At 36.3% G+C, this 136,326-nt stretch overlaps 9 protein-coding genes and 1 long non-coding RNA gene across 64 annotated transcripts; 6 read left to right on the forward strand and 4 right to left on the reverse strand.

Annotated features, from left to right (window-relative positions):
• The first annotated feature begins 21,097 nt into the window (after positions 1-21,097).
• Positions 21,098-31,937, forward strand: nipsnap2 (nipsnap homolog 2). The gene is made up of 10 exons (XM_007232305.4): positions 21,098-21,284; positions 22,935-23,071; positions 23,445-23,490; positions 24,586-24,680; positions 25,415-25,485; positions 26,540-26,680; positions 27,496-27,527; positions 27,734-27,828; positions 29,042-29,125; positions 29,246-31,937. Exons 1-10 carry the CDS (start codon positions 21,193-21,195, stop codon positions 29,308-29,310), a joined length of 858 nt encoding a protein of 285 aa, XP_007232367.3. The 5' UTR covers positions 21,098-21,192; the 3' UTR covers positions 29,311-31,937.
• Positions 31,355-37,916, reverse strand: psph (phosphoserine phosphatase). The gene is made up of 6 exons (XM_007232307.4): positions 37,734-37,916; positions 35,704-35,862; positions 35,347-35,481; positions 34,341-34,486; positions 33,193-33,341; positions 31,355-32,521 (listed from the first exon to the last, which is right to left on the reverse strand). The coding sequence occupies exons 2-6, from the start codon at positions 35,841-35,843 to the stop codon at positions 32,411-32,413; spliced, it is 681 nt and encodes a 226-aa protein (XP_007232369.1). The 5' UTR covers positions 35,844-35,862; positions 37,734-37,916; the 3' UTR covers positions 31,355-32,410.
• Positions 37,917-39,650: 1,734 nt separating this feature from the next.
• phkg1a (phosphorylase kinase, gamma 1a (muscle)) lies at positions 39,651-50,876 on the reverse strand. The gene is made up of 10 exons (XM_022679022.2): positions 50,641-50,876; positions 48,429-48,555; positions 46,513-46,691; positions 45,453-45,507; positions 45,291-45,356; positions 44,800-44,963; positions 43,689-43,779; positions 41,946-42,099; positions 41,573-41,698; positions 39,651-40,629 (listed from the first exon to the last, which is right to left on the reverse strand). The coding sequence occupies exons 2-10, from the start codon at positions 48,509-48,511 to the stop codon at positions 40,363-40,365; spliced, it is 1,185 nt and encodes a 394-aa protein (XP_022534743.1). The 5' UTR covers positions 48,512-48,555; positions 50,641-50,876; the 3' UTR covers positions 39,651-40,362.
• A 1,530-nt stretch (positions 50,877-52,406) lies between these two features.
• On the reverse strand, positions 52,407-56,344 carry chchd2 (coiled-coil-helix-coiled-coil-helix domain containing 2). The gene is made up of 4 exons (XM_022679021.2): positions 56,142-56,344; positions 53,826-54,096; positions 53,084-53,264; positions 52,407-52,680 (listed from the first exon to the last, which is right to left on the reverse strand). Exons 1-4 carry the CDS (start codon positions 56,186-56,188, stop codon positions 52,670-52,672), a joined length of 510 nt encoding a protein of 169 aa, XP_022534742.1. The 5' UTR covers positions 56,189-56,344; the 3' UTR covers positions 52,407-52,669.
• A 1,462-nt stretch (positions 56,345-57,806) lies between these two features.
• On the forward strand, positions 57,807-67,773 carry LOC103041487 (serine/arginine-rich splicing factor 7). 50 transcript variants are annotated; one of them, XM_049478762.1, is made up of 12 exons: positions 57,807-57,978; positions 58,874-59,115; positions 59,760-59,936; positions 60,460-60,540; positions 60,815-60,853; positions 61,547-61,591; positions 61,682-61,768; positions 62,536-63,806; positions 64,101-64,764; positions 64,875-64,911; positions 64,948-65,058; positions 65,169-67,773. In XM_049478762.1, exons 2-8 carry the CDS (start codon positions 58,886-58,888, stop codon positions 62,606-62,608), a joined length of 732 nt encoding a protein of 243 aa, XP_049334719.1. In that variant the 5' UTR covers positions 57,807-57,978; positions 58,874-58,885; the 3' UTR covers positions 62,609-63,806; positions 64,101-64,764; positions 64,875-64,911; positions 64,948-65,058; positions 65,169-67,773. The 50 variants fall into 50 exon arrangements, with proteins under 50 accessions (XP_049334719.1, XP_049334734.1, XP_049334728.1 ...); XM_049478777.1 differs by lacking the exon at positions 64,875-64,911 and having other exon boundaries at positions 64,101-64,542; positions 64,654-64,690; positions 64,985-65,058; XM_049478771.1 differs by lacking the exon at positions 64,948-65,058 and having other exon boundaries at positions 64,101-64,542; positions 64,728-64,764; positions 64,875-64,947; positions 65,132-67,773.
• Positions 67,774-68,890: 1,117 nt separating this feature from the next.
• hnrnpl2 (heterogeneous nuclear ribonucleoprotein L2) lies at positions 68,891-78,937 on the forward strand. 4 transcript variants are annotated; one of them, XM_007232309.4, is made up of 14 exons: positions 68,891-69,020; positions 72,004-72,122; positions 72,212-72,449; positions 72,554-72,639; positions 73,099-73,195; positions 73,346-73,418; positions 75,740-75,772; positions 76,287-76,355; positions 76,578-76,831; positions 76,929-77,050; positions 77,215-77,416; positions 77,913-77,970; positions 78,238-78,345; positions 78,498-78,937. In XM_007232309.4, the coding sequence occupies exons 1-14, from the start codon at positions 68,934-68,936 to the stop codon at positions 78,554-78,556; spliced, it is 1,605 nt and encodes a 534-aa protein (XP_007232371.1). In that variant the 5' UTR covers positions 68,891-68,933; the 3' UTR covers positions 78,557-78,937. The 4 variants fall into 4 exon arrangements, with proteins under 4 accessions (XP_007232371.1, XP_007232372.1, XP_022534737.1 ...); XM_007232310.4 differs by lacking the exon at positions 76,287-76,355; XM_022679016.2 differs by lacking the exon at positions 75,740-75,772.
• Positions 78,938-80,598: 1,661 nt separating this feature from the next.
• On the forward strand, positions 80,599-96,058 carry LOC103040042 (delta(3,5)-Delta(2,4)-dienoyl-CoA isomerase, mitochondrial). 3 transcript variants are annotated; one of them, XM_049478801.1, is made up of 10 exons: positions 80,599-80,887; positions 91,072-91,237; positions 91,505-91,593; positions 92,024-92,148; positions 92,935-92,983; positions 93,119-93,183; positions 93,733-93,803; positions 93,890-93,961; positions 94,464-94,614; positions 95,676-96,058. In XM_049478801.1, the coding sequence occupies exons 1-10, from the start codon at positions 80,854-80,856 to the stop codon at positions 95,778-95,780; spliced, it is 927 nt and encodes a 308-aa protein (XP_049334758.1). In that variant the 5' UTR covers positions 80,599-80,853; the 3' UTR covers positions 95,781-96,058. The 3 variants fall into 3 exon arrangements, with proteins under 3 accessions (XP_049334758.1, XP_007232364.1, XP_007232365.3); XM_007232302.4 differs by lacking the exons at positions 91,072-91,237; positions 91,505-91,593; positions 92,024-92,148; ... (4 more) ...; positions 94,464-94,614; positions 95,676-96,058 and adding exons at positions 82,819-82,984; positions 83,661-83,749; positions 83,905-84,029; ... (4 more) ...; positions 86,333-86,483; positions 87,111-87,529 and having other exon boundaries at positions 80,629-80,887; XM_007232303.4 differs by lacking the exon at positions 80,599-80,887 and adding an exon at positions 88,759-89,098.
• A 94-nt stretch (positions 96,059-96,152) lies between these two features.
• LOC103040349 (delta(3,5)-Delta(2,4)-dienoyl-CoA isomerase, mitochondrial) lies at positions 96,153-105,434 on the forward strand. The gene is made up of 10 exons (XM_022679015.2): positions 96,153-97,253; positions 99,169-99,334; positions 100,055-100,143; positions 100,798-100,922; positions 102,152-102,200; positions 102,869-102,933; positions 103,083-103,153; positions 103,604-103,675; positions 103,817-103,967; positions 104,790-105,434. The coding sequence occupies exons 1-10, from the start codon at positions 97,220-97,222 to the stop codon at positions 104,892-104,894; spliced, it is 927 nt and encodes a 308-aa protein (XP_022534736.2). The 5' UTR covers positions 96,153-97,219; the 3' UTR covers positions 104,895-105,434.
• Positions 100,934-101,582, reverse strand: LOC125801708 (uncharacterized). Its single transcript, XR_007438875.1, has 3 exons — positions 101,498-101,582; positions 101,096-101,160; positions 100,934-101,029 (listed from the first exon to the last, which is right to left on the reverse strand). It is a non-coding gene; the product is annotated as an uncharacterized LOC125801708 (long non-coding RNA).
• Positions 105,435-106,260: 826 nt separating the features above from the next.
• Positions 106,261-115,942, forward strand: LOC103045980 (serine protease 16). Its single transcript, XM_007232322.4, has 12 exons — positions 106,261-106,367; positions 107,021-107,184; positions 107,276-107,375; positions 108,029-108,158; positions 108,253-108,376; positions 109,242-109,319; positions 109,868-109,915; positions 110,007-110,291; positions 112,251-112,386; positions 113,394-113,573; positions 114,119-114,270; positions 115,056-115,942. Exons 1-12 carry the CDS (start codon positions 106,316-106,318, stop codon positions 115,113-115,115), a joined length of 1,509 nt encoding a protein of 502 aa, XP_007232384.3. The 5' UTR covers positions 106,261-106,315; the 3' UTR covers positions 115,116-115,942.
• Positions 115,943-136,326: the final 20,384 nt, after the last annotated feature.

Here is a 136,326-nt window from a genome sequence, read left to right on the forward strand (position 1 = left end):
GCTATATAAAATTGTGATATATAATCATCTACATTATGCCATCCTTCTTTGGAACATTCTCCTATCTTCCCCATATATCTTTACTGCACTACCATGGTCCACCGTTTTTCTGTTACTACTCCAGCATCAACACTGAGTCCCCCAATAACACACTCCCAGTGCTTTCCCATAAAGCACAATAAAGGATGACTGGCTCTCTTTATCGCTGAGCAGCACCAGTAAAAATGGCCTCTCTGGAGAGGAGGACAGACGAGCTTTTACATGCATCACTGCAGACTCCCACAGCAAAGGAGGACAAAAGCATTTCCTCGCAGTTCCAGAACCCTGACCTCTTTTCTGCAGGGCAGATTGATGTGGCTCTGGGGTGTCTGAGGGGAGGTGCCCCACAGAACATGGGAAAATGGGGTCAAACTAGGCAACAAGTTACATGCTATAATCATGTTGCAGTGGTTTGCCCTACAGCAGCAAGAAGGTAGAATTGAGAAATAACCCCAAGCATACAGGTTAACATTTTAGACAACATTATTCAGCATTTTTACCTTGAAATTTCAACTTTATAATTATGTTAAGGCTCCACTGATATTGCCACTGCATAGTGCTGCTAACTGCACTGTATAACTCTCTATGTAAACTCACTTGTGTAACATCCTGTAATATTACTATACTGCTGCAAACCACCGGCCTCATTTCATTGTATAGACATCTCTACATGTAGCCCACACCCAAAAAGGCAAAAAGGTGTAGTGTTGCAATATACCAACCTTTTGGCTCCTAAAATGTTTCAGTGAATGCTTCTTTCACCCTTCTGTTGTTTTAACCCTCCTGTAATGTTCATTTGAACCAATGCATGTTTAATTATCAAAAAAATGTCATAAACCAAAAAATTCCTAAAAAGCAGTGTGATCAAGTAAGATAATTCACAAAAAAACACTTTTTTAAATGTTTCACTACTTGTTTCATTACTTTTAAAAGACCAACATATAAAATACAGTAGTTTTACACAACAAACATAAATATGCAATTTTGTTTTAGTTTTTGTATTTGCAGGGGGTGGTTGCAAATACGTAAGATGAACCATGTTCATATTATATGTTGATAACACTAATTAAGGCAAGCAGAAGAAGTTTATACTGAAAAAATACATTTCAATATTTGTTCTAGATCTTCCCCCTTACAACGGATCAATTTGACCCAGAACATAACAGGAGGGTTAAGGGTCATAAATGACCCGCCACCATGTTTAACATATCTTTTTTCAAAGACTTTTCCTAGAGACTTAACTTTAAAAATACCTGCAATTATAAAGGTTAGTATACAGAGTAGGTAGTGGCAAAAATATGTTTCATTAGCATTAAATTGTGAATCACTGTCTATACAGTGTATATGTCCACAGCAAGATGAAGAATAATGGTTTTGTCTTGCAGTTTGATATGGCATTGTTTATTTATTTATTTATTTGTTTATTTTGAAGTTTCTATCACCCTCTTTGGCATAGCAATTTAGCTTTAGCGATACACTTGATTATAGCTTAAAAAAGCTTAAATGTGCAAAAATGTGGTGGACAGAAAACCCACTACAGTGAAATATCATCTTTGTTCATACTTTTATGAACGTTGTACATCACCAAGGTACACAGACTGTATTCAGGGATTGTTGACCCTTAGAAAGAGTCTGCCGAAAACTATCCAAGAACCATTATTCCATTATTCCTAAGTGTTTGATCTCCTGGGGCTCCAGTGATGTCGTACGGCAGTAGTGTCACCACTCAGAGCTGCTCTTTATACTCCTCACTTCACAAAATCTTCATACTTCCCAAGTATCACATTTAGATTAACAGCTATACGTATTTTGTCAGACACTCGTGCAATCTCAATCCAGCCATCCATCACATTATGATACCACAAGCGAGCAACATGCTAGAGTCTGGCATTCTTGACGGGGGGGAACATCTGTTCTCAGATCAAAGCGCAAAAAAGATTGAACACAAGGAAAGCTTCATTTGTCAACTGATGCATGTCTTCTGTCAGTCACGAGTGCCTGGTTGGGCCAATTTGACTACGCAATGCGTCTGCCATTTCACACAGTAACCCAATCTCCCCGCTAACACATCAGTCGCCAGTCTGTGATGCTTGGCGCCTTCCCGCTCCGGCTCAACCTCCGACTACCTGTCTGACTGCCACGAGACGTGAGTCCTCCTCGCGAAAACAAAGTCTCCAGCGCACATTTGTGGCCTCGTACACGTGGACAGCGGCGGACCCATTTGGACCGCTCAGTCTCCTTGATCTCTTTTCATTGGCTTAAAAAGAGACCCTGTTCATTTTTTGATCATGACTTCGACTTGTGTGTGTGTGTGTGTGTGTGTGGATGTTGGACAGTAGGTCAAGGCTATAAAAAGGCAGCGAGAAAGAGTGGGACAGATTGGACAGAATGAAATTCCTGAGCTGTGGCTAAAAGGCCTCTTGATGCCTCTGTTTCATGAGATGAGTTTGAGAAAATATTTACCCAGCGAAACGAGATCTCTCTAAAAGCACAGTTTAGCACGAATGTGGGAACCGACATGTTCTGTCACTAAAGGTTAATGTGAAATCATTTCCACTAGGGATGCACCGAATATTTGCCAACTGAAATATTCGTCCAAAAATGGCCAAAAAAAAAACATTTATAGTGAACAATGCCGCATTTATTTTAGGTCATATTGCAGATTTCTTTAGCAGCGGGAACACTTTAGCTGATTCCAAAACACAAAACAGAGCCGAACTGACATCGCAGCTAGCTTAAAGTAAGTAATCCAGCTCAGTAAAACAGTTAGCTAGCATCACAGCTAAATTCCTTCAGCTTAGCTGATGCCAGCTGCTGTTTCTGTTAGCATCGACCCAGCCAGAACTGTCTTTTGCGCATGATAGCATCACAGTTTTAACCTAGATGTTAGCCAGCAGTGGCAACTATGTTGCTCCAGCTCAGTCGAGGTTGGCTGCTGTGTCCATTAGCATTGCGCTTTTAGGTTGTTAGAAGTGGCAGCTATACTGTTCCAGCCCATTCAAGACTGACTAGCATTATTTCAGCTGAGGCATGACTGCAGTGCCTGTTAGCATCGTGCTGTTAAGCTGTTAGCAGTATATCAGAAAATGACTGCAAACTGCTCGAGGGAGCCCATGAGTAAGTCCAATATTTAATGGGGGTAAATGGGGCAAAGTGGCTAAAAATACAAATTTAAAATTGTAATAAACACTTGGCCAGAATAGTTGAGTTGAGTGTAGAAAGATGTAATTTAATAATAAAAAAGGCAACAAAAACGTACCTATATATTTACATTTTCCACCAAAATGGATTTTCAGACAATAGATTCCCTAGCAATATTGCTACAATGACTGACTGTTTGGTTAGCTAAGGCTAAAGTAACAGCCAGAGCAGGTTTATAACTGAAGTTTTAAGCCATTAAAAATTATATTTGCAGTATTGAAGCATTTGATATTGTTCTGCGTTGAGAAAATTACAAACTTTTTTCAGTATGAAAATTCTGAAACTATGATTTTGCTCATTTGCTCAATATAAAGATTAATTTTGGACTTACTCGAGAACAGAAAGAGATACTTATTTGGGTAATCTCCTCTCTCTCTAAACCAGATTCTCCAGTTGCTTGCTGCCATTTCTGCATCCCTCATTTCAAATTAAATGTCTACTTCAGGACTTTAAAATTGTGACTTCATGGCGTTTCATTAAATTTTATAGAAGCAGCGTCAATAACTTTATGCCTTTTTGGGGGGGGTTACATCTGTGGGAATGTTAAAATTTTAATTTAGTTTTCAAGGCTATTTTAACTATGCAATGGTGAAAAAGTGGCAAAACAAAATCTAAAACAAGAAAAAAACGTTTGGCCAAATGATTATTTTTTTTTTCGGTTTCTATTTCAGCCAAAAATATTTATAATCACTTCGCTACTCCACTAGTTTCTACATTGGTTTCAACCCACTTGGACTGATTTTTCATTTTTTTAATTTATTGATTACACCATCGCTGGCATAAATGCTTTATTATTATTTTTCCTAACCAGATGAATTGTGCACATGTATCGTCTATGATGAGAAATCAGTCTCAATGATCCTCATGTTGATTGCATCACTTTGTTAATGTGGCATAAGGGGATGGTTCAGAATATGCAGAAACGAATTACTAACAAACATTTATAAAAAAGAAGAAATAAATATTTGAGAACTGTCAAAAGTCTTGGAACTGTGAAATCAGTCGATTACCAAGAGTAACATTACAATGGAAGAAAAGGTCTTTGCTTGTTTTTAAGTCTTTTGAATACAATGTAAGCACAAGTATGACTTATCTAAGGATAACTGTATATCCTGAGGATCTAATAACATTTACACAGCTGCTCTTATTGCTTTGTTATTTTTTTCCTCCGTATTAAAAAATCAATCAAGGCATGTCACGTTTCAAACGGCCGTGACACGAGAATCACTTCACAAGCAAATGGAATCTTACAGTGCCACAAACTGAAGGCTAATTATTGTCTTTGGCACGTCTGTGACCGAACATTAGCGGCACAAGCGCACCGTGTCATGAGCAAACCTCTGGTGATTTATTACATGCCACTCTTTTCCATGAGACACTCGCAGTATGACTGTTCTGTACCTTTATTTCTGGAGACGCAAAAAACAGTCGTCCTCCGGGACCCAGAATGATGGATAAGTGACTTTAGTGACTCACTGTTTTCAGTATGACTGTGTATTGGTCGTGACGTTTGCTTGTGGCTTGGCGCAGAAAGAAGAAAGTGAAGACTGATCTATTTTGGGTGCATCTAAGCTTGCACCTATTTGTCGGCCAATGCTAATGTTCATGTTAAAAGAATAAATCTGGAACTGTTTGATTGATAACTGGAGCCAATCTTTATTGACCCAAGACTAGGGTCAACTGAAAAAGTCTGAAAAAACTCACTTACCCGAGACTCAAAAAAAAGTAACCTCAAAACTCTCCCGGATTTTCAAAATAAGCTTTCTCTGCATGGCCATCCATTAAATGAGCTAATGGTAAATCTATGTTGAGCTCTTTGTTAAAATGAGTAATTAAAATTTTAACAGGAAATTCTAGAGGCTCCCGCCACCTCACGGGAGTTCAGGGCCTGTAGTCCAACCCCTACATCCTTCCCATGTTTAAACATATTCCATTTAAAAACCAGAGGCCTGGAAATCTTTGGAACATGCACAGGAATTCCTGTACAGCGTCTGGTGGACTGAATGATTGCACAGGGTCTGGTTGACTTTTTGAGTATGGAAAGCATCAGCTAGATGCATATGCTAGCAACTAAATACACTCATCATCAAAAAAACATAGTTGCACCCTGAAGGTAAAGTGAAATATCAGATCCCAGCACTCTACAAAAAGAGGATAACGAAGGTCACAAGGAACAATAAACGTTTGAAAACTTACAGTGATATGGGTAACACTTATTTATTAATCTACACATACTCTACAGAAGAAGTGTGTAGAGGTTCCTAATGGTGTCCAGTAATTATTCATCTCACACATTTTATTCTTTTCTCACACATTGTCCTTTTGGAGTGTGCATTCAAAAAAAAAAAAGAAAAGGTCTCTGATTAACATAATGTTGGCTGCCTAAGGTGCCTGTAATGAAAGCCAAAGACAATTTTTCTTAGTTCTATATTTCTCATAGTTATTTTGTCTCTGTTTATTTATCCTGTTATGTGTTTATTTTGGTTTATTGTCTGTTTAATAAATGTAATGCGTCTCCCTTGCTGCTGCACCTGACACATACAGTGGAAATATAATACCCGGATTTCAAAGATGTGTTATAAATTACACAATAAATTAGAGGCCTGTATTAACACATACAATCAAAAGTTTCAATTCAAAAATAAGAAAAATATAGGTTTGTTTCTTTATTTTGGGTGATTTATTCTACCTCAAGGTCATATTAAAGCTGTTTTTCTTTTCTTTTTTGACCTCATGGAGATTTTAGAGACAGTTTTTTCTTTGTGAACTGTACAATTAAACAATTATCACATCAATGTTCAGTACCAGATGCGCTCGCTGGCCTTGTGCAGATGATCCTGTCGGTATTTCCTGTCTGCGGATGATTGTCCTGGTCTATTCTGTATGCTCTCACACACTCTCTTCTGACACGTTCACTGGGGTCACACTGAACGATGACCTCCCACAGCACTTGTGAGATGGACTGTTTCTGCATAGCTGACAGGTTGTCTCACTGTCATGTCAACAGTTGTCTATCAGTTAGAATTTTTGGCGTATTTCATCATAGTGTCTGGTCTATAGTTCCCCAGAGTCAGATCTGACTCTGGAAGTGGAGGTAGCAGTTGAGTCTTTACCAGCTGGATTTTAAGAAGTGTGGTTTAAAACTTTCACTGTTTAGAATAAAACAAATCTTCTTCAGCTTTTCAGCTTTTACAGTGAAGTCAGAAGGTCACATTCTCAGTGTGGACATGGAAGACAATATTGAGCTCAATATATCAATGTTTTCTTTCAATGTTTATTATAGGCACAATAAATGACATTCTAATATGTCCCAATTGGTTGTTATGGTATTCTAGGTGTAGCTTAGGTGAATTTTGTGATTCCTAGAGTTGTTTCTATTATGGTCTGTCAGATTTCAGGTTTTTAAGGGTTTTCAAAAGTGTTGCTATAGGGTAAATACTTGGGTATTGCAAGTGATTCCTATTGTGTCCCAGTTTTTGTGGTATTTCACGTGGTTGCCAATGTATTTTTAAGCGAGTGTTACAGTACAGTGTAGATGTTTCTTAATGGCTGCTAGGGTGGTTGCTATGGTATTTTAGGTGGTTGCTAGTGCGTATTTGTACATCACTGAACTGACTGAATCAGTTGCAATAAAATATACTGTAGGTAAAGGGTCATAAACTAAGGCCCTATCTCATTTCACCCCTTGGCCCTACCACTTACCCCTACCTCTTCTTTTCGAGTGTAAATAATTAGGGGGTGAAATCCTTCCCCCTAAGAATTGGAACCAGCCTTCAAGCACCCGATATGTCATCAGGAGCGCTAAAGTTCAGTAACCTAGCTGCTGGTCTGTTGCATCATACTGAGACAAACTATTAGTGATCTTTTGTATGCTTGTTATGAAGAATTTGGCCACAAAAATTGGAACTACACATTAAACTCTGGTGATATAGTGCTGATTGTCACTTTTAACAAGGTTTCTTTGGTCGCTTGTGGATGTCCTGCACAAATCACTGAGGTCTTAGTGTCCCACCTTTCACTAATAGGGGTGACTGACTGTTCGATGGTTCCCCAAATCATCAACAACATCAGCAGTTGGTGCAGTGTGCTGCCCAACAGCAAAGGCAGGATTGAAGTGCTCACCATGAGGCCACCATACTCAAGTCCTACTGTCATCAAAATCCCAAACAGAACCTGGATTCATTACTAAAGATGACTGACTGGCTGATAGATGGCCTACATGGTGGGCAATTTGTGAAATCAACCATCCTGAAGCCCTTCTCAAAATCTTTCAACTAGATGTTTCAACTAAATGTCTTCTAGTGTGTAGCAGAGGCTTTTCCAGCAATCAGTGATTTCTCACCAAGAGGTACACTACCCAAAAGTTGCCTCTGAGAGGCTTTTTGTTGGGAAGCAGAGGAAGCAATTTTGTGGCCTTTTGTGGCAAAACCCATTGTCTACTCAAACCACACATTTAATAATTTATGGTCATCATCTCTACTTACTTACATAATGTAAAACACCCAAAGATTGCATTTTTTGGAACCTTTAACAGTTCTTATCTTTTGGCTACTTGATCACCAAGAGGCCTCCTACACAACTCCTTCAGTTACGACACTAGCCAAACATGTTCCATCCTTCTCACAGGTCAGAGATTAGCAATTAAATATTTCTAATGGAGCTGTAATCACAGCTGTGCTGGATCATTATATGGACAATATAGGCCTATAGTCAAAGATCTGTCAGAGGACAGGGTCTATCTGTATTCTTCGCCTTTGTTCCAAATCTGCTACTCGACATAAGCCGACTACACTACTTTCCCACCTTCGTCTTCATCTTACAGTAAGTCACAGCACAGGCTGGAGGTGCCAATGAAGACCTGAAAGAAGTGAAATAATGAAGAGTTAGTCCGTGCTCCCGCAGCCAAGAAGCCAACCCGTCCAGTAGACGACTGAAGTACATTTTCACACCATCACTCTACAGCGTAACACATATATTACACTGATCTGTTTTTAACCCGAATAAACAAAAGCCACGTGAAGAACCGTAGTGTGAATGGGATGACCTCATCCTCTCTTTCTGAGATCAGTAGATTCTGTTTGACAGCAGTAACCCCAGGCAGATGTGTGGGCCACAAAACGTCTGAAACCCAATGAGGAGGGAATTATGGAACCACGTTAAATATACACTTCGACTGAACGTGTAAACAGATCTGACATCATCTTTTTGTCAAGCGTTGCATTTCAGGAAATCTGTACCATGCTGGGCAACTGAGAAGAAGAGTGGTACTCTAAAAAAGGGGTGGTACCCTGTTCTGAAAACATCATGGCTAATTTCTTAATTCATTAGCGACAAACATCAAACACAAATGTTGTTACAATGCTTGCAAAACAAAGCTGTCTAAATTGTGTTAAACTTTTTTTTCCTTGTTCTTCATTTTTTATTTTTTTGCTTTGCAGGTACTGGTATTTCCTTTAGGAAAAGCATGTCTAGTATTTTATTATTTTATTTTTTTATTATTATCTATGTTGTTGATCTTTGTGTTTTTTATTGTTACTTAATTTGTGTTTTGACAAAGTTATATTTTTAGTCCTTGATTTAACTTATCATTTTTTATTTGAACTGTTTTATATCTTGTCGTTTTAAATATTTCCATATTCTGTACACTCAGTTACATTGTTAAAAAAGGCTGATTGATTGAACAATGTAATATCAAATATCAGCAATTAAATACCATTTGAATGACATGTTAGTAAATCAATAGTAATAACATGGTAACACAACAGTAATTATGTTGTGATGCCATAATACTAATAAACTATAACACAACAGTAAAAACAATGTGATAATGTAGTAGTTGTAACATTATAGTATTAAAACAATTAGAACAACACAGTAATAACACATCAGTAATAACACTGTAACAGTATAGCCAGTATACAGTATAGCCTTTCCTGCTGGATCCAGGTCCACTTTGAACTCTTTTCAGGAAATACAATTAACGTCCAAGCTTCAGAACTGATGGGATTCCTGTTTTCCTCAAAAACGAAATGCTCTTATTCATGTTTCCATTTAGGCTGATGAGAAAGTGAACAGAAATGAAAGGCACATGAGCGCTGGATCGGCGCGTGCATTTTTCAGAGCAGATAGTCTCTCCGTCAGCAGATCAAAGCTGACCTCTATATTATCCAATTGGCAGTTCCTACATAGATTTGCATAGTAATTTGCAGGCAGTGTTGGCCAAAGTTGGATTTCTGGGCCATCAGAGAGTCAACAACCTTTCCTGATTAATAGCAGGCAGCATAGCTCGCATACATACTGGCTTATTTAAGACAGCCATTGTCGAACGAAAAATGGCAAAAACGACAAGGCAAATATAGATAGTTGAGCAAAAGTAAACATGGTGATTAATGGCAGTGATAGCACATTGTTAACTTTCATGTTGCTGTCGACATGTCATTATAGCAGTGGGAACGCTGGGACCAGTAAGTTCACTTTCTCACATGCTCTGGATGCCTATTCTGAAAAGTGTTTGTTTGCAACGTTCGCAGTTTAGCGTATTCAGGTTTTCATCCATCTTCGGCCTGTCAATGCCTTTAAATTGCTCCCAGAGTCACGGCACCTAATGACCTAAAAATGCCATGGACCACTGGTTCCCACCACCCTCCCGCCTTTGTGTGACTGACCAAAGAAATGAGGAACAGTGCCCAAATGTTCGTAGCAATAGTTACACCTATATTTTGCACATAACACAACTCTGGAGCAGATAAACACTGATTAACCTATTAGCATCATGCCTAATGCCAAGTGTGGGCTGGAGGGGTATATAGCTTCCCATCACTGTGCTGTGGAGCATTGGAGCAGTGGAACTGTGTTTCTGGAATGATGGTAGATGGGAACTCCATCCAATAATTTTGGGGCAGATGGTGATGAGGTGGAGTGGTAATCACCCAACGTCCTGATGTCACAAATGCTCTGGACTCTCTCTAAATGCTAAATGTAGCTCTGATGGTTGTTGATGTTGCTGTGAATAAATATTACATTATTACAATGTAATAACATCATAATAACTGCAATAGCACATTAGTAACACTGTTGTTACATCATGGCAACAATGTGGGTTTTAACAAATGTAAATACACAGTAATACCATTGTAATATACAGCAAATATTGCATTATTAAAATGTAATAACATCGTAATAACTGCAATAACGCAGTAGTAACACTGTTGTTACATCATTGTAACAATGAGTTTTAACAAATGTAAATACACAGTAATAACATTGTAATATACAGCAAAAGCTCAGTAATCATATGATAACAACATATTAGTAAAAAAACATGGTAATAGGACAATGATAATAACATAGTAGTAACACAATTCTAATAACTTTGCATCAACAAAATTGTAATAAAGCATGCTCTCTGGAATGATGGCAGGTGCACTATTCAATACTTTTGGGATTAGTCGAGGAGGTATATTGAGGTCTGATGGTGATCCTCCAACATCCTGACCTCACTAACACTTTTGTACAATGACATTTTCACAGCAATGCTCCAAAATCTGGTAGAAAGTATTGTCTGGACACCATGAATTAGCATATATTAACATATATTTTTCTCAATACAATGTATCTCTTATGGTTGTTAATGTTGGTGTATTAGGAGCATTCTGGAGATAACTGACACTGCTGCTGAATTTGCAAAGCAGGCAGCATCAATCGTCACCATATGACAGTGGTTTCCAGATAGACGATGGTACATTCTACTGTATTTCTTAACTTGTGTGGGCATTGGACATTTCTCAGTTCTCAGTGTATACATGTATGTACCAGTATTATGTCAATGAAGACATTGCAGTTATGATTGTGACTGTGGCAGCATCTGGCTGTCCGTGTCCATGTGAACAGAAACACACACACACACAGCACTGTAGATGTCTTCAGCTTCCAAGAAACATGGACAGACACCACAGTAGTTCCAGTCCCAGGACTTTTGGCATGCAAGCATATTCATTGCAATCATTCCATCCATCCAAGAGAAGCTATCGTGTTTTGCAGCTCTTGTGTCAGACAGTTATCACGATCGGCATGCATAAACACAATCAGCATTTGGGTTTTCTGTTCTCATATTTCCTCTCGTTCATTTGTTCTAATCAGCTTTTACCCCGTTAAACCCTCGGAGACCCCGCCGCGCTACACTCTCAGAGCTCGCTGTGAGAACAGGGGCCAGGTCCGCTAAAACATGCTACAGAAATCTGTGAAAACCCTTAAGGCGAGTGCGTGGAACAATGTGAGTATGACTAAAATCATAACAAATCCACTTCGGAGTTGATGCTGGTTCAGAAAACGCACATAATTCATTGAGTGTTATAATAACTGCTACAATGGCCTAATCAATCTTAATGAAAGCCCAAAGGCTCGGAGAATTGAATCCCATTATTTTCTGGCCTATGTTGCCGAAGGAGTGGAAAAGAACATCTAACACACCTTGTAACATGTCACATCACTTGATAAGTTCGGCTGATACGCTTTGAACAGCTGGACGGGGTGCAGGAGGCATGAATCGAGCGCTCCAGGCATCGCACGAACGGCTGAATCATCGTGTGAGGCAACGTCTGCAGATGGTCAATGCCGTGTTCCTATCTGATAAGAAGCATGACAGTCCCTCAGCACTCGCGCGTCTCGGGAATTTTCCCACATCTCGCCGCTGTTGCTTTAAGAGCCGATAACAGTCCTCGAGAGCGGGTCATGCCAAGCAAAGCAACGGGGAGATCGCGGAGGGGAGAGCGCGGGCCCAGAGCCAGGGAACGCTGTTCGGTGGGCGGGAGGATGTGGCGAAGATCCACCCCGAATGCACAAGGGGGCGAGAGACACCTTCTTTTAAAAAACGACTCACGCTCCCTAATAGATGGCCATCTTGTTTTTTTCCTCCTGACTCTTAAGAAGACTTATTAGTGCAGATGTTTGCACAGCTGCAGCCATCAGAGGTAGAGCCTGGAACACTCCCTCGCAGCTCCAGCGCATAAAGAATGGGAAGTGCTGGAATAAAACAAATTAGATCACCCTCAGGTTCTTAAGAAATGTGAGAGGCTTCTGTCTACAGCCTCTTCCATCACATCAGCCGGCGCCTTATCACTTTTACTTGGAGCGAAATGATCAAAAACCGACAAGAATCTGAAAGACATTTCTGAAATATTCTGCACAATAGAGCTTAAAAGCTTACATAAGTATTTGACTCTGCATCTGTGTATTTGAATTAAATTAGCTTGACGTGCTTACTTCAGTGCATTAATAGTGTTTCAATAAATGGTGAAATTTGCTGTTAAAAAGTTGTTTTAAATTTAAATATTCAATTCAGATCCATAGCTTTTTTAGAGTAAATGAAAAAATCCATAGATCCAAACATCCATATATAAAATTCAAAGGAACTCAAAGGATAACTCCATTTATTTTTTTAATCTGAAAGATATTTTGAAATTATTCTTTTCCAACAGCAAATATCACCATCTCACAGCATCATCATCAAAACATTGTAAAATTCAAAATAAAAAAAATTAAATCCTTAATTGTTCAGATTAAACATTTAGATCCTTAAATAAGTTTATTGGAATAAAAACAGAATGATGAAAAACTGAATGAGAAAAATGAATGTACGCCAGAAGTAATTCATGGATCTGAAAAATTGTAGATCTGAATTTTTAAAATCTGTATTTTTTAACTTATTTTGAAATGTATAGTTGACAGCAATTAATTTTCACCTCACAAGCTAAACAAAAAAAATAAAAAATATACTTGAATTACGCTATTAAATATTTAAATTAATCAAAAGTAAAGTAAATGAATTAAAATATTCAAAAGGCAGATTTAAATACTGTCAGTTCCATACTGTAATTTGCTGTTGAAAAAATGCTAACTAACAATTTTCAGAATAAACGTATTTAAATCCATGTAGTTTAAGTAAATGTATATGTATACAAACAATTAAAGTTTTTCTTTTAAGTCATATAAATGTAATATATATATATATATATATATATATATATATATATATATATATATATATATATATATATATACATATATATATATAACAGTCTGAAGTATTTTTAACTTAATTTATAAATGTTTTAATATTGTGTATATTGAAATACACTTTTTACAGCACCTCACAGGTTTAAAACACCAAAAACAGCATAATTAAAATTCAAATGTATTAATTACACCATTAAAAACATTTTAACAAGTTTTGTGAGCTTTTAAGCTCCATTCTACTGCATCAGGAGTCTTTTCAGAACTGACCTGAGAAATCTGCATGATCTTTGATGATTGATGACTGATTGTTTGAAACAGTTATGACAGTGTGACAGCTGTTTGCAGCGCTATTAACTTGTATTGACATTAACCGAGGCCACATCTGTTCCACAAGCATTTTTTTTGTTTCCATATTTATATTTTACGTCCTGCAAATATCATTTGTGTAACTGAAGAGAGGTTGGCTGAAGTCGGCTGTGTGTCCGTGTCATCATTTGTCCTTCTCCCCAGACCTGAACCAGGTTACATATTACTGCCCTGAGGCACCTGCTAGTCAACAAGCCTGTAACATTATTATTCCAGGTCATATAAACAGCTAACACTGAGCACCGGGGCAGCTGTATCCTCATCATTACAACGTTATTATTACATTAGGAAAAGAGTTTAAACAGGAAAAGGCTTGTGGTGGACGTTCTGCTAAATGGCTTTCAGGTGGGAGTGAGATATGTGTCGCTGAGGAGATCTCAGGGATGTGAGCATTAGATGCCCTGCCCGTTTCTTTGAGGTGATTCCTGTGGAATGACGAAGCGTCTGCGGGAGACGCGGGAGTCTGACGTGCCAGTAGGGTCAGCATACATCATGGGTGTATACATCAGCGTGAGTCCGAATAAAACCTTCATCAACGTCACGTCGCATTTCGACCCTTCGCGTCTGAGAAGAACCGGCCGCTGGCACGAGCCAAGCCCAGACTTTTCGGAATTCCATCTTTCACTTTGGAGGAATGGTATCAGATGGGATTAGATGTGGTGCTGCTCTGCTTTCCCAAGAGAAGCTGGCTAAGCCCAGCTCAGAGCTGAGGTATCCATGCAATCCAATTAGAGATACCTCCTCCCCGGTCTGTGGAATTAATGGCTGACGTAGAGAGATTCCAATACTCAAAGGAAAAATGTTTGTGTGAAAAACTCGTGCATCGCTCTCGGTGTGCCTGAGTTCACTCATGATTTAGTCTGGCTGGTGGGGTGCCTGACCAATTCATCATCCCACTCTTTTCATCTGTGCCAATGGAGACAGAACGGAGCTCGATCTATCTAGACCATATTCACACTTCAACAGATAATACTGTCCAATACCTCTCCCAATAAATGGCAGCGCTCCAGCTATTAAAAAGAAACATATTTAAAGCCTCGGTATTCAAAAACATACACGAACCGTTCTGTTCAACACGTAACATTTCCCTGAGAGAGTTCACTCAGCTGTACTGCCTCGCAGGAATGCATCATGCATGCACGGATCAGTATTATCGTCGAATCTCCGTAATTCCAAACGTGCTGATTCCATGTCATGCAAACATCAGTGACCTGCACAGCTCTCAAGTATGAGTCAAAATATTTCCATATTTTGCCCCAAAGAAAAATCTCCTGGCTCAGAGTCCGTCTTTGATGCGCTCAGTTATGATTTATGTCTTCGGATTAAAATAAATCCCTATAAAGAGTCTCTCAGAATTCCTCAAGTGCCTCGCATTCTTCTACAGTCATATATACAACATCTTCTTCAGCTCAGGTTCTTTTTTCTTCCTGTCCCGCACATGACGGATTCATTTCTCTCTCCCTCTCTCTCTCTCTCTCTCTCTCTCTTTCTCTCTTTCTTTCTTTCTCTAATTCTCTCCCTTCCTTTTTCTACCCTTCAATCTGCCTTGAGTGATAGTTCTCATCTTATTTGCGTATCATCTGAAATTCACACAGTAAGGTTAAGCTTATAACATTTAAAAGAGTTTTTTGCGATTATCATTGATGTCATGCACAATAATCAGAGATGTGTAGTAGAACTACTTTACTACTGTATCTGTATCTACTGGAGTATTATTTTTTCTCCTACTTCCACTGTTACTTCACTACATATTTTCCACCAGTTTAATGATTTTACTCTGATACATTGTTTATGTGCTGCATCGTTTATTGTTATAATTATAAATATAAATGTTAGGAATCATTCCAAACCCACATTATTACTGTGTTATCAGAGCGGTGGATGTTCTGCACTGTCACCGGGTTTGATGAAGCTGCTCATCATTGAGTGAATCAAGCAATCCATCTTACCTTAAAAGAAGACCTTGCTGACTTCCCATTGCTTTCTGTAATAACTACACAACACAGTACTAAACTTTTACTTTCAGTACTTCAGTACTACATTTTACACTAAACTATTCGCAATACTTAAGTACAAAAAATGTTGAATACTTTAGTACTTCCAATTAAGTGTGCAGCTAGAAGAACACTTCAACCTCTACTTAAGTGCCTTTTTTGATAGAGAACTTTTACTTTTTTACTGAAGAATGCCTGACAATAAAGCAGTAGCTACAGTATGTGATTTTAATCTGGACAAAAGTTTACTGATAAAAGTTAGCAGTTTGACTGGAGCTAATACACCCGTCAATAATCTGGACACATCTTCAAGTCTGTGTTTTTTTCATTATTTTGCAAACAAAAAAGTGCTAAACAAACCAGAATATGTTTTATGTTTTATATTATGGCAATAAATACTTAACTAATTATGAAAATAATGAAATGGAGGTCAGTCAGTCCAAAGAACTTTGAAAGTATCCTCAAGTGCAGTTGCAAAGACCATCTAAACGTTATGAGGAAACTGGCTCTCCTCAGGACCACCCCAGGAAAGGAAGACCTCTGTTGCAAAAGAAACACAAGTTAACAGTACCCCAGATAAGAGCCACCTAAATGCTTCTCAGAGTATTTTTTTTTTTGCACTTTTAAATTTACTACATGATTCATTTTGACCATTACTGAATGAGTGGATGGAATGACAAAGCAAAAGCTACCATGAATGAGCACAAGCTAATGTGACTAAAGGATCACTGGACGAAAACTAGTGTAATTGAAGAAGTTCTAGCATAACTGAATGAACACTGGACAAAAGCTACAGAAGTATGACCAACCAAATGCCAGTGGGACTGGCTAAAAGTTAGTGCTATAGAAGGAAAGCTAGCATGGTTTGATGAGAGCTAGAGTGACTGGACAAAACCTAGTGTTACTGGTCAAAAGTTAGAGTGACTAGGTTGGCAAAAGCTTGCATGACTGGGGAAAACTAATGTAAAAATGTAAAAGGTGGCGCTCAATTTGAACAAAAGTCATATGTTGAATTGGTAGTTCTTCCTGGTTTGAACCATTTTAGCAAATTTTATTTTACTTTATTTTCTGCTTTATTTGAACAAAAACTTATATCAAACAAAAATATAAATATTTTATTCAGCTCATAGTCAAAATAGTCAAAAAAACAGACAAAGTGTGACATCTGAGTCTTTCAGTCAAGATAGTTTCACACTGTTGGGCAAAACCATACGCCATTTCTGTGATGAAGCAGTGTACTCTGGCCCAACCCATCAGGTTTGCTTATGGAAACATTGCCAGTGCTCAGAAATCGTTTTTACATACATCTTATATGAACATAATTTCTGCCTCACATACATCATATCCTTGCATCACTCTTGAAAGCTGAAATCCTGTTGTCTTCATCTCTATCCTGACATAATGACTGAATTGCCACAGTCACGCCTATGGAAAGCAGGCCAAGATGGACCACACACATGCAGTCAGCATACACACGTCTAACACATAACCCACCATGCTGCCAAGCCATCTGCTCAGCCTTTGTTCCGAATTCCATCTACAATAACACTACTGTACTGCAGAACGCACGTAAATATTCACTGTCTGTGTGGAGGAACTATGGTATATACAGAGGTGGACCAAAGTGATGAGACTGCATTGGCGACCAGTGACCATGCAGTGGAAGCTGTGAGCTGATTGGAAAGCTAATCTGTCTTTCTTCAAGTCATATATAATTAAAGGGAAAGTGAAGCCAGTGCATTGTTACATCAATATAGTAGGCTACAGGTGGGGAGTTTGTAAGGCTCTATGAGATCAACTGTAGTCTTTTTTAATGGTTTACACTCATTCACACAAAAAACAGTCAAAGTACAAGCTTGGTACAAGGTGGACTTGAATGCAGCAATTGGTCTGTGAAGTGAGCTTGGAGGGTAGTGGGTCTGGGACACCAGACCTCAATGCTGAGCTTCTGGAGATATCATGGACCAATCAATGTAGGAGCCAATTAGTCTAAAACAAAGTTACCAACTGGACTGAACTTGGACTTTTGAAAATTACCAACAAAACTAACAAGTAAGAAGTGACATGTCTGTGAGGTGAGCATGGAGGGGAATGACTTTGGGACACCAGAAGAGCCTTCCAGAGATGTTGTGGGCCTAATTCAGCAAAACATTGGAGACGATAGATGGTGCCTACCCAATGACACCTGTGAGGAGCTGATGAGGTGCAGGGAATGGGTGAGACCTGTGGTCTGTGTTTATTCCCATTTATGTACATATTCCCAATTATTCCCAATGATGTACACATCCGCTAAATGAGATGTAACTGCATGCTCAGCTTTGCAGCATTATTTTTTTTGTAAATTAGTGTAAATCTGACTATTAATCCTAAAGTCAAAATCAGGTTAAGAAAAGCAAATTATGGCTGACAAAGGCAATAAAACACAGAATCACACAATCAAAATCAAGTCAAGCATGGTATGTTAATAAAACAAATCCTGTAGCAGAACATTAAATATAAAAACTGTGAGAGAAGCATGTCTGTAGGAAAAGCTCTGTCAGTGCATTTTTACCCCAAAAAAGATTAGTATACAACAAGTATTTAAAGTTTTCTTGCTGTAGACCATGTTCTTTGTGCAGCCTCGGCTGAGCTGCATGCCCAGCTATGCTGTGCGCTCAGCCCGTGCCAGCGCCGTGATTGGAGCCTCCGCCTCCCTGTGCCAAGAATTACAAACGGCCGGAATGCGAGCACTCAAATGGCCCCGTTTCGCTCCATTCCTCACAGAGTGACCATAAAAGGCCGAGAAGGACTGTTTCAGAGGAGGCAGCAGGGAAGGACTGGCTCGGGGCTGTCACTGGTGTTCAAAGGTAACACAAAACAAGGGCTAGACAGGACCAGAGGGTGGGCACAGTAGGCCCAAATCACCCGGCGGTAAAACTACCATTACTTCACTGAAAAGTCATTGCCACATGCAACTTGAGCTGAAGCAAAAATGTATCAGCAAGCAGTGCAGTATTCTAATATAATCCTGAATCTAAAAAAAATGAGCAATATGGAAAATAATGGCAAATAAAAAATAAAACAATGTTTTTCTACATTTCCTTTTATTGGATTGCAGACCATATTGTCACTGTCCAATGAAAAACAAGTATCTCCATTTTTGTCCATTTTTACTTTACTACATCATTTGAAGAAATAAACTGTGTCACAATTTCAATCCAAAACCAAATGCTGTGACATTACACATGCAAGGCTGTGAAAGAAAGTGTGTGAGTACTGGACTGGCTTACCTGCAGTTCTGACCGGTTCCCAATACAGCTTGTGTGGAGAATTCTGAAGTGTTAAAGAACTAATGCCACTGAAGCTAAAAACTCTGTTTCATCCATCCATGATTCTTATTCACTTCTTCCTAGTCAGGGACACAGTGGGTACGGAGCCAACTGGAATCACTGGGCACAGGGACTATTGATCATTATTTTTAAAGAGTGACCCCAGGTGACCCCATGAAAACCTACAGCCAAGTCAGGTATTTTCACATTGTTTAAATCACCATGCTTCAGAGAAATCAGTGAAACCACAGACTGATACAGGTTGATGCAGAATTGTTTTACTGAGGTAATGCCGCCCCCTATGTGCACATGACTGTAGGTACCTGTACACTTTCCTTTACTTAACTGAGTTGTAGACACATTTAAAGGGATGTAAATGATTTAGCACCAACACATTCACACTGTTCATCACCATCACCCACCACAGATCAGCTGCTCATTATCCATCTTACTCTCCACTACTGATTACATCCAAGCTTACATGTACTCTAACTGCTTCTATTAGTGGCACTGCTATACTCTTGAATATAGAAGACCTATGTGGACGTATAAAGACTTTTTAAAATTTATTTAAAAGCCATTTGACCAGTGATAGGAAGGTCACCCCCTTAAATGTGAGTCTTGGTCCTCCCAAGGTTTCTTCCTCCTGCAGCTCTGAGGGAGTTTTTCCTTGCCTCCACGCTCACTGGTTCTGTATTCTGTATTTTCTATGTTTAATGTTTTGCCTAATTATTTGTCCTGTAATCATGTTTCTGTTACGCTGCTTTGTGACAACACCAGTTGTAAAAAGCGCAATACAAATAAATTTGATTTGATTTGATTTGATTCATAATGAGCACAGTTTATACCAATACATACCAATTCATATAAATCCTGAACATCCAATGCAGCATGCAAACATGCACTGTGTTGGTCAAGAGTTGGTCAGCCAGCTAGCTTGCCAGTATATGGTATGTTTTTACAGGGATAACCAGCTTTAAACCCACCTTAACCAAAGACCAGTATAGAAGTATAGACCATGAGCTAGATTTTTCAGCAGGCATACAAATCTACATTGTACTGAACTAAAAAAAAACTGAAGTCATCCAAAATATGAAATAGTTACTTAGATGACAGCTTTGTACAGCTTGGCATTTTCTTAGTCAGCTTTATGAGGCAGAGTCACCTGGAATAGCTTTCAGTTAAGGTCAGTCTTTGATGATGTCAGGACTCTGAGCACATCACCACCTACTCAAAACACAGACATTGTTAAGAACGATAGAGTACCGCAAGCCATACCACACCCGGGTCCTTAAGGTCTAGGTTGAGACCAGGGAGGTGCCTGGGGTACCTGTGTGGGAAGGAAAGAAGAAAACATACAGAGTATTTTGGTTTGTTTCAAACTTTTAAGTCACTACATGATTCCTTATGTGTTCCTTAATAATCTGAATGACTTTTATATTATTTATGTATTGTATTATATACAGCTCTGGAAAAAAATAAGAGACCACTTAAAAAGTTTAAATCAAAGCTTAAGTTTTAAGTCTTAAGTTTATTTAAGTTAAAAAGTAAAGGCAAAGCGTTTCTTTGGTTTTACCAAATTGAAAACCTCTGGAATATATTTAAGAGGAAGATAGATGATCAAAAGCCATCAAACCAAACTGAACTGCTTGAATTCTTTGCACCAGGACTGGCATAAAGTTATCCAAAAGCAGTGTGTAAGACTGGTGGAGGAGAACATGCCAAGATGCACGAAAACTGTGATTAAACCCGGGGTTATTCCACCAAATACTGATTTCAGAACTCTTAATACTTTATGAATACAAAGTTGTTTTATTTGCATTATTTGCAGTCTGAAAGCTCTGCATCTTTTTTGTTATTTCAGCCATTTCTCACTTTCTGCAAATAAATAAATGCTCTAAATGACAATATTTTCATTTGGAATTTAGGAGAAATGCTGTCCGTAGTTTATAGAATAAAACACCAATGTTAATTTTACTCAAACATATATCTATAAATAACAAAATCAGAGAAACTGATTCAGAAACTTATTTCCAGAGCTGAGTCTAAGCTGAGTCTGAGTCAATGAATCATTGAACTGGTAGCTCGATTCCTTCACACACATTGAAAAGACAGGTAAAAAGGAACCGACTCCTGAACAGTGAATCAGTTCGCATCAGATCCTCTGTTGTACGCAGTGCAGGAGCGCAGCGGCCTCTGGTGGCAGCAGAGCGCGTTACACCCTTAACTCTTTCCTCTACAGCACAGTACCCAGCTCAGTGTAGTGGAAGATGGCGACCAGGGTCCTTCACCGCTCTTTCTGCGGCCTCAGTGAGGCTAAAAACATGTCCGGGATGAAGGGACAGGTCGCCAGATTCAGCAGGTGTGGTTATTTGATCTGTATTGTGTTTGTTGTGCTGTGGACGCGGCGCTTTGGGCTGTAGTGAACCGGGAAGTCCTGCGGTCCTGCAGTCCTGCAGCTATACCGTAACTTGTGTATTCATCATTACAGTGTAACCTAGCTTGATTTCAGACCTAAAACACGGAAAAACGCGCCCCTTTACTGCGTGACTGTTCCATACAGCTGAGATTTACTGAGATTAGGTAGTAAATATTCTAGAAATGATCTCACAGTGTGGCTTGGCCAAGGTCATGTCTATTTCCTGATGGGGCTGTGTAGTGATGAGTTATGGCTCTATATTTATATGGGATTTGTGTGTAATATGTGTATTGCAGTGTTGTAGTCAGTTATCTGTCTGTTCTACCAATTAAATAATAATAATAAATATCTGTATCCTGCTAAGACTGTAACTAGCTAAAAATAAAACTATAGAGTTTAGTTACTGCAAAAATTGCAAGTTTTTAAGTTTATGTTGCTGTGGTATAGATGTTAATAGTTGCTAAGGTGTTGCATATATTTTGGCTAACAGAGCTGTTAGCTCTCAGGGGTTTCTGGGGTAATTTTCTCTTTTACGGGGGTCCTCTGTGATTTTATTCATGTCCGGAAAGACCATGTATTTGTTTTTCCCAGAGAAAATCACAGGGTGAGTTACCTACTTTTTTTCACTGAGCTCCATTGTCCTCAGGTAATTTTAGTCTTGTCCAGACCCACTACTGAGTTTCGTCACCTTGCGTTTAATAAAATAGCTGTTAGTTCACTGCCACACACCGTAATTACACTTTGAGCGTGCATTTCCACGAAAATCCACGTAAAACACAACAGCGAGTGGAAATGGAGGAGCTACTGAACATGATGTTATTTGACAGAGAAAGCCTAAAACTCACTGATACTCCTGTTTTTTCAATTGTAGTCCGGATGCAAGAGTTTTATCACTGAGTAGAAGTGTGAAATATTTTTCACAGCTTCCCCCCTGAGAAACCCCCTCCAGAAAATCTGTGTCTCCAAAAGTGCCCAAACCCTACAGATTACATATTTAATTACTAAATATCAGTACTTCCCATGTGTAAACATCATCTAGACTTTTAAATGCCTTTTATATCTCATGGTCAGCTGTTTGTATCATTTTCAGAGATGGACAACATAGTAGAAATAATTGTTAACTAATCAGCTAATCGAAAAAATAATCATCAGATTAGTCAACTGCCAAAATAATAATTATTTGCAGCCCTATCTGACATACATATATTAAACAAAAATTATATTAAAGAAAACATTCACACTGGAGATTCTATGATACTATGTATTTTTTACTTCCCTGTAATGATTGTCTAAGAATTTTTTTTATTATTAAAGTGGGAGGTGTTGATTGTTCAGAGGCTTATTTCACGAATACTGTTCCTTTTTTGTGTTTTTTTTTTTATCCAAAAGCTGTACACAAGCCAATTTGTAATTAATATGATGCAGGTATAGTGTAAATACTAGTCATAGTTTAATAGTGTAATTGCCCAGATTGTTGTCTATGTATTCTGGGTTAGCGTATAAGGAAAATGTGCCCCTTTGCTTAGTTCTGGTTTAATTGTATGAAATGTAAATGTTATTGTTAACCCAACATTATTATTTTTTTTTAATCAGGGGAGTTCCAGCATGTAACAGGGACCGAGAGGAGAGCTGGTTCAAGTCTCTGTTTGTGAGGAAAGTGGACCCGAGAAAGGACGCCCATTCTCACCTACTTGCAAAGAAAGAGGAAAGTAACCTTTATAAAATTCAGTGTAAGTAATCCTCACTGGTGTTATCTTATGTGTTGTTATTGAGTTCTGTCTAGGGCTTCACAGTAGAAAATGGTAGAATTAACACCAAATTTTACCATCAGTGATCCAGCATGTCATGATATTAATAATGCAATATATGCACAATGGGATTTGGTAGATATCATATATAATCTGATAGATATTGTCATGTCAAATATGAACAGTGTAATTTTTTTTTCTTTACATCAAGCAGCAAAAAAGCTTGTCCTGTGATGTGACTGTTGCGCTTGTGTACATTGTTATGACAATGCTGAAACGATATATATAATTTCAGCATTACTGTACAGCCTTAGATCCTTCATTCATTATGTTCACTGTTTTGCCTGCATTTCAGTTCATAATGTGAAACCAGAGTGTCTGGATTCCTACAACAAACTCTGGTAAGGACACTTCCACCCACATTCATTATATCTCCCCAGAGATACTGCTTGTGGATTAATTACACTTAAATTAGCTTTTTTTTAGTTTCTTAATAAAAAGCGAGCCCTCGAGGCTGAGCTGAATTGCCAGCTGTAGTCTCTGAGGTGAAGCCAAAATGTCTTCAGTTCTATTTCTGGAGTGTGATTGGCAGGAGTCAGGCCTTAACCTTTGCTGAGCTCCATTCCTGAAGTTGCTGCCTAGGATATGCTGTACTTGATGCTCCACCCCTTTCATAGAAGTCATACACTGAAGAGTTGACCATTAAACAATAAAGGAAGGAATTTACTGGGCATGACTGAAATGGAAAAGCTAATATTTTTAAAACTAAAAGAAAAATCAAATTATATTTTGGTTTAAAAGTTGTTTAAATTATTAAAAAGAAACAGAGACCTTATTCATAATTGTTTCATATAATAAGGCTGCATACAGTTGGAACCTTTTAAGTTCCAAGTGGGAAATTTAACTGGGAACACCCCCAATAATGTGGATTCTTACCCTGAATTCAGAGTACAGTACTAAAAGAGATAGTATTTTACAGTTTATTGTCACTTCTATTTATTTGTGTCTCATTAAATCAGTTAAAACACAGTTATGTCCAACTTCAGTTATAAGATAATGCCCTTGCTTAAAGCAGCAGTTCTTAATAATTTGTTAATTAAACTGTATGCAGTAGTATTGCAGAGTTGGGAGATGAAAAAAGTGTCTAAATTAATGGTATCAGTGTCCTGACACAACCATCCCTGCAACATCTAATGTGGTCTGGTAGGTTTGTTGAATGGTATTGTTCTGTATATATAATGACAGTTTTTTATAAATGAACAAAAATAATAAAACAGTATACTCAGAACAGTTAATTTCACACAGCCATTTATTTACTGTACATTAACCTGCATTAAAAGTACTCTTTCACATGCTCTGAGCAATTACACATATTTACCAAGTCCCCAAATCCCCCTAAAACTTTGATGATTTAAGAAAAAAAGGAAATAAAAGATACAAAGAAAGTGTACATTTTACATTCTTTAAATGTACCTTATGACTTCTGTTTTCCACAGTGAGGGTGTGCTGCCTTCTATCCATGCTGATACATATTACCCCTGTGAACTGGTGGGCACATGGAACACTTGGTATGGAGAACAGGACCAGGCTGGTAGGACCTATCAGTAAAACACCTCACTATTTTAGCTATTTTGTATTAATCATACAGCTCTGGAAAAAATTAAGAGTCCATTTCAGTTTCTGAATCAGTTTCTCTGATTTTGCTATTTATAGGTATATGTTTGAGTAAAATTAACATTGTTGTTTTATTCTTTAATCTACGGGCAACATTTCTTTCAAATTCCAAATAAAAATATTGTCATTTAGAGTATTTATTTACAGAAAATTTGAAATGGCTGAAATAGAAAAAAGATGCAGAGCTTTCATTCATTTGGTGGAATAACCCTGGTTTTTAATCACAGTTTTCATGCATCTTGGCATGTTCTCCTCCAGCAGTCTTATATACTGCTTTTGGATAACTTTATGTTACTCCTGGTGCAAAGATTCAAGCAGTTCAGTTTGGTTTGATGGCTTGTGATCATCCATCTTCCTCTTGATTATATTCCAGAGTTTTTCAATTGGTAAAAAAAATTTAAAAAAAAAACTGTTTTTTTTTTTTAAATGGTCTCTTATTTTTTTCCCCAGAGCTTTCCATGCCAATATTTCTAGTTCAACCAGTTGGATGCTTAATACCAAATCTACTATAAAAGAATTCACATTTACAGGACATATATTAATATAGCAGGTTCATCATGTTGTGTTTCAGTTTAATGATGTCTGCAATACATTCTTTCTCACATGATGTAGCACTAGTAAACACTAAATAGTGTCTTTCTCTGTGTACAGTGCATCTCTGGCGGTACAGGGGAGGGTACCCTGCCCTGACTGAAGTCATGAATAAGCTGAGAAATAATAAGGTAGACAAGACCATGTTTATTATTGCTTTACAAATTGTTCAGTTCCCTACATGCTCAGTAAATAAGTTCTTAAACACCATGCATTACAGAAATCTCACATATAACACATAAAAACTCATTTTAAAGCATAGAATACATACAGTCTATACCAACTACCGTATGCTGTGCAATGTAAAGAATTTTGCAGTCATATGCTGGTACTTCATTACAATATATTTTCACTAATGGCATTTGGCTGACACTCTTATCCAGAACTCTTACTCATAAATCATGTTACATTGATAGAAATTTTAATGTTAAAGGAAATTTAAGGAATATATTTTCTGTATTAACTCATGACATGATCATGATGTATCATCAGATATTTAAGATACATGAGCACCTAAGACATAAGAGTTTAAGCACCTTGTTCAGCCAGTGTTTTCTTATTTGAACTATGAAATTTCCCCAGTCCCATTTTCACACTCAGGGTTGGCAGGTATAGACAACAGCCAACAGTGTGCTGCAGCTGTGGAAACGGCTGAGCTGGCTATTTTTCTGCTGAACAAGTAATCACTGAGCTTCAGTGATCAAGGTTGCTAACCATAGCTGGGTAATTTTTACCACGACTAGCATAGTAGAAACTGTCATTTTGGATACTGAAACATATATATTCACTTATTAGATTTATAAAATTGGCCTCCTGTAGCCATTTTACACACTTTTATTCCAAACCATGGAATAAAAAACTTGTTTGTCATAGGGAGCGTTGTGTTGTTACCCACTACTTCTTCCTCACTCATAATGATAATTTTACTAAATTAATGAATATGAAATATTTGAGTGTCTAAGTTCAGCAGTGTTCAATATTAAATAGTCTTAAATTAGTTTAGGTCAAAAATGTTAACTTTTAATACATTTCATTTAATATACAAAGGTCAGTACCTGTCAGTTAGCATTAAACAACAGTAGCTACAGGTGCCTACTGGTGTCCTTTGTTAGTCATGTGAACACTTTTTAAGCCAGTTTAAGCTCATTTTTAGGCCCTGGTTTTAAAGTCCATGTCCCCTCACAGGAATTTATGGAGTACAGGAAGGAGCGGGGGAAGATGCTGCTCTCTCGCCGTAATCAGCTGCTACTGGAGTTTAGCTTCTGGAACGAGCCAGTTCCACGACCGGGACCAAACATCTATGAACTCAGATCTTACCAGTTAAGAGTGAGTATTCATTTCCGTACAGCTCACCTAATGCTAAACCTCCATTATTCCAAATTCCAAGTTCATTAAAAAAAATCAATACAGTTGTTTAATAGTTGATTATTTAATACTAAACTATCTACTAGAAACAGAATTAAGTCCCTGCCATAAAACTACAAAATGGTCCCACAAAAATAAATAAAATATTGCAGTTCTACAACAAAGAATGTGAATATCTATTTGACTTAGCTAGACAGATCATTTAACATTTTTTTTTTCTCTAGAAGGTTAGGTGCATCTTTGGCTTCTGCATCTTTACATCGCAATAGAAATAAGAGTGTCTGATTTTATATTTTCCATGAATATTCTATATTGTATTTATTCTGTATCTTTTTGCCAAAAGTTGTGCACTTATGGGCAAGCATATCCAGGTGCAGTGCAAAAGTTTCTTTAGCTGTGCCACATCCACAAAATACTGGATTGGTGTCTGTGCAAAATAGATGGAGTAATAAGAAGCTGTCTTAATGTCTTCTTCTTATTATTATTTTCAGATAAAAACATGCACTCATGTTAATATGATAGATATGAGATGACAGTCCTTTGTAGGGTCTGAAACTGGAAAACTACTAGCTGTATTGTCTCCATGTCTATGGCATGTGTTTTTGTCTCTCGCATGATCCACCCTTGGCACTGCTGTACGTAAAATGACTAGCATTCCAGTCATTGTATGTTTTTTGGTCTGTATTGAACAGGGCATTGCTCTGGCTCTAATGGTTTGGGGGAAAGGGAACATGTTTTTGGAATGCTGTATAACTTTGTATAATCTGTTTTTGCAGCCAGGAACAATGATTGAGTGGGGTAATTACTGGTAAGACTGCCTATATGTTTTTTCTATTATTTTGTATTAACAGCAAAATTATATATTTTTTCCATATTCAGCATTGTGTAATTGTACATTTTCTGAATGCAAATGTTATTGAAAGAAATGTGTTCATTCATATGGAATGTAAACAGATGACCTTTGTAACTGTATATGCTTGAGTTTACTGACTCTGCATGCTCCGGCTTGTTCAGGGCTCGAGCTATTCGCTATCGTCAGCACAATCGCGAGGCAGTTGGAGGATTCTTCTCTCAGATTGGAAGTCTATATATGGTGCATCACCTTTGGGGTAAGAATGCCAATTAACTATAATGCACACTAGAGCTGGGTGATATGATAAAAATATATATATGAAGACATCTCCCATATACACATTTATTTTCAGTTTTTTTAAATAGACAATGCAGACAAAATACAACAAATTTGAAGGAAAAAAACAGCTATCTATACATTATTCCATACTTCCATACGAAAATTTGAGTTCAAATTTTGGTGCAATTCATCCAGTTATTCATCTGGTGTGCACAAACTTGCCAGCCATCCCAATGTTTATTTTAATATCTGTGTGATAATACAGTTCAGACATTTCCTTAGTATGTAGAATATACCCTTATATTCCATTATATACCATTACAGATGACTCCAGACAGACACAAATTGTACAAACCTGTGTAAGTTGTATAAGTGAGGTGTATTCTTGTGACAGTGTGCTCATGGCATGGTAACATAAATCTTAAAGTGGTCCAGCAGTTTTATGTGCTGCCACTAGGGGTGGACGATATGGTCCTAAAATAATATCACAATATTTCATGGTATTTTCACGATAGCAATACTCTTGGTGATATAAATTAAATATATATTTTTTTAGAATACACTACTGCAACAAAATTAAAATTTTATTTTATTACTGCATTCGATTAATGTCACACCCCTACCTGAGATACCCCTAAAAAATACAAGAGTTGTATTAGAAGTCAATGATCCAGAATGTCATGATACTAGTAATGCACTCCAAATATCTCCATATATCCAGGATTAAAGTAAAATAAATGATGCTGAACAGATATAGATATTTAATGGGAAATGAGAACAGCTATGGCACACCCCTAGCTGCCACTATGACCTGAGAATCGCTGGTTCGAATCCTGGTCATGCTGCTGTTCGCCATCAGCAGCCGGAGTCCAAGAGAGCACAATTGGACATGCTGTCTCTGGGCTGGTAGATGCTGGTAGGTGCTCTTTCTCCACATCACTCCCAAGTGGATGTCCGTCACTACAGGCATCTGTTGATGTATCCTAGTTGAGTCGCTGCGCTTTCCTTCGAGCGTGCTGGCTACTCAGTGATGCTGCGTCAGCGGCAGTTGGAAAAGAGGCGGAGTGTGACTTCATATGTATCGGAGAAGGCATGTGCTAGTCCTCACCCTCTTAGAGTAGGGAGCATTACTACTGAGTAATTGGATTTTAAAATAGCTATTTTGTTGTACTTCTTTTTGCTTATTTCAGCATATAAAGATCTACAGTCACGAGAGGCCACTAGGAATGCAGCCTGGCATCATGAGGGGTGGAATGAAGCTGTCTACTACACAGGTAAATTCACCTAGCCAATAATTTAAACAATAATCCTTATTTTTTAGTAATTTTATATTGTTACATCAATAATTTCCATTGCTAAAATTGCTCATTCCAAACTCTCTTCCTCCTCTTAAGTGCCCCTCATTCAGCACATGGAATCCAGGATAATGATTCCAATGAAATCCTCACCCTTGCTGTAAACAACGAGCTGGAAACAGGAACAGTTTGACGGCGGTACAGCGTCGGATAACTCTCACTGCCATGTTTTAATCTGTTACCATGATGGAAACCCATTCCATTAAACCTGGTTGTTTTAATCCAAAAAGAAAAAATACAAAAACACATTGAAACATTGCACAACTACATGCACTGAATGAAACTGTGTCCTAACAAGAACTTTACGAGGAAGGTCTGACTCTCAGCTCTTTATGTTACGTCAGATTGCAAGCTTCATTGACCACTTAAACCTCGCAAGAAAGCAAACAGTCTTCACATGATCTGAGGCACACGTGCATTAGATTCAGTTAGTCAGAACCTCTACTGTAAAACATCAGTCAAACTAACCAAGATAGGAAAACTACATTTTGAATTAAATTTAGCTCAATTAAGGACACACTGGTGCTTGATCATGAGTACTGTCATGTGTAATGTGGATCAGAGAGTAAAGTGTTACATATTACTGCTGGATGGAAGCAGTTAAAAGTGGTATTTTTAGTGTGAGGGAACATTTCTACACAGTCATATCAGAATATTAGTTGTTCTATAAGAACAGACTGTAATCCTGTATCTGTTTCTCTGCATACAGTGTTATCCACCTTTTAATCTGTTCTTCAATAGTCAACACCACTGCAGTGACACCTGACATGGTGGTAGTGTGTATACTTAGGCCAAATCCCAGTTCACCACTTTACCCTACAACTTAGCACTACCCCTTTTTTTGCGAGTGCACATCTAGGAGTAGGGTGTACTGATTCCTTTTAGGCTTAAGTAGGGGGATGTGTGGGGGTAGGATGGCCCTTCTAACTGAGGTTTTTAGAGGCACACTCCAAACAGAGTGTTATGAGAATCACTGAAAGGAGGCTCAGTTTTGAGTGCAAAGTGTAGTTTCAATGTTTTACAGCCCTTTTCTTTATAACAAGCATAAAAAAAATCGCTGCTAGTTCATGTCAGCAGCTAGCTAACTTTCTCATTCCACATTAAATGGAGCAACAGATAGCAGATGCTGCAGGTTTTAAGGTGGAACAGAAAAATAAAAGTAAATAAAAGCTAATAAACAGAAGAATTGAGAAATGAACAATAATAATAAATTGCTGCACCATCTGCCCCCTCTCTGATGAAATACAGTGCCCTACAATTAACTAGTTAAAGGCGTCATTGCATCGTTTTTTTTTTTTTTCATTCATTTTAAAATGTCTTTGAAAAAAAAGAGCTCCGGTGACCCAGAATAACACTGCTTTAGTCTGGTGGAGGAGGGCATATTTTAACTTTTAACTAGTGTAAACTTTTCTGGTAGTGTTCCAGAAAATAATGAATTACTGGGCAAAGTATAGAGAGAGACCTACTCAGAGCGACCTATTGTATTTCACAAAGAACAAGAAAAAGTGCATTTTAGCAAAAGGACACCTTTAATCAACATTTAGGTTGCTGAACTTTGTCTCTCCACCGCTATATATCTGTATTGGGTGCTTGAAGAGTTTGACCCAACTCTGTTCTAAGGGGAGAGGTACAGCAGAGAAATGGCATTGGGTCGTAAGAGTGTGTTGGGCTGGTATGAGTGGATCAGATGCAGCAGTGCTGCTGGAGTTTTTTAACACCGCAATATCACTGCTGGATTGAAAATATCAAGCCAGCAGCTAATATCCAGTTGGCAGTGCCCTGTAACCACTTATAAAGGACTAGAAGATGACCCACTCAAACAGACTCTGAGTCTCTGTCTCTGACTTTACATCTACAAGGTGGAAAACGTTGGTAGGAGAGTCTTAATAGAGGGAAGGACAGTGAGTGAACAGTGTTTAAAAACTCCAGCAGCACTGCTGTTTCTGATCCACTCATACCAGCACAACACACACTAACTTACAACCCACCAGGCAAATAATACCTTCTTGGTGGTCCTGTGTAGTAAAGTATTGTATGGTCAGTGGGACAGTAAAAATGGAAAGTAAGTATAGACGCAAGAAGGTGGTAATAATATTTTGATGTGACTGTGTTTTATTATTAATCAAACATACACATACACGCTTGGAATGTGCTTGGTGTGAACATTGGATTCTTTATTTATCTGTGGACTTGTTTCATATTTATTTGCTGTAAATACAAAATTTATTTCTAAATTAAAATCATTGAGTTTTACAAGAACATCTGCAGACGTTCAGCACAATGAGAAAGACCCGTTTGTGTATCTTGTGTGTTTCAACTACATCCAGTTACTTTTCCTGAGTTCTAAGCGCACAAATATGAAGAAAAAAAATAATAACAAAACATACTGTACGTAAGACAACTGTAGGTCTATGCATATGTGTGGGGAAAAAACCCTGGATCAATCCTGCAAGGTTTCTTAATGGCCATTTCTTAAGGACCGCTTGAGTTATTTTCCATGTTTGATATCGTCTCCAAATGAATTATATTTAGAAAAGATGATATTTATCTGCTCGAGTGTTACTTATTATAATGAATCCTGATTTTCTCCAGAATGACTCAGTATTTATTTCTGTGTGGCATGTTCACTCTTTTCTTTTATTAACTGAAAAGACGAGTCAGTACCAGCTTTCTGTCTGTCAATACATCAAGTGAAGCAGTGCAATAAACCAAAAATTATATATTCACCTCCCCACTGTGTATCATCATTGTGACCTGTTCATTTAAACACACATCAAATAACCTCAACAACCTCAATATACTTTAGAATAGAATATATATTTTAATATTTCTACAGTACGTACCAAAATGAAGGAATGAAGAGAAACCGCTCTTTAAAATATGCACATTGCACATATTGTGTAACATAAAAAAAAAATACAATAATTTTAGTAAAATACCTACTAAAGCGTCACCTTTATAAAAATGCTAAACAGAACACTGAAACTAAGAAGAAGAATTGTGCGACTCCAGTTACATCACATTAGATATTAGATTGAATAGGTAAGCAGTCTAGCAAGTGCCTTCTACTCCTTGTAAACACTGTAGTGTATTTAAATGCTTATTATGACTGAGATATTAAAATGAGAACATGTGCAATTAGTAAAAATTAGCAGAAAGGCACAAAGCTGGTCGTGGTGAAACGTTTAAAAAGGCTCAAAGTTCCTAAATCTTCTCAAGCTCTTTTAGCAGCTCCCCAAAGCTTGTGACGTACCAAGAAGACTTCTCCTTGACCTGCTGCCGGACAACGTTGCCACCAAATCCAATGAAAGCATTCTGAAAGGAAAAAACTAAAAATTTAATTTCAATACACCAACTTTTTAACTGACTGGTTTATGAAATTGTTTATCTGTTGATTAGTAACTACTATCTGACCATAGATCAGAAAATGTGTGCTCATTATTTTAAAAACATGATAAAAGTATACATTTTAATGTCAATTATATTAATATTATTTTTATCAAACTGTTTGCTACAAATCATAGTAGCAAATATATTAATAATTTAATTTCAAGCATTTTCCCCAGATTGTTAAACTACACTAAAATGCCACACAGCATTAAACAGGAAACAGTATCAAACAGTATTTTTACAGACAATTCTCAACAGACACCACTGGTCACGATCATAACCACCAACTGCACTGTCCACTGTGGATGGTAATGCCTTGTATAACATTTTCCCTGTACATGTGACACTGTGCACTGAGCAATATCAATTCATTTTAATTCATTATTAGTGTTCAGCTTCACTCAAGATAGCACCTCACAACTTAAACAGGTTGCCAAGCCATCCCCTGAGAGAACATTTGATCAATTTACATTCTGCCAATTCTAGCCTTTTGACATGTCAGTGGAATCATGTCATGATTGGTAGAGACACTCTAATGTCTTTTTGATACATTCTGATTTTGATTTAAGTTGTAAGGTACTGAAGGATTCACTCACTGCAGGAGGACAGGCCTCTAGGTCTGTAGCACCATCTCCAATCATCACTACTCTTTCAAAGCCGTACTTCTCCTTCAGCAGACTGATCACTTTTCCTTTGCCTCCAGACTCTGCTGTAGGCTGGCTCTCGTCAAATCCAGCATATTCTCCTGATAATCATGCAGAAAAAACGAAATTATTCATTATGAACAACTGTATGTTCTGTACGGTGACATGCTTGGTGATGGCCCTGATCTGAGATCTGATTCTGTAATAAATTGCCCAAAATATCGTCACCGTCCAAAAAAAAACAAAAAAATCTCCAAAATGGAAAATTTACAGGAGAGAGAAAAAGTCTTCTTAACTTTCAATGGACGTCAATGTAAAAAGAGTTTATTTCAGGTCATTTTGGAGAATGTCTGTTGGTCCGCTCATCAAGAAATTTTTACACAGTATAAGGGACCGTTTGTGTGTTCAAATTATGTAGTAAACAAAAAAACAAAATCACAAAGATCACAGCAACAATATCAGTTAACTTGTATTAGCAACATAACATCATATAGTACAGGAAAATAGGTTATGTAACCCAATATTAAAACAGGAATAAGTACCTGAATAATTAACATGCTATAATTAGTACTAAAATTATAATTGAGTATATTTCTAGATATAGAATACAAAAAAAATTAGTCATGTTTTCTTGTTTATTCCTTAAAGGTATGAGAATGTTTGAGCAGTCCACGTGTTAGTGTAGTACATCCTCTTTCAGCCAATATTAGCTTTAGCCATTTATTTACTTTTTAAATTGTCATTTTATACTCTGTATGATAGTGTATGGCTCTATAAGAGTAGAGTACTCTGCACATACATTAACAGTCAACACTGTACTAATACGTTTTTTGTGGGATAATTTTTTTTATACCACTTTGTAGTCTTTTAGATCATTGCTGTCTGATTTTTAGTTTACTACATAATCTGAACACACAAACTGCCCCCAACACTGTGTCACAATTATTGATAAATGAAGCAATAGAAAATCCCCAACATTACATTTTATTGTAAGTTAATGTTTTTTTTTCTCTATCAACTGTAAAAAGTTCATTTTTTGTGAAAATGCAAGGAAAATGCAATCTGAACATCTGTATATCTGACATGGTCTGAGTTCTTACCACTAAAGTAAAATTTTAAGCGGTTAGCGTAGACATGGTCAAGAGGAATGCCCAGCTGAGTGGCCACATGTTCCACAATACAGCGAAACCCTCCAGAGATGAGGAACACCTCCACATTGCGCTGATGTAGTCTCTCCACAAGCTCCCTGAAAACAAACACTTACACGTTTATGCAACTGAGAAAAACAAATGAGCTTCTCAGGGGTCAGGATACAAAGTACAACATGCCCACTGTCTGCTTTATTATTAGGCAAATTAATCCAATAAATAACACAGTACCTACAGGGTTGGTTTTCTGTTATTGGATGCCTTGGCTGTGTGCAAATATGAACTATTTTGGGTCGCAATTTAGGGCCCAGTGTCAGAGATAGTATAACAGCAGGACAAGGTGCAAGTAGCTTGCTGATGGTTAAAGGAATTTATTGATTTTAGTTATTTAGCCAAAGAATGTGTAATCAAATATTAAGTTGAAAGTGCCAATTCTTTTGTCTGTCCCGTTTTTGGAGTTTTGCTTGAAATTATATGAATTTTAGCATTTTTCCTCTGTTATTTATGTTGTACCAATACACACAACTGAAATAAACATTTTCTGGTAGAAATACTTAATTCTCTGGTAAAATTTCCGGGGTGTCAACACCCCATCTAGTCACGTGACATGGAAGAAACATGAAGAACACTCAAACACTGAGCCAACTAAGCAATTCAAGCATTTGTAGTTAAAAATAAATCTTATAACTTGCAACAAAGGTAAAATATTTCATTAATCATGATACTGATTTAAAATCATATCACCCAGCCCTACCAAAACCACACCCACATAAAAAATAGACATTGAAAAGTGAGGGCAGGTAATTGGAGCTTATAAAGTGTAAGTGACCAGTAAGTGGAAGAACAAGGAAAGAGCTTACAATAAAGCAGACAGTGAGCGAGTGTGTGTGGCGTGACATTGCTGTCCTTTCCACTAAAGTATATAAGCCATATTATGAGAACAGCAGCACCAACTTACTTAATACCTGGAGTCAGCTGAGGCGGGTGGTCTGTTATTAGCTTGTTGACTTGCTCCCTTGAGCACTTTATTATGGACAGCCGCTCTGTTAAAGCTGTTTTAAATGTCACTGATCCACCCATGGCTTTCCGAGTCCTAGGAATCAACAATGGAGGTTATTTTGTTTTAATAAATGCATAAACAAACACACAAACACACAGGCCTGAGCATGAATATCATATTTTAAGGTGACATTGGGAGAAAATGCTCAAATGGCTGGATTTTATGGAATGATTGACCCTACAAACAAGGTACAGAAATTAAAACATTAAACAGTGTAAAAAAAAACAAAAACAAACAAACAAACAAAAAACTTACATCTCTGTTACAGCATCACCTACTCCACAGAACTTGGCAAGCTCATCAATGCCTTCCTCCCGTATTACTGTGCTGTCCACATCGAAGCAAACTGCTTCTGCACAACGGAACATTTCTTTCGTCTCTGCTAACGTTGGCATTTTGGATAATCTCCTAATACTAAAGAAAGAGAGAGAGAGAGAGAGAGAGAGAGAGAGAGAGAGAGAGAGAGAGAGAGAGAGAGAGAGAGAGAGAGAGAGAGAGAGAGAGAAAGGACAAAAATTTACTAAAGTTGTTCCAAAACTATTGCATACTTAACATCACATTTAATCAGTTATCTAGAGGCCTAAAAGAGATAGATTAAAGCTGCAACTAATGATTATTTTGGTAGGTGATTCATCTGATGATTATTTTTTCAATTAGTTGATTAGTCAAAGATTTTTGATGCCACGTTCCCCATCTCTAAAAACGATAGAAACAGCTGAACATGAGATTTAAAAGGCATTTAAAAGTATAGACGTTGTTTAAACGTGAAAAGTACTGATATTAAGTAATTGAATATGTAATCTGAACAAATAAATAATAACTCTAAAGTACTTACGATAGCAATAAACATTGTTCAACAGTTAAGTAATGTCTCAATGGTGCTAGTTAAGACATTATGAAACATTACTAAATTCTAATGCTTAAGAATGTAGTACATCACAAACTGAGACTTTAGTTTAAATAAATCTGTTTTAACTAGTGTCAATTATTAGTTGTATTGGGGAACATTCGTGTCAAAATTCAACACCTCTTCATTTAAAAAAATGTAGAGTTGTTAAGATAGCAATTTTTACTATTCTAGAAAAGCTTTGCACGAGATGCTCAAAAATTGTTCTGAGAATTTGATTGCACACAACCTCTTACAGTATAGGGTTGTAAGAAACTGTAAGAATTAAAAGCACTACCTGACTGCAACCTATGTCAAACTTCAAACAGTTAACTTACAGGACTATCTCTATCTTTCATTGAGCACATTGAGTAAAGCAGGCTAGAAAAAGTAAGTGGACAGGTTTTGCATCATTGCATTGTTGCATCATCACACAATGTGTCATCAGCCTGAAGGCATGGATTTCTGTCCTTACATAGTCCTATAAAATGTTCTGAAAACAACTAAAACTGTCTGATTGGGTTGAACAGAAAGAACGAAAAACAAAACAGCATTTATTATTATATTGTTATTTTTTCTAAAGAGATTTGCTACAGAATACAAAAGTAAACCATGCAGTTTGTTTGTTTAATAGCTACTTTATCAGGATATTTCTAGAATAATAGGATAATGATAATAGATAATAAATAAATTCTTTATTTAGTAAGCAAAGCCATAATGTAATATAATTCTCTATTGCCTTTTTCATGTTCAGTCTGTTTATAGGATTGTTCTTCTGACTCCTTGTGCCTTTATGTGCTTAAAGCAGATTAATCTTCACTTCACAGTGAGTTGTAAGCTAGTCTTATTAATCCTCATGTCACGAGAGAGAAAGCAGAAGTCAGAGAAAGTCTGGCTCTGGAAACAGTGAAGAGAGAAATGCTGGGACTTGTTTTTCTTTTCCAGGACGTGTGATATCCATAGTTACTCAATGTTATGTAGCTAACAGCTACAATATGAGCTGCTGTGAGTGACAAAACTCCCTCAGTTAGATAGTTAGCTAGCTTAGCTAAATACACTTAAGAAAAATAAAAGCAGCTAGCTATATAACCCACCACAGGCAGAAGATAGATGGCAAGCAAACATAGAACAGTGGGGTAGCCAGTGGGCAGGTTAATGTATTGCATCAGCCTCACAAATTAGCCACTCTCTGGAACAAATCAGCTGCCAGAAACTTCTGCAAACTAGCTGGCAAGCTAAAAGACTTGCAGACGCTTTAATGGTGCAGACGGAGACAACTGCACTTTTTCTGTTCTGCAGGAAAGAACTGTAAATGTTAGTTTATCCAAGCCACAGTTAGTTAACTTAACTAGCTATCTTAGTTAGTTTGTGTTCATGCATTTAGAGATAGACAGCTTACCTTTTCCCTCAGTGGTTCTGCACTCAGAAACGCGGTTTTTAAATGGTCAAGCTGTCTGTGTTAAAATCGCCGGTGTTCTCCCTCCTGAATCCTCCAGCGTGTTAATCTAACCGTGCAAATAATCAATGAACTGCAGCTCCTTACTTTACCCACTGCTGATTTCCTCCTGCTCAGCAGATGAGGCAGACAGCCAATCACAGGACGCCGGCCTACACCGCAGACTGCAGTGATTGGTCAGTTCACCGGCGTTACCTTCACCGTCATTGGTTGTCATGTATGTGTGAAATGCGGGTGGAGCCGGTCGGTGTTCTGTCGAGTTGTGCTACCTTGTCAAACCGTGCTACGCTAGCAAGTTATGGCAATGAGAGGTCGATACAAACAGCTTTAGTATTTTTTAAATAATATTTATTATATTTATTGTTATTATTAATTTCCATTTACACTTTAGTGCAATGACAGTGAGTCCAGTGGTTGTTTAATGCACAAATAATTGATTTATTAAAAAGAAGATAAAAAAAAGTGCAGGTCAGCGCATGCGCAGTGCCTTTAGGAAGCCGGCCAGTGTTCTGTCGAGGCGTGCTACCCGTCGATATGTGCCACTTAGCGGATCTGCGCATGCGTTCCCTCTCATTTTACCGTTTTTTTATGTTTTTCCTGATACTTTTAATAATAATGTTGTTTTTTTCTCAGGTGAATTTTAAAATCCGAGTGCAGTTTGTTTGCTTTGATTGTTCCAGCCGTGTAAAAAAATAATTTAAAAATTATATAAATTATATAAATAAACTACAAAATCTTTTTTTAATCACGAAACTATATTGCCTTAACTTATACCCTGGATACAGCGATTTAGTTTTTGTACTTTCACCTAAATATACTCTATGGTAGCACGGGTTGAAAGGGTAGCACGGCCGGTGTTCTGTCGAGGCGTGTTACCCGTCGATATGTGCTACTTACCTTCACTGCGCATGCGTTTCATTCGTAGGGGGGGGGGGGGCATGTTGTGGGCAAAACATGTTGTGGGCATGTTGAGTTGTTGACCAATCTGTATCGTGAAAAGCTTTAGTGCAACTTCAAATAAAAGCTAACAAACGTACCTAGACATAGGCTGAGAAAATAATGCTCAAGTCAAGCTTTTTATATATAATATTATATATAATATATAATATTTATATATAATATATATAGTTTTGGGTGAGGGGGGTAGTGCACTCTAGGACCCTGTGGTGCGGCCTATGCTTTTGTCCTTAATGACATTTTTCACCTTTAAATATTTTCACTGTTATACTTTAAGTAGTTTTAAAACCACTTTTAAATGAGTAAAAAACATTTATTTATTATTTATAATCATACCTGTCAAGTTTTATATTTAAAAATAAGGGATATTTTCCTCCGTCCGCTTAAAGTCGTCCCACCAGCCCAACCAAGATTTAGTATTCCTTACATTTTAAGACAGGTTTACAAGAAATCTAAAATAACCACATGTGAACCACTTACACACTAAATTTAGATTATCAGAATCTGATATACCTCTGCGCTCCGCGAAACCAGCAAGCTGATTGGCTGTTTCTCCTGAAAGGCGAGACTTTCTCCTTGAACCGGCACCACGATTGGTTAAGAGACACAGATCGGTCAGTGCCCTGTCTCCTCAATAATAAAGTTTTTTTAATTTTAATATAATACGGGAAATTTACGGGAAAATATTAATACGGGAGGACGGCGGGAAAGAGGAGTAAAATACGGTAGTTTCCCGGCCAAAACGGGAGACTTGACAGGTATGTTTATAATACAGAAATGCAGAAATGGCCAGTAGGGGGAGCTCAACTAAAGCCAATAGAATGAAAGCTTACAAATGTATCTACACAGACAGACAGATGCCTAGACTAACATAAATTAATATAAAATAATGCAATGACCCAATTACAGGTTAATAAATTATTTTATTTATTAATATTATTTATTGAATAACAATAAATAATGTATATGTTTCATGAACAGCACAGAGGGTTACAGTATACTGTTGCATTAATCCAGAATTTCACTGATGCGTGCATTCTGTGTGTGTACAATACTAATATTTTACAACAGCTTTAAACATGGCCAACCAATCCAATTTCTATAACATTCTAATGTTCTAGAATCCTCAATATCGTCTCTGTGGAAAATAGATATACAGAGTATGTTAAAAACATCCAGATATCCAAGATAATGTAATGCTCCAGCTGTACTAACTGCTACTTTTTTATTGTTTGGCAAAGTATAAGAAGATTTTTTATTATGTTATTTAAGATTTTTACTTTTTACACATTTTTAAATTTACTTTAGTCCATTTTTCTATTGGACACCAAAGGTCTGGAGTTAAGATCTCTCAGTTTACTGTCAAATAAATAATAAAAATAATATTTGCACATTTCCCACCTGCAAAATAAAAAGTAAAAAAGTAAGGTATTAACATAGCTGTTTAAAAAGGATGCACTCTTATTCTGGGGTTGACAAAATGCAAAACCTCTGTACAAATACAAATTGAATATTTGTACATTAGCTCAAGTCAAGCTGTCTTCACTGAAGTGGAGATGTTTCCACCCCGCTCATGTTTTCCCTTTTTCATTAGTTTCAGTAAGTTTGGAGTCCTCTACCAAGTCCGGAGTGATGAATCGTCTGCCTCGGCAGCGATGGAGAGCAGGATGGCTTTTGGAGTGTTCTCAAACAGGGCCGCTCTGTTCTGTGTCTGGCCCTTTTTGACCCAGTGTCCATAGATCTTGAAGGCGCAGGCATCTATGAGCTTGCGAATGGGTTTCACAGCGTAAGGATCGCTTTTGATCACCTCCTTGGTAACGGGCTTGGCACGACGGTAGTTGCAGTAAATGCGCATTGATGCCAGGACTGTCAAAGAAATGACCTGGAAAAGAGAAGTGAGTGAAATGAGTTAATAAGTAACTCAGAAATCTAAAATAATTTAGACTTTGAAAAATGCAATAAAATAGGACTGTACAGGCAAGAACCTGGTGATATGATGTGTACCACAATACAGTAGTTTTGATTCAGTGTAATACTGTATGGCGATATATTCTTTTTTTTTCTTTTTTTTTCAAAACAAATCTTAGAAAAACTGTGATAGAACAAAAAAACAGCCCATCCTAAAATCTGAGTAAAAGAAAAAAATACTTTTTATCCAATCAGAACAGTGGGCCTATCAGACAGGGGCCATTTCTTAGTGTGAGTTTTTTTGTTTTTTGACTTAATCTTCCGCTGCCCATGTTGCATTCCAGTGCCTTGAGCTAGAGTAAGCATGGACATACTGTCCACTTTAATATACAGTCTATGGTTTAAAACACTGCAAACTACTGAATCAATATTCAAAGAATAAAATTTTAATAATAATTATAATAAAATAAAATTGTATTATGGTTTTGAGAATTAATACAGTATTGTTAAACACAATATTGTAAAATCCAAATGTATCAGTATTGTCTTACACTCTGAAGGTTTAGGAATCAGGGAATTTGCTATTAAATGATAACTAAACACATAAATACTTAACAATAAAATCAATACCATGTTTTTAAGAATTGTTACAGTGTTGTAATATATAAAGTATGATAATCGAGTATTGCTAATTAGTATCTTCGGATAATTTTAATGATATTTTTACCTGCCTAATCAGGTCCAATATGTGTCCAAACATAAGCAAATGCCATAATGGTTATTTTCATTATAAAGTAACTGTGTTTTGACATCAGCTGCAAAGAAATCTGTACAAAATGAATGAATGTATTTTTCTGACCATATTAGTTGTGAATACAGCACAGTTGAATTGAATGTATGAATTTATTTACACTTACCTTAAATTTCTTGTATGGGCTGAAATGCCGCACCTCTGCAACCACGTACTGCTGGAAGAATGGATGGTTTAAGGCATCGGTGGCGGTGTACCGCTGCTCTGCATTCACCACCAACATCCTAGAAATCTGGAATAATAAGATTAAATATACTTATTGTGACTGAATAAAGCAATAAGTCGATTAAGGATGTGTGCCACAGTTCATTAATGGTGCTGCATGTCAATTCGCGGACATGCCAAATGTCATGGGACAGGAACTAGTATTGTGTTACATGATATTTGCCATATATCATAAATAACTAAATTGAATACAAGGTACATTATATGTTGTATGTAAAGTTAATAGTAATCATTTCTACCAATAGATAGCATACCAGGTCTTTGACAGTGTCCGAGCGGTCATCCCACTCTGGAGATGTGAACTGATAATTCCCAGCCAGGATCATTCGTAACATTAGCATCTGCTTCCTGTGCCAGAAAGGTGGAGATCCAGCCAGCAGGGTGTACATGATCACTCCAGCGCTCCAGCTGTGGGGGATCATTTCAGAGAAATCTGTTTATGTTGTGCTTGTCTTCATTTATCCAGCAAGTGCTAAACTCATAAAGTTAACTTAACATAACTTAACTTAAGTTTAAACTTAAACTTAAAAGCTGTAAGTATTTTACAGGGTTCGACACAGAAGAACACCTGAATTCTCCATTTAAGTAGCAGAATTTACTAATTAAAAGGAGTGGCTGGATATTTTTGGAAATAAAATGTAAAGTGGTATTTCACTAGACTATAGTTTGCCAACTGTTCGTAATGTTGGCTGTAAAAACTGCAATATAGTATCTAATATTGTAAATGTCTTGTTTTTACAATAGAACATGTTATCTTGGCTAGAGGAACACAGATTTAGTTCCTTATCTCCTTAACGCAACTCCAGCCTCTGCACAGATTTGTTTAAACCGGTCATAATCACATTAAATGTAAGTGTAATAAAGAATTGACTGAACAGATTTAACTAAGATGTACATTAATTCAACTGTTTTAATCTAGAATTGGGATTATTAAACAAATCTAACATAAAATGGATTGATTAAACTCATTTACTGTAAAACTAAATTGATTAAACTGATTTATCTTGAAACAGAACTGAATAAACTGAATAAAACAGGACATATTAAACCAATTTAACATGAAACAGGATTGAGTAAACTAATTTAAAACAGGACTCTATAAACTGATTTTAGAATAAAACAGGATTAATTAAACTAAAGTAACTTAAAACATTGGGAATTAATTTCAATAATTTCATAAAACATGACTGATTAAACAGATCTTAATAATAACCAAAAAAAAGTAGTTTGTTGCCTGAGGACATCATGTTTTAGAAGCTAAGTGTAATGAAGGACTGACTGAACAGATTTAACTAAGAATTAAAGAACTTTAACTGTTTTAACTTAAAATAGGATTGATTAAATTAACATAATGTAAAACAGAATTAATTGAACTGATTTAACATTAACCAAGATTGATTAAACTGATTTACATTGAAACAGAATTAAATAAACTAATCTAAACCAAAACATGCTTGATTAATCTGAAAAAAAAAAAAAGATGATTAAACAGAGCTATAATTAAATTGGCTTGATTTATAGGATTTAACTCAAAACAGAATTGATTAAACTTATCTATTAACTAAACAAGGTATTGATTAGTAACGGTAAACAAACATCTAGAACAAGTTTGGAAATTGTTAGGCTAACACTAATAAACACTGATGAAGGCCTGAGTGCTGAAATGCGTTGTTTATTTTTTGTATCTCTAATAAATGGGAAATACTCCAGTCAACAAGTGCTGCTGTTTTGTTATATTTTAGGCAAACACTAATACACACATGACATCATAATGCTTTATTCATATATTTTATCAATATATGTGTATTCTAATGTTAACAAACAAAGGCTTGCTCTCCAAATAAAAAAAAAAAACTTCTTTGAGTGTCATGTATCTCAGACAGATTTGCACTCTGCACAGTGCTGTACTGTATATGAGTGTGTCAGAGAGAGAGAGAGCTCCTGGAAAGCTGTGGTTGTACAGTTATATAATCAGAGAGTACAGTAAGATCACTTACATATCCACTGCAGTGCCATATCCCGGGTGATGAGGATCCATAGAGCACTCAATGATCTCTGGAGCTAAATAACCTGGGGTTCCGCACACCTCTGTAGTTTAAAAATAAATAAACAATAGGTTAGTTGACAGTTACAGTCATAAAAATTGTATACTTCATTTAAATAATTGAATACTTATATTTCCAATATTTCTCATATATTTAATATACTCTTGATTGTTTTTATATTTTATTTAACAGATTTCACACACTTCATGTTCATTAATAAGACATATTAATAAGAATCCAGATTAGTATTAACTGAACTCTTCTGTTTTGAAAGCTACACACTGTTCCCAGTGAAAGGTCAGCACCTCCTCAAATGTCCAGTTGCACTTTAGTCTTTCTGAGCTGGTGTGGCATGTAGAATTTGAGAAGGTCTCTCTGCAGCAATGACCACTTCTGATTAGTTATGATAAAACAGAGTGCAGATGTTTCCTCATTATAGATTACTCACTATGCGTTGGAAAATGCGCACCTCTGCATTATGTTAAGAAGAGATAATAAACCGTATTTTTCGCACTATAAGGTGCACTGGATTATAAAGTGCATTATGCGACACTAGTAAGGAACAGGGATGTCATTCTGTTTTCCTTCTAATTCAGCAGGCCTTGCTGCTGTGTGGAAAGACCTGTAGAGCTTAGCTTAGTAAACAAAACTGTAATCCTAAAAAAAAAAAAAAAAAAAAAAACATTTTCTTTTAAAGTTAAACGAGCGCTGGATGTTAATCTACACAGATTTCTCTACTGAAAACGGTTTAGCACCTTAGTAAAGCACCTCTATTTATTTACAGTTTAGATTTCTAAATTTCTACTAAGGCTGGGTGCAGCAGAATTAGCATTAGCAGATAAATGCTAGCACTAGCCATGGTTAGCAGCTAATGTTGCCTGACAGCGCTACACTGTGGAACCCTGAGTGTTCCAGTAAGCCAGGCACTATCAGCTAGTGGTTCTTCCCATGTAGCTTGTTTTAAATGAGCAGCGGGGTGCCATAAGGAACCTGTATGCCCCCATGCCCATTACACTTTGTAGTGTTTGGTAGTGGAAACACTGTAGGAAGAGTAGAGCTTTACCGTTGAGCTTTTGTCCGGGTGCAATCTGGACAGAGAAGCCAAAATCTGTCAGTTTGATGTTCATGTTGTCATCCAAAAGGATGTTCTCTGGCTTCAGGTCTCTGTGGACAATGTTCTGGGAGTGGAGGTACTGGACAACTTCCAGCAGAGCACGCATGATCTTTCTGCAAACAGGAGGGAATTATATGTTTACATTTGTGGCATTAGTTATTCCATCCAGCATGCATATGTTGGGCTACCATGGCTGGGACATTGGCTAGGTGGGTTTCAGGTAGGTTTTAGGTAGACATGGGTTCTGAGTGGGTTTGTACATGTGTTGTTACTGCGTCCCATTGTTACAGGTCACCTTAATCTCACTTGGGTCCCAATTAGACCCCAGATGCCCATTACTGGCTCCCATATCCGAAGCCAACAAGAAGCCTATAGACAAAAGTTTCTGGTCCCCAGTTAGGCTACCCACACATGGACATGAATGTGAAAAAAAGTCTAACCTGGCCTCTTTCTCACTTAGTGTGACCTTTTCTGTGAGGTAATCAAAAAGTTCTCCTCTCTTCATCCTGTGGGAAAAAGAACAGACCTGTTACGTCTGATTTCCTACAGAGTGTAAAGAAAATATTGCATAATGACAAGAAGACTGTACTCTAATTACTCACAAGTCAAAGACCAGGAAGAAGAAGGCTTTCGTCTCATAGCAGTCCTTCAGCTGAACTGCAGGGAAAAAGGAATACTTTTGAAGCAGATCATCATCAAAAATCCCTAATTATGATGAAAGCATAGTACTTGATGTACTTAATTGATGTTACACAAAAATCTCGTATCTCCAAAAATGTAAATGGAAAATATTTTATTCCCAAGTATTTCTATCGGTCTATTTATCATCAGATTATGATGCAATATAAATAAATATATAAATATAAAATATAGAAATATATACATTATGGCAAAAATGGAGACACATTGTTGCTGTGTTTTTGCATGACAGCAACAATCATAATTAGTTATGATTCTCTCTCTCTCTCTCTCTCTCTCTCTCTCTCTCTCTCTCTCTCTCTCTCTCTCTCTCTCTCTGTCTCTCTGTCTCACACTCTCTCACCCACCCACACACACACGCACACATTTTATGAACAAAATCTGTGTGATCATTTTGAGCTTAAAAGTTTGAATCAAAAGTTTTTACATTTTATTTATATTTACAAGGCATATAATAAATATTGAAATATTTACGGTCATGTGTCATACAAATCTGAATCAAAATAATGCTTATTGATGTTTTAAACTTGTGAGATGTTGCTTCTAAAAAAAAACTTATACTATAACATAAAAAAAAATCAGATCCACAGACTCACAGACATGAACATGAGTGAGACGGCTCTTTGATCAGTGGTTGTGAGAAGCAAATGTGATTGGTAAAATGCTGTATTTACATATTATCCTGAGATTGATCCAGATGTTTCACCTAGAGCATACATTTGTTCTAAATCAGAGAGATCTAAATCAGAGAGATTTGAATGTATAGATCTGAATTATGGATCTGAAAACAGAAAAAAAAATATATAATAGCATGTAAACACAATTCCAATTCCAATTTTATGTACATTTTTAATCTCCATAGTCCTCATAGTCCATAGTAGCAATAGCAATGGCCCCCATTAACTCACGTTAAGGTAGGTGTCTGATCATTTTCTCTCTGGTATATGCAGTCTGCACACTTACTGATGTTTTCATGTCCGCACACTTTCTTGAGGATGTTAATCTCCTTCAGGGTGGCCACTCTGATCTCCTCTATCTCTGCAGGCGTCATTTTATCAGACGGGGTGATGTCTATGATCTTGACTGCATACTCCTGCGTGGTGCGCTTATTAATGCAGCGCCGGACCACGCTGCTCACCCCCCTGTACAGCAAAATAAAGACATTTACATCAACAAACTTCATACATTTTATAGTTATCAGCATTTTAAAATAGGGCAAGGCTCATGGAACACTGAGCTGAAAAGAAAATCAGTAAAATGTATTATATATTAGTCTTTTATGCTAAAATTAATTGATTTTGAGGCAAGCGTGCCATGGATTTTTGTCAATATGAATTAACAGCATGATTTATTAGAACCCAAATCATATTATATTAGTTCTAAAGATTTGTAGTATACGTTTTGTAGTATATATTATAGCATTGATACCCATTTGATTTCCCATTTAGTGGAACTCAGCAAAATCATATTTTTTGTATTATAAATTATAAATTATTCTCTCTGGGTGTTAAATATATTTAATACTGCGAAAAAATCACAACTCACCTTAAATGTAATGTAACAACACAACAGAAACTGTAGTCACACTGAGGAGCACATAAGACATTTTAAGGTCTATAAAACCTTTTAGGACTGTAGGATGACATGACAGCCATGCGTCAAACGGTAATAGTTAACTAACTGATATACACAACCAAAAGCTCTTACTTTGTAACCATGCGCATTTCCACGAATGAAAATACACATAAACGCAGAAGCATTGGAATTGTGCCAAATATTTAGCAATGACAACATGACCTCTTACCCACTTTATCGTGTGTCATTATTATCGGAACAGATCTGAATCAGAACATCACTGAATATCTTAAACTGCGGCTGAGGACCTGCTTGGATTTCTGCTACATAACATACCTCAAATAATGTATTTATAAATTATTAATTTAAACCAGAGACTGAAAAAAAGTCGATACACAGTCTATGATTTAAACTAATTAATATATGCAATTGACACAATTTTTCGTTTTCAGTGCAAATGAATCACGATACCAAGTTCACAGAGCCTGGAAACGTATTAGTACTTTTATTTAGTCATGTAAATGCAAAATTGCTACTGCTGACTTAAGGTAGACTGAAGGTAGTAAGATAACTTTTTATTTATGCTGAAATATGGATTAAATCTCACTTAGTAACACTTAATGATTATTCACAGTGCAACAATACTTATTTGAACATATTTAATATTATGCTATTTATTAAAATAAGCCCTGTATCACACACACATGGGATGTTATGATATAAGAAATCCGTCCTTCTGTTATTTTTAATAGGTACTAATGCCAATTTTTATACCCACACATATTGAAAATTGGGATCTGAATTTAACAGGGTTACTAGAATACAGCAATGTATTGCCCTTTTTTATTTTTCCAATTCTTTGAAGGGCTCATATCCTAGATCTTTATGTTTATTTATTTATTGCACCGAGGACCTCTTCAGATGTTAGTGTGGTTTTATGACCCACAAAAAAATCAGACCAGACCTAATTAATTTATGCATGATTACTGTCCAATAGAGAGCACTGAATTGGTGTCCTTCCCTCACACCCCACTGGAGGCATCCACGCTGATAAGATTATGTAAACAGCTCAGCGCTGACCAATCTCTCTGCAGTGACGTGAGTCTGCACTGCTGTAACTGCCAGCAAAAGATGACACAAGTGATTTACATAAACAAAGCCTGGAACCCCACTCGGACAGTAGGTGAATGTACTCTTGTCTTCGGGTCAAACGTAATCCAGGTGACCTTGTGGCTGTATAGTGATTGCGTCTACTGCAAAAAAAATCTAAAAACCCCATCAATCAATAAACACCTTTGCAGTACCTTCCGAGTATATCCTTCGGATCATATTTGTCATAGAACTCCTGCGCTCCAACCCAGTCTGGAATTTCATCCTCTTTGGTCATGATGATGACTTCACAGATTACCCAATCAACAACCGGGTTACAACCTTCAAAAAAAATATTCACGCAGAAATAATCAGTGTAAAAATGACATCCAGTTTTACCACATTTAGACCATTTATTATATATTTAAAATCAAAATATATATAATATATATAACATTTTTTAAAATCTCATGAAATTTGAATGTAAGTCAATGTTCAAGCTGTTAATTGGCATAAATTTGGCAATATGATACACACAGTATCACAATACAGGGGGTATGATTTAATATATTGTGATATAATGCAATACTGTAAGCAAGGTGATATAATGCGATTTATTCAATGAAACTTTAGAAAAAAAATACACTATCATAATTACAAGATCTGAGTAAAAGAAAAGTCAAAAAGAAAGAAATAACACAAATTTCAGCATTTTTTTGCTTAACGTTAATCATGTTATGCTAAAACAAGGATCTCATATGTAATTCTTGATTCTTGTTTGTACAGAACCTTTCATTTTATGCTCTATTTCTCTGGAGAAGCTTGGACAGAGTATATTATATTGGACCATTGCCCTGCGAGTTTTAGGTATTAATTTTTTATATTTCAAAATGTCTTACATCCTGTAGAGTCAGAATGGGCTAGATCCATAAACACACAACCCACAGAATTTAAAACTATATTAACCCAGTTTGTTGATGGGTGTGTCCATAGCAAATGCTCAGCCCCTCACACTATTCACATAAACAGACCCAACACTACCCACCGGTACACAAATTTACAACAAGCGTTCACATAGAATTACAACATACTAACAGGAATAACATACTAAAAATTAATTCGTACTGTGTTTTCATTTTGTTTTAACAAAATTGCCATTTTTTAAAATTCAGGACAGCATGTGAATATGTAGTTTCTGTGCTAATTTAAAATAAATTATTGAATAAATAAAATATGACAAAGTGGTGTAAAGCAAATTGACAAACCATGATTTATAATAGTAATAGTAATAATACACTTGAGTTTAGTGCTATAATGTGTAATATTGGCACTGCTGTGGTGCGGTCAGCGTTGCATCTTTGCTAGATTACCTGTGTGTGGCGGAGTAATACATGGAGAGCTTCAGCTACAGTGCATTACCGGCTGATAACTGCACTCATAGAACGCCTCTAAGCCAATCACATTGCAGGGTCGGAACTAACTGAATAATTCAAATTGTGTTGTCTTTAAAATGGTACAATTGCTTTCGTATGCTATTCTATTAATTAAGTCACTGGCATTTAATAGTCTTAAATTGACAATAATATTGTTTATCTCAATCATTTCTGTAACGATATATTGTCCACAAAAAAAATCATAAATACTTATAAACACATACTAAATATCACTGTAATGTTTAGTTGGAAAAATATTTAACAATATTTAATCAAATTATACCACTATAGATATAAATAAAGCTATAAACAGTGCTTAACCATGTTTATAGCTATGGAACTGTATCAGTACAAATGCAGTATTTTAAATTTCACTCACACTTTGTTTCACTTGACTGAAACATTAAGTAAAATTACCCAAATGTCTCCTTTGAAAGCATTATTAGATCGTAAATTAAGTCAAGAGGTAGTGTTTTGAGCGTGGGACCATCTAATACAGAGCTTTGACCTAATTCCTTCTTACAGTAGAGCCCACTGATACCAGTTAACCATCTGTTTACAGTGACATCCATTGAATGACGGCAAATCCAGGTCCAAAAAGGAAAGATCCGCTCCGGGCGTTCGTTCCAACTGCCTGGGTGGATCTGCTGCAGATGGAGAAGCAAAAGAGCCACCCAGGCAGTTGGAACTAAACCCCGGAGCGGATCTGTGTTTTCTGGACCTGAATTTGCCGCATCTATTGATTTTTCATTGAATACAGTGGCTTACAGCAGTCAGTATAAATAAAACTATATGGTTAAAGCTGTTCTGCGTTTGCTAGAGAAATATTCATTTATCATTAACGTTTATAAACAAGAGCTAAATAGCTTTATAATCAATACAGCTGGTATACAGCAATTATTAACCTGTTTTTATTCCGCCTATTTAATCACTAGCTAGCCTTTAACCTATTTTACAGTACAATATATACATACTAAAGACAAAGGCCCCATACCTCCTCAGTCACTGCAGTAGTGTGATATATTAGCTTATATATCAGCTGTTATCCTCCAGTCACTTCATGGTTTGACTCGATGCTCTCCGCCTGTCTAGCAAACGAAACGACGGCTAAGGCTAAAAGCCGGTCACACACATAAACACACACACACACTATGGGACACAGAAAGGGCAAGCGAGAATGTCAGCACCCAAAAATAAAAAAGCTCCAGCTATTAAACATGGAGCTGCTAGCTCACGCCTGAACACACACACACACACACACACACACACACACACACACACACACACACACACACACACACACACACACACGTATATATATATATACACACACACACACACACCTCCCAGGACTCTGATTAGCCTCAGTCACACTCACACACACACCCCTGATAGCATAGAATAGCAGAGTATACAGATAAAGCTTGCTGCTGGTCCAGTCATAATTCACTTACATAACAAATACACTGTATAATTGTTGATAATGAACAATTTGTAGTATTAAAATATTTTATTGTTTAATTTGAGTTATTATTAAGGGATATTGAAAAAAATATTTGAACCCTTTCAGACCGGGCATCAATTACAATGGACATGTACATGTAGTTTTTTTTTAATGTTTTGTTGCACAGATAGCCCCGCCCACTGCAGTGACCAATAACAAACAGCAACTTAGACATCAGGGCATGTCATCACTACAGAACAAATGAGGCAAAGTAATGCAAACTCATTTTTACTAATTATTTGTAATTTAAAACCATTTTTATCATGTTTATGAATAAAAGGTTTTTTGGTTTATTGTAATATTGATTTTATATTAGGATAGTAGTGTCTTATTTTCTGTGCATTACAAACAGAAATGCACATTCACAGCATTCAAATATTTTTCCATAACTGGAACATATTGTTTTATTTATCTCTTTTTTTCTTTTTTATTTGTTCATAATAAGTGATGATGTAAGTGTTTTTTATAAAGTTGTACAATAAAAAAAATGAATGAATAAATAAGTAATTATTGGATTTAAAAAATGTGGGCTCAGGTGCTTTATGGGCATGGCCACAGTGATGTCACAAATTATTTAAACCATTTCCTGGGTGGGATGCTGTGCTGTATCCTCTGTTAAAAGACTTTTCCAGGAGGATTTTAAGCAGCTTCTTTCGTCTTCTCTCTGGTATTCGGGCAGGTGGCAAGATGGCGTCACAAAATCAGTTGCCAGGTCACAGAAGAGAAGAGGAGGATTGGTAGGAAAATTGTGAGGTATTTTGGGGTTTCTGGACGCTGCCAGTGCAATACTGGCTCACAGACGTATGCACACAGACAAACGTGCCCTGCTGCATAGCACTCTTGCTGACTAGGCCGTAGGCAATGTATAAATTGGCTTTTACTGTGTGTGTACAAGCATTATCCTGCTTAAAAATACGAAAAGGCTGCTTCTCTCAGTCCAAACGTAAATCCATTGTTCAACTTTGTCAATCTTCGATTTTATGTAGAGGCATGCCTAGTAGCCAATGATCTCAGACCAAGAGGTGGGCTACCCAGAGTTTTTATTGGGCAGCAGGGGGAAGAAGAATATGCCCTCCAGAGTTTTGCAACAGTTCAGGTTTTTTAGTAACATGACAGCATAGCTTGCTTATACACTAAACATTGAGGAAAGCTGAAAATGCTCATCACCACCAGCACCTGCTGCCATGTGCAAAATGAACTATACACATTTTGTTGTGTTCTCTTGTGGAGCAAGTGCCAAGAAGGGGAACAACAGCTTCAAAGAGTGGTTTTATAGTTTATTGTTTTTTTTTTGTTGTTCATTAACATTACATTTCTGAAACTACAGAAAGCTGAAAATATGCATTGAATCATTGCCATCATTAAAATGTACATATCTATTACACACAAGTCTTATACAGCATAATTACAATGGTTCCTTAACAGAAATAGTAACAATGTTAGGTCTCTTCTTGCACTCTTCTTTAATTAAACTGTATTACTGATGTAGAATGTGTTTTTCCAGTCACAAACTGCAAACTCATGACATCCCTAAAAAAAAGAGAGAGAGAAATTAAGTAAATATGTGAAACACAATGGTGAACACAATAATATGTTACAATGAACAACTTCAGAGCTATTCAGTAAGACTGACAGTGCCCACTAAAGGTGCAATACACATTTCATTTTGTCAGTATAATAAAATACCATAACTGTGTTATATAATATGCATCAAATATTAATGATCCCTTACCTAAGCATCGACTATAAATAAATAAATATATATATAAATGCAAAAATAGAGGCTAAATAATGACACAGTAGTGTTTGTAATCATACATTCAGACTGATTTGACTTAGCAGTACAATAGACTACATTCATATTAATATGTTGTAGTTTTATTTGATTCACTGTAGTGACTGAAGGGGAAAAAAAAAAATCACACAAACATACCGTTGGAGAATTTGCATTGTTTGAGCACTTCACTAAATCCCTCGCAGAGTTTGAGGTCGCTCTGTGTCTGAGCACACTCGATGAACTGCTTGAGCTCATACGAGCAGGGGTTCTGATGTGCCTGGTCCTGCTGATACATTGGCTGCTGCTGCTGGTACATGGGCTGAGCCTGATAGGGTTCCTGCGGGATTAATAAAGCAATTAATAAAGTTCCCAATTATTTTTCACACATAACTAAAGTAAATTGAAGTGTTTAAAATACTATTTTCTTACTTGAAATAATGTTTTATCCCACAAATGTTATATGACAAATAAATTATTGTAAAAAAAAAAATCTTTATCTTTGATAGAAAAGTTAAAAAAAAAAAGTTCAAACATATCAGATGTCAAACACAAATTCAGTAAGCTACTTTAGTGAAGTTAATGTTACTTGAAAAGATGAACAAATGTATAAAATGTAGAAAGCTGGCCACATAAATTAAAATACATCTTGTTTTGTGAATTACTTCCATACATAGAGAATAAATTATTTACACATTTCAATAATTCACACTATAGCTTTGCTAAGCTAGCAAAAACAAAAAGGAGGGTGATGCATTATGGTTATACCTAATGGTTATCGAGTCAGTTGAAATAATACTTCACAGTATTTAAAATTGCTACATTTAGCTAGTTATAGTTAGTGACAGATGTTTACCATGTATTATGGGTTACCCAAGGTTGCCAGATATACAGTAATTACCTGATAGGTGACATCAGGCCTGGCAGCCTCTGAGCTTCCACCACCACCACCACCAAAGCCACCGGTCATGGCATGGCCTATAGTGTGTCCAACGGCAGAGCCAACTGCTACGCCCGCAGCAGTGGTAGCCATCTGGGCAAACATCCCTGGCTGTCTAGGTGCTGCTGCAGGAGCAGCCACAGCAGACGGAGGGGCAGGAGCTGGTGCATAGGATGGAGGAGGTGCAGCTCTGGCCATTGGAGGGGGTGATGGTGCTGGGCGGGAGGAGTAGCTGTGGAGAACAGATCAACATGCGTCAATCACACTTTGTTTATAAGTACAAAGCTGATTTTTTTTTTTATAACTAATTTATTTTCTACACTTCAGACTATTATTAAAGACATCAAAACATGTTAATGGACGCATGTGAAATCATGCAGAAAACAAGTAGCAAACAAGTGTTTGGCCTCCACAACCCCCTGACCTAAAAATGATCAGCTGAGATGGTGATTTGGGATGAGCTGGAGCTAAATGTGGCTACTAGAAGAATCTAAAGTATAAAACATATTCTGGTATCTGCTACGTTTCCTTTACAAAATAATTCTGCATGTGTTCCTGTATAGCTTTAATGTCTTTAATATTACATTTTCAGTGTAAAATCTGGAGTATCCAAGCCAATCTCCATTTAGACCATGATTTTGGTCTGGTCTTTGAGGGTTAAGGTTAGGAGTGTGCCATATTGTATACCCTGAAATATTGTGATATTGTTTTAGGGCCATACGGGCCAGTACAAGACAACTTTTTTTGCTTTTTGTAGCAAAAATATTTACACTCTTTTTATTCCCCATTAAATATTATTATATCATTATTATATAATACTGGATATATACTTCAGTCCTGGATATATGGAGTGCTTTATATAGTATCATGACATGTTGGATTATAAGCTTACTTACTGTTACAATCAAGATTATATCATATGAAATAAAACCACCAAATTAAACCATCCAGAGTTAACTCCTTAAAATGCATTGTTCCATAAACGGGCTACAGGTGTAGGTGATACAAAACACTTTTTGTCTGCAGTAAACTAACTTATTTACATTCTGAACATTTGAGGGCTTTGAAACCTGCTACAGGAGAAGCTGCCTGTTCACTCTCTACTCCACTTAATAATTCCAATTTCAGTAACAGGAATCAACACAAATTCTGCATGTTTGAAAACAGATGTAAAAAATGGATAAAGATTATTGGGGGGGGGGGGGGGGATTTTGAGGATTTTTCAGATTTGTATTCTGAAAAACATTGATTTTTAAATAAAGCTAATTTTAGGATTTTATTCATTAAATTTTGACATTAGCAAATTTACTCAAACTTTTTATATGTTCTATTACAAGTACGCTTTTCCGTTATGTTCCTTATTAAACATGAACGCTTTTTTATGTAATGCTTGAATAGAAATTCTAGAAATTTAGTGGTGTAATGTCAGGAAGACAATTGACAAAAAATCTGGCCTGATTTTGATCAAGCTTGGGATGGCCATGTTGTTTATCATACGGGTTAACTCAGTGTTTCTCAACCAGGGTGCCGCGGCACCCTGGGGTTCCGTCTGGCTTCATCGGGGGTGCCGTCAAAATATTGCGCCTCACGTGCATATTTCCTTCCCAGAGTCAGCTCGTGTCGGGGTGTGTCCCAATTCACAGGCAGCATACTCTGAAGGATGCGACCCACAGAGGCGGTGTATTACTGCGCAGCTGTGACGCAATCTGTCTTCGAATACAGCCTCTGAAGGATGCAGCCCCTAAATTGGGACACACTGTAAAGTTTTTGTCCCCCCACGCGATGCACGCGCTATTTTATTTCATATTCCGCCAGCAACACCCCTCGTTCTCACCTGAAGTACTGCGCCAGCACCCCCCCCCCACCCCCACCCCCCGTCCGTAAACTGGGGTGCCTTGACATCTCGCATATATTTAAAGGGTGCCGTGATAGAAAAAAGGTTGAGAAACGCTGGGTTAACTTACTCAAAAATAACAAATTTTACTTTGGGCCATTACCTATTTAACCCCAAATGTCCTTAAAATAGATTATTAACCTTTACAGTGGCCAACATGGTACAACCATATTTATTCTAACCCTTAACGTTACCTGCTACACTATGAGCTTAACGTGTTTTTTAATAATCTCTTTCATGCAGTTTAGCTACAGTGTTAATATGTAAACAGCGCGTTACTGTAGGTTAGCTAAGCTAAATCCCTGAAGCCTGGTCCTCTAGCTGAGCTGACAGATCAGGTAAACCGCTATTAGCCGCTGCTAACCCGGCTTCAGTTATCTCACCTCGGGGGAGCCATCCTGGAGGTTCGGCTGCGGCTTCCTCTCGGCATTTTGAACGATATAATAAACTACAACCAAGTTTTAAACTCTGAGTCTCTCTATTAACTAGAGATTGTGTGAATTAAGGTAGTTAACTAAGATAAGCTCCCTAGCTGCCTGAGTCTCTGCTCGACCTTCTGGTTGTCTGCTAGCTAACACGAAACATCCGGGGAACTTTCCAGCATGTTATATCAGTTACATCACATGGCCTTTCAATATAAAAGTAGATTAAAAATATTTTATTTCTTAAATTTACAGTGTTTTCAGTTATTTTCTGATCTGTTCTAATTTGTTCTTTAATTATTACGGGCTTTACTAAAACTACACGACCTGAATGTCATTTATCAGGTGTTTCAGATTCCTTAAAAAAAAACACACACACACACAAACAGAACCTTTTGTAAATTTACATTCTGGAAATATGTTTTCTGTCTGGATAATGTGTACACTACTGTATAAGACAATACTTGATATATTGTTAAAGTCCAACCATTTTTGGTTTGCTAGACAGAGTCAAAAATTTGTAATAACAATATAACTTACACTACAAGTTTGGGACACATAAATAAAAATAAAGAATGACCAATGGTCTTACTGAGAGATAAATAAATAGAAGAATAAGTAGAAGATTCATCATAAACATTAATAACATATATGATGTGCAATGTTACAGCAGAACGGATGGATGAACAGAAAAAGTAAATATACAAATAAATATACTATATTTACTAATTTACTATATATACAACAGAATATAGAAATATAATACATATGCACATAGTGATGGTGGTGGTAAACTATGACTATGCCAGTCCTCTTTAATTTAGATATTACATAATAGAGCAGCACTAACAGCAGCAATAGGTAAAACGTTTTATTGCACACAGTAATAAATAGTAAACTCCTGTCTACGGAGAGCAGTCTAATGTCAGAGGGTGGTGCATGAAGTGGAAAATATTTGTATTAATTGTAATATCAATATACAATACAAGTTTGGGACACATACATATAAACATAGAATGACCAATGGTCTTATTGAGAGATAAATAAATACCAAACAAATAAGGAAATATGATTAATATCTATTTTAAATATCTACTGAAAAAATACACCAACAAGGAAATATGTTTGGTACTTAAGAATTGAGTTTAAAATAATGTATAAACATTTATATATATATATATATATATATATATATATATATATATATATATATATATATATATATATATATATATATATATATATAAAGTGTAAACATTATATTAAGCCACAAAGTAATTCCAATTTAGTGGAAAACTAAAAAATGTTTATTTTAAATGTTAATTTTAATAAATATATACAATGAAATCTAAAAGTGATACAGACCTTTATTAATTAATAGAAAACACTACTATTAAGGTGCCATAAAATATTATTTTTAATTGTCTTTAATTGTTTTAAATAATTGTTTTATCAGATCATTTATTATTTAATCTGTTAATAAAAAAGTTATTTTTATTGTTTTGTTGCTTGATTGTGTAAATGTGTCTTATATAATAGTATATCGCTGTCTCATAACTTAATAATGCCTTACAGTTTTGTTAATTTTTTATAATAAAATAAAATGAATGATACATCGCTTTTCCGCTTCCTGCTGTCAGACTGATCCTCCCTCTGAGCTTCGGAGAGAGCGGATAGCGCTATCCAGCTCCTTTGTGTCTGATGTCTGTTATTAATCTAAAAAACATCGCGCTATTTTATTTACAGTGCGCTGTTTAATGAAGCTACGGAACACTGGATATAATAATAAAGTAAAGAGGTGAGATTTACTGTTATTCAGCCTGTCGAGTTTGTTAGCCACTTAGCTAGCTAGCATTAGCCAAACTAGATAGCTTTAGCCCAGCTAGCCTAGCTAGCTAATGTTATCGTTGGAAATTTGGCAGGAGTCGCATTTATTATTCTTATAGTTAGCTAAAAGCAACACATAGAATTTCATACAGAACACAAAACAATATAACTAACGTTAACCTATAAACAACCAGACCTAAGCCATAACATGTCAATATAAACAGCTGGAAAGTGTACATTTAACCTGTATTTTGTGTGTTTTAAATTGGAGACAGAACAGCTAATCCTTTAGCTCTTTCCGCTTCTCTTGCTTTCGTTTTTACAGAAACACAGATACCTTTGTAACTATTGGAAGTATAAATATTTATTTTTAGAGAAATTACAGAGGGAACCAGAGAGCGGTGAATACTGTTTCCTACACCTTAAAAAACTCTTTGAAATTTGAGAAAACTTGTAACGTTACAGTATAACGTCTGACTGACTTCCATGGCAACACATTTAGTTTCGCCTAACAATGGACTAAGTCTCAGTGAAGAGAAGAATTATAGGTCTGACAGGTGAAATGCAGTAAAATAAGAAAATAAAAAGCAGCTTGTCTGGGCAATACAGCACTGCTAATTACTGGACTACTACAAATAGAGATGTTCTAAAACGTTTGACTGGTAGTGCACAATGTCATAAAACACGCCAGTATGAATAATACAGTTAATACGAAAACCCAAATAAATGTGAAAAAATACATTTAAATTCAAAACAATAAAAGGAAAAAAATAATGAAATAATAGTGTCTGATGTTGACAATTGTACAAATAGTGTTTTTTTCATATTGTTAAGTCATTAATTGTTGTGTTTTCTTTTTTTTTCAGATAAGGTGAGGGATGTCCTACTATTCCTCCTCATCATCTCGCGGCTCGTCCCGCAACTCGGAATGCAAAGTGTACGTTGGAGATTTGGGCAGTGGAGCTGCTAAAGCTGAGCTGGAGAGAGCTTTCAGCTACTACGGCCCTCTGCGCAGTGTCTGGGTGGCAAGGAACCCACCTGGTTTTGCCTTTGTGGAGTATGAAGATGCCCGGGATGCAGAGGATTCTGTGAAAGGAATGGATGGAAAGTAGGTGCATCAATGAATAAAAGAGTTATTTGGAAATTTCTTTCTTTAAAAAAAAAAATATATATATATATATATATATATATATATATATATATATATATATATATTATATTTCTCTTACCATTCCACTTTTTATATATTGCATTTTTATCAAATTCTGTTTTCTATTTAAAAAAAACCAGCTTACAGACCAATTTAGCATGCAATTAAAGAAAACAAAAATGCCACATTTAAGACACAAAAAGTAAAGCAATTACTCATATACTGTACAGTTTCTACAGATGTGGTTAGAAATTTCTGTATATTCATTATGAACCTGAATAGCATGACTATAATAAATGCATTTTTAACTGTTATTTTTTTAAAGATAAACAAACATACATATACAGTGTTTGTGACAAAGGACATTAATATTTGGTTGGAAGTCATTCATCAACTTGCAGCTTGATGCTTGCTTCTAGAAGAATTCTGAAATAATTCACATAGTAAAAATGTATGGACCATATTTTTTGGACTTTTAACAAAAGTCCACATATTTTAGGTCAATACCTATTAGATATAATCAAGGTAATTAATTAAAGTGACCATAAGAAAAATACATCAGGCAGTTCTGCATCAACTCTATTGTCCATATCCTTTTTTAGGGTTCTCTGTGGATCTCGGATTCGCGTCGAGCTGTCCACCGGCATGTCCCGGAAAAGCCGATTTGGTCGACCCAACCGCCGCCAGTTTGACCCAAATGATCGCTGCTATCAGTGCGGAGACAGAGGACACTACGCTTATGACTGTTACCGCTTCAGCAAAAGGGGGCGTCGTAGCAGGTAAAACCATCACTAATGAAGCTAGACTGTCACATTGTTATGGTATTTGAATAAGAAGATTAATTACTTCCCACACACTTCTTCACTGTGTGCAAACTTTATATAGCCTTTGGATACATTTTGTTTCATATTTTTCAAAATGATCGTGAGGTCTCAAAGGTTTTTAAGTCTGGTGGTCTTTTGTTGGCCTTAACATTTATCTTTTCAACACAATTCATCACTTTCAATGTCAGTCTTCTGATATTTTGCAATATCTTTGGAATTTTGCTAAAAACGGAGAGACACTTCTAAAACAGATGTGAAACATAAGTGTATGACAAGTGTATATAGATTTTTAAACCGGTAAATGTTACAGAGTAAGAATTTGCTGTGTGTGACAATTATCAAAAATATGACTATCAAACTACCAGCAGAGAGCAAGAAACTAACATTGTTATTATTAAGTTATTGTTGTTATTAAGGGATGACAGATGATAAAAAAAAAGCTATATTTGCGATTTTACAAGTTTTGTTTATTTTGTAGGTCTCGATCTCGCTCTCGATCCAGGTCCAGGTCCAGGGGACGACGCAACCGCTCACGCTCCCGAAGCCGCAGCAATGAACGGTAGAACATTTTTAAAAATTATTATATTCAAACTGAATTGTGTTTAATACTTAGAATAATTAAAAAAAATAAGTGAAGTCTATTCATTTAATTATTTGAATGTGGCATATTAGGTGCTATTACAGTAGGTCATAATTTTAAGGACTGTGTGGCCCGATTAGAGCTCTCTTATTAGAAAACAGAATTTACCCCACTTTTTTAAATGAGTAGATGAAGCCTGTAGAAACTATTAAAACTTTCAAAACTTTACATATTTTCTTTTCTAATTTTGCAGGAGATACCATTCTCCATCTTATTCAAAACGCAGGAGCAGGTAAGCTGTTGTGACTTGCTGTTAGATAACTGTGGCAGTATCAGTCATTGCAAATGTTAATAATGTTTTTACTCTGCTAAAGCACCTGAGGACATATTTTTGATTTTAATTTATGGTATTATGCTTAACCTTGGTGTTGCATGAAAATAATCAAATACAAAGCAGAAGTAGAGGCGCGGTACAGTTCTTATAATAGTAATAAGGAATAGTATTGTCAGCGTAATCTTTTTTTTTTTTTTTTTGCTTTTTTTTTTTTTTGCATTTTAAAATTGTTACAGTCCTTATGTGTTTGGTTTTTATTAATAAACAAATACCTTTTTTCCAGTAATGTTCAGTGAGGCACCAAAATTATCACTTTTACATCCCAGCACATATACCAGCAAAGAACGATATATTAATACCAGCAATACTGTAATAATCATTTTTAGTCATATGTTTATGTGAGGCGTTTTATCTTTGTCATATATTTACTTTAGCACTGCTACCCAAGTTATTTGTGTCTTTAAAGTTTTTACAAAGACAGACAGTCTTTTGATAAGTAAATGCTGTGATCAGTGATGCTGAATGCTTTATCGCATTTGATTTATCAAAGTGTAGTGTAGCACACAGTTTGACTAATCATTTAACTAAAAAAGTAATACGCTTCCATTTTTCCAGTCAAAATCACAACCCTAATCGTAATCCTAATCCTAGGTCTGGTACTCCAGCCCGCTCCAAGTCCAGGACTCCTGTTCGGAGGTAAGGAATCAGTCTCAAACCAATTTTACTTTTTTTCTGTCCAGAATCAGCCCTTATTTCAAACTGCCATTTGATTTTGTTTCCTTCCAGTCGGTCTCGGTCTCGCTCTCGGTCCAGATCTTTCTCGCGATCTCGCTCTCGATCCAGGTCTCGCACACCCAACGCTAAGAGGGACAGGTAACTTTTTGGTGTCAATCATTGTATTATAATATCTGCTAGTTTGTTACTTTTATGACCTTATATTTTTTCTGCTCTATTATTTAATTGTTTGAAAGCATGTTTGTATATAATAAAATATGTCGATTAGAATGTTTTATAGTCCCTATACATTTCTATCACATATTAAGGAAGTGATTTAGCCTTTATGAATAGCTCAGATTACTTGGCTGCTCTTAGTCAGAACAAATTATTTTGGTTAAATTGAGATTAGGCCACCATACATGCACACAGTTTTCCCTGGAAGACCAGCTTACATCTGAGGTAAGCCAGTCTTTTAGCCTGACCAAGCAGATGGAGACCCTTCGACGGAGATGGATGGACCGAGCAGGTGCAGGAAAGGCGGAAAATTAGAGGCTAGGGATTTTGACACACTCCAAAAACAAGCCCAGCCCATTCCCACTTCATTAAGAACTTGAAAAATCCCTTTTTGGAGATTACAGTCTAAAATGTCTTGTCCACGTCACACTTAGGTTCAGAGCTAACTCACACACATACACCTCATGAGCCTAGACTCCAAGAGCCAGTATATTATTAAAGGCCAAGGGCGGTAAGGGGAGGGACGTGTGATAAAACTTGGGGAATCTTCTCTTCTCTCTTCTCCCTCAGATTCAGCCTCATGTTGGTTAGCTACAGAGGGTGACCGAGATCGCAAATCTCCAAAAAAAAATGTCATGATCAGACAGCGGTGACCAATTGCTGCAGGCTGTTCTTGTTTTTCTCTAAAGAGTGTGGGAGTCGACGGCTCAAGCACTGACCAGGGTTCATCCTTGCCATGTTAAACGTCCTCCAGGAGGGTGACAAAAGAGCTAACCTGAGATCAGCCTCCGCCACGGTGATTTAGAGATCGTCCGACGCACAGTTCTGACAAGACACCTCCTGCGCGTACACAAACAGTTGTTCCACCCACCCCACTCCTATCCCGAACCTATGCACTACTACTACTACTACTACAGCAGACCAGAATGCCCCCCTTCCCTCCAAAGCTCCGCCTTCTTGCTTAGCTTCTGAGAAGGGTTGTGAGAGAGAGAGAGGAGAGAGAACTGGCGAGAGATCAGACTTCAAGACCCTCCGAGTGTGTCTTCGAGTTCTAGCATCCGTCGCTTCTCTGTATGTTGTTTCCGCCACTGTCTCCTAAAGGTAACCAAAACCCAAGAGTTAATGTCCTTCTTGATATGAGCCCTGGTTTACAGTAAAATCCAGATTCTTTTGTAAACATTTGCTTTATGCAGTGTGTGTAGAGCATGCACTGATTAACACCGCTGTGAATGAGTGAGTGAATAATTGAAAAGGCCTCCATTTCAACATTGTTTTTAACATGCTCTTGTCGACTTGTCCCCTTAATTTTCTCCTTTTTTTATTCTAAATACCATTTTAAAGAGCATGATTGATCACTGACCCCTGATTGATTTGATTAGCTAAAACTTGATTTCTGATCTCATCAGTAAAAATGTAATGTTAGGTAAGAGAGAGTGAAACTCCATGTAAATAAATTGTAAAAGTTTTTATTAAAGATACAGTATTGTTACCATTCAAAAATTCATAGCTAATAATAGAGTTTCTAACAGTAAGAAATTTGCATTATAGAGATTGAATTTTGGATATAGTCCAGTAAAATTCTGTCAACTGTATCCTGATAGAATTTATTCAGCTCTGGTCTGACAAAATTCCATCTACTGTAACCCAACAAAATTTCAGACAGAGTTCCTTCAACTGTAACCCAATAAAATTTCAGACAGAGTTCCTTCTACTGTAACCCAATACGATTTCAGACAGAGGTCTGTCTACTGTAACCCAATAGAATTTCAGACAGAAGTCTGTCTACTGTAACCCAACAAAATTCCAGACAGAGGTTCGTCAACTGTAACCCAACCAATTCCAGACAGAGGTCCGTCTACTGTAACCCAATAAAATTTTAGACAGAGGTCTGTCTACTGTAACCCAATAAAATTTCAGACAGAAGTCTGTCTACTGTAACCCAACAAAATTCTAGACAGAGGTTCGTCAACTGTAACCCAACCAATTCCAGACAGAGGTCCGTCTACTGTAACCAAATAAAATTTCAGACAGAGTTCTTTTAACAGTAACCCAATACAATTTCAGACAGAGGTCCATCTATTGTAACTCAATAAAATTGCAGACAGAGATCTGTCTACTGTAACCCAATAAAATTTTAGACAGAGGTCTGTCTACTGTAACCCAATAAAATTTCAGACAGAAGTCTGTCTACTGTAACCCAACAAAATTCTAGACAGAGGTTCGTCAACTGTAACCCAACCAATTCCAGACAGAGGTCCGTCTACTGTAACCCAATAAAATTTCAGACAGAGTTCTTTTAACAGTAACCCAATACAATTTCAGACAGAGGTCCATCTATTGTAACTCAATAAAATTGCAGACAGAGATCTGTCTACTGTAACCCAATAAAATTTCAGACAGAAGTCTGTCTACTGTAACCCAACAAAATTCCAGACAGAGGTTCGTCAACTGTAACCCAACCAATTCCAGACAGAGGTCCGTCTACTGTAACCCAATAAAATTTTAGACAGAGGTCTGTCTACTGTAACCCAATAAAATTTCAGACAGAAGTCTGTCTACTGTAACCCAACAAAATTCTAGACAGAGGTTCGTCAACTGTAACCCAACCAATTCCAGACAGAGTTCCATCTACTGTAACCCAATAAAATTTCAGACAGAGTTCTTTCAACTGTAACCCAATAAAATTTCAGACAGAGGTCCGTCTACTGTAACTCAATAAAATTGCAGACAGAGGTCTGTCTACTGTAACCCAATAAAATTTCAGACAGAGTTCCTTCAACTGTAACCCAATACAATTTCAGACAGAGGTCCATCTATTGTAACCCAATAAAATTTCAGACAGAGGTCCGTCTACTGTAACTCAATAAAATTGCAGACAGAGGTCTGTCTACTGTAACCCAATAAAATTTCAGACAGAAGTCTGTCTACTGTAACCCAACAAAATTCCAGACAGAGGTTTGTCAACTGTAACCCAACCAATTCCATACAGAGGTCCGTCTACTGTAACCCAATAAAATTTTAGACAGAGGTCTGTCTACTGTAACCCAACAAAATTCTAGACAGAGGTTCGTCAACTGTAACCCAACCAATTCCAGACAGAGGTCCGTCTACTGTAACCTAATAAAATTTCAGACAGAGTTCTTTCAACTGTAACCCAATACAATTTCAGACAGAGGTCCATCTATTGTAACCCAATAAAATTTCAGACAGAAGTCTGTCTACTGTAACCCAACAAAATTCCAGACAGAGGTTCGTCAACTGTAACCCAATCAATTCCAGACAGAGTTCCATCTACTGTAACCCAATAAAATTTCAGACAGAGTTCTTTCAACTGTAACCCAATAAAATTTCAGACAGAGGTCCGTCTACTGTAACTCAATAAAATTGCAGACAGAGGTCTGTCTACTGTAACCCAATAAAATTTCAGACAGAAGTCTGTCTACTGTAACCCAACAAAATTCCAGACAGAGGTTCGTCATCTGTAACCCAACCAATTCCAGACAGAGGTCCGTCTACTGTAACCCAATAAAATTTTAGACAGAGGTCTGTCTACTGTAACCCAATAAAATTTCAGACAGAAGTCTGTCTACTGTAACCCAACAAAATTTCAGACAGAGTTCCTTCAACTGTAACCCAACAAAATTTCAGACAGAGTTCCTTCAACTGTAACCCAATAAAATTTCAGACAGAGTTCCTTCAACTGTAACCCAATACAATTTCAGACAGAGTTCCTTCAACTGTAACCCATCAAAATTCCAGACAGAGTTCCGTCAACTGTAACCCAATAAAATTTCAGACAGAGGTCCGTCTACTGTACCCCAATAAAATTCCAGATAGTGGTCCGTCTACTGTAACCCAACAAAATTCCAGACAGAGTTCCGTCAACTGTAACCCAACACAATTCGAGACAGAGGTCTGTCAACTGTAACCCAACACAATTCGAGACAGAGGTCTGTCAACTGTAACCTAACACAATTCCGGACAGAGGTCTGTCAACTGTAACCTGACAGAATTCTGTGAACTGTAACCCAACAAAATTCCAGACAGACTTCCTTCAACTGTAGCCAGACGGGTGTTCTGTCAAGTGTAGCTAGACAAAAGCCCATTAACTGTAGCCAGACATTAAATTTGTAATTATTGATCACTTGACTAAGGCAAGTGTTTTCACAAATTAAAAAGTGCCATTTGGAGCAGTAGAGTCGGCAAGAGCCTGTACAAAAATAAAAACAATATTGAGCTGGAGGCAGTGTGTGCGTGTATGTAAAATGCACATGCAGCACTGTGTGTATGTGTGGGTGTTTTTTCACTTATCTAACCATGGTTTATAGGGCTTCTTTGGGTTTTTCTCAACTGACAGAGGCATTGCAACTACAATAAGTTCAACCACAGTAGTGTGGATATCTTCCTGGTGCTGATGGTAAAGTATGAGGAAAACATTTCAGAGTAGGTGGATCATACGAGAGCAGTGCTCCTGGGTTGTGAACTGGTAATAATATCTGTCTCGAGATGATGCACTATAGCGGCACAGTCAAGAGCAATCTGCTCTTGACAGATCTCTTGGCAGATTAAATCTGCCATCATTTAATTTTATGGTCTTAAGTAACTTGCTCTCAGCTCCCTCCCTGTTCTTTAATTCTATAATTCTGATATTTCTTAAAGAGTCCATATCAAACATTAGTCTTGATTTTTTTTATTCTGTGTTAAAATGGTAGCTTTATATACATACATTTATACATTTATTTATACATATACATACATTTCAGAATTACATTTTCAGATAAAAAAAAAAACAAAACATAAAGCCACAAACAAGATTGCAAGTTAATGCTTTGTAATTGGTAGTTGTGCGATTGGTTCAGTCGGAGAGAATTTAATTTATGTAATCGGATTTTCACAGCACATTTTACACCTTACAAGTACATTACAATTAAATATTTTAAATGTTTTAAATGGCATGTAAAAGTAGTTCACATATACCAGTACACCCTTGAGATTAAACTGTTTATGATATGGGCCCTTTAAGCTTTTGGAGGATTAAATTGCTTACTATTATATTTTATAGCTTTAACAGAATTAGAGCTGTTCCTGTTGATTTTATTAGTAATAAAGTAATTGGCAGACTCTACAAGTTAGTTGCCCAGTTAATTTAATGGTTTAAAAAAAGACTTTTTTTTTTTTTTTTGACGTAACACTTTCTGGTACATACATAATTTAAAAAGAGTATTCATGGTGTCAATCACAGCTGATTAATAAACCTTTTTCAAAACTAATCAGATGCATTTTATTAATCGTGACTGCCCTATGCAGACTTTTCTTTAGATATTTAAGTATCTGTTGACCCCAAACACTAACCCTGTGAAAGATTTGAATCTGAAAAGGTTGGTAGATGAGTGAGCATTGAAGCAGAGCCGTTGAGTGAGAACAGGGGCAGAGCTGTGATAGGTGTTTAATGGCTGTGGCTTTGTGTCGAAATACACATGCTCTGCATTCACTCCCTGTTTCTGTCTGTTCCAGCCGTTCCAGGTCCCCCAGCCAGAAAAACAGCCCAGCCCCAGACGAAGACCTGGAGAAGAACCTCTAACTCAATCACTTAACTTCCATACTTACTTATCTTACTTAGTTTCCTACCCCATATGAAGGTGTATCTTAAATTTGTTGGTGTTTAATTTTGTTGTTAAGTTTTGTTCAATCAGTTTTTGTTGTTGCTTTTGTTTATCCCAACATATTTCCACAGTTTATCCTGAAAATAATAGGGTAGTTCTGGCTCTTATACATGTGTGTATTTTTCTTTCTTACATAGTAAACGGAAAGAAATGATAGATGGTCTAAAAGGGCTGTTTTTGTTGTTTTGTTTCCCCCTCTCACCCCTGATTGGTGTGTAGATGTACACTGGAAATGAAGAAATTAATAAAGAGTTTGCAGCATGATGTGAAGGAAGTTAAGTATCTTGGTGAATAAATGCAAAATCACAGAGTCTTGAGGGTCACAGTCATGTTGCTTCAAGTCAATCACGTTCAGATTTCTCTGGCAATATTGAATAAAGAGCAATATAGGATTGATGTAAATCAGCAGATCATTGTTATATGCATACAAATACACTCAATTCCATTAAATTATTAGATATTTAGAGCACGATTTTGTTAAAATACTGTTTATTTCAGAGCTTATAAACAAACTGTTATTTTGAAAGATATTAATATTGTGGTTATTTATCATTCCATTGAATCTATAGTTTATAAATTTAATAGCACTGTTTCATATAAAGCTACAGACATCTCTCTAGTCAACATTTAGGATCACTGACTAGACTTAAGAAAACTTCACGGAGACACAGTCAACCTCGCTAAAAGTAGCAAGTAAATGCTACTGAAATGCTTTAATATCTGTCCGGTCACATCAGACAGTGAGATAAGATAAAGCTGGAAGGTACAAAATATAAAGTTCAAAAGCATGTAATATTCCAGTTAGAAATATTTTCACACCTCTAGAGAAGAATATGTTTTACTGTACAATGCAAAATCTTCAAAAAGTTATAGTCAGAAAATAGTGAGATAGTATCTCAAAATAATGTAATTATATCTAAAAATATTTAGACAACAGTTTAAAAAATTACCTTATATCTCAAAATAATGGAATAGCTCTTAAATTACCTAATATCTCAAAATAAGATAGCACTTAAAACAATAACATTATATCTTAAAATAATGAGATATACCCTAAAAAATGACCTAATATCTTAATATAATGAGATAGCACTTTAAATAATTACCTAATATCTTAAAATAAATTAATCATACATTAGTTAATAAATTAATTAATATTAAATAATGACAGCAATTCACTTGATAATTAAAATGGTCTTTTTTATTTTATGTTAGTGGGCGGAAATGGGCCTTCATAGTATTTAAAGAAACAAAAAAAGCTAGAACTACATTACCCAATCACAGGCGTCCGTTGGTGTTGTATGTCTGCGATTGGTAGAGCCTGTGGGCCGTTTCATCCAATCGGAGGCCGCGGTGGGCGGGAACACGGTTTCTTGTATTTTCGTCCATTTTCGCTTGATCAGTGGAGAAGCTAACGGGACAACATGGCGACGCAGGCGGCCCGGTACTACAGCGAGGGAGGCAGGGCGTCCAAACGCCAGAAAACGGACAACGACGGGAGCATGGCGAGTGTAAGAGACCGCGTGTGTCCGAGAACGTGTTTTCAATTCATACAGTGGCCTTGCTTCTTTTTATTTTCCCGCTTTTTACCTGCAGGCGCCAGAAATCGGCGGCAGGGAGTTCGTTATGCTAGGTTATTTGGGTAACTGCTCGTGCTGGTGAATCCAGTCCAGAAAGGAGCTAAAACTCCACCCCGGGATTTAGGTCCCACCGTTACAATAAAATCGGTACTAAAGCTTTGATGATATTTGTTACAGTTTTAACTGTTGTGTACATTTTTGCATATTATGGAAGCTCATTTCCGCCACTTAAAAAAACAACCAAATCATATATGTATATATATTCATTATTAAGTAAGTTGCTGTCTCATCATTTTGAGAATTTTTAATATCTTAACTTACACTATCTGAGTGAAACGGTGTCTAAATGAGAGAATTTATTTTAAAAATTACTTTGTATATGAAAAGAATGATATAACAACTCAAAATAATGGCATATATTTAAATATTGACTAAGTTTCTTAAGAGAGTTAATTTGTTTCTCAATATTGAGAACGACTCGAAGTTATCTTTAAAATAATTACTTTCAGTAATAACTTGGTGTCTGAGAATAATGAAGGAACTCAACAATGAAAAAGTATCCTAAAATATTTACTTAGTTTCTATTGTTAACGACATAGGATCTCAATATTGCTGATGGTATATTCCTCAAAATAATTACTTTGTATATCAAAACAATGAGAAAGCAACTTGAAATAATGGCTTAGTATATTGAAACAATAACTTAGTATCTCAAGATAATTAATTTGTGTCTCAGTAATGAGAAGATCGCGAATTGTCTTAAAATAATTACTTGGTTGTTTAAAGTAATTATTTTCTATATCAAAATAGTGAGAAAAACGACATAGGATCTCAGTGGTGCTGATAGTATATTCCTTAAAATAAAAGTTTATTACTTTGTATATCAAAATAATGTTAAAGCAACTCAAAATAATGTCTTAGTATCTTAAAATTATTACTTAGTATATTGAAATAATGACTTAGTTAATGACTTAGTTTTTTCAAGATAATTGATTTGTATCCAAGTAATGAGAACATCTCGAAATGATCTTAAAATAATGACTTAGTTTTTTATAGGATTATTAAGAAACTCAGTTATGAAAAAGTATGTTTTAAATATTTTGTTTCTTAAAATAACCATATAGTATCTCAAAATAATAATGTATCTCAAAAATAACGAGTTGAGCTGCAGCAGAGCCGCGCAGGCGGTTGGAACGAAACCCTGGGCTGGAGTTTTAGCTGGTTTCTGGGCTGGAGGATCTGCTGGGTGACTCTTTGTTTCGGTTCGGTGTACGAGAAGAACAGACCGGGCTTTGTGTGATACAGTGGGGATATGTGAGCACTGTAGCGTTTTAGAGACCATACAGTACAAACCTAACTATCTACAGAAACACACAACTGCTTACTAGCGGAGCTAGCCAGGTTATTTAACGAGGTAGATGGCGTTAGAGGTGATGTCTTTTAATGCTAGCTAGCTAGGCTATCTTTAAGCTAGCTGAGGATGAGATGAATGGATGAGGCTAGCGGGTTAGCAGTTAGCCATTTAGCTTAGCATAGTTAGCTAACACGAGATATCCAATGAGGAGACTGCGCTGTTTCAGCAGCATCAGCAGGCCTGTTAACTAGCTGCTCTGTGTGAACCGCACTCACAGATTCCCTCTTTTTATAGCTTTAATTAACGTTACTCAGTCTAATCTAGAAATGTTTAGCTAACTAGATAACATTCCCAGTGGTCTTAAATTAATGGGTGTAATGGAAGCTAACTAGCCTCAGTAGCAACATGAGCTGTATTACTTTGTATCTCAGAAAAATTACAGCACTCAATTATAAGAAAACATCTTAAAATAGTTACTTGTTCCTAAAAATAACGAAATGGTTATTTAGTATATCCCTAATAATTACTTTGTATATCAAAATTGCATATCAGATTCCCTCTTTTGTGTCTAATTACTCAGTCTAAACTGGATTATATTTGATGTTATGGATTATATTAAATGTTTAGCTGTTAGCTAACTAGATAAAATTCTCAGTGGTCTAAAATTAATAGGTTTAAGTTAATGGTAGCTAACTAGCCTGAGTAGCAACATGAGATTATGTGTGTATTACAAAATATAGCTGCAATCTGCGGGTTCAAGCATGAACTGGCACAACAATGCCTTCCTAGAGTCCTGGGCTTAGCTATGTACAAAATGAGGAAACATAGTAAGAAAGCGTACTTTTATAACAAGGTTACTTTGTAACTTTGTTACAATTGTTAAGCGATGGTGATTGATGAATTTTGAGTGTGCCAAATTCCTGCTGACTGGCTAAGTTAAGTGTTTCCAGATATTTTAATTTTTAAGTTGCCCTTTAACTGCACTACCTCCATTACACACACACACACTCACACTAATGCTGTTCATACACTACACAAATTTGAACAGACTGAAGAATGACACCCTCTCACATCTCACACATCTCACAAGTAACAGACTATTTACTCACAGGCTAAGATTTTGCAAAGACTGGGGATCACTAATTGCAAGACTGCAACTAGATTCTTTCTGAGATTATTCCGCATCATGCGTCTGGTGGAGTTTACATACAATACACATTAAGTTATATCTATACTGTGATTTATCAGAGACTCACAGCTTTTTTTCCTCCATCAAAAGTTTATTTTTCTGCCACACTTATTTTTTTAATAGAATACATGTGTTCAACTCTGCCTAAGATTTTTTTCTGACTCATTGTACAGTGCAGTAAAAATGTATACAGTATTCCAAAACTGTTTAAAATTGTGTTTTTATTATTTATATGTGCTCTTTAGCGCCACTCTAAACAATTCTCACATCAAACTAAGCTGACTTCCTTAGTTTACTGATGTTAACTATATAGTCATTGATGGATTCTGACGATTGGAGGAATTAACTGTGATCTGACTTTTGTTTTGTAGGAGGGCTATGATGACCCCCACAAACCCCTCCCATCCCTTGTCGTCCATGTAAGAGGTCTGGTGGATGGTGTTTTGGAAGCAGATCTTGTTGAAGCCCTGCAGGAATTTGGAACCATTAGGTAACGTGCTTTTTTCCACCTGTAAGGAAGCCTTATTTGTGTTTTGTGACTAACATTATGAGGAAATAATTTTGTTTTTATCTCTGCAGTTATGTAGTGCTGATGCCCAAAAAGCGCCAAGCCCTGGTGGAATACGAGGACATGAGTGGTTCTTGCAATGCGGTGACCTATGCCAACGATAACCAGATTTATATTGCTGGAAACCCTGCCTTTGTGAATTACTCCACCAGTCAGAAGATTTCCCGTCCCGGTGATCCCGATGACTCTCGCAGTGTTAATAATGTTTTGCTATTCACAATCATGAATCCTATTTATCCCATCACCACGGTAATGCACTCATTTGTAGTGCTCATAAATCTTTCTTAATATTAATACTAATAATTGTGTGGGAGTTGTGCCTATATATGCATTTCTTTTTTTTTATCCCACAGGACGTGCTCTATACCATTTGCAACAATTGCGGGCCAGTTCAAAGAATTGTCATCTTCAGGAAAAATGGTGTCCAGGCCATGGTAGAATATCCTTTACTGCTTAAGGCAGATATGTAAATTGGTTTGTAAGGAGCAAATGTGTAATAGTGTCACTGTTCATAAGTATTCCCATCTTAATCTACACTTGGGGTAACTAATCAATAGTAAATTTATATAGATATTTTGTCAAATGTGTTATTTAAATGGTTGTCTGGTCAATTTCTATAATATTGCTAGTGGAAACCAGTCTAGCTACAATATGTATATTTAGGTAAAGAAAATTGAAAATTCATATTTTACAAGTAAAGCGTTGTAAAGCATGTAGCTTTTTCTAGTAGATTTTTATTTTTTTATGTTTTTCCAGATTTCAGTGCATTTTGTTTATATTTGTCCATATTCGAATATATTTAAGCAGCATTAGCCAAGTTGGGGACTTGGAAATCGTGTCTTCTTGCCATGTTTGTCTGTTGATGAGGGATGATTTATTTTTCCTTAATTATTCCCACATTTGATTCAGTCCAGAGTGCTCAGAGGGCCAAGGCCTCTCTGAACGGTGCTGATATATACTCAGGCTGTTGCACACTCAAGATTGAATATGCTAAGGTAAGCTGTGTAACTTTAAGTGAAATATCACGGACTGACTTTGTGTTTGATGCAGGTTTTAATAAGCTAAATTGTTTATAAGCTGATGTATATCATTTTTTAATGGGTCTGTTTTGTAATGTTTTATTTATTTATTTTCCCTCGTTTTAGCCAACACGTCTCAATGTTTTCAAGAATGATCAGGACACATGGGACTACACAAATCCTAACCTGAGCAGCCAAGGTAACGTGACTACTCCTCTTCTGTTCTGACACTCCTCAGCACCCTTACTGCCACTGTGGGAAACATTTTTATTAGTGGGTGGGACTGGTTCATATGAGACTGGCATTCAGGAGCAGTGTCACTTAACCAACCTGTGTCCTCTCTTTAAATCATCAGCAATCAAGCTGAACTTTGAGTAGGAGGCAGAGGGATGGTTGAGACGCTGTAAATGAATTGATCTCGGCTTGTGAAACTTTTAAGAATGAGGGCAACAGTCACCACAACACTGCGGTTGTTGGCAGTCCTGTACCTGCACACTTCAGAACTGCACTGTCTTTGATGCATTTTGTATGCGTGAAACAAATGTGTGCCAGTGCTGAATGAAGTGTGCATATTGTATATATGGTAAGGCATCCATCCACTGCAGTGTTGAAAATTTGCCTTCTGCACAGCCCTTCTCAAAACAGAACAAGCTCTCGTTCTTAACAAGGCTATGACGTTAGGAGCAACTGGGTCCATGAGTATGTGTTGTTTAAAGGGGGGCAGAAGTTTTCCTCTCCAGTTTAATGTACGAATTCTCCTGCCATTTTACAGGGGTAGTTTTTTTTATTATTTTTATTTATTTATTTATTTATCCTTCTCGCTTTTTTAAAGCACAATTTGTGCTATATTGTACATGTTGAAGTTGTGCCATGGTATTCATATTACCCATGGATTTTACGTAAAGTTTGCCGGAGGAATTACTTGTGACGGTCTGTTTTAAAAGAACTGTTTCCTATAAACAGTTTATGATGCCTGCTCCTGGCCAGTTGCTCCTCAGCATCTATGTTGTACACTTTATCATCCAAACCAAAAGCACAGATACTGCCTCAACATCAGCTTCTACAACAGAACAGCACACCTGGACACTGGAGAGCACTTCATACTTGCACTGAAGACATTTCAAATTCCTCCTCATAAATGCCAACAGCACACTACCAGACAGCCAGCCCTCACTGGTTCTACACACCAAGAGCATATTCCACTGTCCTTCGTCACACAGAAGGATCACACCTACTCTGCCCTCATGAAAGCAGCCTCAATAGTGAAACAACACTTTGACACTCCATACAAGACACAGCTGACTATACAACATTTTGCACGCATCCTCCTACTGAACCAGCACTGCCCAACAGCCATGAAGAAGCGACACCCTTTCTGTGGCATAACACCCTTTTCTAACTAGTTATGCCTTGTATTTGTGCCTCAAGAACAAGACACACTCCACTTTGACACTTCACCACCACTTCACTGCTGACAGAGGAGTCTCTTCAGAGGGGACAACACGATGTTAACAGAGAAAAGACAAGTTACAGTGCATTCACATCAAACAGACCTCCAGCTTTCCACTCTACTGACCACCAGTGACAAAGAAGACATGCCAAACATGCCACCAAGTAGATGCACTGACATGCAGGCAGGCAGACAACAAGCCAACCTTTCCATTGCTTGTGCTCTGTGAAGTATATTATGGAATATAGCCTGCTTGCCCCTTCACTCCTTCACCTTTACTGATCTTCCAACATAACCTACTTCCTACGTAGGCTGTCCTACAACATCTCCTTAAACATTCTGCCACTCTCAATGTGTGACTTGTTTTTTTTTTTTTTTTTTCTTAATATTTTTAGTCTTATGACTACTTTTGTAATGCCTTCCAATATGATGCAGGTTTGGCATTGTCTCTAGTGGAACTGAAAAAGGTCTGAAATGTGCAAAAAGTCAACATTGCAGCCCACGCACATGATGAGGAGAAAAATGTACTCAAATGAAAGTATGGAGGAGCGCACCGAGGACGACCGTGGTGGAGCCTAACTCTTGGGACAGAGAGTATGTCCCCAAGCGGCTGTGGAGCTGTGCGGTTGAGCTGAACCGAACTGGTTTGGGAGGAAAATGGAAAGGAGAAATGTGTAAATATGGAGCGGCAGAGACGAAGAGGTGTGCGCATCGCCTGTGGCTAATTTACAGCACGTGCTGCTACCTGCTTCACCCTCTACCCCCTCCTACTTGAGTTTTGGCTGTAAGTAACCCCAAGCTTATGTTGTCTTGGAGTGATGCTCTCATTTGGTTCTGTGACCAAAAAATGTTGTGACTAACTTGCTTTTGTTCCCCTTCTAAAGAATGAATAGTCATCCAGTGGACACATCAGTCTCCTATTAAAGCATTTATTTACTTGTGTCCTCAACCATGCAGTTTCATTTTTCATTTTCAGCAATAGCCCTGTCCATGTCTTGAGTTTAAAAAAATGCACAGAAAATAGTGAGAGATTGGTGAGATTGATGTTTGCAATATGTGTACCTGAACAGGTGCAGACGCTGATGGCAATGGGGGCGATCCAGGTGTGTGTATCAGGCTTTTTCTCTCTTTACTGTTGTTTTCCCACATTCAAAGCCCCTATCTTCTGGTGTAAAATAGTTACTTTTTAATATTTAATGACATTTGCCAATAATTGTCATTAAATTAATATTTGGCAAAAAAGGCACAAAATAATTAGGCGTTTGGAATGCCTACCTAACATGCTAGGTAGTTTTAACTTTTCCCCAATCGGCCATCATTGTTCTTTTGGTGGCATTTTATTTCTTGAATCATGAGTTGTTCTACATGTCCTCATTGCATTCCTATTGTCCCCCACACTGTAAATTCTGCATTTTAGGGTTGTGTACATTTTTTTTGCCATGTTCTCTTTGCCATCCCCCCCAGCCCACATAATTAAATGTCAGGTTTATACACAGAGTAGATTCCTATTTTGCTGCTTCTCAGCAAATTCATTTTCCACACTTTCTTTCTTTTTCTCTCTCTGTATCATTCCCTTCTTTTCCTTTCTTGGCCCCCTTTCCTTCTCTTGCCTCTCAGATATGAATCCCAACCCCAACAAGCGTCCGAGGCAGCCGGCTCTGCTGGGAGACCACCCTCCAGAGTACGGTAAGGTTTGTGGCGGACACCCACTTCAAACACCAACAAATTCGGTCGCAAAAAAGGGTGGGGGGGAAGTGACTGGCTGTTAAATTGGGTGCTTTTTAGATCCACAGTGGCAGCAAGACAGTGCTGTGTTGAGTCACTCAGAACTTAGTCTAGTATGTCTAGTAAATAAGTCTAGTATGTTCAGCCTTTTCACTGAACGACATCTTCATTCTTTCGATGCAGGTGGTTATCATGGATACCAGGACGATAGTTATGGTGGCTACGAGGGACGACGTATGGCTCCATCCATGGGCGGTCCACGGCGAGGAGGCGCAAGTCAGCGCTACGGTGGTCAATACGGTGCCCCTCCTCCACCTCCTGGAGAGTACAGTGCCCATGCCGAATCCCCAGTTATGATGGTCTATGGGTTGGAGCCTACCAAAATAAATGCGGACAGGGTCTTCAACATCTTCTGTCTTTATGGCAATGTAGAGAGGGTAAGGGTGGACGACTTAATAGACATTTTTATGTTGTCAAGTGGGTTGTATAAACCTAATGTACATGAACTAATGTGTGAAATTTGGACATTTTTAGGTGAAGTTTATGAAGAGCAAGCCAGGCGCTGCAATGGTGGAAATGGGAGACTGCTATGCTGTAGACCGAGCCATCTGCCATCTAAACAACCATTTCTTGTTCAACCAGAAACTTAATGTCTGGTACGTCTATCAGTTTTTTGCTTTTCATGACTAACAAAGCTTTCATTCTTTTGTCATTTTAATTGTAGTGTTGCTTGCATACTCAGTACGTTCAGTATGTAATGCAAAGCAATGTAAAGCAAAATGAAAATACATTTAGGCTTTTTATCCTTTTTTTTTTCCAGTGTGTCCAAGCAGCAAGCCATCATGCCAGGCCAATCGTACGAGCTAGACGATGGAAGCAACAGCTTCAAAGACTTCCATGGCAGTCGGAACAACCGCTTCACTTCCCCAGAGCAGGCAGCCAAGAACCGCATTCAGCATCCCAGCAACGTGCTGCACTTCTTCAATGCGGCCCCAGAGGCCGCCGGGGACGTCTTCTCTGAGGTCAGTCCACAAGCCTTCTGAAAGAGTAGCAGTAGTAAGCTGGGGTTGGGTTACTTTGAGAAATTTGTTTTCCTTTGAGTTTAAATTAAAATTACCAGAAAGTTTTGGAAAAGTCATGGAAGTTTGTTCTACAAATCTTTGTGTTTCAGTTTATCGATGGAAAAAAAAATCAGTAATTTAGCCCTACACAGTGGAGCTCTCAGGATCTTTCATAATAAAATGTCAGATCCTTTTAATATTTTATGATTCATTTTAGACCTACTATAGTATATCATTTTTAATTATAGTTTTAGTTGATTTTTGGAAATTTATTGGTTAGAATGTGTTTTTTTTTTTGTTGTTTTTTTTTTTGTTTTTCTTCCCCCTTCTCTCTCCCCTCCTTTTGGAAAATCCTCTGTTGCCTTAGGATCAGCAATATTGAAGTAGTCAATCATTGTTTTTTTGTTTTTTATTAAGGTTTAATTTAATTATTCTGAAACATCTGTTTTTATTTCAGATCTGTGAGGAACTTGGTGTGAAGAGCCCATCTAACGTAAAAAACTTTGCAGCTAAAGGTGTGCAACTGCTTTTGTTCTGGGATCCTTTTTTAAACCCTAAATGTTCTTTAATTGGTTTTCTAATGACTGGTTTTGGAGTGTAAATGGTTTGTTCCTACAGTTGATAATGTATTTGTGTTTCTATCGGCTTCGTTGAAATTTGTTTATTTGGACATTTGTGCCACTGACATTTTTCAAAAGTAAAATCTAAATAAAAGCTATACAAAGAATTGTTTTTTTTGTAAGAGATTTAATTGTAAACCCTTACTTGAACTGCCTTTTCAGGTGGAGCATCTTCAGAGAGGAGCTCATCAGGGCTGCTGGAGTGGGAGTCTGTTAACGATGCCATGGAGGCACTTGCTATGATGAACCATTACCAGATGAAAAACCCTAGTAAGTGATGGATTACAGCTTTAGATACATACTCATCACTTATTAGTACATGTTCTGTTGCTGACATTGCACCAACATATTAAACCATTAAGTGTCTCTTTTTGAGATATTGCCTGAATCAGATTTCTAACTCTCTTCTTTTCCTGTTTTAGATGGCCCCTACCCATACACACTGAAGCTTTGCTTCTCCACTGCGCAGCATGCAAACTGAGACTAGTCATCACGGAGCTCAAGCATTCCCTCCCTACGGCCACAACTTCACTGTTCCCTGCTCTGTTTTATCGTCCCGAATAGGCCCTTCATATAGGAATGTGTTCAGTAACACCAGATACATCTTTTTATTGAGTGAGTCGCAGCACATGCTGACAGAAAGAACCAGACAAAACTGTCATATTATTGTTTTTATGGAAGAGGAGGAAGGTTGACATGCTTTTGTACCAGTATTTTTTTCTGTTAATGTATTTTGTTTTTTATTGCTTTCCATTATTGTTTGTTAGTTGTGTGCTCAGCACCTCACTTTTGGAAGTGTCATTCTGTAAAGGTGGCTGCATTTTTCTCCAATTGTAAAATAAAATTAAATAGCGATAATGGACCTCTGTTGTCAATGTTTATTTTAATGTGTTATTTTTCAGGGACAATGTAATGATTTATTTATTTCTGTTGGCTTTTTCTAGTTTTGAGTAAGGTGGAACAAATGTAACTGGGAAAATTAATGGAAATTAAAATAAGCCATTTTACCTACCTAGTAATCTAAACATGCCTGTTGGTTTTAGTTTCTTAATGAAATGTGCTTTACATGTAAAGAAAATGGTTTAAAAAAAACAGTAAATTAAGGGTTGTAGTTGGACATTTAAAGATGTGAAGGGTGATGCACAACTTTTAGAAAAACGTTTTTTTTTTTAAAGATACATTTAAAGTGTCTTTCACATTTACTCTTGATATCCTGTTGCTTACTGTGCTTAAATTAAACTGTTTAATTAGAGATGTTTAATGTTCAGTACATTTTAGTTTTATGTTTTTTATCATTTTAAGAACCGAAGACTGGTCCTTAGGTTCAATAGGATTACCAGTCCAATTGTGATTTTTTGATTATTTTTTTTAACTACTAAATATTCCGAAGCCAACTGTCTGATATAGGAGAGTGGAGGCAACTTAAAACAACCGCAATGGGGAGTCAATCACAGACCTTCAATATTCATGTGGGCTTTAGATCATCTTAGGAACAATGCAGAGCAGCCTTAAAAGGTACGCGGATACTTTTGGCAGTACTTTGTGATCTGATAATGTGCAGTTTGGCCCCCAGTGGAAAAATTTGCCTTAGTCATCCTAGTGGGGAAAGCAGTAACTACATTTAAAACCGCACTGCATTTGAACTTTTACCTATTTCTAATGTGGAAAACAGAAATGGGGACTATAAAACAAATGTATTTAGGAATATATAAATACAGAAAATGAAAGGAATAAATCATATGGATACACCAATACAGTAGTTGTTTATTAATGTATTTCCATGTTACATTTATTAAATGGATTATGATTATACATCCCATATTTTCACTTTTTGCCTAAATCTAAAAAGTAAAATAAATTTGCCTCCTCATGATGCTAATCACCAGTGGTAAAACCACATACACCCTCAGATGATTAGATAATTTGATTCTACCTCTAAGAATAATGGTTTGTCAAGAGTGTGACCTAAGGTAATCTATTATAACTAGGTCAAAATAAATTGTGACTGACTTTTGAGTCACTTTTTTAACAGCTTTACAAGATTTTTGAGCTTGATTTTTTTGCACCAGTAGTGGCATAAAGTTATCCAAAAGAAGTGTATGACTGGTGGAGGAGAACATGCCAAGATGCATAAAACTGTAAATAATAAAAACCAGGGTTATTCAACCAAATATTGATTTCTAAACTCTTAAAACTTTATGAATATGAACTTGTTTTATTTGCATTATTTGAGGTCTGAAAGCTCTGCATCTTTTTTTCAGCCATTTCTCATTTACTGCAAATAAATCCTCTTAATGACAACATTTTTATTTAGAATTTGGGAGAAAAGTTGTCTGTAGTTTATAGAATAAAACAACGTTCATTTTACTTAAACATATACCTATAAATAGCAAAATCAGAGAAACTGATTCAGAGACTGAAGTGGTCTCTTAATTTTTCCAGAGCTGTATAGATATATAATAGCCAAAAGGTAATGAGCCATTGCAAACCAGTTAGTTAACCTTCTGAAAATGCGAATGTGAAACATTTAGGTTACCTCGGTGAACTGAAGCATTTTTGGACCTCTGCAGACACCGTAGGAGCAGGAGGGGAAAGTGTGAATAGCGTTTATTATGAAGTAAGATCTGTTTAAGCGGTGATTTCTGTTCATACGGCTCTGGTAACTCCTCAGTCTCCTCAGACTCAGACTGGTTCAGGTGTTCAGATTCGCCTGGAAACACAGAGAGAGACACTGCGGATCAGATCAATACACTGTTAAACTACAGGACAAAGTGCGAAATGAGCTCCATTATCAGATCTGCTCTGTCTGGAAGTAAGTACAGAGACGCTGATACTGCTGTGATACATTAAGATCAGTAAATTCATCTTAAAATGTGAGATTTAACACCGTTCTGCCTCCTTCAGGGCATTGTTTAAACCTAGCTAGCTACAGAAACTCTGTTAGCCTAGCCTAACTAACTAGCTATCACAGTACACACAGTCTGTACCCTAGCTAGTAGGTTAACAAAAAAACATTGAATAAACGTGTTTGCATGTATTGGTTGCATTAACCTACTTATTTTAAGGTTAATAATGTTTAAACAACCTTTATATAACCTATATTGACTCATAGGCATAATCAGTTATTGTTGAAATTCATTACATTGACATTAAATAAACGTTCATTTAAATGTTTTGAATCTACATGAATCTCACATTAACCTAATGCTGTTAAATGAAAGGTGCTTCTCAAAAATAGCTAGCTAATAATAGTTTTATATATATTAATAATCAGTATTTAAATGTTTCTTTTACATTACATGGCTAGGCTATTAGAATAATAAATAAACAAGATATACGTAGTGTATTTAATGTAAATAAAGTTTAATCCATCATAACATCCAATCAACGTCAGATCAATGTTTACAATTAAATCAGTTCTGATGCCAACCTTGTTTCAATGTATTTCAATAGGCAGATAGCAAGATAGCTATGTCTTAAAAATAAAGTTTTCTTTTATTCATATAAATGATTAATCATTGTGGGTCATTTATATAAGCTAGCTAGCTATATATTTTTGTTTTACTGTATGTTTTACCCATAGCTATATGAGTGTCACCTTAGATGAACCTATAGAACTATTGTTATCCTGGCTAGATCTTTAATAACTTAATACAAGCTGTTCTAAAGTGTTTAGCATGTGAGTACTAGTTGTTTTCAGCTGTTCTTGTGTTTGCATTACTCTGTTATTAGCTATGTTCGCTGCATATTTAGGTTAGCTAGCTAAAGAGCTAGCAGGTGATGAAAGTAGGTGAAAGGTCAGAGGCTGCTTTACAGCAGTCCGCTGTAAACCCCAGACTTCTGAAGGTCAGAAATAAGAAGTTCAATCTAAATCATCAGGATCTGAACTCCTGTTGTGTATTGTAATTAGGATTTATTACATATATAAAATAAAGAAAATCTTTTTTTAATTAACGCATTAAGCATCTTCTATTGTTGCAATTAAGCATTATTATCTAAGTCCTTATAGCATTAATATAAATAAAAAAATTAACTGTGTAGAGGAGGATGACATATTGAGTATATTTATTTATTTTCCCTAGCATTATGTTGACTTTTTTTTACATGTACAGTACCTGTCAAAAATTTGGTCACACCTTTTTGTTCAATGTTTTTATTTATTTCTTTATTTATGTAATTTATTTTATTTTCGACAATATTAACGCATATAGAATTATGTAAAAAACAACAAAAAAGCATTTGTCTTTTGGAAGGAGACAAAAATGAACACAGAAGGTAATCATGAAGTAAACAGTTTTGGGCAGGGTTTTGTCAATTTCGCCATTTTTTTCTCCATTGCTACAAAACTAGTTTCTTCAGGTCAAAATGATTTATTAAAAACTGAATTTAGTAGCCTATCAGACATACCATCATAAGTTAGGTTGCTTAATATAATTGATGCTATCCTAATCATTTGTTGAAAATGATTGATGCCTGAAATAAAATAAAAAAGAATACATATACAGTGTCTCATCAGACCTGCTATTCTTTCTGCATCTTCTGTGACTGCATCTGAACTCAAACTATCAAATATACAGTACATGGTGCCATGGAATATTAAGACAATACCCCACGAATCCATCATTTACACCCATGCCTGCATTTCAAAATAACCTAAAATGACCCAAATCTGGCAACCCGGCCGGGGATCTTATCCACAGTATTAAATAATACAGTACTAATCTGTTGATTAACATTAATCAGGTAGGAGGCTGTATCATCCTGCCCTGACTGCTGTTAGAGCCATGTCTGCCTCTGGACCCACCCCACCCTTCACCACCCTGTCAATCAGCCAACCAGCCACTCATGTAACTCACGTGGAGCTGCACCGTCCTGACAAACGCAACGCCATGAACAAGGCTTTTTGGAGGTAAAGGTTCATGGATATTAATAAGATATAAAAGTTTCTGTTTTCATCTGTTAAGACTATTGCTGGAAAAATAAACTGTGTTATTGTTAAATGTAAATACCTTAAATATAAATAATTTTTTAGGTTTAGAGAGTAACAGTATATATAACATATGGATTTAATGCTTATTATCTCTTAAGTAAAAAATATAAGTAATTCTGATGTGTATTGTTAATAATGCAGAATATTGCCACATCACCCAGCTCTAATCTATATACTTGGTTAATGACAAAAAATAAAAACAATATATAGTTTTCTGTGTAGTAAAGTCATGCCATATCATATTGTACACAATAATGTTGCCATAATTGTAGTAACTATATCCATGTCCATCTATATTGTGATAATAAAATTATTATGTCTTAAAAGTAGTTGTTTTGCTATTTTATGTGAAGCTTTACTAATTTTTATTAAGTAAACAAATATGTTTACAGCTGATTTAAAACTAGCATTTATTTGGATGCAGTAGTATTTTCTTGAAATATTAAAAGAATAATTTTTAGTGTTTTGTTGTATCACCAGGAATATCCTTATCACAGAAATACCCAGGAACTTTGTAATATTATTTTGGGGCCATATTGCCCACCCCATAATATGAACTTCATGGTTGCTTAAATACATTTCTTTCTTTCTGCAGAGAAATGGTTGAATGTTTTAACCAAATCGCAGAGGACCCAGAATGCCGTGCGGTGGTCTTCTCAGGTGCTGGGAAGGTTTTTACATCAGGTGAAGTAGTTCAAACTCTCTTTCTCTTTTAGCCCCTTTTTTCATTGTTTCATAAATCTCTTCAGCAGAACAGGCTGGAGCCCCTTAATTCATATTTAATAGGGTATGTAAGGTGGCCAGCACTGACTGTGGACTGATGCAAATCTTCTGTATAGGTATTGACCTTATGGACATGGCTAGTGAAATCCTGCAGCCTGAAGGAGACGACACCGCCAGGATGGCATGGCACGTTCGCCGCATTATTACCAAATACCAGGAAACTTTCTCAGTTATTGAAAAGGTAAGCTTATTAGTTATTACATCATTGTCTGTTATACTGTATTATACACTGACCTGCCACATGCAATGGGATAGGTAATTATCATATTGGGTCCCATGACTTTTGCCACATACCTTGGAAGCTCAAGAGAACTAGCCAGACATCGCCAGTCATAATCATTACCACACACTGCACTGTGTGTCAACAGTGGGCGGTATTGTTAGTGTTCTGTCACATATTCACGTGACGTACACATGTGACATTGTGATTTGGAGAAGGTTATGTGCTCCACATCTGTAACCAAACAATTTTTTGTTTAATCCTTACATTATTTTACATTATATTTATTTAGATAATTTGCGTTTTCAGTTTAAAATATGTCTTTTATAAATGCAATGTTGTTTTTTTGTGCATATTGACGCTAAATCTTTCAAGAGATAACTGTAATGCACTTGAAAATGATTACTTTCCCCATTTCTACTAGCCGGACTGCAAACACATTCAATACATAATCAGACGCCCTTACAGTGATTGAGATTTGTTGGGTCTTAATGATCTTCATGATGTTTCTGTGCAGTGCCCAAAGCCTGTGGTGGTGGCAGTGCATGGAGCATGTGTGGGAGCAGGTCAGTTGGTAATTATATGACATTAAATTAGTGACATAAAACAATAAAATATTGTTTATTGTAATTATTTCTGTGTCATTTATATTGACCAAGCATAAATAGTGACTGTTTCAGACCTAATTCTAAGAGATAGATGCAGGAAGGGTCATGAGTCATTGTGAAATAAATACTAAATACTAGTAGTGGGACAATATCAGTATCATGCTATTTCGTATTGTTATGTTTTTGTTTGTGATACGTTATTGGTAAGTGGGGTCAAATATATTATTTGTGTATTTTATCGTCTTCAGTTATAATTTTGTGATTGTGTGTTTTGCTGTGGCAGGAGTGGACCTGATCACAGCCTGTGATATTCGCCTCTGTTCACAGGATTCTTGGTTTTCGGTAAAGGTATGGAAATAACCTTAAGAGTGTTTTCCTGTAATACAGAAGTTTACAGTTTCATGTGTATCTAAGGTCAAATACTTATTTGTGTTCAGATCTTTTACACTCCATCATATTTCAATTTTTATTATTATTATTATTATGAAATGTAGGAGTTTATTTTGCTATGTTAATTAATTAACATGTCAGATAAAATACTTAAAAGAGGATTTCAATATTTTCTGTCTTGTGTGGTGCTTGTAACTTCATGTCATGTCATGTACCTGTTCATGAGACAATTAGACAGTTTGTCATCTGTCTTGTAGTCCCCCTGGGCTCTAAGCTATCTTCATCTATCAAGCGTTTTGCAACTTGCAAACTGCATCTGGTACTTGTATCTGGTAATAGAGCTTTTTTAAAAAGCCAAAACTGCAGAATGCTGTCTTTGCCTTATATTGTGTTCCAAATTTGGCAGACCCAGTTTTAAGGAGGCACATTTGCACAATCCTGTCTCTATTTAAAATTGACACTATTTAATAATTAAATATATAATGTATAAATAAATAAATGAATGATACCTACATCCTAAATCACTACAATCTTTCATATTCAGGAGGTAGATATCGGTTTGGCGGCAGATGTAGGAACTCTGCAGCGTCTTCCAAGTGTGATCGGTAACCGCAGGTAAGGGTCATCACCTGCAGCCTAATATGAGTATCTAATGTAATGCAGCTAACTAAGTTTTTTCCATTTTCTTCTGTTTCTCTTTCAGCTTGGTGAATGAATTAGCCCTGACTGCAAGAAAAATGTACTCAGATGAAGCAAAGAGTTGTGGACTGGTCAGGTGTGTTGTTGGTACTCTGCACTGTACTGCACATTGGCATGCCAGATGTCACTGGACATGAGACTAGTATCTTATCCCATGACTTTTGGCATGTCCTATGAAGGCTTAAAAAAAAAACACTGCTCTGATCTGTGGAATATGCACAGGGAGATCCTGCACTGAATGTGAAAGTGATCATCTGATAATTCTAGCAAGATGCCGCTGGTTAAGATCATTACCATGTGCTGCACTGTCCACTCTAAGTGGTAATGCCCTATTCTATGATTTATTCCCGTTACACACATGACACACTGTGGATTGAAGAGTGTTAAATTTTAAATGCAAAATTCCAGTAATAGAATGACCCATCCATCTGGTACCCAGTATCAGGTTTCAATCGATCTTCAATAAATCACATTCTCAGGCATGATGTTGGAGGGGATTTTAAATCGATTGTTGCTCATCTTTATCAGTTTTTTTGTGTGTTTATCTTCTGTCCTGCATCTCTGCAGTCGTGTGCTTCCCGATAAAGAGACTGTGTTAACGGCAGCGATGGAGATAGCAGGAGAGATCGCAGCCCGGAGTCCTGTTGCTGTTCAAGGAACCAAAATCAACCTGATATACGCAAGAGATCACAGTGTGGCTGAGAGTCTGGACTATATGGTAATTATAGAGAGGGTGACTATGGTCTAAATGGACCAGTCACTACATTTGATTTTATTATAGGTTTTCATAGACACTGCATTTTAATAGGAAATTAGGAAAAATTGTTCCAGCTGCCTACATACAGAAACACACATGTGCACAAAGATGTAAAAGTAACATTTAAATGGAAAAACATAATGTATTTATACCAGGATATAATAACTGAAACTGTATAGTTGGTAATTAAGTCTAAGGTGCAATACATATATTCTAATAACATATATTCTGCAGTGTGTGGACACATGGATGAGGTAATTACAGTTAAAATGTACACAGCAGTAAAGTGCCAGTACAGTATTTACAGTAGCCTGTAGAATGGAATATACTCCAGTATTCTTATTAATATAATATGAAATTATTATATATCATTTTACTAAAAATCAAATGACACCTAAAGAGACATTTATCTAGTGTACATGTGTGTATATATGAACAAAACAGACATACAATATTGACACCCTCATATCTTTTAAGGAAATTTAAATTAGGTTTGCATTGGACCCGCTCTTAGACTTGAACACATCTCTCACTATTATGACCAGTTCAGCTGACTCAGTGTCCTTCTCTCTGCCTCCATATCATCAGGCAACATGGAACATGAGCATGCTGCAGACTCAGGACCTTATGAAGTCGGCCCAGGCAGCCATGGAGAAGAAAACTCCTAAAGACGTTGTCTTCTCCAAACTCTAGATTGAGAGGACACACACTAAGAGAGAAGATCCCTTGGTTTCTTAATGGACTGTGAAAAATGCCTTTGATCAGTGTGGATTCAGCATCAAGATTTCTTCAGTTCTTCATGTTTACCAGTTCTTTATCATTCTAATAATAACAGTCTAAAGACTCTTTACTGATCTAAAATGTTTTGCCTTAACGTGGATTCATTCAGCTAGATACTGGCAAGTATGACTGATCTGGTAACAGAATAAACAACACAAGAGTTGTTTTCATTGTTAATGTAAAAAGTGTAATTTCTGCATTAAACTTCAGCTTTAATTGACATTTAATATATATTTAGGATCTTTTGTCTCTTGTGTGTGAAATAAAAAATTGATTTTTATAAATAAGGAATGTAAATTGCACCCCACACCCCAGATTGCTGTGATGGCAGGGCTCCCAATTTCCATTTTTTAGAAAGATATTGCTTGCCCACACACAGTATATATGCGTCAGGATGCATTACTGAATGTGAATGTCTGTATCCAGGCTAGAGGCAGCTCAACAGGATACTAGAACCTTTGTTCAATTGTACAGTTTTAATCCCCTAATAAATATCCTCTCACTCCAATACTGTAATCATTTACATGTGTCATTATTATTTTCACACATAATATAAACTTTCAATTCCAAAAACTTCTTCTTTGTGTGTTATTTTTATTTATTTGTTATCGGTCATGAGTGCAATAACTATATGTATAAAATTTAGCAGGCAAAAACACAAAGGTTTTGCAGTATTAGTAGTATGAGGTTGTACACTTTCCCTGTTTAAATGTGAGAAATATGACAATTAATAAATGGCAGTAAAGCATGAACTTACCTTTAGCAGACAAATAGCATAATAATAAAGCAATAACAATAACATAATACCTCATAGTTTATGCAATAAAGCTTATAGTACTTGATAGTATTTTACAGTAAATACAGTTATTTTTTTAAGCTGTCATCAGCATTAATTATTTTATGTATTTATTTTATTACCTATCAGTTATTTTGTAAGCTGTCCTCAGCATTATTTATTTATTTATTAAATTGCCTATCTATTGTTTTTAAGCTGTCACCAGCATTATTTTATGTATTTATTTAATTGCCTATCTGTTATATTTTATCAGCATTATTTATTGTATTTATTCATATATTTAATTATGTCATTTTAAAGTGTCTCCAGCAATAATTGTTTTATGTATTTATTTAATTACCAATCTGTTTTTTTAAGCTGTCACCAGCATAATGTATTTATTTATTGATTGATTTATTGATTTATATATTTATTTATGTATTATTTAACCTGTCTATCATATAAGCTGTCCCCAACATTAATTATTTTTAATGTCTTAATTTGTCATAGTATTAGTAGTATGAATTATTTTTTATTATTTAATTCACATGTAACTAAATAAATAATATGTAGCTAATAGAATAAACAGCAGACGTTTTCTGAGAGTCCTAGTTTTACAAATTATAGATTTTTTTTTTCTGGTTCATACGCTATTTGAAGGGAACGGGTAGTCTGTTTGGACCTTCTGAGACACCGTAGGAGCAGAAACAGGAGCGGGGACTGTGTCAGTCATGTTAATAATAAATAACTTTTTAAAGAACCTTAACGTTAATTAGCTCATTTCATTTAAACTGACTCAGAGGGAATACTGTACAGAAAATACGTTTATCTGTTAAACCCTAGCTAGCCCGTTTATTTACGTTGGCAAGTTATTTGCGCTTATTTAACCTTTTATGAGTCACAATATCTTTTTTTTCTACTGTTTAACTGAGAGGGACTGACCTCAGATCAGGACAGACTCTCTTATAGTACAGGGCAAAGTGCGGAATGAGCTCCATTATCAGATCTGCTCTGTCTGGAAGTAAGTACAGATACTGTATTGCTCCTGTGTTACATTTAATACAGTATATTAATTTTAAGATTTAACTGTACCATTTAGCATACCGTACCAGGCAATAGTTTGGACACACCTCTTCTCATTCAAGGTGTTTTCTTTATTTTTATTTGGTTTACATTGTGAATTTAACATTAAAAGACTATATAAAAGCTATACAGGAATGCATGCAGAATTATTCTGTATAGAAAAAGTGTTAAACAAACCAGAATATGTTTTATACTTTAGTTTCTTCTAAGTACCACATTTAGCTTTGAGGACAGATCTGCACACTCTTGGTATTTTAATCTCTGTGTTTTCATGAGGGAAAGTCACCTGGAATAGATTTCTCAGCATCTTGAAGGAGTTCCTGGAGGTGCTGAACAATAGTTGCTGCTTTTCCTTCACGCTGTGAAGCTTCAGCTCATCCCAAATCACCATCTCAATTGATCAGGTTTAGGTCAAAGGATTGTGGAGGACAAACATTTTTTTATTTTACTACATACAGTGATTCTATATGTGCTCCTTAACTGTTTTCATTACTTTAATATTAGTCTACAATGAGGGGTGGGCAATATGGCCCTAAAATAATATCACAATATTTCATGGTATTTTCGCGATAATGATACTCTTGGCGATAGGATAAAACACTGAATTAAAAAAAATATTTCAAGAATACACTACTGCACCAAATTGAATATTAAAACATACAATATGATTTGGCACACTCTTAGCTGAGATATAAAAAAATACAAGAAATTATTAAAATTTGTAACAGAAGTCAATGATCCAGAATGTATTGATACTAATAATGCACTCTGTATATCTCCGTATATCCAGGATTAAAGTAAAATAAATGATACAGATATAATCTGTCTCTAGTAGATATATAATGGGAAATGAGAACAGTGTGAATTTTTCTTTTGCTAAAAACAGCAAAAAAAGTAGTACCCCGATGTGATAATTAAGGGGTGGGTGATATGGCATGATATTTCAGAGTATAATATCGTACACGATATTGAAAATTTTGGCGATATTATCGCGTACGATATGGCACACCCCTATCTACAATGTAGAAATAAATAAATAAACATTGAATAAGAAGAAGGTGTGTCCAAACTTTTTGGTACTGTAATTCACCTAAATATGTCCATGCAGATGCTACTGGAACAACAGAATAGAATAGAGAAGAATTGAATTCAATTAGCTAGCTAAATCTATTTTCTACATTGTCACTGTCCAATAAAAAATACTTATCTCCAAAACAGCAACTTTACAGGAGAGAAAAAACTTTCAATGGAAGTCAATGTAAAAATAGTTTCAGGTCATTTTGAAAAAAAATCTATTGGTCCATTCATCAAGAAAATGTGGCACAGTGTAAGGGACAGTTTGTCTGTTCAGATTATGTAGTAAACTAAAAATCTATAAAAATTGAGATAAGTGTTTTACATTGGACAGCGACGACATGCTTTGAGACTCCAGCCTTTTAATATGACTGAAGTATTAAGTCATTAGTACACCTATGGTACACTTTTTTCTTTATTTAAGTAGTAGCCGAAGGTTTATGGTTAGTAATTGTGGCTATTTCAGATATTATTTCATTAGGCTAGTTTATTTATCACTACTAACCAGACCTGACTGTCACCCCAGCTGTAAAAATAGGTGAAAGGTCACAATGTTCACAACAGCCTGCAGTTTAAGGTAATTTGTAGACTTAAGGAGTTTAAATTATGGTAATTTAGAATTTAGATCTTCATGTATTGCAATTCACATTGATATCAGGATATCCAGCATCTTTTTTGATGAGCATGACTCCTTTTGATTTAAAAATGTGAATATGCCGATTTACCCTCAGAGACTTATCTGGACCAATTTGGTATGAGGGCAGCGTAAAACATATCCTAATAGTAAAGATCTTACAGTATAATCACAGTATTGATTTACTGATTATTGTTGATCAGGTAGGAGGCTGTATCATCCTGCACTGAATGCTGTTAGAGCCATGTCTGCCTCTGGACCCACCCCACCTTTCACCACCCTGTCAATCAGCCAACCAGCCTCTCATGTAACTCACGTGGAGCTGCACCGTCCTGACAAACGCAACGCCATGAACAAGGCCTTCTGGAGGTGTGCTGTTTTGCTATTTGTTGTCACATTTTTAATATGGAATAGTGCTGGCCAATTAAAACTTAACTGTTTTTATTTTTTGGTTCTCATAATAGAACCTAACAATATTTCAAACATTATCCACCTAGAAAAAATTGTCAGTAAAAAAATATATACATATATTTGTAGATTCTTTATGGATTTTAAACAAAAAAAAGGCTAATAATCTAAAGCACTAGATACTTAGGAATTGTATGCTTAAATATGTTTTTCTCTTTTTTTCTGCAGTGAAATGATAGATTGCTTTAATCAGATCACAGAAGACCCAGAATGCCGTGTGGTGGTCTTGTCAGGTGCTGGGAAGATTTTTACATCAGGTAATATCCCTTCTTTTTCTGTGCATTGTTTAAATTAAGGTTTAGTTTTTCACGTACAAAGAAAGAAATGGTAAAACCTGCCGTAAAATGCTTTTATACATTTAAAATGCCTTTTGTTAACCTTCCAAGAACAAGATCTCTTAACTTCCTGTTAGTGATCATGATGGACCACAGCTGATCATAGATTGCCAGTTAATAATACTCTTTTCCTAGCTGGTAATGTCTCTCTCTCAGGTTACTGATTAGGTATTTGAGCACATGCTTTAGAGTGAAAGCCCGTGGGTGAAGCTTTAACTGTGGCAGATTTTGATGTATAAATTAAAAAATGTTTTCTTCTCTGTTGTTTGTTTAAAATAACAGTTTTTAGGAAAGTGTTAGGGGTAGCTCATTATGTGCTATCATGGTATTGTGTGTTAAACGCTGTGTTTAGGTATTGACCTTATGGATGTGGCTGGTGCTTTGCTGGACCCTGTAGCAGATGACGCTGCCAGGAAAGCGTGGACCACTCACCATATTATCTTAAAATTCCAGGAATCTTTCTCAGTCATTGAAAAGGTTAGCTTATTACACCATTATCTGTGATGTAGTATACACTGACATGCCAAACGTCTGTAGCAGTATGTTAATCAAGTGGGATAGCAACCTGTATAAATTGTGAGGTGTTACCTTGCAAATGAGGTTGAACACTGGATGTAATAATCAATGTTCAAAACCACTTAAGTGTTGAACAAAGGCAGACTAGTAGCTAGAAATCTATAATTAAACATGTTTATTTTTAATTAAATTACTTTTTTAAACATTTGTAATTTTATATTGTTTATCAGTATTGCATAAATAGCAAATATAGGCTTAAGCAAATGCAATTGGAATGTTTAGTGTATTGATACAGAAGCTTTAAAAAAGGAATTAAGATGAATCTGAGAATTTATTATATTTTCCTGTATCTGTTGGACTGCATACACACTATACTATACAAACACTGACATGCCAAATGTCAATTCTAGTATTGTGTCCCATGACGTTTTTTCCCATGTCTGATGGAAGCTAAAGAATTCTGCACTGACCTGCTGGATATGTGTGTTGGCTGTCCTTCATTGGAGAGTAGCTTTTCTGATGGTTCAAATAGACAATTCTAGCCAGACGCTGCCGGTCACGATCATTACCATTCATATCTAGCACCCACTATAAGGCTTAAGCAAAATCCAATAAATACTGTCCCTTCATGATCAGTTTTCTTACCGCTGTCCCATTACTTTTGCCAATATACAATTAGACTGCTGTTGAAATTTAATGTCCTTTCGGTCATCACGTACTATAAATATCTGTGATGTTTGTGTGCAGTGTCCGAAGCCTGTGATAGCGGCAGTGCATGGAGGATGTATCGGAGGAGGTCAGTTTGGGTAAACATCTTGAAATTTAAAATGAACTGTTACATCTCAACTACAATATTTCTTTCTATACACACTATACAGTGCTTATGTGGAACCTGCCCTATATTGAATGCATTGTTTATGTGATGTCACAGGAGTAGATATGGTGACAGCTTGTGATATTCGTCTCTGTACACAGGATGCTTGGTTTCAGGTGAAGGTAAGAAAATATCCTCACTGTGCTTAAACCCTAACCCTGTCATTTAGCACTTTACAGTTTTCTATAGAGTGTTCTTTGGCATAGAAACACCAATCTGTGTTCAAATATTTTTTTCATTCTATTGTAGAATGTCTAAAATGTGTTGTGTTACATTATTCATTACATTGCAGTAGTTTGTTCTTATGACATATACCCAAAGCATTTCTTTGCAGATATTCAAGCTATATTTGAAAGTGATTGTAGAGTTTTTTTTAATTGAATTAAGCATTTTAGGAATAAAACATGATGTTTATTTTGCTTTTCCAGAACAAAAAATAGTCTATCTAATAGTCTATAGTCTGTGTGCAGTGAAGCATTTTTTCAACGCTTTTCTTTGGTATGATACAGCACTGTATAATTCCATTAATTCCTAATTTTGTTTAGGAGTTTTACTTTTAAGACATATAGTCTCAGTTTTAAGGCATTTAAATAGTTTGACCACAAGGGGGACATCTGAACAATTATGTTTCTAATGGACACTTTTTAAATAAATCCTAAACTTATGTATAGGAGGTCGACATCGGTTTGGCGGCAGATGTAGGAACTCTGCAACGTCTTCCAACTGTGATAGGCAGCCGCAGGTAAGGGTCATCACCTGCAGCCTAACGTGAGTATCTAATATAATACAGCTAACTGACTTTTTACTTTTTTTCTGTTTCTCTTTCAGCTTGGTGAATGAATTAGCTCTGACTGCAAGAAAAATGTACTCAGATGAGGCAATGAGTTGTGGGCTGGTCAGGTGTGTTACTGGTACTAAAGTACTGTAGTGTACTGGGGGGTAGATTAATTGATGGAATAAGTACAGAAGTAAACATACAGTTAGGCCCAAAAATATTTGGACAGTGACTTGGCCTCCACATGCTACCATATTGCATTTGAAATTAAACAAATAAGATGCAACGGAAGTGTAGAGAAAAGTTTAGAAATTAAAAAAAAAATTCTACAAAGCCTTTTCATCCAAAATCCAAAATAAAATCCAAATATTAATGGGCCTAACTTTATATACAGTGAATATGGAAGTAGCTTTCTTTACACTGTAGTTCAATGAATGGTCTGTGGAGTATTCACAGTTTAACCATTTAAAACATATAACCTGTTTTCAGTTATTGTAGCTGGGCAACATGATTGGTATTTTATCATATTGTAACTTTCTTATTTTTAAGCATATTGACGATATTAATGAGAGAGCTCTGTGTAACATTCATTTATGTGGGTGTATCTTCTGTCCTGCATCTCTGCAGTCGTGTGCTTCCTGATAAAGAGACGATGTTAACAGCAGCGATGGAGATAGCAGGAGAGATCGCAGCCCGGAGTCCTGTTGCTGTTCAAGGAACCAAAATCAACCTGGTCTACTCCAGAGACCACAGTGTGTCTGATAGTCTGGACTATATGGTAAGTATATGGCTGAGTGGCATGACTCCGTTTGGCAGCACTAGTCTGGATCACTTTACCTATCTCAAATACTCACTGCTTTCATTACCCAGCTGAATGCAGACCACTGGTGGTTTTCCAACAGTAGAAATCGGTCACTCAAAAGTTTAAATATACCACAGTTAGTTCCTGCAATGTGATTGGCTGAGAGGCGTTTTATGAGTGACATTATCAGCCGGTAATGCATTGTTACCGAAGCTATCCATGTATTACTCCGCCACATACAGGGAATCTAGCAACGATGCAGCGCTTACAAGCCAAATAGCAGCTACAAACAGAGCAGCAATGGAACTATTTTAACTTGCGGAGTGTTTATAACCAAACAGGTCGGATTTTTCTCTTTAACTCAAAATCTTTCAGGAAACAGCAATAATGGAACTGTGGTATAATTGCAATAATACACTTGAGGTTTGTGTTATAACGTGTAATATTGGCACTGCAGGCCGAGTGCCACAGAGCAGCACAGCAGTGCCAATATTACACGTTATGGCACGAACCTCAAGTGTATTTTTGCTTAAATTATTTAAAATACCCATATCTACTAGTGGCTGTTATACATTATTTGGCTAAAATTACGTAAAGACCTTAGCTGTCTCCATCTATCAAACGCATTGCCAGTAGATAGTCGCATTTTACTCTGTGTCATCATAGAACAGATTTAAACAGATTTAAAAGGATTCCAATGCTGCTCCGATCTGTGATAATCTGCTTCAGTGTTCCATACCTGACAACCCAGGATGTGGAACTTGGACCAGAATATTCAGCGGGGGTGGGGGGGGGGGGCTTGAACAGGCAATTTAAAAACATCAAACTGGCTAATGCACTGCTGTCAAGAGATGTCAATGCCTAAACTTGCTTAAAACAGATTTCCCTTAGGTCTGATGGCACATTCTGATCATTTATTGAATTAGTATAGAAAATATAATAAATTATGTTCCTTTAATATCAAATAAAAACACTGAATAAGCTGATGTTGTGCTTTAGTGTAAGTCTGCAGTTTCTCTTTATCTCCATATCTTCAGGCTACATGGAACATGAGCATGCTGCAGACTCAAGATCTTGCTAAGTCAGCCCAGGCAGCCATTGAAAAGAAAAGTCCTAAAGACGTTCTCTTCTCCAAACTCTGAGTTCAGTGGAGACAGCCTGACCTGATACTGTGAACACTGTCTGTTGGTTCAGCTCTAATCAAGCATCAAGATCTCTTCAGTTCTTCATTATAGTTTAACTCTCCAAAGATGCTCTTGAATGTCGCAAACATGTTTTGCCTTAACATGGACTGATTTTGTAAAACACTGCAAACTATAGGATGGATTTTATGTGATAAATCAGAGTAATTACTGTATTTAATTATTTCTGTACATTTATTATACATTTGTGTGAATTAAATCCCAGTTTATTTATTGTATGGCTGATAATATTATTTGATACATATGACATGTGGTTTTATTGATATTGCAGTAAATCTCAAAATATGATATAGATAATAATATGTCTTGACAATGAACAGATTTAATTTTACCTGTAATCTGTCTACATTCTAATGAATAAAACTAAATGGATAAAAAATAATTAATAAATTAATAAAAAACACATTTGAAGACAATATAGCCAAAAATAAAATAATCTGAAATAAACCTATAAATAAGCTAAAATAAAAAAAAAACTCAAATGAGCTTTTGAATTTAGTTTTTTGTGAAGTTTAGAGGCTGTCATAGCCAAAATCATATGAAACCTACGAAAAGTATTTTTGTTTCTTCAATATAATAACAAATAACCTTATAGATTTAATCAAACCAACAAACCATTAAAAAGAAAACTGTAATCTTGACTTAATTGGCTAGCCAATATTTACTAGCTAATGAATGAACTTGTTTTGGAATAATGAAAAAAAAGTGATAGGTCTTTCAGATGGAATTAAAACAATAATATATATACAGCTCTGGAAAAAAATAAGAGACCAGTTTAGTTTCTGAATCAGTTTCTCTAATTTTGCTATTTATAGCTATATGTTTGAGTAAAATGAACATTGTTGTTTTATTCTATAAACAATGGACAATATTTCTCCCAAATTCCAAATAAAAATATTGTCATTTAGAGCTTTTTTTGCAGAAAATGGCTGAAATAACAAAAAAATGCAGAGCTTTCAGACCCTTAAATAATGCAAAGAAAGAAAGTCCTCCACCAGTTTTACACACTGCTTTTGGATAACTTTATGCCACTCCTGGTGCAAAAATTCAAGCAGTTCAGTTTGGTTTGATGGCTTGTGATCATCCATCTTCCTCTTGATTATATTCCAGTTTTCAAATTCGGTAAAATTTTTAGAAACTAGTCATTTTTAATTTCCAGAGCTATGTCGTGTGTGTGTGTGTGTGTGTGTGTGTATTAATATATACCAGTATAAACCCCTCTCTGCTTTTGGTGGCGTTTACAGCCTAGTAACCGTATTAGCTCTAGTGTGCGCGCACTAGGATTGAAAGCTCGAATCACTTTTATATATCGTGTGAGAAGCTGTGTAAAGGACTGACCTCAGAGTGACTGGAATATCGTTACTGGACAGAGAGAGAAGATGAGCTCTATTATCAGATGTGCTCTGTTTGGGAGTAAGTACAGAGACTGTGTTTATCCTGTATTAGGTTTAGTTCATCTTTCAGGACCTAACTTTAGTTCCTGAAATAACAAACAGAAGCTCCAGCCTGTATTATTGTATAACTGATGCAGTTTAACCCTAACTGAACCTTTAGAATAAATATTAGTGTATTATTACCTGTTTGACCTGTCACCTCAAATCACTGCTGCTCACCTTAGCTGAACCTGCTCTATAGATACAGCTCACAGCTAGATACATATCTATCATAGCTAAAAGCTTATCTAATTTACTGGCTGTATGATTTTTGGGGGTATATTATAATAATTTGAATGTATACGTATACATGTATCAAGTCATCAGACATGTGTGTGTGCGCGTGTGTTTGTGTGTGTGTACCTGCTGAGGAACTAAACAGATGAAAGTAGGTGAAGGGTCAGATCCTGGTTCACACCAGTCTGCCGTTAGGGCATCTGCCATTTGTAGATGGTGCCTTAGCCTCACCTAGTGGTGATGAGAGCAGTATTGTAGCTGTCTGTCCTGTTTGACAATAGTAAGAATTTATTATATATAAATATATTTCATTGTTTTTTTTTTTTCACAAATTATTGGAAAGTCTGAAATCTGAATATGCAGAATCACCAAATATTGAACCCAGCTGAAGTAGGCCATAGGCCAGGATAAATAAATTCTGTCAGGATTAAATTATTATTAAAATTATGTTGCTGTATACTGAGTTACATTTATTGTCTAACAGTTTGTAAACAATGCAATATGTCTTCGAAATTAAGGATTTTATTTAACAGGACTTTTTATCTCAAGTTTTGCGAAACCAGTAGGCTTAACTGATCTTTAAATAATGCTAATATTAAATCAATTTTTTTTTTCCAAAAAAAAACCAAAAACAAACAAAATAATATGAATTTAACTAATCATCAATATTGTCATTCTTTATTTAAACTTGGGTTTACAATGAGGGGAGAGGCCCTCATTTACAATGAAGTCAAGAGCCATATTAAAAAATCAATTCAAAGTAATATAAAAGTGACAATACAACAACAGAAAAAAACAATAAAATATATGGGTATATATATGTGTGTGTGTGTATAAAAATGGATATGATAAAAAATAAAAGTAGAAAGGTTAAATAATTTTTTTTTTTAATAAAATAGCAAATAAAAAACATTGACAAATATAGCTAAAATAATTATCTTTTTTTTTTTTTTTTAAACCTTAGGAGAAACAAGCGTTTTAGAGTTTTAGAATACTTTGTACCTGGAAACATCATACTGTGCTGACATAAAAAGACCAACATGACTAAATGCTATGATTGCCAGATTGCCAGTTTAAATTCTTTTAAATCTCTGCTCACCAGAAGCTGAAACTAGTCCAAAATAAGTGTTTAAACCTCACTGTTTAAAAACAAAGTACACAACAACTAAATTTTAATGATATTTAATAATATTTCTAGATAAATCTTCTTACAAGTCATGTTAGTCAATATACATCCATAAATAAAATTTGTTTAAATTTTTTTTTAAGAAAAAGAAAACATAGTATAATATTAAAACTGTAGCTAATGTTTTATCATGTTTCAGGTCTTTTAAAATAGCTGGAGTTGGGATGCACTCTATAATTACGTCAATAGTCACGAGTGTGCTTTAATCAGTGAAATCCTAAGTGGCCAATTTTCAATTTTGCAGCCAGTTTTGAATCACAAACGATGCTTTGGGTGGTGTTTGATAATTACAAGACGTATCTGGATATTCTTTGGTAAAACAAGGGTATTTGTGGTCTGGATCATTTTGAATTGCATTATTTATGTATGAATTTTACAAACAGTGTATAAGCTGATTAATTGAAAAATCCACAGAAACACATCTATAGAACCACTATAATGGAGTACTGATCTGTTGATTATCATTAATCAGGTAGGAGGCTGCATCATCCTGCACTGAACGCTGTTAGAGCCATGTCTGCCTCTGGACCCACCCCACCTTTCACCACCCTGTCAATCAGCCAACCAGCCACTCATGTAACTCACGTGGAGCTGCACCGTCCCCAGAAATACAACTCAATGAACAAGGTCTTTTGGAGGTGTGCTGTTCTTTCATTGCCTTCACAAGTAGATGTTTGTGAATATATAAATATCTGTACATAGATATCAACTATGCACCCATAATTTCCAGTGGAACTGCTTTGTTTTGTCCATGTCTACAAGCTTTTAGAGAATGTGCACAAATTAAAATGTTGAACGCACAAAGTGCAAACATAAACTAATTCATATAGACTTCCTACAGAAGATTCCTTACCATATTGTATCTTTATCGCTGAGCCTTACAGTATTCTAAACATTAACCACACAAATGCTTACTTCTATAATGTTATTGCTGTTTGTTAAATTTAAATTTATTTAAAAAAATAAATAAATAAATAAAATTAAAACACTGAGAAAGACAGACATAGGATACAGTTATGTTTGGTTCTGGATAAAAAGATAAAAAAATATATAAAAATAGAACAAAGAAAACACTTTCTTATAGGAACAAATGGATGTAATGCAAATTATGACTAAAATAACAAAATAAATAAATAATTCTAATGTATATTGCGAATTGTGTCACTAAAATTAAAAAGCAGCATGCCGGTAGCGACAGTTTAGTACATGTCTAGTACCGTTTAATACATTTCTGAAAAGTTGACCTACATATATACCTAATTATATACATGTTTTATTAAAGACCAACTGATATTTTGGGCAAAACTGTAACCATTTTTAAGTCATTGTTGCTTTAATATGTTTTGCTCCTTTTGCAGTGAAATGGTTGAATGCTTTAACCAGATCGCAGAAGACCCAGAATGCCGTGCGGTGGTCTTCTCAGCTGCTGGGAAGATTTTTACATCAGGTAAAGCAGTTCTCGCTTCTTGTGCTGCAGTGATGTACTAATGTACTGATAGTGCTAAGGACATTTTTAGATGATCTATTGTTGCTTTCCTCAGACCTATCAAAGTGGAAAATTTATTACTCTTTGATAAAATATAATAATGCACCAAGACAAAGTTGGTGAAATAGAAAGGTTATGCAACATTATACATGTTATTCATGTGAAGGTAATGATAATATCTGTAACTGATTACAAAATTACAGCTAGAGGACTAGTTTTTTTGGGAAAACTGTAAAGTTGAAATGAGGTTCTATTTCCCTGTTGGGCTACCGCTTCCCTGGACTAGCATTGCTGTGTGTAGGTGAGCATTGTTCTGCTGAAAACTGGGTTGTAGAGGCATGTCTAGCAGTCAACAATCTCTTACCACTTCTTTAAAGTAGTAAAGTGTCTTGTAGGGCAGAAGGGAGAAGCGCCTTTTAACGCCCTATTGTGGACATACTAAGTGTATAATCAGACCACACCTAGAATTTTTTATCAAGGAGTCTATATATACTCTCACTATACAATTTCAGACTTTGTGTAAGTATCTGTAATTAAATGAGATTAATGCTGAACATGTGGTGTCTGAGATATTGTGGAGCACAGCTAAATCTGATGTAAACTCTGTGTGTGTAGGTGTTGACATTATGGACATGGAGGGTGAAATCCTGAGCCCTGATGGAGACGACACCGCCAGGAAATCATGGCAAATTCGCCACATTATTATCAAACACCAGAAGACTTTCTCAGTCATTGAAAAGGTTAGCTCATCATATTATTTGTCATAGAGCATATGCTAAAATCCAGGAATAAAGGATAACAAGCATTTGTTAACAGTTCTTTGTCGTAAGCAACCACCTAGCAACACCTTAGCAACCACCTAGCAACCACTTATCAACACCATAGCAACCACCCCCGATAACCAAAGCAACACCTTAGCAACCACCTAGCAACCACTTAGCAACACCATACCAACCACCCCGGATACCAAAGCAACACCTTAGCAACCACCTAGCAACCACTTAGCAACACCATACCAACCACCCCGGATATCATAGCAACACCTTAGCAACCACATAGCAACACCTTAGCAACCACCTAGCAACACCAGTGCAACCACCCCGTATACAATAGCAACACCTTAGCAACCACCTAGCAACACCTTAGCAACCACTTAGCAACACCTTAGCAACCACCTAGCAGCACCAGAGCAATCACCCCGGATACCATAGCAACACCTTAGCAACCACCTAGCAACACCTTAGCAACCACCTAGCAACACCAGAGCAACCACCCCGGATACCATAGCAACACCTTAGCAACCACCTAGCAACACCTTAGCAACCACCTAGCAATCACTTAGCAACACCATACCAACCACCCCGGATACCAAAGCAACACCTTAGCAACCACCTAGCAACCACTTAGCAACACCATACCAACCACCCCGGATATCATAGCAACACCTTAGCAACACCTTAGCAACCACATAGTAACACCTTAGCAACCACCTAGCAACACCAGGGCAACCACCCCGTATACAATAGCAACACCTTAGCAACCACCTAGCAACACCTTAGCAACCACCCCGGATACCATAGCAACACTTTTTTTAATCTCACTCCACCCTACGTCTGTTTCACTTTCTAATAGGTTTAGACTACTTACAAACCAACCAATACTGTGGAGATGAGTTGGGAAGTTGAGAATGAGGATCATCCAACATCTTGACCTCACTAAAGCTCTTGTTGCTGAATGCAATCAAATCCTTGCAACAATGCTCCAAAATCTAGTAGAAAGCCTTCTCCAGACAGTAAAGACTGTAAACTCTTTTTAAATCCCCTTGATTTCAGAAGAAAATTTTAGCATTTAGCAGAAGCATCAATACTTTTGTCCGTATAGTGTATAGTTTGACTTGTTGACTGTGCTACAGATTTAATGGGTCATTTTTGTGTTGTCATGTATAAATATATGTGATGTTTCTGTGCAGTGTCCAAAGCCTGTTGTGGTGGCAGTGCAAGGGCCATGTATTGGAGCAGGTCAGTTTCCACACATGTGAAAGTAACTGTGGTGAAAAGGTGTAGAATGTAAATAATTTACCATGTTTTTACAAGGTTACTGAAATTTAATTAAACAGTCAATAGCTGTAAAATCATTCTTAACATTCTTAAGTAGAATGAGAAGCTTACAGTATTTTACTGTATTTTTACAGGGTTACAGTTGAGTACATATGTGTAGACTGTAAATGGAAAAAAAATACTGAATTCAGCTGAAAACACTAGTAGACATCTGGACGGCTGAATTTTGTGTGTATACTTGTTTATTTGTAACCCTTTACAACAATGGTCACAAATAACAGTACTTAATGAACATTGTTAAATGGTTAAATAATGTCTTATCTAATAATTAATTGGCTGCAACATTCCTGGAAAACCCCTGCTGTGTGTGTTGATAAGCATTATCCTACTGAAAATGCATTTTACCTTTTTTTTTTTCTTATTTATTTTTTTAGGGTTAATACTGTGTAAATATGTGTAGGCTGTAAATAGACAAAAGTTATTATATTTTATTCCCTAAGAATGTTGTAACTATTAATGAATTAAGACAGTTTATAATTAGTATTATTAAATAATGTTTATATAATATAAAGTGTTTTAATTTACTTTTAGAGATAGACGTATGCACTGTGTGTGTTGTGCTCTGGCAGGGGTAGACCTGATTACAGCCTGTGATATTCGTCTCTGTACGAAGGATGCTTGGTTTCAGGTGAAGGTAATACAGCACTTTTAATACAGTATTGTTTCCTGTGTCTCAGAGTAGAATTACTGGTCTGTGTTTAATAATAATAATTAATAAACAAACATCACCTACATCACACCTAAATCACTCTCAATCTCAATCTCAATCTATCTTGTATTCAGGAGGTTGACGTCGGTTTGGCAGCAGATGTAGGAACTCTGCAGCGTCTTCCAAGTGCGATAGGCAGCCGCAGGTAGGGGTCATCATCTGCAGCCTAATATAAGCATCCAATATAATACAGCTAACTAATTGTTTTTATTTATATTCTGTTTTTATTTGTTTTTTTATATAATTTTTATTTCTAATTTTTCCCAATTTCTCCCCAATTTAAACGGCCAATTACCCAACCAACTCATTAGGACTCCCTCTATCACTAGTAATGCCCTGAACACACAAGGATGGCGAAGACTAGCACATGCTTCCTCCGATACATGTGAAGTCAGCCACTGCTTCTTTTTCGAGCTGCTGCAGATGCAGCATTGCCGAGCAGCCAGGTTCTGATACATCAGCTCACAGACGCCCTGTGCTGCAGACATCTCCCTAGGATTAATGTGGGGAGAGAGCGCCATCTACCCACCTGGAGGGAGCAGGGCCTCTGAGCGCCGGCAGCTTGATTTTTATTTATATTCTGTTTCTCTTTCAGCCTGGTGAATGAATTAGCCCTGACTGCAAGAAAAATGTTTTCAGATGAAGCTATGAGTTGTGGACTGGTCAGGTGTGTTACTGGTACTCTTTATTGTACATTACTGTATATTAACTGCTATTCCACTGGTTTTGAGTTCTGATCTGTTATTGTAGTGAATAAGTAGTTTTGCTGAACTGTGTGTGTATTTTTTATCTCCTGTTCTCTCTGCAGTCGTGTGCTTCCTGATAAAGAGACGATGTTAACAGCAGCGATGGAGATAGCAGGAGAGATCGCAGCCCGGAGTCCTGTTGCTGTTCAAGGAACCAAAATCAACCTGGTCTACTCCAGAGACCACAGTGTGTCTGAGAGTCTGGACTATATGGTAAGTATATGGCTGAGTGGCATTACAGGGTTTGCCAGCACTAGTCTGGGTCACTTTACCTCAAATATCTCAAATACTCACTGCCTTCATAACACAGCACGCAAATGTTTAAATGATTTAAAATGACCATCTCTACTAGTGGTTATGATAAATTACCTAGATAAGGTTAGGTAGAAGAGAAAAATGCCAAGTCTGCTCCACTCTGTGTTTACCTGCTTTGGTGTTACATACCTGGCAACCCTGAATGTGGAACTTGGACAGTCAATCAGGTTAATCAGGCAATTAAAACAAAAAACACTAGTTTAGTCCCTGTAATAAAAATATTGCAAAATAAAATAAGACAGTCTGGAGCACATATACATGAAACAATGGCACCATAGGTGAAGGGACATTGGACTAGTATCATGTCCCATGACTTTTGTCATGTCCCATGGAAGCTAAACAATGCTGCACTGACCTGCGGGATATGAGTGTGGGGTCCCCAGCACTGAATGTGGATCTGATTTCTGCTTAAGTCGCTTGTCTATTCACATGGACAATTCCAGCCAGATGCTGCCAGTCACAATCATTACCATCCACTTCATTGCACTGTCAACTGTGTGTGGTAATGCCCTTACGACATATTCACAGTACATATGGAACACTAATGTAATGTTTAAGGCCTGTTAAACACTTTATCAATGCATTGCATCACCTTGCCATGGGCACAATTGTCTTTGTTCAGTTCCACTCACAAGCACAAGTCCCCTGAGCAATATATTTCTGTGCATTATCATCAGATCAAATGACAGTGATGCCTTTTCTCTGTCTCCACATCTTCAGGCTACATGGAACATGAGCATGCTGCAGACTAACGACCTCATGAAGTCAGCCCAGGCAGCCATGGAGAAGAAAAATCTCAAAGATGTTCCCTTCTCCAACCTCTGAACTGAGAGGACACACACTGAGGGAGAAGATCCAGTTCATATCTTCGCTGTCCAATGAAAAACAGGCATCTCCTGTTTTGTCGATTTTTAGTTTAATACATAATCTGAACACACAAACTGTCCTCTACAATTTGTTAAACATTTTTGATGAATGGACCAATAGAAATTCTCCAAAATGACCTTCCATTGAAAGTTAATGGAACTGGTAAGCTGTTTTGGAGATACATGTTTCTCATTGGACAGTGACAATTTCACAGGGTCTGCAAAAACTGCCTGTTAATTCAGCTCTGATCTGAGTGGGTTTAGCACCAACATTTATTGAGTTTCCATGTTATTAAAATCTTCATCATTCTAATAACTTATTCTTCACTAATCAATAATGTTTGATTTAACCTGGACTCATTCAGCTAAAAGTCATATATTTAGCCATTGGATACTGTGTGTGGGTGACCTGTATATGAAAGAGTGTAAAAGTGCTGTTTATTTGTTGGTATATTATTGTATTTTCTGCATTAAATTGCTTATATTTATATACATGTAATATGTTTCGTGTAACATTTGTCTCTTTTGTCTAGTTGGTAGGAATTAAACCCTGTTATACAGCTCTGTTAAAAAAAAATAAAATACCACTTCTGAATCAGTTTCTCTGATTTTGCTATTTATAGGTTTATGTTTGAGTAAAATAAACATTGTTGTTTTATTCTATAAACTACAGACATTTTCCCAAATTCCAAATAAAAATATTGTAATTTATTCGCAGAAAATGAGAAATGGCTAAAATAACAAAAAAGATGCAGAGCTTTCAGACCTCAAATAAGGCAAAAAAAAAAAAAACAAGTTCATATTCATAAAGTTTTAAGAGTTCAGAAATCAATATTTAGTGGAATTATCCTGGTTTTTAATCACAGGTTTCATGCATCTTGGCATGTTCTCCTCCACCAGTCTTACACACTGCTTTTGGATAACTTTATGCAACTCCTGGTGCAAAACTTTAAGCAGTTCAGCTTGGTTTGATGGCTTGTGATCATCCATCTTCCTCTTGATTATATTCCAGAGATTTTCAATTTGGTAAAATTAAAGAAACTAGTACAGAACCTAGATACATACATACATGCATTTTTCTGCATTGGAATAATTAGTGGAATGTGGAGGCCTGATCTCAGTATGAATTATGGCTGACCAGCTGAAATTCAGCTTTGCTTCATGTTTGTGAATAAATCATATGTAGTAAAATATGATACCGTAGCATCAGTATCATATGATTATTGAGCGTCCTAGTTTCAAGTGATCATTTTTAGCTGAGTCTTCTGTTTAATGGAGATCCACAAAGAGGCTATAAATAGTTCTCACACACTGTAGTACTATGATACACTGATGGACATTTAGGTTTACACTAAATATTGATCTAAAACACTAATAATCATGACGAGTCAGTGGGTTGCAATGATGCTACTTATCAGCAGTGTCTATTCTGGTAAGAATGATTATTTACTTAATGATCTATTGAATTAATGTTGAAATATGTGTAAATATATGTAGTTTTACTGTCATATTTTTTAATATTTCAATTAATAGTACAAATATTTGATTTGACTACATTTGACTTGGGGGAAAAGCAAAAGTACCCGTTTTGAAATGTATAAAAGTGCTAAAGAACTAGAATTTTACAATGCAATAATTTATTAAAACAGGATCATATTGTAAATGTTTACTGTAAAAATGACAGCAGTTGTTTACAGTGATTTTTTGTATTAGCCGACAACAGACATTAAAAATTCAGCAACACATGTTCCTTTAAATAAATTATTCATCTAAATAATATAACTTTACTATTAACTATTGTCCGTAGTTTATTGAATAAAACAACAATGTACATTTTACAGAAACATATACCTATAAATAGCAATAAATAGGAGAAACTGATTCAGAAACTGCATTTTACACAGTTTTTGTTTTTTTATTAGATGTAAAGTACTTTATGGACCTGGCTTGTAACTCACTTACATTTAGCGTGTGTTCTTAACAAGAGGCTGCTATAAGTACTCAAACAGTGTGTGGTGCTGCACTTCAGTACTGAGTTGACTGCAGTATAAGCCAAACTCTGGAAGGTTCTAACTGGTATTTCAGGACGTGTACTCTGGAAGATGAAGGAACGTGCCATCAACGTGCAGGAGGAGACTGTCAGGGAGCTTCTGACATTGAACACAGACACCACATTGAGACCAGTAGAGGGTGATATACGCCAACCATTGGATCACTTCAACCGCAGAAATACCAGAACCTTCCCTCAGGTAGGAAAATTTAGGTAAAATAAGAAAAAGAAGGCAAATAATCTTCACCACAGATTTTCTGATGATCATCTCTTTTTTTTTTACGCCACAGAGGTTTTTCATAAATGAAGCGTACTGGAAGCATCCTCATGGGCCTGTGTTCCTCTACATAGGAGGCGAAGGGCCTCTATCTGAATTCAGTGTATTGGCTGGTATTATTGGCATTTTATTGCAGACTTACAGGGGGTTGGACAATGAAACTGAAACACCTGTCATTTTAGTGTGGGAGGTTTCATGGCTAAATTGGAGCAGCCTGGTGGCCGATCTTTATTAATTGCACATTGCACCAGTAAGAGCAGAGTGAGGGTTCAATTAGATTCAGGATAAGAGCACAGTTTTGCTCAACATATTGCAATGCACACAACATTATGGGAGACATACCAGAGTTCAAAAGAGGACAAATTGTTGGTGCACGTCTTGCTGGCGCATCTGTGACCAAGTCTTTGTGATGTATCAAGAGCCACGGTATCCAGGGTAATGTCAGCAACCACATCCAACAGGACCAACCACATCCAACAGGATTAACTGTGGATGCTGTAAGAGGAAGCTGTCTGAAAGGGATGTTCGGGGGCTAACCCGGATTGTGTCCAAAAAACATAAAACCACGGCTGCCCAAATCACGGCAGAATTCAATGTGCACCTCAACTCTCCTGTTTCCACCAGGACTGTCCGTCACCACAATAAATTATTGTGGTCTAAAACCAGGTGTTTCAGTTTTATTGTCCAACCCCTGTAGATAAACATTTATTTATGGCCTGTTGCCTATATTGTGGATAATTCTGTCTACTGTTCCTCTGTTCTTTAGGTCATCATGTGACCATGGCTAAGCAGCAGGGGGCTCTGCTGGTGGCTCTGGAGCATCGTTTCTATGGAAGAAGCATCATCCCAGGAGGACTGGAGCCACAGAATCTGCAGTACCTCTCCAGTCAGCAGGCGTAAGTGTACACCCACCAAGCACTCTTCAACAGGCATCATCTGATGAAATTCAGTAAGCTTTCTCTGATGACTTCTGTTTTCCTTGATGCTTAGCCTTGCTGATCTGGCAGCATTCCACCAGCACATCAGCCAGAAGTACAACCTCACCTACAGGAACATCTGGATCAGTTTTGGAGGCTCATATGCTGGTGCTCTCTCTGCGTGGTTCAGGGGAAAGGTGTGTGCAAGTCTTTGTTCATTGGTTCTAACTATACATGCACTAAATAAGCCATTTATGAGCAATTCCACAAAGTACCTTTTTCCAAAGAACCTTTAAATAGCAGGACTAATTATTTCCCTTCTTCTCCTTTCTATTTTCTAATATTCATGCTTTTTAAGATATTAAAGAAAAACATTTTTCCTCAGATACTTAATAATGAATCATTGTGATTTCTTGAACTGGCTTAAACTGGTTCTTCACTGTCACTGTAACTCTAGTTATTCCTCTACAACTCTGTATCTATTTATCTATTTTGTTATCTTTGCAATGACTTTATTACAGCACTTCACCTGTCAGACCTCTAATTCTTCTTTTCACTGCTGAAACTGAGACTTCAGAGTCCAGTTTAAGCTGAGCTAAAGGAGTTGCCATGTGGGTCAGCCAGACATGATTTTTCCTTCACCAGTTTTCTCCAGTTTCTAAGAGTCTTTTGAAGGTGTAGACACCTTCTCAGTTCTCGCTGCTCTCTGGCTGCATCTGTAATTTCTCTAAGGAAAACACTTATACTTTAAATAGTTAGGGAGTTCTTTGTCTTTCTGTCTGTTCCAGCATTGCCTTACTACATTTTTAAAGCTCAGTTTATTTTCCTTTAGATATCTATTAGCAGTCCATGAAATCCATTGCGCTGGGACAAATTGACATGAATATTTGAAATATGGTCACTGTTTTGTTTTAAACTGCATTTGCAGCATTTGGGGAAAGGATCATCAATGTGACAGAGAGAGTGTGTGTGTGTGTGTGTGTGTGTGTGTGTGTGTGTGTGTGTGTGTGTGTGTGTGTGTGTGTGTGTGTGTGTGTGTGTGTGTGTGTGTGTGTGTTATAGTTTCCTCACCTTGTCTATGGCGCTGTGGCATCCTCCGCCCCAGTTCAGGCAAAGCTGGACTTCTCCAGTTATACCACGGTAAGATAATTATGCCACACTAACATGCCAAAAGTCATAGGGCAAGAACTATTATTATATCCCATTTCACCATGTTCCTACACTAACGTATGGGGTACGCATATCGGGGCATCCAGCATTAAATGCGCTGTCCACTGTGAGTGGTAATCAATGCCTTCTACAGTGCATTCTCAATACACATGTGACACTGTGGATCAAGGAATGCAAAGTGCCTGCATTTACATTTATTCGTACATTTATTGTACAATAAATCGATATTGCAATTATTGTGACAGGCCTAATTAGGTCCTTTCACATAATTTTGGTTGCCAAATATTTGCTGCATCCCTAATATTGGTAGGTACAGTTTTTAAAAATGCTAGAAAAAATTATTTTGTATAGAGCAAAAAAAAAAGAGGCATGACATTGCATATGAAATTGCATGCCCTGCATTGTGTTGACTATTGCTAATGCACACATTGCGATAGAGATGCTGAAATTAAATATTGTGCAGATATATTGTTCTTTGATAAGTTGGTGGCTTCTACTCCTCTGTGTAATGTCTGCAGGTGGTTGGTCGTAGTCTTATGGATGAGAGTGTGGGCGGCTCTGAGAAGGTAAGGTTTCAGTGTGTTGTGTTTCTGTGTGTATTTGTTTGTCTTTGTATGATTAGAGTGTGTGTTTGAGTGTGTAATCTGGTGTGCTCAGTGTGTGAAGGCTGTGTGGGAGGCCTTTGCGGCGGTGGAAGCTGCTCTGCTGAGGGGTGAAGAGACGCAGGTGGGGAAGGACTTCAGCTGCTGTGAAACACCAAAGAGTCTTGAAGACCAGACGGAGCTTCTGCGGAGCCTGGCTGACATCTTCATGGGAACCGTCCAGTACAACGAGGAAGTGGGGCTGCTGACCATCGCCCGTCTCTGCAGCATCATGACCAATCAGAGTAAAGCTTATGTCGAGGGGAAGGAGGCCTATGACAGACTGGTCAGACTGGCAGCGGTGTGGAAATGCCTTCATTTATAATTATTAAGCTAAATATTTCTTAAAAAACATTTTGCTGCATATTGCTAATACTGTTATACTGATACTGTATCTGTATCAGTGCTGATACTGGCATTTACACACAGTATCGTATCAGCAATAGAGAAATATGATTACATGAAAAACAGTTACAGATGCTTATGCACACAACTGTATTTATTATTCTTCATTATTCTTACATTTTACTCAATTGTGTGGCAATTTGTGTTTTTCAAAGTAATCAGTTATTCAAATCAAATCCAATTTTATTATCAAATCACAGAAGTACAGGTGTACAGGTGAGTGAAAAACTTGGGTGCAGGTTCCCACTAATGTGCAAAGAACAATATTTACAACATAGAGTAGAATAAGTAAAATAAAATAGAAAATATCACAAAAAAATATATAAATCATAGGGTCATATGATTTATTCAACCAGTAACTGCTGCTCTTTGAAGCTTTTTATTTCTTGTATGGGGTACAGGAAACCCTTTAACAAAATAAAACCTATACAAATTAAACGCTATAAAAATAATGCCCTATCAATATTGAACCTTACAAATATTTGACCCTATAAAAATAGTGCCCTATAAATATCGGACCCTATAAATATTTGACCCTATAAATAGTTTCAATGGAAGGCTGTAAGAAAACCAGCTTTATTTAGGGTGCTATGATTTTCATATTGCAGAGTATAGATGGATATATTAAAGATAGATGCACAAATGTGCATTTTCTTCAGACGCAAAAAAATATTGGGTTATATTTTAGTAATTAATACAAATTAAGTTTTTAATTAAAAGTGATGCCATTTTGCTATTTAAAAAAAGAAATCCAAAGAAACATGTATAAATAAATAAATATTTTAAATAAATAAAATCAATAAATTAACTATATAACATTTTTAAATAAATTAATTAATTAAATTAAAGTTAAAAGCACACCTAAACATAGCATGTAATATGGATTATTTAACTTTATTTTAAAAAAAAAATATTAATTTGATGCTTTTCTGTATGTTTGTAGATTTCAATTAAAATTAAGTTATATTTATTTATGTATGCTAATATATACATTCAGTAATTTCAATATATAAAATTTGGCACATATGACATGAATACAGGCTGCCTTTTTGTAATTTTTCATCATTTGAGCAGTGTAATAAATAATGTGGATTTTTTTGGAGGCGGGCTTTAGGCCTCCAAAAAAATTAGTATCTCCACTAGGTGGCGATATTTACCAGCAAATACTGGAATCTGTCCTTTCTGTTGAAATTGTCTCAGTACACATTTAAAAGATTTCAGTAAGAAAATCCCTCTTATATTAATATAATAATACTCTTATTTAAACTTGTTAAAAAACATCTATCATTTAGATACACTTTGTATATGTAGGTTTTTTCATTTGCAGACTAAAACTGAAACCCATTTGTTGCTACCCAATTTATCAACCCCACTAATCAGTGTCTAATTAGCACTAATATTATGAGGGTGGTGTTTTATTCTCAGCACCGCAGTGACACACACATGGTAGGAGTAATTCTATTTCCAGCAGGAGTAATTCTCTTACCACTGATGGATGTAGGACATCAGCGGGGTGATCAGTTCTCTACAGTCTGTATCTGAACACCTAGGAACTTATACAGTTTCTTATACAATTTATTAGGAACCCTAATACTCGAATGTACTAATACTAAATAAGCAAAACCTCCTTTTACACTTTGAATATGATAACCATTATTATGTCACACATTCTCAGAGGAATATTATTCGTTTATTGTTACAAGTTAACCTTCCTTGGACCTTTTTTAAGCATTGCTATAAATGCTCTTCTAATGTTCTCTGTTAGTTGGATACCAGAAGTAGATGTTCTTAAACTTGATGTGTCAAATCACAAATTTTTGCTCATTTTTGAACCCTTTTATCTTCTTCTCTGTAGATTTATCGCACTATGGAAAAGGAGACATGTCTTGAAGTCTCTTATGAGAAGAGCATCCTGGATCTCAACACAACCACTCATGTGAGCTCCGGGTACCGACAGTGGTTCTACCAGACCTGCACTGAGTTCGGCTTCTGTACGTATATCAGTGCTTTTGGATTTCTGTACAAATACGTGACTAGTAGAACACAGAAAAAGCAATCATCATATTTTTTCTGTTTGTTCAATCACTGACTGAACAGTTTTCAGCATATTTAAAACATTAATTGTTGCTTCCTATTAATATACACTTAATAACAATGTTCTTGAACAAAACTGCCCCTGTAATAACTAAATGCTGCAATGTAAACAGGTTCGTAAAGCTACCTATTATACCAGTTAGTTCCGACCCTGCAATGAGATTGGCTGAGAGGCGTTCTATAATTGCAACCACTTTCTGCAACACAACAGAGCTAGTATTACACATTATAGCACAAACCTCTAGTGTATTATTGCTTAATTATTTTCCTTTTTAGATGTTCATTTCTCTTTAAAGTCCTTGGTTTTATTTACACATACAGTTTACTTAATATTGTGTGTAGAATTTCTGTATTACTTCACAGGTAATTTTAGGTTTGTAGAACATTTTCTAAACATTCAATTTGTCAAGTTTTCTGGATGTTCTTAGAACTTTCATGTTTAATGTTTGTAAATGGTCTGGTAATATTGATGCAAGGCCACTTGTGTCAATGTTACTTTTAACATTCCAATAATGTTGGTATTTGTCTAGCTGCAAATGTTATGGGAGAATCGTTCTAATAATGTTACAATTTTTACATCATGTTTTTAGAATGTTTCTGGAATAATATTTCATGTAATGTTACAGGCTAACATAACATTGCTAAATGTTCTTATAATGTTGGAGGACAAGCAAAGAAAAAATTACATTGCACAGTTTAACTGCAAGGGAAACTGAGACACTGACTGCGTCAGAAAGTGATTTATTTACATAAGTGACATTATGTACTGAATTGGTATAAGTTTGCACTGCCTGCTCGGTAAAGCAGTATGCACTTTTAGTACTTTCAGTATGCAGGCTCAATACTCATACTTTAATTAAAGTATAATTTTATTTTATTTTTCCTCACATGCTTTCTGGAGCAGATCAGACGTGTGAAGATGCTACCTGTCCGTTCTCTCGTATGATGAACCTGCAGACAGAGATTCAGCTCTGCCCTCTCCTGTTCAGCATCCCTCAGCACACTCTGCCCTCCAACATCGCCTTCACCAACCTGTACTACGGAGGAGACCAGCCTCAGACTCAACGCGTGCTGTATGTGAACGGTAAGAAGTTTTATAGATGACGGTTTAGTACAAAACAGTGGTACACCACTTTTTGTAATGGCATATTTGACTATTTCCTTATTCCACTGTCATTTTAATTATTTTTTCATTGACACCTTTATAATCTGTGAGGTGTATTCTTCAATCCACTGTGTCATGTGAGTACTGGCATTCATCATAAAAGGCATTATCACCCACAGTGGAAAGTGCAGTGGGTGATAATGATCGTGGCTGGCGATATCTGGCTAGAATTATCTATGTGAACAGACAAGCGACTCTGGCAGAAATCACATCCTCATTCAGTGCAGAATGCCTCAGACACATATCCTGCAGTTCAGAGCTGTGTTCTATGAGACTCATGAAATGAAATAAATGAGACTTCAAGAAATTTAGATTAATTTACAGTTTTGTTTTGTGTCCAAGTAGTAGTAATGTAAAAGTGTACTGGTGAAATGAATTGTTATAGCCATATTGTTTTTTGGGAGTGTTGAGGATGAGTGCGGTACAGAACTTCATCATGTTTGACCGCATTGTTTTGCTGTCAGGTGACACTGACCCGTGGATGGCGCTGAGTGTGGTGCGTAACGGGACCAACGAGGACAAACACAGGGCCATCCTCATCCACAGCTCCGCCCACTGCGCTGACATGAACCCCACACGGGCCAGAGACAGAGCCTCACTGCTGCAGGCCAGACAGGTAAGAGAAAGAGAGAGAGAGAGACATAAAGAGAGAGAGATGAGAATTCAGAGAATGACAGAGGAGAGCAAGAGTAGCAAGATTTAAGAGTGAAATAACAAAATGAGAAAATGAAAAAGAGAGGAAAAAGAGGGTGAAGAGAGACAGAGGAGAGAGCAAAAGAAGAGACAAAGAAAGAAAATAAAAGTGAGAAAGAAAGTGAGAACAAAGAGAACAAAGAAAATGAAGGAGAGAAAGAAAATGATGGACAGAGAAGTGGAGGGAGAAGAACACATTAGGAGTGAGATGAAAATGAGGAGGAGAAAGAGGGAAGAGAGAAAGAAAAATAGTAAAGGAACGATATAGAAGTGGGGAAAACAGAGAGAAAGAGAAGAACAGTGAGAGAAAGAGTGAGATGAGGAATAGAGAGAAAAATAGAAGGGGAGAAAATGATAATATGAAAAAAATGAAAGAGAAAAATAAGTGAAAATGATAAAATGAAGGAAAGAAAGAAAATAAAAGATAGAAAAGTGTGGGGAGGGAGAGAATGAGAGAGAGAGGGTGGTGTGAAGTATGTAATGGATGGTTTGGGGAAGCAGTGACGGCGGCACAAGAACAAAGATGGATTACACTCATACAGCACCTGAGAATCCACTCTCTCTCTAACACACACACACACACCTCTCTCTCACCATCATCTTTCTAACACACACACACACACACACTTTTACACTTTTATCTCTGTTTTTAATGCAGGGAAATCTTTTCTCTCTTTTTTATTTATTATTATATATTTTATTCTGCAGGAGATTGAGAGTCTGGTGGAGGCGTGGTTAAAGAATGCAGCACAGGAGCACATGATCTGACCAATCAGCATGAATGGTGATTGATCACATGACCAACATGGACCCACTTGTTTGACTTTAAATGAGTTAGGCTTCTCTTCTGTTTTCTTATCATCCTGTTCGTGTGAGTGTGTGTGTGTGTGTGTGTATGTGTGTGTTTGCATTAGTAATTCACTGTTTGTGTTTCTCATTAATGACAGTTTAACAAAAAACACAAACACTGGATTAGTTAATGAGTGTTCACTGATATGCCAAAAGTCATGGAATACAATTAGTATTGTGTCCCGTGACTTTTGCTATGTTCCAAGGATTCCGAAGACCACTGTCCACTGTGGGTGGTAATGCCTCCTATGATGTATTTCTAGTACACATATGACACTGTGGCTATTTTTGTGATTTTGAGCCAAATCACTAAATTGTCAAAATAAAAGAACCAATGTTTTTTCTAATTAAAATATCTTAAAAAAGGGAGATAATTTCATCCCTCATGTTACATTAATATTTTTCATATATTTAAAAAGTGTTATAAAGATTACAATTTGATTACAAAGTTTAACTTGTGTTAACTGAATAAATCCAACAAGCAATTGAGAAACACTGTTGTTATTATATAAATGACATTTATTGCATTCCATTCTAATTTGAAATGAATGATTTATTGAAGATTGATGATAAGATTTTTATTTTATATCTTTTGCAGTAATGATGAAATTTAGCTTTTACCAGTTTAAATATAAACTGCAGTCTAAGATTACCTGTGTAATTGTCACTGTACAGTCTAGTGTATTACCCCTTGAATTAACCTTTACTCCAGCTACTTCATTAAAATCTGAATCTGAAAAATCTGAAATGTGGTAATCAGTATTTATTTACATTAAACACACAATGCTGATAAACATATACTGCCATTTTATGCCACTATATATTTTGTTAATATTTTGCATATATACTACTTTTATTCTGCCAACATCTCATATACTCAGATACTGCTTTAAATAAAAACAATTAAGAGACCACTTCAGTTTCTGAATCAGTTTCTCTGATATTGTTATTTATAGGTATATTTTTAAGTAAAATTAACATTGTTGTTTTATTCTATAAACTACAGACAACATTTTTCCTAAATTCCAAATAAAAATATTGTCATTTAGAGCATTTATTTGCAGAACATGAGAAATGGCTGAAATAACAAAAAAGATGCAGAGCTTTTAGACCTCAAATAATGCATAAAGAAAACAAGTTCATATTCTCATAAAGTTGTAAGAGTTCAGAAATCAATATTTGGTGGAATAATCCTGTTTTTTAATCGCAGTTTTCATGCATCTTGGCATGTTCTTCTCCACCAGTCTTACACACTGCTTTTGGATAACTTTATGCCACTCCTGGTGCAAAATTCAAGCGGTTCAGCTTGTTTTGATGGCTTGTGGTCATCCATCTTCCTCTTGATTATATTCCAGAGGTTTTTAATTTGGTAAAATCAAAGAAACTCGGGCCATCCCAGATGCCTCTGAGCCCATAAAAGTCGACACTGCTTCTAGACATGGTTAATATAAGGCTTTTGGCATTTTCTTATGTGATTAAATCAGCTATTGTTGAAGGACAGGTCCTGATGCAGAGCCGTCTGCCGTCAGCAGTTTGCGTGTGTTATCTGTACGATATGAGCGATGTTCGGCTAATGGATTCATGTAAAGTGGGTACAAACAGGGTCATGTGAAGAAGTGGCAGAAACCAGAACACCATCAACATAGATAATCAATATCAGCAGAATGCGTGAATGTATTTGGGAGTGCATGAGTGTAAGGTGAGGAACGGCGACTTGCCCCATGGCCATCTGCTTGGCTGTGGGTGGGAGGGGGTTGGTCCGTGCGTTTGTGTGTGTGTGTGTTGGAAGGTGGTTTGGGGGCCAAGGGGTGTGTCCTGCGCCTGCTGCTCTGTACTGCCTCTCGCTGATTGATGATCTCCACTCCCCCGGGGTCAACTAGGTCACGACCTCACATCACTGACCCCCCTACTGAGACAGCCCCCCCTCCGTCCTCTCAAACACACACACACACATAAAGACACACTCTTTCTCACACAAATACAAGCACCGTCCCTCTCTTGCGCACATAAATACATTAGTAACACAGGGTTACGGCAGGAATGGATGTCAAACATTCACAACGCTTAGCGATGCGGGCGAATCAAAACTTCATACAGCCTTAAAAATGTCCTTTTACTCAAAATCTACTTAATGAAGTAATATCACAAGTTTTATTCCTGATGAATTTTTTAATTTTGTCTTATTCTTCCTGAAAAGACTTTCCTAGAATGTTTAATCTGTCTAGCTTCCTGGATGTTCCTAGAGAGCTCTTTTTTCTTTTCTTTTCTTTTCTTTTCTTTTTTTTACCTTTTTAAGCGTTCAAGTAACGTCATATTTGTCAGTGTATGTTATGTTTAACATTTCCATAATGCTATTATTCTTCTAGCTTGTGATGCAAACCATTATTATGTCGTTCCTGAATGTTATGAACATTACTGGGACATTATTTCTGTAACATTACAGGCTAACCTTCCTGGAACTCTTTACTAATACAGGGTTACGTCTGAACTGCTCGTCAAATATTTGAGTGCTTAGCGAGACAGACAAATTAAAACCTTATACTCAAAAATATACAGAGTATAATGTTCTTTACCTCAAAATATACAGCTCTGAAAAAAAAATTCTTTGATTTTACCAAATAAAAAAAAACTCTGGAATATAATCAAGAGAAATATGGATGATCACAATCAATTAAACCAAGCTGAACTGCTTGCATATTTGCACCAGGAGTGGCATAAAGTTATGCAAAAGTAGTGTGTAAGACTGATGGAGGAGAAATGCAAAAATGCATAAAAACTGTGATTAAAAACCAGGGTTATTGTAACAAATATTGATTTCTTAACTGTTTATGAAACTTTATGAATGTGAACTTGTTTTCTTTGCCTTATTTGAGGTCAGAAAGCTCTGCCTCTTTTTTGTTATTTCAGGCATTTCTCATTTTCTGCGCATAAATGCTCTAAATGACAATATTTATATTTGAAATTTGGGAAAAATGTTGTTCATAGTTTATAGAATAAAACAACAATGTTCATTTTACTCAAGCATATACATATAAATAGCAAAATCAGAGAAACTGAAGTGGGCTCTTGTTTTTTTTTTCAGAGCTTTCAATTGTGGCCCATTCTTCCTTGTGGTCATCATTCTAATTCTTTTTTTTAATTCTCTATTGGGTTCATTACTAAAGTTCATGACTGCAGAGAGGCCAATTCAGCATCCACACCCTTGTCTTTCACAGCCATGTTTTTGTAATGTGTGCAGCATGTGGTTTTGCTTTGTCTTGTTGAAAAATGCATGGGCGACCCTGGACAAGACTGTCATACTGAAGGCAGCATATGTTGCTGTAAGATCTCTGTAGATGTACTTGTATGCATTAATGCTACTATTCAGAGGTGGAAAGTAATGAATTACATTTACTCAAGTTACTGTAATTGAGTAGATGTTATGAGTAATTTGTAATTTTTAAAGTAGTTTTTAAAGTAGGTCATTTTACTTTTACTCAAGTACATTTCGACATTAGTAATTTACTTTGCTACATTGAAAAATTCCTCATTACTGAGTAAAAAATAAAATGCTGGGGAAAAAAATACTAATTGGCACAGATGCAAAATGGATGATAGAAACCTATGCCATAACCTATGATCTGAACAAACACTGCCTGAAAGATCCAAATTATTATGTGGAATAATAGTTCACTAAAAACGATTTAATTTATGATTTGTTTTACTTTTTTATGTCAAATAATGAAAAGCAACTATGTAACTTTTACTCAAAGTACATTTTAAATTGAGTACTTTTTTACTTTTACTCGAGTAGATTTTTAGATGGGTACTTTTACTTGAGTAGAATTTTAGCAAAGTAAAGGTACTTTTACTTAATTACAATTATTCAGTACTTTTTCCACCTCTGCTACTATCACAGAAATCTAGTGTCATAACTCAATATTACATGCCATGACCTGGATTTTGGACTTTATTCCTGATAACAGTCTGGATTGTTCTTTTTTCGTCACAGCGGTCAGAAATACTGAATCATCTGACCACAATACTCGTTTTCACTGTGTGATGGTCCATCACTTCTGTACATGGTTCAGTTTTGTACTCTAAAGACATTTATAAATGTAACTCGGTTTCTGTATTACAGTGTTTGACCAACATTTGCCAAACTAATTCCTCGCTCATTTGATATTGCTCATTTGATATTGTTTTTATATTGCTCAATATAAAAACAACAGTGCTTTAAACTTTTGACCCACAGACAGTGTATAAGCATGCTTTACGTTATGCCCACTCCTACTCATCTCTCTGATACTAATCTTTTCTTTCTTTCCTGACTCTTATGATACCAGAGGTTATGAGGTCGTGAGGATGACCATTAGTGGTCAGTTTATCTCCTGGCCTAAACCCTTATCACACACCCTAATCTATCTACCTCCCTTATCAGTTCAGGGCCCGCAGCGACACCAGGCATCAAAGGCTTGAACTTAAGAATACACCTCAAAACACTGATTCACACACCTAATTAAAACCAGCGAGGGGTACATTACACCAGGCAGAACTAAAACATTATAACTACTGTAATTAGATTTACTGTATTTAGACAACGGTACAATAGCTTATAATGTCTTTCTCATATCAGTGCTTAAATATACAATAATTACTACTGTAATGTGTATTTAATTATCAAAAACTAGGTGGCCTGATGTATTTCTGTTGTTTTAGGAATTTATTAAAACAAGAAAAAATGGTATATTATATATCAAACAGTGAAACGGTAATCAGTGAAATTTCCATTTTACATATTTCAACCTTTATTTTACTGTATAGAATCTCCTAGTATACATCTTAAGTGAATAAAATCAATTTTTACGACTTTTTAATTTAAACAATAAATTTAAATTATGCTTATAATTTGTGTGCTTGTAAAATATGCGCATTCATTTAAATCATAGTTATTTTGAAATAAAGACGGCTAGATATAATTTAACACTCAAACTTTCAGTACTGGTACTACATACATGCAGTACAATGCAATATAGTAACATCTAATCTTTGTACTTTTATACATCCATCTATCCATATATTGGTAACTTTTTATGCCCCTATATTTTGACCTATATTATATATTTATAACAGATGTACATCCATTGTATTAATATGCATGGAACATTGTGTTTGTAAAGTGCATACATAATATAACCGTGTCCATAATAAAGCGAATTTTCAAGGATTTTATTTTATAATGGCAGTAGTTTTGTATAATAAGTTGTTGCCATGTGGATCAGTCTGACTCTTCCTGTACCAGTTTTCTGTAATTTCTCTAAACAAAAGACTAAACAAAATACTTTTAATAGTTACAGAGTTCTCTGTGTTTCTGTGTCTTTTTCTAGTTATTAAGATAAAAGTCTGATCTCCCATTTCAGGCTTTATAATTAAATTCTTCCCCTGGCCAGACTGTATTAAGTAAAACAATAAAGAACATCCAGTTTTATTATTGGTTTTACAAAAAAAAGATCAAAACATCGATAAATATCTAAATTCTGTTTTTTTATTTGCATCTTATTTTGAGCATTTTAAGCAGGACTGAAATATTTTAGTATTACAAAGCAAAATATTTATTTAGTTATTAACATAAAAAATGTCTTAGAGAGTAGAATAACCTCTAGCATGTGTGCCCGTCTTCTATGAATTCTTGATGTTATAAATGTATAAAATAAAGGAACATTAAACTATAAAAATAGCATAGGGTTATAGGAGATATACAGAATTTACAGCATCTGAGGTTCATTACAAGGAGATTTTACAAGTAGTCTATACCAGTTATTCATTCAATCATTTGCTTCTCAACTATAATTCATTTGAATTGTACAGTACAAAATACTTTCTTAGCAAATAGTGAAGAATGTGATAAATTAGGATTAATTAATCTTAATTAATCACATTTACCCTTACCCATTTTTTATAGCTTAACATAATTTTATTTGCCTAACAAACACGAAGAATTCATAGAAGACTGTCACACATGCCAGAGGTTATTCTACTCTCTAAGACATTTTTTACATTTATAGCTAAATATGTTACTTTGTAATAATAAAATATTCAGTCCTGCTAAAAATTCAGATAAATTATTCACAATGCATGTAATTCATTAGTTTTTTGCTGTTAATCACTTAATAGCACTATGTTAATCCAAATATGTGAAAGGGTGAGTGGAATAAAAGTCTTGGTAAGTAAGTAAGTAAAGCAAAATTAAAATTATTTTCTTGTTTAAATGTTTTTTCTCTACATGAAAACATTTTGCAGATGTTTCTAGGATATTCTAAACGCATTTCCTGTATATAAAACATCATATTTGAGAACTGTCAGATTGTTGACTGCTGCATTACTGTACTGTACTGCAGATTACTGTAATCAGGGAGTAACATATATATTGTTTCTAGAATACATCTAATTTCTCTAATCAGACTCCCTCAGGAGCTGTTTCACACAAACCAGTATATATTTCTAATATACTATGGAAATTGTTTTACAGCACACACTAGACCTCTGTAATGCACATTTTAAACAGCTTAAAATATAAAAAAATGAATCATTCTGAATCATTTTGGAAAAAATGATCAGGAGCAGATCATCTGCAGAGCTGGAGGCCTGACATAGCCGCAATGCATTCTCTCTCTCTCTCTCTCTCTCTCTCTCTCTCTCTCTCTCTCTCTCATTTCACTCTTCCCCCCTACTCCTCATCCCTCTCTCTCTCTCTCTTTCTCTTTCTCTCCTGCTCCCTTGATCAATGAGCAGGAGCTGGAGCCACAACTATTAATCAGAGCCTATCGGCTATCTGTCTCCAGCAACAACCAATCACAGCGGCCCGACAGCTGCCCCATGACAAATGGAGCGAGGAGGGACAAGGTGGGGCGGTGTGTGTGTGTGTGAGTGTGTGTGTGTATTTTATCTGATCCTAGCCAGGCCACAGAACAACAGCACTTACAGATGACTCCAGATGCTGATTGAAACACACACACACACATATGCACACACACACAAATATACAGTATATGCACAAAAAACAAACACACACACACACACACACAAACACTTTTCTAAATATGAACCAATCTCTGTGCAATAAATATACACACTTCAGGACCCACTACGCTGAATGAAGGGCTTGTATGATTAATAACCTCGAGTTATTAAACTGTTATACTTCATCAGCCTGATCTGTTAATTACTAAAGCAGCAGATTTATATTCCTGATGAGATTTTATGCAGTTGTGATTACTTAAATTACTGCTCACAATATATCAGATCAATATTCTGAAGTCTGGGCTCTCTGAGGACTCATTTATGATTAACTTTGAGTATGGATATGGATACGGATAGAGCCTTCTCTTTTATAATGTCTGGAAATGAATATGTCCATTTCAAATCAAAGCTTTTTATACCACTATATTTGCACTAATGTTTATAAGGGTCCTGTTTACAATGGTACTGTCATTCCTTCTTTAATCTCTCCATCACTATTGCACTATTGTCTTGTTTTTCTTGTCTCATGTACATCTATATCTGTGTTCTTGTTGTATTGTACATTTGGTGTCTCTCATTCTATTTCTATTTCTATTTTTACTTTCTGTACTTGCTGTAACAAAACTTGAAGAAAATTTTATTGCATTGTTTAAGCCTTTAAACTTGCATTTATACCCAATTTAAATATGGAAATGAGTATGTCCATTTCAAATAATGAAACCTTTAATGCCCACATGTTAAGCAATACGTCACTAAAGGGTAATTCAGAGTCTCTGACAATGAAGAATGTAGTGTAAAACTCCTCCTTTACTGTGTCCACATGGCAGTGGTTGTGTTTTGATTGATCTATTGGCTACACTGCCTCTGTGATTTCTAGCAGCACTGCTTTATTCCATTCACATCCATAAACTTTCAGAAAACATGTACAAATCTGGACTAAGTGAACACAGAGCATAGATTAGCCATATCACAACCTCCTCCAATGGGTGAATGCTACTGTTTCAGGGTGCCCTCATGTCTATGTTACCTTCTGGCTCTCTCCTTTGAGCTCTCCTGTTATATCTGTAGGATCGTTAGCCACACTTTAAAAATCTGTCTACATTCTTTCTACTCTATAAATCTGAAAAAAAAAAAAACTGATGTAATCCCACCTCTTTTCCTTTTACAAGTTAATGGCAGTTCATCTGTCTGAGCTGTCAGGATCTTCTGTTATCCTCTTTAGACTAGCTGCCCATCCAGCAGCCATTGCTCGACCCTCAGACTAGTTGCCACCCTATATTATAGATCATGTTTAAATGAACTTTACATGAACTGCTGCTATCATTTTTATTATTTGTTTCATTATTACTATTATCATTAACCATCATCAGTTCTTTCTTTTTTCCTACAATCACTTCCATGATTATATCAGGTCACCTAAGCATAACAACATATTAGACGTAAGGAATGGAATGAAGACATTGAATAATTTTTAAGTAGTTTTTAACCGAGGAGGATGGGACCCTATTAAATTTGAATACTGAATTTCTGTAATGCTGCCTTTTTGCTTCAGTTGATTCAGTTACACTTCTGTTGACTATTTACAGTATGTATTTATTTATTATGGTAGTAGAGTGTATAAGCGATTTGAGGTTTTTAAAATACACACAAAAAAAAATCTGTAAAATAAAAAGAGGTCATTTTTGGGAGTCAATCTTTTTTAATTTAATTAACAATTTTTAACAGACATTTTTTGTGGCCTCGCTGCCAGAAAATTACCTTTTTTGACAAAAAAAAGAAACATAATATTAGATTAAAAAGCCTACATTTAAATTAAGGGTCAAAAGTGTTACAAATACATACATTTTGTGTCAAAATAAAAACAGGTACTTTACATGTAGATTCACTTTATATTTCACTTTATATTATTTCATTATTTAGTTATATATGGTTAATAATTATAAACTCAAACATAACATACACTAAAGTGAACCAACATCATATACATTCAATTAAGTTCTTAGTATAAAATAAAGAATAATAAAACAGTTTCAAGAAAGCCTTAACACATTAAACACATTTTAATAAACAGTTTTTAATGGTCATTTTAATGTGATTTTCCTAAAAAAATACTGTATAATTTACTGAAGAAACTTTTATATATATATATATATATTTTTTTTTTTTACAGTGTATTGTTATCAGAAAGAATATCAGTATCATGTGGTATCAGTATTATTCCAGTTCAAACCAGAGTGCAGCCTCAGCCACAATACAGAAAAAAAAACCAACTAATCTGGCTGAGTTACTGTAGCTCCCAATAATACTGCAGCTCATCTCAGCACCTCGGCCAATACTCCAGCCGTACGTGATGCAAACCAGACCTTCAGTCAGATTTATGGTCCACTTGACTTGGCGTTTCTCCTTTGCCCCGCTCCTCTCTCCTCCCCTCCGTCTGTCCTTCCCCACATCTGTCCATCCATCATCCCCATGGCCAGCGGAAGAGCATTAATCCCCCCATCCCATTCCTCACTCTTTTAGACAGACGAAAGCGAGGGAGGGGTGGAGAGGAGGAAACGAGAGAACCTTGGATTACTTTTTCATAAACGTTTCGGGCAACGCTGGAGAAGAAAAACTGTCTTGCAGAATACATGCAGATATGATATCAGCTGCTCTTAGGGTGTGTGTGTGTATGTATTTTAGGTGTGTGTGTGTGTGTATTTACATTATGCTACAGAAGGTGTGCATGCATATAATGCCATTTTATCATCTGAAGCTATTCCTCTTTAGTTTAGGCTGTTTGCTGCACCTTATCTTACAGCAAACCTGGACCGCCCACACACAAACGTAACTGTCAGCCCCCCAACTCACACCCAACCCCCAAACAAACGCTGTATCAAAACACTGTATCAAAGACTGTCCAAACATCCATTTGATGTGTAGACTTGATGCTGACAGATGACTGGGTCAAACAAAGTGTAGAGAAACATGGGGTTGGTTGTCACACCTTTTACTCCTTCACACTTTGACTCATACAAACCGAATGATCGATATACCATCCAAACTTAAACATAACTAAAGCTCAGTGTAGTGTGGTGTAATATGTAGTGATTCCGTGGAAATAATGAGACATCACATCCATTTCTCAAACAAGTTGGAAGAGCACAGCATTTACCAATGTTGCTATTCTTTCTTATAACTTGCATTACTAGTACATTTCCACATGTTCCATTCCAGATGCCTCTGAGCCCAGAGAAGTCGACGCACATACACCACCCCCAGACAAACATCCTCTCAAAACCAAAGACTGTCCAATAGTTTGGTTTAAGGTATCACAAAGGAGTACACCAAATCATACAGTTGCAATACAAAAAATCTGGATCAAATACTGAAAATTTCCGTTATATGTTATCTTGTCACCTTAACACCTTGGCCAAGAATAGTGTATTTCCTTATAACAGAAGCTGAAAATAATGTAACATTAATTTTTAGACTTTAGGCCAGCAACAGACTGCAAAAAAATGAGGGACAATACAAAATTTACCTCAGAAGTTGTTCCCTATCCTTCTCACAACACCAAGCCCAGACAGAGGACTGGGTCAAACCGAAGACTAATGTCTAATGGTTTGGTTTGATGTCTCATGAAGGACTATACCAAGTCTTGTAGTCATGTAGTCAAATCTTCTTATATACAAATGTATACAAATGCAGTTTCAGTTACAGTACAAAAACAAATCTGGTTTAGATACTGAAAATTTCAATCATACATTGGCTTATCACCTTAACACCTTGGTCAAAAATAGTGTATTTCCTAATAACAGAAGCTGAAAATAACAAAACAACCATTTTTTAATTTTTGACCAGCAACACATTTAAAAAAAAAAACAGGGACAGTACAACATTTTCCATAGAAGTTAATCCAATGTTGCCCATCCTTCTCACAACACCAAGCCCACAGAAGTCGACACTGTTTCTGGACATGGTTGACAATGCACCACATGCACCACCCCCATACAAACAGTGTATCAAAAACAAAGACTGTCCAAACAACCATTTGATGTGTAGACTTGATGCTGACAGATGACTGGGTCAAACAGAGTGTAGAGAAACAAAGGTTGTTTGTCACATTGCTTTCTCTTTTCACACTTTGACTCCTACCAACCTAATGATCGATATACCATCCAAACTTAAACATAACTAAAGCTCAGTAGTGTAGTGTAGTTTAATATACAGTGATTCTGTGGAAAGAATGAGACATCACATCCATTTCTCAAACAAGTTGGAAAAGTAGAGGATTTACCACTTTGTAATGTTGCCATTCCTTCTCACAACTTGCATTACTGGTACGTTCCACTGTATATGTTTCCATTCTGTATTTGTTCCATCCCAGAATCCTCTGAGCCTAGAGAAATTGATGCTGCTTCTGGACATGGTTAACAAACAGACATACACCGGCCACAGACAAACATCCTATCAAAACAGCCAATATTACAAGATCTAACTTAAGGGCAAAAACAAAACGCCAATTTTGTCCTTTTAATATTTAATAAAAAATGTATTCAAATGCCATTTTTTATAAAAAAAAAAAACAAAACTCAATTACATTTCTTACAAAGAAATTAAAATACTAGACATATTGCCTTTACCTGTAAGATTTCATCCTCAGTATGTCTATACACTTCACCCAATGTACCATAAAATTGCTATACCACCATCCATTCTAACAACCATCTATCCCCCTATACTGAGCTCTTTCTGACCTGGTTTGACCTGAATGTAGTGGACTCCATCCACAGTGATGGTGACACGTGAAGAGCTTCCAGCCATTCCATCTGTTTTGACCTGGGAGAGAAAAGTCATCACTGCAGGAAGCCTCACAGACACCTGCTCATCCAATAATTGTGTTAGCTTGGTGTTTGTCACTCAATGCTGTAGTAACAGCGTCCAGTCTTTTGGGGAAGCTTTACACTGAATGTTGGAACATTGCTGTGAAGAGCATTTAGTTGAATGCAGATAAAAAAAACATTCACAAGATTAAATACTGGATTAAAATAAAAATCAGGAAAGCTTAATAGTTTTGCCAGACTGCCATCAACTGCATGGAATGGTTACAATTTCAACAGTAGAGATAATACTAATATCACAGTAGCAATGCTAAGCAAGGCTAGCAATCAGTGCAGTTGTGAAGCTAATGCCATAATAGCAATGCTAATGCTACTATAATGATGCTGAGTGAGGCTGGCAGTCAGCACGATAATAATGCTAGCATTGTTGCGTTGATGATACCACAGTTAGGTTGGAATGCTAATGACATGATAGCAATGCTGAGCAAAGCTAACACACAGTAGCTATGCTAATACTACAGTAGTGATGCTGAAAGTTACTGGCAGCTGGCGAGGTTGCAGTGCTTATGCTATAATAGCAAGACTGGCCGAAGCTATCACAGCAATAGCTATAGCTATAATACTGAAGTAGCAATGCTAAATAAAGAAGGCAGTTAGCATGCTAGTGATGCTAAGTCTACTTCAGTAATGATGGAGATTGTGGCCGGCAGCTGACATGGTTGCAATGCTAATACCATGGTAGGCATTGGTGTTACAATTCTAATGCTGTGATAGCAATGCTGCACAAGGCTAATGCTGAACCAGGCTGATAGCTGGCGAGAAAATGATGCTAACACTGTGATAGCAATGCTGGGAGAGGCCGAAGCTGCAATAGCCTTGCTAATGGCATAGTAGCGATGCTGAACGAGGTCTGCAGCTGCAGTTGGCACAGTTGTGATGCTAACTCAGTAACGCAATAACGATGCTGAAGAAGTTAACAATGCTGCAATAGCAATGCTGTGCAAAGCTAACACTGCAGTAATGATGCTAATACTACAGTAGCGGTTGTGAGTGAGGCAAGAGGGAGTTTTTTTTAGCATTGCGGCTTTTAGCATTTAGCAACCCAGCCTAGCAGTGATGCTTTTATAAAGACTTTTGGATGTTGGCTGCTATATTAATGTTTAAAATACCATATAGAGTTTATCTCATTACTACTGTTTAGTAATTGTGTTTTTGAACAAGATGCAAAGCAAAGCAAACACTTTGGCACTTGGTTTTGAAAATGTTCTCTCTCTCTTTTGTTCCCTCTCTCTCTCTCTCTCTCTCTCTCTCTCTCTCTCTCTCTCTCTCTCTCTTTCTGTCTCTCTCTCTCCTGCCTACCTCTTCTTTTTTCCTCATTCTTTTCCTCTGCCGTTCGCCCAGAGTGACAGGTAGATTAAGGGGCGTGATAGATTCACCTCTTTCTATCTCCCCCTCTCCATCTCCTCCCACACTCCCTCTCTCCCCCTCTCTCTCTCTCTCTCCGTCTGACTCTCTCTCCCTCTCTCTCCCTCTATCTATCACAGGCCGCAGTGTAATTGCGGCTGTGTCGGCCTGGCACTGCAAGCTGCCATCCATCTCCTTAATAACAAACAGTCAGGAAAACGGATGGGGCCTGGGCTCCAAGTTAATCTCCATCTGTAAGGAGACCAGCCGAGGGAGAGAGGCAGAGAGGAGGGGAGGGAGGGAGGGAGAAGAGAAGAGAGAGGGATGGGGAGGAGAAAGATGGAGGGAGAGTCAGAAAGAGAGAGAAGGAGAGGGAGCTAAAGATCAAGGAAGCAAGAGAATGACTTTGTGTGCTGAAGGAGACAGAGACAGGAGCTATGGCTTTTCTAATCCGTCCAAATGAAAAAAAAAAGAGGAAAGAAGGAAAGATAAAAAGACAACCCTCGCAAAAGCAAAGCAAGACAGGCTTTTGGTTGTTTTGGAAGTTTTGGTATTCAAAAATTAACAGAGCCCAAATATTCAACACTTGTGATTGTCTTAAGGTTACAAATATGACCCACCACCATGTTTAACAGCAGAGGAACCCTTCGGAATTATGTTTTTTTTTTTCAGTGACATGTCATCCGTGTTCATATTTCTATATAGGATAATCCAGGCATTAGTCAGTCACTATACAGTCATAACTTATAGTACAAGCTAAAATCAAATTATGTTAACTGGTGATTTTATTTATAATATAGTACAAAACCATTCTTTGAGGAGTAAATATGGCCAGAAGCTTTATCAAGCTGTATAAATGCTTGATAAAAATGTGCATATTTTTCCTTATACATTACAGAATATCAATAAACCAGCAAAGGGATATGGAGAAAATTTAGTGCCAGTTTGAAAGCCTAAGCTGAACATCTGTGACCTTCCATTCCTCCGATAGCACTGCATCAAGAGTCATCATTTAACAATAGCTAATAGAACAACATGGGCAAGGAAATAATTTGGTAAATATTTGTCTAGTACAACAATACAGAGTGACATTTCACTTAAATACCACTTAAAAATGACTCTGAAGCATCTGGGATGCCCACACAGTGGGACTGTATATTTCGGTCAGACCAATCAGTATTCTCGATCTTTTTTGTATGAAATGGAGACCATGTGCTACAGACCAAAGAGGAAAGGACCACCCAGACTGTTGTCAGCAAGTCACTTGTGTCAGTATGCTTCTGTGACGGCAGCATTAATGCTGAATAGTACATTAAAGATTTCCATGGATTGCCATGCATTTTTCAACAATGCAATGCTAAAACACATGCTGAACACATTACAAAGGCAGTAGCCTACTGTGGATGGATGAGGGTATGGATACTAGATTAGCTTGCCTGCAGGTTCTGACCTGCTGATCCCTAATAGCAAATGTGTGGAGAATTCTGAAACAAAAACACATCAACGTCTGCTGTTGCACACCTTAAGGCATTGTTAGAAAAAATAGCAACATTACAAACCGATGCTGTTTTGGAATGTGTTGCCTTTCTGAAATGCATTAAAGAACATACAGCTCTGAAAAAAAATAAGAGACCATTTAAAAATGATAAGTTTCTTCGGTTTTACCAAATTGAAAACCTCTGGAATATTAGCAAGAGGAAGATGGATGATCACAAGCCATCAAACCAAACTGAACTGCTTGAAGTTATCCAAAAGCAGTGTGAGAGCATGCCAATATGAAAACTGTGATTAAAAACCAGAGTTATTTCACCAAATGTTGATTTCTGAACTCTTAAAACTTTATGAATATGAACTTCTTTGCATTATTTGAGGTCTGAAAGCTTTGCATCTTTTTTATTATTTCAGCCATTATTCATTTTCTGCAAATAAATGCTCTTAATAACAATATTTTGATTTGGAATTTGGGAGAAATGTTGTCTGTAGTTTATAGAATAAAACAACAATGTTCATTTTACTTAAACATATACCTATACATAGCAAAATCAGAGAAACTGATTCACAAGTTCTCTCATTGAAGTGGCCTCTTAAATTTTTCATACTGTCTGCAATCAAATAAAAGTCAAAATATATGTAAGAACACTGCATTTTGTATTATAATTGTTTGCATTTTCCATACTATCCCAGCTTAGGGATTGTAATAGTTTGTAATTTAGTAGTTAATTTAGTAGTTCACTGAATGCTAATTTAAATTATATAAATCATTTTTTTCTAGAGTTCGTAGATTACTGATGCAGATAATGCAAATTGAAGGCAAAGCATGTGAGAGATCCCTCAGGATCAGACTGCTAGACTCTCAGTGGTGGAAAAGTTCTAAAATGAAGCGGGAGAGAGGTGATAGTTTGAAAGTGGGAGAAGGGGAGAGGTGAAAGGATATTTATAGACAGAGAGTCAGATGCAGCAGTAATCGGAGGTGTGCTACACCCTCGTAAAAAAAGGCTTCATTGAGCACACTGTCGTTTTACAGGCAGGCTTTGATGTCCCACAGTGCATCGGGGCACGTGGGGGTCATGGTGGCCATTACCAGTTTACAGTCAAGTCAACAGTGTCAAATAGAGTGGGTGGTCAAGGCTATCCAAGCTGAGGGGCTGACAGTGAGCAGACTCAACAGTTTAGCTCTCAAAGGGTGTGTTCCATTTGCATACTAATTACTAATACTAACTAGGTTTTGATTATGAACTATGTAGTTTGTAGCATAGATAAAAGATAACAGTCAAAAGTGTTGAGTATATTCAAATATCCACAATACATTATCAGAAAGTGGTCAGTTTTAAGTGTGTTTATGATGGATACTATCATTAATGTGACATAAAGAAAGAGGAGCTATTCACATCTGTTTTTTATAGTAATAGTAGTAAATAGTAAAAGTAATAAATAGTAATAAATACTCCCAGGAATCAAGCAACAGTAATGGAACTTGGTGGGTAGTCATGCTAGGTTATTGTGGAGTGATTTGTCTTCATTACAGGTGCACTGACAGCCCAACATTATATTAATAAGGGGTCTACTTTTTTCTAAACATGAACACACACTCACACTGTTTTGCTATCTCAACAGGACAATGCTCATCCATACACTGCTGCCATTTCAAGAGCTTGTCTTGAAGACACAGGGGTACCACTTTAAAATAATAGTTATAAAGGCTTTATAAATGGTGTACAATTAGTTTATTAATGCTTACTAATTAGGTTGTAAATGCCTTAAAATCATTAATAATCAGTTATAACACATACGTAGAAAGAGCAACAATATAGATGGCTGTGGGTTCACTATTTGACAAACAACAGGTCATTGTTGCCCTTTCTACGCATCTGTTATAACTGATTATTAATGATTTTTAAGGCATTTACAACCTAATTAGTAACCATTAATAAACTGGTTGTAAACCATTTATAAAGCCTTTATAAAGGTAGTCTTATTTTAAAGTGGTACCGACACAGGTGTTATGCTTATAGCCAGCTACATCGCCAGAACTGAAAAAAAAATTTGGGATACTATTGGTTGCACTATCAACACTCGATCGCTACCACAAAATATGCAGGAACTGGTAAAATATTCAAACTGCATGGGGTGAATTATAAACCATTTTTGCAACTTTCCCTTTGACAATAAGCTCAAAAATACAAATAGTCCAACTCTTTCACACATTATTGAACCTAGAGACGCCTGTCTGTTGGGAAACCACACACACATGTCCTCTTTCATTTACTGTAGCAGTACTCAAAACTCACCACTGGAGCGTGAGTGTGCTAACATCAGCGCGCCCATCATTAAATAAATATGGAATTAATATAAGATGCTAAAAAGGAGCTTTTGATTTTGTACAGATGTCTGGTTGCATGTGATTTAACACAATACCCCTAGCACCTCACTGTCTTGTAGTTTCCCAACGCTCACCTTCTGTCCTGTTGCCCCAGGCATAGCCTAAAGTGAAAGCTGACTTTGGCACAACCACCTTGACATTGAATAGAGAGAGAAAGAGAGAAGAGAGAGAGAGAGAGAGAGAGAGAGAGAGAGAGAGAGAGAAAAGAGAGAGAGGCAGGCAGTGTTGAACTCTCCAGAACAAACATTCACACTCTGACAGTGGTGGGCTAACAGCTAACAGGCACGTAAAAATAAAACCATTCACCATCCCACTGACCCCTTCACACCCACGTCCTAATGGGTTTATTCAGCCACATTAGCGGCCTCCACCTTCAACCCTGGAACACACACTAACAAATAAACAAAGGCCCAATGGGCACAAACCGCAAAATAAAGTTAAATTCTGGCTATGACATCACATGATGTAATCACAACCACTTTTCAATTTAAAAAAAGTAAGATTCACGATTTGATTATCGATTTCATTGATATAATGTTGTAATTTGACCAGAACCCTGGTGTTTTAACCACCCAACCAGCACTTTAGCATTTATTCATGGTTGTAACAATGTTATAGATTAAATCAACTGTGAATGCATGATTTTGAAAGATGAATCAACTTTGATATTGACACATTGTTTCAATATATAGACACAAAATATATAGACTTTAGATTATGTTTACTTTTTTAATTAACTATTAGGTAGAACAAATGTTAAAAAACATTTGCATGATTAAATGGTTTCTTCTGACTAGTTTGTTTGTTTTTGTTTTGTAACACATAATTTTATATATTTGAAGAGGTTTTATGATCAAAATATAATACAATGCTAATACGATCATAACGACCACATTCATAAAACCAATTGAAAGTTAAAAAACTTAAACCTTTTTGTTATCCTTAACCTTTTCACAACTGATTAACAAATAGTGTTGTTTCAAAAATGTTTTTAAAACTACAACTGACAAAATAGTTTTGGCTTTCAATTGTCTAAATGTTGGTACTTATTATAACAACTGTGCCTTAGATAAACATTACACACATAGGTCACAAGACAATCTTGCTAAAGCAGTAATTCTCAAATGTTTTGATTGATATATCAACAGGAACCCAAGGTTCTAAAATATGGGATAAGAAAAGGTTGAGTTTAAAAACACCAATTAATTAAAACCCCACTCTGTTTCTCGTGTATACTTTTGTAGAAAATTATTAAAATGTTAAAAATCAGAACCCAACTAAGGGAAAAATGATTCAAGAGAAATTTCAGTGTGTACGAAGGGAAATATGCTTATAGAAGACAGCACTGCATCAATAACTATCAGGTAACAGTAGCTGACAGAACTGCAAGAACAATGAAACGAAAAATGCCACTTAAAGCTTCACTGTTTTACCTTCTGTGAGGATAACATTTATGCAGAAAGACGACATCTTTTTCAGGGGCATCAAGTATTTTCATCAAGACAGTGCAAAAGCACATGCTGCACACATTAGTAAAAGAGGATATGTGTACTGGATTGGCCTGTCTGCAGTCCTGACCAGTCCACAATAGAGAATGTGCGAAACAGAGTGGTCTGTTTCACACCTTAGAGAGTGTTGGCAGGAAAAAGGGGCCAAAATAGCACCTGAAACATTCCTCGGTGCCAAAAAGTCTTGTTAAAAAGAAATGGCAAAATTTTAATGTGGTAAATGATGTTTTTTCTCTGCTGTCAAACATGGTGGTGAGTCATTTTGACCCTTAAGACAACCCAAATGTAAACGTAAAAAAGTATATTTGAACCATTTATATTGATCATTTGGCCTGAAGTGTTTACACAGTGGAAAAAACAGCTGGAAATGATAAAATATGTGAAATGTTTTAATCTGACAGAAAAAATATTAAGTAACAGCAGCTTACAGATAGTTCCCTGCCCTGGTTCTTCCAAGGTTTTTGACCTATTACACCTGGAAACAGTCCATTAAGGGCAACATTCAAAGGGCCTTGCTCCACTGGCAGCCCTTTGAGCCACTGTTGTTCAGGCCTTTGCACCTATGATCGTGTGTGTGGGGAAGGAGCCTCCCATGGTGTTGAAAGGCTTCGCTTTGCTTGATCCTGAAGTGCTGGAGCCCCCTGGTGCCTCCCAGCAGGCGCCCAGCAAAAGAAACCCTTTCCACTGCCATTGTGCTCCTTAAAGGTAATTTACAACACAAGACGAGGTCCCCCTTTTGCCAGGGAGTTCCTGTGTTTTTGCAATTCACATAGAAACGTTAAGTTACGGCAACCCAAATGTGATCAAATGTGAAAGAAGGTCTGAAATGGAAAAGTTCACAGGCTTCTTTGCTGCAGCGTTAGTGTAAGAGAGGTTCTACAATGCAGCCACAATAGCAAATTGTCATTTATGGTTATTTATAGGGAGCTGTGAATGAGGGGAGGGGACGGAGGAGTTTGTACTGCAAATGTGAAAGTGGATGGATGGCCATATGTTGCTGTCATCAGCTCCACATGTCTTTAATGAGCTGGAATTATGACAAATGGAGCGGTTTGTTTAAAAATAATGAAAGTTTTCTGTATAATTGGGAAAAGGCAGTATGTGGGGGAGTTGGGTGTGATATATATCAATGGTCATTTTTTTTTATTCACTAATAAATAATACGAAATTTCATTATAAATATTGAATTTGTTTTGGATTTACAGTTGATTACTGATGATTTACTGAATGCCATCACTGTCACCCAAAAACCTTGTATCTCCAGACCAGGAATCTCTTTAACGTTCAGTGGAAGTCAAATTAAAAAGATTTTCTTCATTTTAGTCATTTTAATTTTAATTATCATGAAATTTTGACAGAAGCTAGAAATTTCCTGTTTTTAAGTGAACGTTCTGAATATTACTATTATTCATTCCTAGAATGTATTTTATTTTTATTTAACATTTTTGAACATAAACATTTTCTGTTTAATATACAATTTGGTGGGCATATTTCACAAAGTTTACTATGAATGTTTCCGTAACATTAGCTTTGGTACTAGTACAGTTGGTTAGAAATGTTATATTAACATTGTAATGAAAAGCTTTGCTATATCATACAATTTTATAACTTCCTGGTACATTTCTGAAAAGAAAACAGAGACACAAGGTTTTTGCAGGACAGTGACAGTATTGTATATTGTTTTCCTAGTGTTTCTAATGAGCATTTGACCATGAAATTGGGAATGTATGTGCACCATATATTTGTATTTGTTTGTTTGATGGTTTATTGCCTAATATAATATAATTTAATATAATATAAGTGTATTCCAGAAACATATACATGTATGATGTGTGTGTGTGTGTGTTTAACTAATTAGTTGTAGATAAAACACATAAGTATTGGAATTTGTTTTAGAATGTGTTTTGTGCTTTTTTTTTTTTTCTATGATATATCTACAATATACTATAGGAATAGGAATGTCAATAACAAAAAAGATGCAGAGCTTTCAGACCTTAAAACTAGCAAAGAAAACAAGTTCATATTCATCAAGTTTTAAGAGTTCAGTTCAGGTTTTTAATCACAGTTTTCATGCATCTTGGCATGTTCTCCTCCACCAGTCTTACACACTGCTTTTGAATAACTTTATGCTACTCCTGGTGCAGAAATTCAAGCAGTTCAGCTTGGTCTGATTATATTCTACAGGTTTTTAATTTGGTAAAATCAAAGAACTGAAACTTATAAAACATTTGTGTTTTTTTCTAAATCAATAAGAACTTGTTTTCTTTGTATTATTGAGCTCTGCATCTTTTTTTTTCTTTTTTTTTCAGGTATTTCAAATTTTCTGCAAATAAATGCTCTAAATGGCAATATTTTTATTTGGAATTTGGGAGACATGTTGTCCGTATAGTTTAGAGAATAACACAACATTGTTCATTTTACTCGAACATATACCTATTAATAGCAAAATCAGATAAACTGATATTTTTTTCCAGAGTGTACTGTATTTACTGTATTTGTGTGTATGCAGATATACG

The sequence above is a fragment of the Astyanax mexicanus genome, chromosome 4, assembly GCF_023375975.1.
Source record: "Astyanax mexicanus isolate ESR-SI-001 chromosome 4, AstMex3_surface, whole genome shotgun sequence".
In the NCBI taxonomy this organism is placed as follows: Eukaryota; Metazoa; Chordata; class Actinopteri; order Characiformes; family Acestrorhamphidae; genus Astyanax; species Astyanax mexicanus.

Excerpts from the sequence above, each read along its gene's own strand:
- nipsnap2 (XM_007232305.4), top strand. The coding sequence starts at position 21,193 with ATGGCGACCAGGGTCCTTCACCGCTCTTTCTGCGGCCTCAGTGAGGCT. Across the intron at positions 24,681-25,414 it reads TGGAGAACAGGACCAGGCTG|TGCATCTCTGGCGGTACAGG; the intron begins GTAGGACCTATC and ends CTCTGTGTACAG. Across the intron at positions 27,528-27,733 it reads ATTGAGTGGGGTAATTACTG|GGCTCGAGCTATTCGCTATC; the intron begins GTAAGACTGCCT and ends CGGCTTGTTCAG.
- psph (XM_007232307.4), bottom strand. The coding sequence starts at position 35,843 with ATGCCAACGTTAGCAGAGACGAAAGAAATGTTCCGTTGTGCAGAAGCA. Across the intron at positions 34,487-35,346 it reads CAGCTGACTCCAGGTATTAA|GGAGCTTGTGGAGAGACTAC; the intron begins GTAAGTTGGTGC and ends GTTTGTTTTCAG. Across the intron at positions 33,342-34,340 it reads CTTAAAATTTTACTTTAGTG|GAGAATATGCTGGATTTGAC; the intron begins GTAAGAACTCAG and ends CATGATTATCAG.
- phkg1a (XM_022679022.2), bottom strand. The coding sequence starts at position 48,511 with ATGACCAAAGAGGATGAAATTCCAGACTGGGTTGGAGCGCAGGAGTTC. Across the intron at positions 43,780-44,799 it reads ACCCGGACAAAAGCTCAACG|AGGTGTGCGGAACCCCAGGT; the intron begins GTAAAGCTCTAC and ends TTTAAACTACAG. Across the intron at positions 41,699-41,945 it reads CGGACACTGTCAAAGACCTG|ATTTCTAGGATGTTGGTGGT; the intron begins GTATGCTATCTA and ends TTATTATTCCAG.
- chchd2 (XM_022679021.2), bottom strand. The coding sequence starts at position 56,188 with ATGCCGAGAGGAAGCCGCAGCCGAACCTCCAGGATGGCTCCCCCGAG. Across the intron at positions 54,097-56,141 it reads TCCAGGATGGCTCCCCCGAG|CTACTCCTCCCGCCCAGCAC; the intron begins GTGAGATAACTG and ends TGTTCTCCACAG. Across the intron at positions 53,265-53,825 it reads GGCCTGATGTCACCTATCAG|GAACCCTATCAGGCTCAGCC; the intron begins GTAATTACTGTA and ends TTAATCCCGCAG.
- LOC103041487 (XM_049478783.1), top strand. The coding sequence starts at position 58,886 with ATGTCCTACTATTCCTCCTCATCATCTCGCGGCTCGTCCCGCAACTCG. Across the intron at positions 59,937-60,459 it reads AAAAGGGGGCGTCGTAGCAG|GTCTCGATCTCGCTCTCGAT; the intron begins GTAAAACCATCA and ends TTTATTTTGTAG. Across the intron at positions 60,541-60,814 it reads CGAAGCCGCAGCAATGAACG|GAGATACCATTCTCCATCTT; the intron begins GTAGAACATTTT and ends CTAATTTTGCAG.
- hnrnpl2 (XM_007232309.4), top strand. The coding sequence starts at position 68,934 with ATGGCGACGCAGGCGGCCCGGTACTACAGCGAGGGAGGCAGGGCGTCC. Across the intron at positions 76,356-76,577 it reads AGACCACCCTCCAGAGTACG|GTGGTTATCATGGATACCAG; the intron begins GTAAGGTTTGTG and ends CTTTCGATGCAG. Across the intron at positions 78,346-78,497 it reads TTACCAGATGAAAAACCCTA|ATGGCCCCTACCCATACACA; the intron begins GTAAGTGATGGA and ends TTCCTGTTTTAG.
- LOC103040042 (XM_049478801.1), top strand. The coding sequence starts at position 80,854 with ATGAGCTCCATTATCAGATCTGCTCTGTCTGGAA. Across the intron at positions 91,594-92,023 it reads TGGGAAGATTTTTACATCAG|GTATTGACCTTATGGATGTG; the intron begins GTAATATCCCTT and ends CGCTGTGTTTAG. Across the intron at positions 92,984-93,118 it reads TGGAGGATGTATCGGAGGAG|GAGTAGATATGGTGACAGCT; the intron begins GTCAGTTTGGGT and ends GTGATGTCACAG.
- LOC103040349 (XM_022679015.2), top strand. The coding sequence starts at position 97,220 with ATGAGCTCTATTATCAGATGTGCTCTGTTTGGGA. Across the intron at positions 100,923-102,151 it reads CTTTCTCAGTCATTGAAAAG|TGTCCAAAGCCTGTTGTGGT; the intron begins GTTAGCTCATCA and ends GTTTCTGTGCAG. Across the intron at positions 103,968-104,789 it reads CTGAGAGTCTGGACTATATG|GCTACATGGAACATGAGCAT; the intron begins GTAAGTATATGG and ends CCACATCTTCAG.
- LOC103045980 (XM_007232322.4), top strand. The coding sequence starts at position 106,316 with ATGACGAGTCAGTGGGTTGCAATGATGCTACTTATCAGCAGTGTCTAT. Across the intron at positions 109,916-110,006 it reads GTGTGGGCGGCTCTGAGAAG|TGTGTGAAGGCTGTGTGGGA; the intron begins GTAAGGTTTCAG and ends TGGTGTGCTCAG. Across the intron at positions 114,271-115,055 it reads CACTGCTGCAGGCCAGACAG|GAGATTGAGAGTCTGGTGGA; the intron begins GTAAGAGAAAGA and ends TTTATTCTGCAG.